The sequence below is a fragment of the Nycticebus coucang genome, chromosome 17 (genome assembly GCF_027406575.1).
Source record: "Nycticebus coucang isolate mNycCou1 chromosome 17, mNycCou1.pri, whole genome shotgun sequence".
Classification (NCBI taxonomy): Eukaryota; Metazoa; Chordata; class Mammalia; order Primates; family Lorisidae; genus Nycticebus; species Nycticebus coucang.
This window is the reverse complement of record NC_069796.1, coordinates 51,624,047-51,768,225: the sequence shown is the minus strand read 5'-3', so window position 1 is coordinate 51,768,225 and position 144,179 is coordinate 51,624,047. Positions and strand designations below refer to the sequence as shown.

The window sequence follows — 144,179 nt, the reverse complement described above, 5'->3', positions numbered from 1 at the left end:
GGGCAAGTAATATAATCTCTTTGGGGGAGAAACTATCACTTCTTCCAAAGAGTTTGGGAGGATTAAATAAACTTATCTCTCTTCTCCTTTTTTACACATACGATAGTTTTCTATATTTGGTGTTCTTAGCTGTGCTTTTTACTACTTAATACTTTACTATAGAGACCATTCCATAGCATATATAAAAAGTTTTCCCAGTCTTTTTCTATAAAAAGCTGTTGCATTACAGCTTGTAGTTTATTTAACAGGTTGTAGTTTATTGTAGTTTATTTAACCAGCCCAGATCTGGCAGACCTTTAAACTGTTTCCAATCTTTTCAAAGAGTGTGGCAGTGAATGTGCTGTACTTTTGAATTCCTTTCAGCAGATCCCCATGGAAGGGCAGAGAGAGCTGTGGACACAAGTGGCCAGGACTGGTGGGCAGCAGTGTGAGTCCTAGGGCCGTCCTGGGTGGCCACATGTGGCTGTGCAGCCTTGGACAAGCTTCTTATGCTCTCTAAGGCAGTAGCACCTGGGAATTTACATTTTTAATCGATTTCCAGGTGGTGCTAATGCTGCTGGTTCAAGCCTGCACTTGGATAACCCCTGCCCTAAGCCATTACCAGGAGGAATCTGGTCATTTCCATCTCATAAGCTTCTTGTGGGAATTAAGGTATGTGGCCAAATAGCATTGTGGTGGCATCAGTTTCCATGAGCATCACTACATTGGCCTCCTCACCACAGAGAGACAAGTGGACCAGAAGCAGGGGCGATGAGCAGCAATGCTCAGTGCTCTGCTCTGTTTTCCAGAGGTTTCGAGTGTGCCAGAGCTCCTGTCCCAAATCTTCAGGTTTGAAACGGCTGGGGAACTGCTCATTTTTATGACAACTGGGAGGGAAGAAATTCGGGGTAGAAGCCCAACCTGGAGCCCTGGTGTTGACCACAGGAATGGAAGCTTCTGTGTGCACCATCCTGTGCCAGCTTGTTCCCTGACAGAGAAGGTTGTGCAAGAGGACGGAGAGCAAGGAGTGGCCAGTCTCACCCCTGCGGCCATCAAAGGGCCCCTTTCATTCTCAGAGCCCTTGTAATTTGCTTTCATTAGCCTCACTTTATTGTGGAGGGGGGTCCTTCCGGAGAGCCCCCAGGCAGCTGCTGCAGGCTCGGTCATGCCCCTTCGGCTCTCTATTTCCAGCCCTGGGAGGGGAAGCCCGGGGTGAAGGGTGCCATTTTGCTTCCTTCCCATGCCACCCTCTCTGCAGGGTGTCAGGGACAGGGGAGCCTGTGCAGGGCAGAAATGTGTGAGTCTGTTAGAGGGAGGCACTTGTTCAAGGGCCGGGATCTCCAGGCTGAGCAGAACTGGGCTGGGCTGTCACTTGCTGTGTGACCTTCGGCAAGCCCCTTCCTCTCTCTCTGAGCCTCAATACTTCCTTTTGCAAAATGTAGTGTGCTCCAGCTCTGTGCCTGGCTCCCGAGGTCAGCTCTGGGTCCCAAAAATTAAGAAGTCAGCAGCATTTTCCTTTGCTCACCTATGCCCAACCCGGCATTCAGAGATGCTGACCTTCTAGCACCTACACTCAGATCTCCCTACTGCTGGGGGCCCTGCCCTGCCTCTCTGTCCCAGTCTCCTTCCCCTGTTTGTCCCTGTTTCCTTCCGCCTCCCCCAGCTTGCATTCCACTCCCCAGGCCTTCTAAGGACACACAGCCGTGATGCAGCTGTGCCACTTGCTGGCTGTGGGATCTCACAGAGTCACTCAAGCACTCAGTTTCCCTCTGTTTAAAATGAAAATAACACCATTATCTGCTGATTGGCAGGTAATAAATGCTTAATGAGAGGATACATGCAGAGTGCTTAGCACCATGCCAGGTACATGGTGAACTCTCAGTAATGGTGAGCCATTCCTGTGGTTCTTGCTATGGTCACTATTTTTTTTTTTTTTTTTATATAGTTTCACTCTGTTGCCCAGGCTAGAGTCCCATGGCATCAGCCTATCTCACAGCAACCTCAAACTCCTGGATTCAATTGATCTTCTTGACTCAGTTTCCTGAGTAGCTGGAACTATCGGTGCCCACTACAACATCTGGCTAATTTTTCTATTTTTAGTAGAGATGGGTTCTTGTTCTTGCTCAGGCGGGTCTTGTACTCCTGTGCTCAAAGGATCCTCCTGCCTGGGCCTCTCAGAGTGCTAGGATTACAGGGGTGAGCCACTGTGCCCGGTCTGTCATCATTATTTTGTAAGTTAAACTGAACTGGCATTCTCTGAGGACAAACACCCTCTTCAGATGCGCTGCCTTTGCTTGATTTTCTGTTTTAACATTTTACCATTCTCTTCTCCTAGCCCAAACACCTAATTAGAAAAAAAGTCCAGGCTGTCTGCTTTTTGTTTCGTTTTCTTTTTGTCAATGGAAAGACATAATTTTATTCCTTCCTTTACTGATGGAGCCCCTACCACGTTCCTGGCACTGTAGCCATGGAAACAAAAAGACTGAGATGGTTCCTGCACTTAGGTGGGGAGGCAGATCAGACAAGTTAATGTGTAATTATGATCCAGAAGTGCTTTCTAGATGGCACTACAGAGGGAGCAGAGAGCGCAGATATCCTAAGCTGAGGTCTTCTGTAGACCGGGTTTGGCCTATGAGGCTGCACGTGGGGTACCCTGCATGCCAGGACGAATCGATACTGCAGGATCTCCATCCCAGGGTGCTCGGACGACTCCAGGCGTGGAGGGTGGGGTGTGGGGGTGGGGGTGAAGGAGGGCCATTCTCAGCTATGGCAGCAGCTGCAAGCAGGACCTGCTAAGCGACTCTGATGAGTCACTTGGTCTCTCTTGTTGGATTTAGGAGTCTGTCTGCTTGTCATCCAATTAACGGAGAAGTGGATGACAGATCAACAATCTTACTTTCATTGACAGAAAAGTTAGTAATTTTGGAGAGCAGTAAAGATACTTTTTCAAAGAGCTGTTCTGTTCTCTTGGGGTTTTTTGGTTATATTTATATTTTTGCAGTAAAAGTAAGCATCAGTAATGTAATTGCTTATCATAGTGTATGTTAAATAGATTTTTCTTTATAGGTTATAAGGTTACATAATATTTACCATAGCTTTAATGTATTTTTATTTTAGATTAAATTCATAGTTAATCATTACTTTATTAAGTGTGTTATTAAGTGTACTTTGTACACCGGGTCTTTGGTACCATGGTCCTTGGAGTGTCCAGTTTTTTAACTTTGTAACAGAAGGCCTTGTATGTGAATAAACAACTGTAACTGACAGCACATGGGCTCATCTGGGCCCGCCGCAGCCTGTCCAGTGGTGCTCTGTATGGAATGGTTATTTAGGAGAACAGTGGCTGTCATCATTTCTTACTTGTGTTGTTTGATCAATGTTTATGGATTTTCAGTTTTCGACATGGAAATTAATGGCTACGATTTAAAGTTAACTTTGGAATCATAAGGTACTTTAGTTGAAAACTATTATAGTGAGCAGAGACCTGAAAGCAGCCGTGTTTTGCACAGAGTAACATACACCGTAATATATTAGGAAACCTACCAAGACGACTCCCCCCAACACGGCTATTGTTGTGTGTCGTCAGCCAACGTCAGGTAACCAGGACCACAGTGTATGTACTTTAATGTCAAAGAATTTTTTTTTCTGAGTTATGCCTTGGATTTTATTATTAATAATTTATATTTCTTTAATTAATTATCATCTGACAAATTAAAATAACACATACCTCTGAAAGCTTGGCTCCTATGGTTATGTTTTAATAAGTATTTTATTGTAGCTTTTTAAAAATATTGTTTTATAACCTGTCTGAATTTGGTATTGATAGTGTTTGTTTATTTATTTATTTTTTAAGACAGAGTCTTACTGTGTCATTCTCGGTAGAGTGCCATAGCATCACAGCTCACAGCAATCTCAAATTCTTGGGCTTAAGCGATTCTCTTGCCTCAGCCTCCCAAGTAGCTGGGACTACAGGTGCCCACCACAGGGCCTGACTATTTTTTTGTTGTAATTGTCATTGTCATTTAGCAGGCCTGACTGCGTTTGAACCCGCCAGTCCCGGTGTATGTGGCTGATGCCCTAACCGCTGAGTACAGGCGCCAAGCCGTTGATAGGGTTTATTGTCTGAGAAGTAGCATTTAACATTTTTATCATTGTATAAACCATTTTGTTAATCTGAATGTTAAGACTGATGGTCCTAGCTAGCACAACAAAAATGGATAAGGAACATATTTAGTAGATGAACATCACGGTAACAAGTCGTGGGCAGGTGTAACTCTCTCGTTTACCTGCTAGGATTGAGAGAGTATTGTAGATCTTGTATATAGGGCAGGAAAGGTGTTTAGCTTATTTATTAGGGGTAAGAAAACTGACCTTTGCTTGCCCCAGGAAGGGCTGTAGAGTCCTCCTCTCATATCGAACAGTTTGTGAGCCTTCACTGATCGTGAACGATGCCTGTGTGCCTCCACCATGCTCTGCGCTGGGGGAACAATGAACCCGTGGGCTCGCCCCTTAATAACAGCCGGTATTTATTAAGCTGTTATTATGTTTCAGGCACTTTACTCATGTTAAGTCATTTTACTGCCACAAAGCTTTGTGAGGACAATTCTTACTATCCACATTGTATAGACAAGCAAGAGGCGCGGAGAGGCTTCATGATGTGCCCAGAGTTCCCAACAGTTTGGCTTCAACTGCTGCACAAAGGGTTCTCATGTAGTGGTCTGGGGGAACTCCGGGGGGCTCTCATAACCGTAGTGCATGGTCCACAAGGTCAAAACCATGTTCATGATAATACTAAGAACGTGTTTGCCTTTTTGCTGTCATTCTCTTACCAGACAGAGATTGGTGGAGTTTTCCAGAAGCTACATGCTTGTGATAGCATAACAAGAAGCTGGGAAAATCCAGGTGTCTATCCGAGATTGGCAAAAATGTGAAACAAAGGCCACTTTTTTCATTATTTTCTAATTTTGAAAATGTTTTTATAGGAAGATTTTATGCGAAGATGTGATGTGTTTATTGTTGTTTTTCAAATAAATTGCTATATAAATAATTAAAAAGCTTTTCTCAGTTTTAATTTCTAACAAAATAAGAGCTCAAAGGGGTTCCTGAGACCAAAAGGTTTGAGAATTGTTGCACGAGCCTAAATGGAAATGTTCCCTAAAGAGGCACATTTGAAGTGTGGTCCCCGGTTGCTTGCCAGGATCATTAACATTAGGCTATGTGGAGTGGTCCTCTTCAGAACCAGCTCTCTTGCAAATTAATGCCTCTGCTTCAGAGGGTCTGTCCTTGTGGCTCGCAATATGGTTCTTAAATTTTAAATCTTTTTTTGCATTTCTCTTTCTGCAGCTTCTTGAGAGCATGTCTGTCTCGATCAGTGACCCCTCCAGCTTCTAATGACTCCCTCACAATTTGGGACGCTTCTCACTCAGTCCCCCAAAATAAATTTTGTTTCCTACAAAGCCTATACTTGTAATGTTTGTAAATATCTCCTCCAAATTTGGTGACAACCTATCTGATCACTTTTATCTGATGTAATGGCAACTAGAAATCAAATGGCAAAAGGGACAATAGAATAACATCCAGAATTCAGGAGGCTTTGACAGTGTGGAGTTCAATGCCACACCATGGAAGATCTGGAGAAAACTTTGTGAAAACTTTTTGCAAGATCTGCTGTAAGTGTCCCTTGCAGGGGAATCTGTTCTTCTGGAGGATATTTTTTAATTTAATCTATTGTATTGATTTTTAGATTGTTCTCTTTATCTGGAATTCTGTGGGAAGATTTGCGGAGGAATTCTGGAAGGCATATATTTTAGAAGGATTTCATTCCAGAAATATTAAGTTACAATCTGACATGAGCATGATTCTGACTTTCGGTATTTCTATGAAGGTTTCTCCAAAAGACAAGAGAAGTACATTTTTCTGCTGTGCTGTTTCAATTACTGCAGTTGTTATGGGGTGTACTGATTCTCTATACCAAGTCGGCACAGATATTTCTATATCATGCTTGGCAACTCAGCTCTACTTGGCTCTGCTCTGAACTTTGTAACCCATTCAGAGGCTTGCCTGAGAGCTGATCTTGTTTTGGAAGCTCACAATGGCACAGTGTCAAAGAAATGAGCCTCTGATTCTACCTGAAATGTTAGTACAGACCACAGATTTCTGCTTCTGAATCAGAATCTTCCTGTGTGATCCTGGCTGAAGTCTTAGACATTCTAGGGTTTCAGGTCTTCTGCTGTCAAATAGAAAAGGAAATCTATCCTTCTTACCCTTAGAGCATTGTTCTGAGGATCAAATAAGATAAAACACTTTGAAAAACAGAAAGAACTCGTCTCTCTCCTGGTGTTTTCCAACATGCTGTTCTTTCTATGTGGAGCCTGTCATCCTTCCCTGTAGCTGTGTAACCCCAGATAGTTCTAAAATACCATTTGCTGTGCTCCAGTGACACTGGCTGACTCCTGCAAGCATCTGTCTCAGGGCGTCCATATCTGCCATCCCCTCTGCGTGGAATGCCCTTCCACAGTGTCTGCATGGCTGACTCCCTGACTTCCTCCCCAGAGGTCTCTGTTCACATGTCACCTTATCAAAAAGTCCTTCTCTAGACACACTAAATGAATGAGCATCCACGCCCCAGGAGCTCTATTCCCCTCACCCCGCCTCAGTATTCTTCATGGCATGTATTACCGCCTGATACATCATATAGCTACTATTTTACCTGTCGATTATCTGACTTTAAAATGTCAGTTCCACCAGAGCAGAGACTTTGCTTTGTTCTGTTGTAATCCTAGTGCTTTGAACCTGGTAAATGCACCTTCCTCCACCAAAAAGAGAAGGGAAAGAAAAATAGCAGAACAGCCATAACAGAGTATGGGACTGGGTGGACTGGGTGGAGGAGATTTCCATGGGGCAAATCATACAGAACAAAGAACTGGAGACCCCATGTTCCCTGCCACCCCAGCCCCGCCTCCTGGTTTAGGCTCATTACAGCAAAGCCTCACTGTAACTATGGGCATTTGGATTGTTTACTCCTCGTTAACCACCCTCTTTGCTCATTTAATTGGTCCAAAGCCTACAGCGTGAGTAAGTAACTGTGCAGCAATTTGGCACATGCTCAGCCAGCACGGGCAGCCGTAATGGAAAGGGGAGCGCTGCACTCACGCTAACCTGGCAGGCAGGCTCTGATGCCATGCTCCCACAGCGACGGAGCTCAGAAGGGCGCTGCTGCTACTACTGCCATCAGTGCCTTTGATGTCCTGGCAAACACACCCTATGGGGCTTGTTCAACTGTGTGATCGTCACTCTGGGCTTCTCGTGGGTGCCCGACTAGTGTCCCAGGTTCCATGCTCTCTGAGAATCCTACACAATTGGGCAGAATAATTCCCAGCCCTGATTCAGGGGAATAAAACCTAAGCTGCATGTGCCTGGCCTGCTTCTCGCTGCCTGGCAACCTTACCTCACACCTCTCTCTTACTTTGCTCTAGTCCCTCTTACCTCCTACCCACTTTCCTGTAAAGGTCCTGCCTCAGGCCCTTTGCACTAGCCACTCCCCACTCACATCTTCCCAAGAATACTTCTTTCTTATCCTGCATGTATCAGCTTATATAAATAAATGAATGAAGGGATTGCATGGCTTTGGTTGAGACCCAGTTCCTCTTTGGGTCTTCATTTGCCCATCTAACAAATGAATAGATGGCTACAAGTTCTGTGTTCCTTTCTAACACAGACATTTCGTGTCTGGCATTGTGCTAGCCATTTAATGAGGCCACAGAGATTTTTAGAGACCCAACTGGGCACTGAGTTCTGGGTACTAGGTAGATAGTGGTAAAGAAATAAGACATAAAGACATTGACAGGCAGTAACCATATACACAATAATTTGGACAATATTCTGTTATTGGTGAGTGCTATGAAGGACTGTGATGGGGAGTGAGTGAGGTGGGGGGTTGGCGAGGGTGGCAAGGAGGGCCTCTACTGAGCTTAGACCCAGATGATGAGAAGCTGGGCACCAGAATTTGCAGAAGAAGAAGCAATAGTGAAGGCCCAGAGAAAAGAACAAGTACATCAACTTCAGGAGTGAGGGCAGCATGGGGCAAGCATGTCCTGTGGGCAGGGACAAGTGAGGAAGGGCTCATCCAGGGTCCATGGTAGAGAGTGTGAGTTTCTCGCTCAGGGCCACAGGAAGTCCATGGCGGGTTTCAGGAGAATGACTTTCCTCTTGGAGCAAATCATTCTGGCTGCTACAGGGAGAACAGTCATCCCGGGCAGAGAAGGTGGTGAGCACTCACGACTGGGTTAGATGTGCTCGTGACAGGAGGAGAGGTATGTGGGATGCAGTTGGAACATGTCTGGGGAATTGTAAACAATTCAACAGGGATCCTGTGGGGTGTTGGTTTGCCAAAAAGCTCAACTTTGGGGTTTAGGCACATTTGAAATGATAATAGGACCATCTCCGTAATTCTCACCTGTCATCATCCTCAAGGGCAGGAACCACATGGGTTTTATTTGTCAGGCACAGAGTGATATTCATAATTGTCACTGAATTGTCCCTGGAGCTTGCATTACCCCCAGGGACCTCACAGGAAGGATGGGCAGCTGTGCCAGCAGGGCTTTCCTGGGGTCACAAACCACAGGCTGTCTGACAGTATCTGTGCCACAAGCCCCGCAGGTGAGGGAACAGGAAGGCACGTCACCTGCCGCCCTCCCAGGTCACCAGAGCCCTCTCCGTGGGCCTCTGCCCCCCACTGGCTACAGAAGCCCGGGCTCCCAATTTTGATGCAGTCTAGATGTTTTTTCAGGTCAAAAATATGGACATTATTTATAACTTGTCAGTAGACCGATTTCCTCGCCTCCTTGCCTCTTTCCCCGTGGTCACACACAGAGGTCTTTGGGAAACCTGGAGTCTATTTTACTTTAAGAGTGAAAGAGCAGGTGTATGTAGAAAATGTTAGGGGCAGGGGTACCTTATTGCAAAGGTGGGTGTTTGTCCAGACTTCTCTTTGCTGAAGGTCTCCCTATTTTGTCTATGACCAGGGCTAGTGTAGGAAAATGACATTCCTGATTCAGAAGGTCCCCTCAGAATTTCCCCAGAGGGGAAGGTGGCTTCCAGAGAGCTTCTCAGGGAAGGGACTCCAACCCTTGCATTCTTGGCCCAGCCTGACTGACTCTGCGGCTTTGCTGTGTTCCAGGGCTAATAAGAAAGCACAGCCCCAGGGCACTGGGGCTTTATATTAAAATTTTAATAGCCATGGTGGGTTTGATCCCACACTCTTGAGAGAATTAGTCACTACAGGTTCAAGTGAGGAATTTATGGACAGGCCTCAACAATTTGCTTCTAATTCGAGGATGGAAATTTTGATTTAACAATTCCAAAAGGCAATATAGTGCACACAGAGGCAGATGCAGTCGATAGGGAGGCCTTGGTTCCTGCCGTGCAGTACATTTTATTCATCTATGTGTCCGGCACTGTGCTAGTCCGGACACCTTCCTAAGAGCACAAAGCTGTGTGATCTTGGGCAAGTTCCTTTCCACCTCTCAGCCTCAGCTATCTGGCTGGCAAAAGGTTGGTATGCAGCTCCCTGCTGGGCCTATGAGGGAAAAATGGCGTCTCTAGCTATGGCTGCTCCCAGGAAAGCCTCCCTTATGGAAAGCTGGCTTTGGTGGCAAAGCAGCTCCTAGAAGATCATGTGTAACCCCTGCCTGAAACCTGGCTCGTCTTCCAGCTGTTGGGGTGGGAAGCAAGGGGTTAACCTCACTGAGCAAGGAAAGAATAGACTCGCCCAATCCCTCCCTCTTCAGGTCCTCTCCCCCTTTTGTTCTCAGAGATTTGCTCTGGCTGCTGGGGTTAGGTAAGCCTCCATGCTGGGCTGGGAGCCATGCCGCTCCTCAGCATGGAGGGAACAGAACTGTAGCAACTTGCTCCAGCTCTTCCCCCAGGCAAGAAATCTGAAGCTACCCATAAGGGGTGGAGAAAACTTGGAACCTGAGACAATGGCCAAGCTGGAGCAAGAAGTGTCTTAAGAGATCACTGAGACCTTTTGCAGATGGGGACACTGAGGTCCAGCAAAGAAGCATTCCCTAGGTTCAGCCAGCAAGTTAGGGATGGACTCAATTACAGGCTTTCTCAACTTGTAGGCCTCCTGTCCACACAGGACATGAAGCTCTACTAAGACAATGGAGGTAAAGGTGCTTTATAAGGGACAATGTGGAACCAGTGGTCTCTTATTGGTTCCTCAGGCTAGTTTGTCCCATGGCTCCATGGCGCCTGGACAATCCCTGGTTGGCCAGTTGTCAGTCAGCTCAGGGTGGATGTAGGGGGCTCTGGGAGCCTTGAGGCATGGGGGCTCATTCCAGCCATGCGTGAGCTGAATGACTCTGACCACCTCATTTCACCTCTGAGACTGTTTTGACTGCAAAATGGGACCAGAATCCCTAATTTTCCTAATTTCTGGATGTCTGTGTAGAATAATGCACTTTGAAAACTACAAAGCTGTCTGCCTGCTCTGCATCCATTCCGTTTTCCTCTGGTTCTGCCCTGACTTTCATTAGACATCCAGTCCTCTCTACTCTTCGAGCTTAACTAAGAGTTTGGGGACAGCTGACCCAACCTATGCTCCAGAGCTGGGCATGAGACTTGGCTCTAGACCAAACTTAGAGCACTGAATTCCCTTGTCACCGGGAATTGTCACCCAATCCCAGATAATCAGTGATCACCCTGGGACTTCTGCTTGTAGTGACAAAAAGAGATGACTCACTCTTTTTTCTACTGGACAAGAGCCTGGGAGAATGTGAGCTTAGAGCTCCCAGGAACCATCAGGAGGTGAGGAAAACATACCTGACAATTAAGCAAATGCAAAGGAAAACAGCCAAAAGGTAGAGAAGGGCAGGCTCCCTCCAGTGTTGTTTGCACATTTGGTCTCACACTTTCACATACAGATGAACTATTGCTAAACTTTTCAGGGATATGAATCAATATATTTCTTTTTGAAAAAAATATATTTCTTTTATTGTTTCCTTTTTGGCTATCCATTCCTTCATCTTTTTTTTTTTTGCTTACGCCAGTATGATTTGGGTTCCCACTTGCAATTAAAATTTTCTAATTAAGACCAAAAGAAAAGAAAGAAAGGAGGGAGGGAGTGCGGGAGGGAGGGAAGGAAGGAAGGAAGGAAGGGTTGCAGAGTAAACAATGTAAGCTACTAACCCAATATTTGTTTCTTTATTTCGCTGACAGAACCCTGGGTGGGCAATGAGGACAGGGAGAGACAGTGTCTTAAGTCCCAGGAAAGATGTGATGGTGATCATGACACCTTTGTTTCTTGTTTTTCGTGATTCCTTGCAGCTGGTAGTGAACATGTAACCCAGTTCTAGACTGTGAAACATAGGGACAATCAGCAGAGAGAGGAAACCTAAGAGGCTTCTGGGAAGGTAGATATAGCCAGTGTCACCCACTTTCTCTCTTCCTGCCTTGGAAGTGAATATGATATCTGGAGCTGCAGCAGCTATATTGTGACCATGTGGCAGAAGCCAAGTGAATTTCAAAGACACCAGTTTTGATATAATTGAGCCACTGAAAAAAATGCTGCTTATTTGTTCTTCTAGCGTAATAAAAATTTAAGATGCTGTTAGTTGAATTTTCTATTATTTGCAGCTAAAGTATTCTTTGGAAATGAGTCATTTCACTAACATAGAACTCATGTACCTATCTAGCAATGTCACTGATCCAACACCCAGATAAGAATAATAGCTAAGAAGAAAACAAATAAAATTTATTGAGTAGCTACTGCTGCCCAGCTGTTAAGTGTTTTAGTTGCATGTAATCTTATGTTTAGCTACAGTAACTTTATGAAAAAGATACCATTATTAGTCCTATGTTACAAATCTTAAAACCAAGTCACAGAAAGATCTTGTTCAGTGTCACTCAGCTAAATGCTAGAGACAAAAAGGCTTCTGCGTAGCCACAAAGGGTTCTATCATATATATTACTCCGGGTGATATATCTACTTTATGCCTCATGCACACACGTAGTTATCTAACAGATTCCCTGTTGTAAATAAGGGAGAGAGAAGAGCCCCTGGAATAAGTGACAGCTGACACTGTCAGTAAGAGAAGATAAAACACAGAAAAGCCTCCTCTTACAGTGAGGGGCACATAGCCTATACCATACCTTCACAGCCCTTGAGGACATGTCTGTATTAAAACTCAATTCAATCATTAATGTTTTTATAATGGTGCTGAGTCATCCAGTAAAGATGAAATCACGCTTCGCTTCTTGTTTGAAAAGACAGGGAAGCACCTAGTAGAGCTAGAGAAGGTTCCCACAGAAGTGGTTAAAGCAAAGGAAAAGTTTAGTATGTTAATCAGCACCACCTCTCCCGACGACTCCGCCCCAACCCAGCTCCCTGGAAAAGTCAGCTCACAGAGTGCTTCCCTGCCCAGAAGCCTAGAAAGCCAGGGTGTTAGAGGACTGCATTTTTCATCACCATTTTCCTAAGATGTTCCCTTCCCAAGCCTAGAAATGTCAGCCAGCCTGTTTTTAGCAAAGGTGAACTTAATTATAATGCCTGGGGGTTACCAACAGGCACTCAGGCAATCATGTGACAACCCAGAGGACAAGACCTGGTGGGGATTTCTACTTGCTGTCTGATCTGGGAACAGAAAAGTCATGCAAGAAGAGGGACAGGGACCTAAGAATGGCAGTTAAATTGATCCAATGTCTAGATGGGTTGGGGCCACTGAAGACCCCAAGGTAAAAACCATGCCATGCTGAGACTGGATGCTCCCTTTACTATCTATAAGTCCAACCTGCTCCTTTAACCAGTAGAGAAACCAAGACTCAGAGAAGGAAGGGCCTCACTCAAAATCATATAGCAAGGTTACTGCTGAGCTCAGAGCTTCTTCTTCTTGACTTCTGACCAGGGCAGAGAGACACCAAGCAAATGCCTCAATTCAGACTTGTATCCTGGAGCCAGCGGTGGGTCAACTTGGCTGAAGTTCTTTTCCCACCCTGGATCCCCTCCATGGGACTCCTAGAGCTTCCCAGGGAGTTGCTTCAAGTGGGGGCCTTTCTGAAATATTCATTCACCTGATATGTCTTGAATGTCTGTTAGGTTCTCACAATAGTGAGAAAATCAGAAGTACTGCCTGGCCTCACCAGCCTAACAGTGCTTAAGACAGTGGAATTGGTTGGCAGGGGCCAAGCCCCGGGCTTGCCGTGTTTAAACACACCATGAGCTGTGAGGAAAGGGTGTACAGACAGACCCACAGCAGGGCAACTGCACACACACGGTGCCACAGGTTCTGTGCACATGTAGGCACCAATGCACAGACACGTGGACAGATGTGTCCACATCTCTCACACACACACAGCACACACAGACACAGGCATATATGTACACACGTGCGCGTACGCACAGGCATGTGCGCACATACCCAGAACCGTCCTATATTCTCTCCCATAGCAAACTGCAGGCTTAGCAACACTAGAGATGGTATCTACACATTCTCCCGGAAATGCAGGTTTCCTGAAACACCAGCAGAGGAACCTGAGTCCCTCTCCCACATCCCCTGCCTCTGACAGCTTGCTGAGGAGAGGCCGGGGTATGAGCCACTCCTGCCTGATTCATTCCCTCTCCGGGGCCACAGAGCTTCCTCTTTCCTGCTTTGAGCAGCCTCCCAGGCTCAATGCCTTGAGTTCTGCCCTTGACTCATCCTGCCTCAGCACAGCACAGAGGCCTGTGGTTTGCACAAGTCGGGGCACAGCCTAAGGTGGGGATGGGGTGATTTTGGGGGTGGGAGGGAGAGGTCATTATCAGGTAGTCAGGTAAAGGCCTGGGTAGAGGGGTGGGTGTGGGCTGGGTGTCTGCTCAGGAGCCCAAGGAATACGAACCCAGCAGCCTGCTGCAAAGGCAGCTCAGAGATGCAGAGGAGGCCCTGCAGAAACCCAGGGCTACTTGCAGTTAGGATTCCTCTCATGCTGGTGCAGCTTGGCTCTGCCCTGCCCCTCCTTCCAGCTGCACTGTCCCTATGCAGCGAGGAGTCTGGAGCCAGGGGGATGGATACCCTGATTCTGAGACCTTCATTTCCAGATCACATTCTGGGCACACAAAATCACAGTTTCCAGCTTAATGGTCCACAGCTACTTCCCAGGCCTCTGCCAGGGGTCTTTCCTCCAAAGGCAGTCTGTGTACTCCTGAGGATGGCCAAGCTATTGATGTTCATTGAGAAGGCATTAGGGTAGTGTGGATGGGCATATGGGAGGAGATATGTAAACACCTGTATATAATCACCTTCCTTGTGGGAAGAGAAAGGGTCGGAAAAGGAGGCAGGTGACCTGGAGCCATGGGGGTCCCCCATTTGTACTCTTGCTTCATGCCCTGAAATGTTAGGGGTAGACCTACCTGAAATCGGTCAGTCCTGGTGCAGAGACATGGAGGTTCCCCCAAAGGCATATGCTGGACTCACTTATTATTCTAATGACAGAAGCATGAGGCTGCATGCAGGAGAAACTGGGCTCTGACCAAATCTGCCAGAGTCCTGCTGGATAGCAATGTAGGCTTAGGAGTCAGCTATGTGGGTTTCAAAACTCGGGGAATTTCTAGCTGAGTGACTTCAAACAAGATCACCTAGGCAAGCCTCAGGTTTTTTTTTCTTTTACCTGATACGTGAGACCAATCATTGTCTCTTCTTCATGTCAAATTGTAAAGTGTTTAGCACATTGGCCAGTACCTAGAAAATAAATAATTAGCGTAATTTTATGTGACACCGATCACTTCTCTGAGTCTTTTTTTGTTTGTTTGTTTTTTTTTTTTTTTTGGTATGAGACAGAGTCTCACTTTGTTGCCCCCAGTAGAGTGCCATGGTGTCACAGGTCCCAGCAACCTCAAATTCTTGGGCTTAAGTAATTCTCTTGCCTCAGCCTCTCGAGTAGCTGGGACTACAGACACCTGCCACAACGCCCAGCTGTTTTTTGGTTGTAGTTGTCGTTGTTGTTTAGTAGGCTGGGGCTGGATTTGAATCTGCCAGCTCCGGTGTACGTGGCCAGGATCAGGTGGCTGAGCTACAGGTGCCGAGCCAACTTTCTCTGAGTCTTAATCCCCTTTCAGAAAAGGAGAGGACGGTACTGACTTCAGTCATTTTTAATTTTTTCAGACACTCTTCATTCAGGACTAGGTCTGGGGGAGAAGCATTTTGGTGCCCAGAAATCCCACTGGCAAGGCATAGCAAACACACTGAGTATCCTCCCAGCACCAGCTCTTTGGCTTCACAGAAGGTTTGGACCTGGAAATATTTATCAAAGAGATTGCAGAGGAAACTAGTTCTCAGAGAACCCTTCTCCCTCCTGCCCCAGGGCCTTTGCACATGGGGGTCCATTTCTCATCTATGAGCTGCCACTTATCTTTCAGATCTTAAATCAAACCTCACTTCCTCAGGAAAGCACAGATCCTCTATTACAGGTTCTCCTTGTGCCCTGTATTTATTCCCATCTATATTATGCATTAAGGAGGTGATCATTTGATGCCATTTACTCGAAGGGGCCTTCTTTTCAACTCCATCAAAGTTTAGAGCCCTTCTGATGTCCTACTGAAGAATCCTGCATATTGTATGTTGCATCATTAAAAGTCTTGTCAACTCCAACTCAACTTTGAGGGGTTGTTGAGATGTCACCTCATTCTGGAAGTTCAGATCAAGATCCATTCCTTCACTGCATGTTCCCAGAGAGCTCCATACTTGCCTGTGATATAATGCACTTGTCAGCCAAGTCCTCACTAAATAGTGGTCTCCTTTCACTGCAACAGTGCCTGGCATGTTGAAACATGCTCACACACATGTATATGCACACACAGAAAGAGAAAGACTATTAACCTGTTTTTACCCTCAAGACCTATGATGGTGCCTGGCAAGAGGTAAAATTCTCAAGTAGCATTGCTAAATGAATGAATAAGTGACTAAAGGAATGAATAGAGGACTACTAAAGATGAACCTCTGGGAGGCCAGGGGTCATGTCTTAAATGATGTTTTCCATCTCCTTGTGAAAAATGGGATCAAGTGAGGCCCTAAGAGAAATGTCCCTGTTATAGGAGCAAATCTCCTTACTTCCATTTGGGCAGATAGAGGCAGGGCCTGTGTGTCCTCATTTTTTAGCTATTTACAACCTGCCCCCCCTCATCTGGCCCTAACCTTTCCTCCGAGTCTCAGTTTCTACAACTTCCCCTCTTAGGTATCACAACTCCCATGGTTCCCTGCATCCACCCCTTTCCCTCTCTTGTTCAATAGTCACCAGGGAAAACCTCGTGGAATGAGAGCAAGAGGAGATGAAATAGGAGGACGCGTCACTGAGACAGTGGCATTTGAGCCTCGCCTTAAAGAGCAGGTGTTACTTAGCCAGGCTGAGACTGTGGGGAGTGGAATAGCAAAGCGCAAGGGAGAGAGAAGTGTCAACAAAAGCTTAAAAGGGAACCAGCCGAATGTTGGGGTCCAGCGTTATTTGGGTAGCAGAAGGATTGGTGGGGGCTAGAAGAGAATCTTGACCTTGCATCACTTTAGACAAAGGACATAGTGGTATCCTCAGCAATAAAAGAACAGAGATGTGGCCTTTTTGGCTACAGAGTCCCACTGTGCAACCTTCTATGGGACCTCACCCTTCCTGGGCCTTCTAATCTAGAAAATAAATGTTTCAGATAAAGTGATCCTTCAAACCTTTCCAGCTCTGAAGTCCTGTGACTGAAACCAAAGTTTCCCCTTGGCTTCTTGCTCTGGCTTTGGGCAGCCTCAGGACTTGTGACCAGATATAAGGTCAGCCTTACAGATTTCGAGACAAATGAGGTCTCTATGCTGCTGGTGCCTGTTTCCTGTGCCTGGGGCTTTGCCCTTGTGCTTGGTGTGTCCAGCTGTCATAGTGTCCGTGGTGCCCCTACCAGCCCCTACCAGCCTTTCATCCTCTGGACTCCTGGAGCATCCCGGAGCTTGGCCAGGGGGAAGCTGGCCCAGCAGGTCAGGGAGGGAGGTGAGTGAGGAGGGACTGTGGGGACCTGGCAGGGCACTGCGGACACCCTGATGGCACTTGGCTCCACAGTCCAGCTTCAGCCTTCCTCTCCTATACACACATATGTTTCTTGCAGCCAATAGATTTTGGAATGAGTCAGACCTGGCTTTGTATTTCCTCCTTACCACTTACTAGCTGTAGGCATTTGGCCTACTTATTTTACTTTTCCGAATCTCAGCTTCTCTATGTATAAAATTGAGATGACAATAGCAATTCATTTGTTCATTACCTCAATTTGCTCATCAACTTATCCATATGTGAATTAATAAGTAAATTTTTATGAAAAACCTACTATGTGCACACACAATATAAGGGATTCAATGGTTGAAAAGCTGACATCACAGCCCTCATGATACAGTGTGGCAGAAGCATTTAGCTACTGACCACAGGGCCATTGAACATTTGTAATCTGGCTACTGTGCCTGAGGGACTGAATTTTAAATTTTACTTAATTTTAATTAATCTAAATTTAAATTAAAAAAATTGATACTTGGTTCACTTTTAAGTATGCTATGGTAAATTGGGAATGTGAAGCTACTTTTTTCAACTGTAAACTTTATGAAATTTAAATATAGATCGAATATTGCTGGTGAAAACTTAGCATTTGAGTCAAGTTGGGCTAGGAATGTAAAAGAAAACACACAAAAGTTTAAAGACATAGTAAGAAAAAAAGAAAAATATTGTATTAATTAATAATTAAATATGGATTACACATTAAAATGGTAAAATTGTGGATATATATGTGGAGTTAAATGACAAATATATTACCAAAATGAATTTCACTTTTTTTTTTTTTAAATGTGACTCTTGAGAATTTAAAATCACCTATGTGGTTAGCATGGTATTTCCACTAGACAGGCCTGTGTTTGGCAATCAAACAAACCATACGATGTATGCTCTCAGGAGATTGTGGAGAACCTTAAATGAGATACTGCAGGTAAAGTGCTTCAGGGTAAGGGCTCCGTCAATATTAGCTAGAGCCAGCTCCAGGCATGGGGCTGTACCCCAAATTACTCCTTTCCCTGCCCTGTCTTGGGGCTGAGCTCCAGCTCCCATTGCTGAGAGTGACTTCTTTCCCTGGTCTTTCATGTGAAAGGGTCTGCCTCGTGCCACCTTACAAGCCTTTGGGCTTTCTACTGCGTGACACCGTGTCTGACTTCCATTTTCTTCCTCTTTAACAGGGCACCTCTCTGCTCCACCTCAAAATCTGGCCCATTCTCTAAGTCCACTTTAGGATGTCACAGATTGTCAACCTTTCCCCATCTGCAATTCTGGGGGGCCTAATACAGGATTTTTAACTTTAATATTTTTGACAAGCAAGGCCATTTTTAAAAAATCTCATTACTATCTTCTATCACTTTATTTTAGAAGAGAGGAAGCACTTTAAAAAGTAGGAAAAGTAGGACCTTCTGGCTCGGCACCTGTTGCTCAAACGGCTAAGGCACCAGCCACATACACCCGAGCTGGTGGGTTCGAATCCAGCCCGGGCCGCCAAACAACAATGACGGCTGCAACCAAAAAATAGCCTGGTGTTGTGGCGGGTGCCTGTAGTCCCAGCCCCTTGGGGGGGTGGAGGCAGGAGACTCACTTGAGCCTAGGAGTTTGGGGTTGCTGTGAGCTGTGATGCCACGGCACTCTACCTAGGGTGACAGCTTGAGGCTCTGTCTCAAAAAAAAAAAGAAAAGAAAAGAAAGTAGAACTTTCTTTTGGGGGCAGAATTTGACAAACTAATTTTTCAATTCATGTGGAAATACAAGGGACTTAGAAAAGTCAAAATAATCTTGAAAAAGAAGAGTAACATTAGGGGATACACACTGCCCCATTTCAAAACTTACCATATAGTAACCTAGACATGGTGATAATAATATCAAGATAGGCATATAAGTCAAAGAATAAACATGAGGGCTCAGAAATAAAACCCTTACATTTATAGTCAATTAATTTTGATGAGGATGTTGAGATAATTCAATGAGGAAAAGAATCGTCTTTTCAATAAATAGTGCTGGGACAAGTGGATGTGCAAATGCAAAGAAATGAGTTTGGACTTCTACATTATACCATACCAAAAAATTAGTTCAAAATTGGTCATAGACGAGTGGCACCTGTGGCTCAAAGGAGTACGGCACCGGCCCCATAAACCGGAGGTGGCAGGTTCAAACCCAGCCCTGGCCAAAAACTGCAAAAAAAAAAAAATTGGTCATAGATTAAAATTAAAGCATTAATAACTCTTAAAAGAAAATATAGGGGTGGACGGCACCTGTGGCTCAAAGGGGTAGGGTGCCGGCCTCATATGCTGGAGGTAGTGGGTTCAAACCCAGCCCCGGCCAAAAAAAAAGAAAATATAGGGGTACATCTTTGCAACCTTGGGCAATGATTTCTTAGCTATGACACCTAAAGTATTAGCAATAAAAAAGAAAGGTAAATTGTCATCATCAAAATGAAAAGCTTTTGTGTTTTTTTTTAAATATATACCTCATCTCGTTTACTTAATTATTGTGTAAAGACATTTATACTCTATACTAATACATATGACATGTACCCTTGCATTATGCACCATAGGTGTGATCCTACCATTCACCCTCCCTTGATCTGACAGCTTTTGTGTTTTAAATTACACCATCAAGCCGGTGAAAGGATACTCTCCATTGGAGAAAATATGGGCAAATTGAATATTTGATAAGGTACTAGTATCCAGATCATATGAATATGAAGAACACTTACAACTCAACAACATAAAAACAAACAACCCAATTTTGAAAGTAGGCAAAGAATTTGAACAGACAATTCTCCAAATAATTGAAAAGATGCTCAAAATCTTTAGTCATTAGGGAAGCGCAAAAGGGGGTACTACCTCATGTCCACTAGGATGGCTATGATCAAAAAGATAGGCAATAACAAGTGTGGGTGAAGATATAAAGAAGTTGGAATTCTCATGCCCTGCTGATGGGAATGTAAATTGGTGCAGCTGCTTTGGGAAAAAAAGTGGCAGTTTTTCAAAAGGTTAGAGATAGAGTCATGCTATGACCCAGGAATTCTGCTCCTACGTATCTATCAAGAGAAATAAATGTATGTCCATACATTAAAAGAAACAAAACAACACATACACAAATGTTATTTGCAATACTATTTCTAATAGCTAGAAAGTGGAAAAGGCCCAAATATCCATCATCTGATGAATGGATAATCAAAATGGGGTATACTCATTCAATGGAATCTTATTTAGTCATAAAAAAGAATGCTATAACAGGATGCACCTCAAAAATATTGTGCACCTCAAAACCCATTAAGCCAGTCACAAAATAACAGATACTTTATAATCCCATTTATGTGAAACGTCCAGAATGGGAAAATCTATAGAGACAGGAAGTGGATTAGTGGATGCCTAGGACTGGAGGCAAGAGATGGGAATGAAAATGTCCTAAAATTAGATTATGGAGATGGTTGCATGAACTTGTAAGTAAAGTGAAAGACTTTGATTTGTATACTTTTTTTTTTGGTAGAGATAGGATCTTGTTAAGTTGCCCGAGCTAACCTCAAACTCTTGGCCTCAGGTGCTCCTCCTGCCTCAGCCTCCCAACATGCTAGGATTACAGGTATGAGCCACTGCAATGAACCTGACTTGTGTACATTAAAAGGATGAATTTTATGGCATATAAATTACATCTCAATAAAGCTGTTAAAGATAAAAGTGGGCCCTAGGACAGACAGTTCAGAAGGCATATTAGTTAAGAGTAAGTCTAGTGTTCCGAGGTCTTCAGTGAGTCCCAGCTCTGCCACTTTCTGTGGGAGGACTTTGGGCAAATTTGTTGACTGTGCTAAGCTTCAGTTTTCTCATCTAAAAATGGTGCTCATCTCATAGGGAATGTGTGACAGTTAAACAAGAATGTCTGTGAGGCTTGGTGTCCATAGCATAGTGGTTATGGCTCCAGCCACATACACCAAAGTTGGTGGGTTTGAACCTGGCCTGGGCCAGCTAAACAACAATGACAACTGCAACAAAAAATATCTGGGCATTGTGAAGGGTGCCTATAGTCCCAGCTACTTGGGAGGCTGAGGCAAGAGACTCGCTTAAGCCCAAGAGTTTGAGGTTGCTGTGAGCTGTGCCACCACAGCACTCTACCGAGGGTGACATAGTAAGACACTGTCTCAAAAAAAAAAAAAAAAAAAAGAATGTGTGTGTATGGTGCCTAGAGAGGACTTAAAAATTGCCAGCCATTCTTGTTATAGATAGGTCTCCGTCTCTGATTCAAGAACAGTCCTTTAAATGGAACAAAGTGAGTGTTTTAGATCTAACTAGCCTACCCTGTGTTTCTCTTTCCTAAGAACTAGTGGAAGCTTCCTTCTTGGCCAGCATCGCCCTGGGGTAGCTGGATGCTGCACACTCACGGCATCATCACGCAATTAAAATACGAATCATTACAGTAATAGCTAATGATTATGGAGACTTTGCTATAGCCAAGTACTATGCTAAGTGTCCCCAATGTACCCTCTGCTCCAGTAACTCTCGGAGTACTCAAGGCCACAGTGTTGGTCAGCAGGACAGCCATCCAGGGACTGTCGGTTCAATATAGAACATGGGTACTTTTAAATAAAGGACAGTTAAAAGTAAAGATTCAGAGCCAGATGTCAAGTGTTTGCATCCCAGCTCTGACTTTGGACAAGTTATTTATCTGCTCAGAGCCTCAGTTTCCCATCTGTAAAGTAGAGATACAAATACAAAGGAGGATTCCTGCCCTAAACTGATTGCATGCGTTATTGCACTCATCCATCCAACAACGTGTGAGGGCTTGGAGTTCATTTTCATTATCACTACACATATCACCTCCTTGGGAGGAAGCTTGGAGTGTGAAACAATTCAAGTAGGGCCCTTCTGGTTGAAATGAGTTGGGGCCCCAGTTCTCTCTGTCCTGTTTTTCTTTAGCTGCCTCTTCCCACAAGGCAACCCCTAAAAGCCACTCTTTGGGGCTCTAGGGCTCCTTGAAGCATCCTTTGGAGCTACTGTTCTTAGCCCGTTCTCCCTCGTTCATTGCACAGAGGGAAAGATACAGACCAAGGTCATAGTCCCTCAGGGGTAGAGACGGGACTAGAACTGCAGTCCCCTGACTCCTGACTCGGCTGTTCCTGCTGCAGTGGGGTGCCCGGGTCTCCCTGCTGCCTCAGAGGAGACTGTGCTGCTGCCAGAACTCCCAGGTTGTGTCCCCTCTGCCCCCTCCCTTGTCTCAGGGATAATCCTTTAATGAATTAAATGGAGCAATTAAGGGGGTTGGGGAGGCTTTGTTACTTCTTGGTAAGGCATCTTACAGAATCTCATTTACTGTCAGTGTTGTGTTTAGGGATAAACTCTTGTACTTTCCACATCTTCACCAGAATTTCCTCCCCACCAATCTCGCCTTTAAGTCAATAGTCCCTGCCAGACAACGGGGTGAAATGTGAACAGCATCTGTGCAGCGTCTCTGTGCCTCCTCTCTGGCGTGTCCCCTTGTACAGCAGATAGACACTAAATAATCAAAATTCAAGACAAACCCCAAAAGGTAAACAACGTCAAGCTCTCTCTCTTCCAGTTTGCAAATCTCTTTGTTCAGGATACAGTAAGGGGTCAGGTCTTGGAGGCAGTAAGAATGAGGCTCTTCCTTCTGTCTGGAATATTTCCTTGCTGACCCTCCTTGCGACTGTTATCCATTAGGGCCACCTGCTCAGCCTGGCCTTCCCTGACCACCACACTACAGCAGTCTCCAAACCATTCTGGCCCTTGCCTTTCTGTAGAGCACATGACTCTCTGGAATCATCTGATTGATTTATTTGCTGACATTATTTTCTGTCCCCCAATCCTCCCCCCAAGCAGACGCTCCAGTGGCAGGAAGTATGTCTGTCTTGCTCACAATCACGTGGGCAGCACCAGAGCAGAGCTAGGCATCAGGTAGGCCTTGATGATATTTGTTGAATGAGTGAATAAAGAAAGGATTGGGAGGGTAAAGGTCAAAGAAATGAGAGTCGGGAAGGGATTCTACTATAGTTTCAGCTTTGTTGCTAACTTGCAGTGTGACCCTGAGCAAGTTTTATACCCTCTCTGGTTAACCTCATTTTCTCTTCTTCAGTTGTAAAATTAAAGTATTAGGGTTAGTATCTCTTCCAGCTGTCCGCTCAGGTCTCCCCCTGATGATTTTCACACTGAAATGTAGTTCTCTCTTTAGACATCCGCCTTACCCAGCTGGATGTTCCTTGCTGGTAGAGACCATGTCTTAATTCCCAGTCTAGCCTAGCACAGTGCTGAATGCACAGGGCGAGCTCAGAGTGTTAGACACGTGAGAGAGAGAGAGAGAGAGAAAATGGGATGAGGGGCTCTCCGAAGTTCCTCCCAAACCTAGTGATTTAGGATTCTGGGTTTCTTATAAGTGAGGGCAATTAAAAGAGGCAGCAAGATATTCAAGTCTTTGCTTTTTTGGCATTTCTAGACACCCTTATCTAAACCGTTCCCTGTCTGTTTCCAGAGTTCAGTTTGTTCCTGCCATCCTGGCCTCCTGCTCCCACCTCCAAGACAGAACAGTCTGCCACACCGCAGGTGATGCCACTGGGGGAACTGTGCAAGGTGGCACAAGGTGGCCTATGACACAATCTCATGAAAGAGCAAAAGACAGGGAAAATTATTATTACCCAAATGGCAACGTGTTAATGGTAATACAGCAAGCCCTTGGAATCAGGGGTAGGGGAAGTGGAGCAGAGGGCACTCCCTTTTTCTGTAAAGAGTCAGCTAGTGTGTATTGTAAGCTTGGACAGTCTGTGTCATGGCTCCTCAACTGTGCTATCATAGCATGCAAGCAGTTGTAGACAATACACACGCCCATGAATACCTGTGACTGTGTGACAATCAGGCCTTATTTATGGACACTAAAATGTGAGTTATATCATTTTCATGTAGAACAAAATGTTACTCTCGTTTTGATTTGCTTTTCAACCACTGAAAAATCTAAAACCCGGGTGGAGCAAGATGGCAGCCGAGTAACAGCTTCCTTGCATCTGGGGATATAGGACTCCAGGCATCTCTGGCTGGTGGGATCTGCCTATCATCACCCCTGAGAGGATACAGGGAGTCAGCGAGAGACTTCTGGACCCCAAGAGGAGGACTAAAACAGTGGAAAACCGGCAAGTGGTCGCGTGTGTTCAATCCGCCTAAACCCGCCCGCAACTGTAAGTTCAGTGGCAGCGAGACTGCAAACCAGAAAGGCCTTACCTGTGAACTGTTTTGGTGTCTTTGGACTTGGCACTCAGCTGAACTGCCTTGGGGAGAGCCTGAGCGGGAGTGCGGAGAACTTTGGCCTTTGTCTAGGGCCCCAGTCTGAGCCGCTGAGCCAGACGGAGCTAATAGAGTTTGGCTCTGGGTCACAGGCAGACATTGTGAGCGATCTGCCCTGGCAAGCTCCGCCCTCAGGGTCGCAGAGCTGGAATTGGGTGGGAGCTGGTAACCCAGCGACCAAGTGGCCTAAGGGCGGGGTCTGAGCCGCCTTGCAGCCCTAACCCTCGGGGGCAGAGGGAGACCAGTTTTGACACACAGGGTAAGTGGATAGCCACTTCAGCAGTGATTCCAGCAACAAGCACTTCCCTGAGAAAGCTTCTGCTCAGTGAGTGAACAAGTTCAAAGTGCCTTTTAAGTGGGCTGAAGAGAGATTTAGGGTGTCTACCTGCTGGGGTTCGAGAAACTAGCAGCCTCCAGTCGTATCAGAACTGTGATTAACATCTCATACCCCAGAAGACCACGTGTTGCCCAGACAATATTCAATAACATATACATACTGCTTTGTTTTTGGTTGCGTGTGTGTTTTTTTTTGTTTGTTTGTTTGGTTTTTTTTTTGGTTTGGTTGTTTTTTTTGTTTATTTTGACGTTCTAGATTGTTGTTTTGTTTTTTAAGTTCAACCTTTTCCATACAGATCCTTTTTCTTTCTCAATTTTTCTAGTTTAATTATAATTTCCCATTGCTGCCTATTTCAATAATCAGAACTTCATTTTTGTTAGTGTTTCTACCACTATTATTTGGTTTTTCCAGCCAATTTTATCCCGTAAAGTTTTCTGTTTGCTTGTTTTGATTGGATTTATACCATTTTTGTCTTTCCTCTCTACTTGGTGGAGGTGGTACTGTGTCTGATCAGGTTAGCAAAGAGCTGCTGACCTCAAGGGAACCACCCCACTGGGCACCCCCAGAAGGTGTTTTTTTTTTTTTTTAAGGTTGTATCAAAGTACCCTACTGTACACCTATATTGCTCTGTCTCCCTCTTTCTGTGCCTCTCTTCTTTTTGTCAATATTCCTTTCACCCAACCACTCTCCTTTCTCTATTTTTCTTTTTTTTTTTTCTTATCACTTGGTCCTCCTTTCTTTCATCGCTTTTTTGCTCTTCAACCTTCTCACCCTTCTGGTCCTGTAACCCTTAGTCCACAGGCACAAGAACTTAAAGAGCAAGAGGAATTGAAAGGAAAATTAGGGCAAGTAAACAGATAAAAGAAATCACCCATGAGGAAGAATCAGCAGAAAACTCCAGGCAACATGAAGAACCAGTCCAGAACTACCCCGCCAAGGGACCATGAGGTAGCTACTGCAGAGGATTCCACCTATACAGAAATGTTAGGAATGACAGAAAGGGAATTTAGAATACACATGTTGAAAACAATGAAGGAAATGATGGAAACAATGAAGGAAACTGCTAATAAAGTGGAAAATAACCAAAAGGAAATTCAAAAACAGAATCAAATAAGAGATGAACGATATGAAGAATATAAAAAGGATATAGCAGAGCTGAAGGAAATGAAACAGTCAATCAGGGAACTTAAAGACGCAATGGAAAGTATCAGCAACAGGTTAGACCATGCAGAAGAAAGAATTTCAGAGGTACAAGACAAAGTTTTTGAGATAACTCAGATAGTAAAAGAGGCAGAAAAGAAGAGAGAGAAAGAAGAACGTTCACTGTCAGAATTATGGGACTTTATGAAGCATTCCAACATACGAGTTATAGGAATTCCAGAAGGGGAAGAAGAATGCCCCAGAGGAATGGAAGCCATACTAGAGAATATTATAAAAGAAAATTCCCCAAATATCACCAAAGATTCTGACACACTGCTTTCAGAGGGATATCGGACCCCAGGTCGCCTCAACTCTAACCGAGCTTCTCCAAGACACATTGTGAAGAACCTGTCCAAAGTCAAGACAAAAGAAAAGATTCTGCAAGCTGCCAGGAGTAAGCGCCAGTTGATCTACAGGGGCAAATCCATCAGATTGACCGCAGACTTCTCTAATGAAACTTTCCAAGCAAGAAGACAATGGTCATCTACCTTTAATCTACTTAAACAGAACAATTTTCAGCCCAGAATTCTGTACCCTGCTAAGCTAAGCTTCAAAATTGACGGAGAAATCAAATCATTTACGGATATACAAACATTGAGGAAATTGGCCACAACAAGACCAGCTCTACAGGAAATACTTCAACCTGTTCTGCACACTGACCACCACAATGGATCAGCAGCAAAGTAAGAACTCAGAAATTAAAGGACAGAACCTAACCTCCACACTGATGCAAAAGATAAAACTAAGCAATGGACTCTCACAAAATAAGACGAATAGAATACTACCACACTTGTCAATTATCTCAATAAATGTTAATGGCTTGAATTCCCCACTGAAGAGACATAGATTGGCTGACTGGATTAAAAAACACAAGCCATCCATTTGCTGTCTGCAAGAAACACACCTGGCTTCAAAAGACAAATTAAAGCTCCGAGTCAAGGGTTGGAAGACAATTTTTCAGGCAAATGGAATTCAGAAGAAAAGAGGAATTGCAATCTTATTTTCAGACACATGTGGATTTAAAGCAACGAAAGTCAAAAAAGACAAAGATGGTCACTTTATATTGGTCAAGGGAAAAATACAACAAGAAGACATTTCCATTCTAAATATTTATGCACCCAATTTAAATGCTCCCAGATTCTTGAAGCAGACTTTACTCAGTCTGAGCAATATGATATGTGATAATACCATAATAACAGGGGACTTTAACACTCCTCTTACAGAGCTGGACAGATCCTCTAAACAGAAATTAAACAAGGATATAAGAGACTTAAATGAGACTCTAGAACAACTGTGCTTGATAGACGCATATAGAACACTCCATCCCAAAGATAAAGAATATACATTCTTCTCATCACCCCATGGAACATTCTCCAAAATTGATCATATCCTGGGACACAAAACAAATATCAACAGAATCAAAAGAATTGAAATTTTACCTTGTATCTTCTCAGACCATAAGGCACTAAAGGTGGAACTCAACTCTAACAAAACTGCTCGACCCCACCCAAAGGCATGGAAACTAAACAATCTTCTGTTGAATAACAGATGGGTGAAGGAAGAAATAAAACAGGAAATCATTAACTTCCTTGAGCATAACAACAATGAAGACACAAGCTACCAAAACCTGTGGGATACTGCAAAAGCAGTTTTGAGAGGAAAATTCATCGCTTTAGATGCCTACATTCGAAAAACTGAAAGAGAGCACATCAACAATCTCACAAGAGATCTTATGGAATTGGAAAAAGAAGAACAATCTAAGCCTAAACTCAGTAGAAGAAAAGAAATATCCAAAATCAAATCAGAGATCAATGAAATTGAAAACAAAAGAATCATTCAGAAAATTAATGAAACAAGGAGTTGGTTTTTTGAAAAAATAAATAAAATAGATAAACCATTGGCCAGACTAACGAGGAATAGAAAAGTAAAATCTCTAGTAACCTCAATCAGAAATGATAAAGGGGAAATAACAACTGATCCGACAGAGATACAAGAGATCATCTCTGAATACTACCAGAAACTCTATGCCCAGAAATTTGACAATGTGAAAGAAATGGATCAATATTTGGAATCACATCCTCTCCCTAGACTCAGCCAGGAAGAAATAGAGCTCCTGAACAGACCAATTTCAAGCACTGAGATCAAAGAAACAATAAAAAATCTTCCAACCAAAAAATGCCCTTGTCCAGATGGCTTCACTCCAGAATGCTATCAAACCTTCAAGGAAGAGCTTATTCCTGTACTGCAGAAATTATTCCAAAAAATTGAGGAAGAAGGAATCTTCCCCAACACATTCTATGAAGCAAACATCACCCTGATACCAAAACCAGGAAAAGACCCAAACAAAAAGGAGAATTTCAGACCAATCTCACTCATGAAAATAGACGCAAAAATTCTCAACAAAATCCTAGCCAATAGATTACAGCTTATCATCAAAAAAGTCATTCATCATGATCAAGTAGGCTTCATCCCAGGGATGCAAGGCTGGTTTAACATTCGCAAGTCTATAAACGTTATCCACCATATTAACAGAGGCAAAAATAAAGATCACATGATCCTCTCAATAGATGCAGAAAAAGCATTTGATAAAATCCAGCATCCTTTTCTAATTAGAACTCTGAAGAGTATAGGCATAGGTGGCACATTTCTAAAACTGATTGAAGCTATCTATGACAAACCCACAGCCAATATTTTACTGAATGGAGTAAAACTGAAAGCTTTTCCTCTTAGAACTAGAGCCAGACAAGGTTGTCCTCTGTCACCTTTACTATTCAACATAGTGCTGGAAGTTCTAGCCAATACAATTAGGCAAGACAAGGAAGTAAAGGGAATCCAAATGGGAGCAGAGGAGGTCAAACTCTCCCTCTTTGCTGACGACATGATCTTATACTTAGAGAACCCCAAAGACTCAACCACAAGACTCCTAGAAGTCATCAAAAAATACAGTAATGTTTCAGGATATAAAATCAATGTCCACAAGTCAGTAGCCTTTGTGTACACCAATAACAGTCAAGATGAGAAGCTAATTAAGGACACAACTCCCTTCACCATAGTCTCAAAGAAAATGAAATACCTAGGAATATACCTAACGAAGGAGGTGAAGGACCTCTATAAAGAAAACTATGAACTCCTCAGAAAGGAAATAGCAGAGGATATTAACAAATGGAAGAACATGCCATGCTCATGGATGGGAAGAATCAACATTGTTAAAATGTCCATACTTCCCAAAGCAATCTACCTATTCAATGCCATTCCTATCAAAATACCAACATCGTACTTTCAAGATTTGGAAAAAATGATTCTGCGTTTTGTATGGAACCGGAAAAAACCCCGTATAGCTAAGGCAGTTCTCTGTAATAAAAATAAAGCTGGGGGCATGAGCATACCAGATTTTAGTCTGTACTACAAAGCCATAGTGCTCAAGACAGCATGGTACTGGCACAAAAACAGAGACATAGACACTTGGAATCGAATTGAAAACCAAGAAATGAAACTAACATTTTACAACCACCTAATCTTTGATAAACCAAACAAGAACATACCTTGGGGTAAAGACTCCCTATTCAATAAATGGTGTTGGGAGAACTGGATGTCTACATGTAAAAGACTGAAACTGGACCCACACCTTTCCCCACTCACAAAAATTGATTCAAGATGGATAAAGGACTTAAACTTAAGGCATGAAACAATAAAAATCCTCCAAGAAAGCATAGGAAAAACACTGGAAGATATTGGCCTGGGGAAAGACTTCATGAAGAAGACTGCCATGGCAATTGCAACAACAACAAAAATAAACAAATGGGACTTCATTAAACTGAAAAGCTTCTGTACAGCTAAGGAGACAATAACTAAGGCAAAGAGACAACCTACACAATGGGAAAGGATATTTGCATATTTTCAATCAGACAAAAGCTTGATAACTAGGATCTATAGAGAACTCAAATTAATCCACATGAAAAAAGCCAACAATCCCTTATATCAATGGGCAAGAGACATGAATCGAACTTTCTCTAAAGACGACAGACGAATGGCTAACAAACACATGAAAAAATGTTCATCATCTCTATATATTAGAGAAATGCAAATCAAAACAACCCTGAGATATCATCTAACCCCAGTGAGAATGGCCCACATCACAAAATCTCAAAACTGCAGATGCTGGCGTGGATGTGGAGAGAAGGGAACACTTTTACACTGCTGGTGGGACTGCAAACTAGTACAACCTTTCTGGAAGGAAGTATGGAGAAACCTCAAAGCACTCAAGCTAGACCTCCCATTTGATCCTGCAATCCCATTACTGGGCATCTACCCAGAAGGAAAGAAATCCTTTTATCATAAGGACACTTGTGCTAGACTGTTTATTGCAGCTCAATTTACAGTCGTCAAAATGTGGAAACAGCCTAAATGCCCACCAACCCAGGAATGGATTAACAAGCTGTGGTATATGTATACCATGGAATACTATTCAGCCATTAAAAAAAAATGGAGACTTTACATCCTTTGTATTAACCTGGATGGACGTGGAAGATATTATTCTTAGTAAAGCATCACAAGAATGGAGAAGCATGAATCCTATGTACTCAATTTTGATATGAGGACAATTAATGACAATTATGGTTATGGGGGGGGAAACAGAAAGAGGGAAGGAGGGAGGTGGGTGGGGCCTTGGTGTGTGTCATACTTTATGGGGGCAAGACATGATCGCAAGAGGGACTTTACCTAACAATTGCAATCAGTGTAACCTGGCTTATTGTACCCTCAATGAATCCCCAACAATAAAAAAAAAGAGAAAAATCTAAAACCCATTTTTAGCTCACAGTTCTGTATAAAAACAGGCGACAGGCTGAATTTGGCCTGTGGGCCATAGTTTGCTGATCCCTGAGGCAGAAGGCAAAGGATAGTGTCAGAAGACCTACCTGCGAGGCTTTTTGGAGGAAGGACACAGGAAATAGGGAAGGATTTGGACGGGGCAGGCCTTGTTTGTCCAGTGAAGGTTTAGAGTTAGGGTTAGGGTCAGAGATGAGCTAGTGTGGTCACACACTCAGCCACCAACAGAGAGTCCAGTCAGGCCAGGGGACAAGGGAGGCAGCCGGGTGCTGTTGTTTCATCTTAGATCAGCAGCACCTGTTGCCGCCAACATGCCCCTTTTGCAGATCATCTAATGGTTCACAAGAAACCCAGATTTTTCTGTGAAAATGCCCAAATTTTATATGTTACCAATGAGTGAAATTTTTTAAAAATTAAAAAAACATAGAGTGAGTCAAGTGGAACGTGAGGGGGATTGATTATGGATTATGCACCATTAGTTTGTGATTCTTGGCTTGAGATTTTATAGAGATTGCTCAAACTGGAGTGATGGGGAAACTTCTCAAACTAGGGCACGGTGAGGATTGTGAGGCAGGGATGTGGGGACTGCAATTCGCTGGACAAACAAGGCCTACAGTCCAAGATGGTCCATTTTACTGAAATGTTTTAGAGGAAATCATTGTTACAGTAAAGACAACCATATTTGGATGGACTACAAAAGTTACATTTTTTTTAATTGTGTTGTGACATATAGTAGATTTCACTAATCCTACCAATACAGTTCGATGAATTTTTGACATAACATTTGTATCCAGACCCCTTTCTAACTGATGTATGTTTCCATCTCCCAAGGTAACTACTATTCTGTCTCCTGGCCTCTGAATTAATTTTGTCTGTTCTTCTTATTTGTTTTTGAGACAGAGCCTCACTCTAGTCACCCGTACTAGAGTGCAGTGGCATCATCACAGCAACCTCCCACTTCTGGGCTCAAGTGATCCTCCTGCCTCAGCCTCCCAAAGTGCTGGGTTATAGGCACTCCCCACAGTGCCCAGATAATTTTTCTGTTTTTTTATAGAAATGGGGTGTCTCTCTTGCTCAGGCTGATCTCAACTCCTGGCCTTAGATGATCCTCCCAAAGTGCTGGGATTACAGGTGTGAGCCACCGCACCTGGTATCTATCTCTTCTTGAACTTCACATTTATGGAATCGGATAGCATATGCTGTTTTGGGTCTGGCTTCCTTTTCTCAACATTTTGTCTGAGGCTCATCCATGTCGTTATGTGTAGCAGTAGTTTGCTATTTTATGTGATCCTATAGTATTGCTCAATGTATCTGCTTTACTGTTAATGGACATTTGGGTTCTGTCCAGTTCTTGGATTTTATGAATAACATTGCTATGAACACCCCTGTACATTTCTCTGTTGTGGACATTAGCCCTTACTGGCTGTATGACCTCTGTGTATTTCGAAGGAATATTGTGGCTGCTGCATGAGTGGTTTCAGGCCCTGCCCCAGTTCCCATGGGCCCAAACCCACTCTCCTTTGCAGTTAGGTGCTCTCAGTGGAGAATTTGAGAACACGAATTCAGGGCAGGAGCATAGAACGAAGAACCAGAAGACAGAGACCAACATATAGTACTGCTGTTAACGCTGTTTTGTAAATAAACACACTGAGGTTCAGAGCAGCAAGATGATTTGTCCAAATCAAGTAGCTATTAAGAAGACACCTTGGATGTAAATCTAGATTTGCTCAGTAACCCTAGAGTCATGTTATTGGCTCCTCTGCTCTAAAGCCTCAGGGAATGAGCACCTGCATTTTCACCTGCCCAGCAGCCCTTCCTCTCTGTTAACAGAAGCCCTTCCTTCCATTAACACTCCCCAGTTGTCCTTTGGGAAGGCATCCAGCTGCCATTTGATGCAGTCTCAGTGAGCCGTCACTGCAGGTGCCTTCCAAGGTTGGCCCAAGACCAGTACTATGGTGATGCATGTAAGGTGGGAGCTTACATGGGAGCACAAATTAAGGAGGGGTCCACCTTGGGGTCAGCAAATGAAGAGCCAGGCACTTTGCCCCCAGCCCTGCGTGGGACTCCAGGCCAGCCTGCCCAATCCCCCTTGCAGCAATCTGGATGTTGGTTCCTGGAGAGGCGCTGTGGCTTTCTGGTGGTAATAGCCTGAGCAGCCTGCACACTTGCTCTGGTTCTTCTCTGTGAACCCCGTGCTCTCGTTCTCTGTGTCACCCGTAGCCCTGTATTAAATCCCCCTTTTGCTCGGGTTAGGGAAGTTTGGTTTCTGTGGCTTTTTGGGAACCTGACAGAGCACGTGCTCTGGAGCATGTTGTCAGTGTTTCTAAGTCTCATTGTGTCCATCTGGGAAATGGAAATCCTATGCTTGGCACTCCACCTGGAAGACACAGCCAGTCCTTGGGTAAAGGATCCTCTGAGCATCGCCTCCTATCTCTGGCTTCACGTTGGCATCACCTGGGGAGTTTTACCAATCCAATGCCCAGGCTTGCATCTTGTCCTAATTAATTCTGAATATCTGGGGGGTAGGCCCAGACAGCAATGCATTTAAAGCTCCACAGGTGATTCAATGAGCAGCCAGGGCTGAGAACAGCAGCTCTAAACCACTCTGGGGTTTCTGTGGGTAATTAGCAGCTCTACTTCACTGGCACAGCCCCGGACCTCATGCCTGGGACTTCAGCGTAGGCATTAAGTGGCCTCCACCTGGGCAGCAGCCAAATGGGAGGAGGAACAAGAACCACTTATCTCCGTTAGGCCTCTCTTATCCACAGGTTCTGCAAGGATCCCCCACAGCAGCCTGGGGAAAGCCCGAGGGCTTAGCTCAAAATCCTCAGGCAATCTGAGAGGCTTGTGTCTAGGAGTTGCTGAAGAGCCTAAAATCTCAGGGCCGTGGAGAGGTCATTTAAGATATTTTCTTGCCTCTGGGCAGGTGGCACTGGCAGGACCCCCGGAATGGTCAGCAGGAGAGCTATGTTCAAGTCTTAGCCCTACCAGACACCAGTGGATGTGGGGAAGCAACAATAATTGGAAAACAAGCAGATTTTTATTGAACAATTATTGTGTGCAAGGCACTGAGCGAGTTTCCCTGAACTGAGTACATCAAAGTACTCTGATTTAAGGGCAGAAATGAAACCCAGAATCTGCATCTGTCAGTAGGCACCTGTCTTATTCTATTCCTGCTGTTGTGACAAAATACCTGATACTGGGTAATTTATAAAGAACAGAATTTTATTTCTCAGAGTTCTGAAGGCTGAAAGTCCAAGATCAAAGCACTAGCAGGTGCAGTGTCTGATAAGGTCTCTGGTTCTGAGATGGTGCCTTGTTGCTGTGATACATCCTCCAGATGGGAAGAATGCTGTGTTCTTACATGACAGAGAGATGGAGGGGCAAAAGGGCACTAATCCCATTCATGAGGGTGGAGCTCCCCTGGCCCAATCACCTCCTAAAGCCCCATCTCTTAGTACTGTTGCATTAGGTATTGATACTGAACATGGCCAGGCGTGGTGTCTCACACCTATAATCCTAGCACTCTGGTAGGCTGAGTTGCATGGATAGGCTGAGCTCGGGAGTTCAAGACCAGCCTAAGTAAGAGGGAGACCCCATTTCCACTAAAAATAGAAAAACTAGTCAGGTCTTTTGGTGGGCACCTGTACTCCCAGCTACTTGGGAGGCTGAGGCAATTCCCAAGCCCAGGAATTTGAGGTTGCTGTGAGCTATGATGATGCCACAGCACTCTGCCCAAGGTGACAGAGTGAGACTCTGTCTCAAAAAAAAAAAAAAAAAGATTCAACATGGACTTTTGAGGGAACATAAACCATACACTCATGGAAGCATTGAAGTGATTCTGCTTATGGTGGTCCTAGGTATGGACCCTGGGGCTGGTTTATAAAGGGTTTTCTGAAGAAAGAAACCAGAATTGAGCAGCACTGTCAAAAGTGCTGTGCCAGGGAGCAGTGACAAGTTTCAGAAGGTGAGAAACAAGTCAGTAAGCTGGACACTAAATCTAAGCAGCCCCAAACATTAGGCCCTCTGTTTCTCAATCTTTGTTTAATGGGATAGACTTGTTGCGTCACATAGTTCCAGGGTCTATCAGTCACTCTTTATATACCAGCTCTGAATCTCCTGTATTGTCCTGCGTGTGTCCAGGACTGAGCTATAAATCTGCTTGTAACCCCTGCCCTCTGACAATGGCAGCAGCTTTGTGCAGAGCTCGCTCCCATCTGCTGTTTCAGGTGATTCTCACAATTTCCTGGGGTGGCAGCCTGGATTGATTATTTCTGTTTTTCAGCACAAAATCCACATAATTACATGACCAGTGGAAATCAGTGAGTAGAAAGGCCCAAATTCAAAGTTGGACATCTGAACCTAAATCCCGGGGACCAAAACTATCTATCCCTCTGCTTACCCATCCATTTGTTCATCGTTCACACATCTGCTTATTTTTTATCTGTCATCTATTTAATACACATATCTATCTCTATGTATCCACTTATCATGTTTTGGTCTCAATAACAATCTGGCTATTCAAGTTGGCAAACATTTATCCCGAGCATGCCATGTGCGCTCTCTCTTGCATCTCATGTGTCTGCTCTCCATCTTCTCATCTTCCCTGACTACGTGGGCCCCCACCAAGTGCTTTCTCCCCTGACCTTTGTGGAGGACCCTGAGTCTGTTGAGCACAGTCTCCACTTTCCTCTCTCCTGACCCACGTCTTCCCAGATTGCGTGTGAGTGGTCCTTTTGTCTTTCCTTGACTGCCATGGCCTGCCTCCCTTCCTGCTCTATGTTAGACTCCAGGGAAACATTCACTGTCAGATGGCTGGACCACCAACCAGACTTTGCAACTCCAGGAAGAGGACCATGTCTTTTCCAGGATCTCCTTCCTCTTCAATTCCCAGGGTAGAGCCGCACACATAGTAAGCATTTTGTTCACAATGGTGGGCATTTTGTTCACAGTCCTTTGGAGTTGGAAGGAATTTTATAACTTTTACTCTTTCAACAAAGCTTGAGTAGATGTGCTTGCTGGATGCCCTTGCTAGGCACAGGGATTAGTGAGTACAATTTGTTTTACAAAGGGGAAGAGGGAAGTCCAGGGGCTTGCTCAAATTCCCACTGCTGTGTCAGAACCTTGATGACAGTAAAGAAAACATCACCACTCTGGACTCAGATAGCTCTCATGTCCTCCTAGAACCAGATGGCGTGTGCTGGAAGATACCCAGAGAAGAGGTTTTAGGAAACATTACCAAGTCAGACCAGTCAGACCCCACTGAAAGCCACTGGAAGCCACCTTGTAGGTGGTGGGAAAAGCTTGAGTCAGCCCACCAGAGTTACCAGTGGCTAGCAAGGGATGAAGGGAGTGGCCCTGAGAGCTTAAGAATAGGAAAGTAGGAGTCCCAGCTGGATCCCAAGGAACCACACCCTTGACAGGGGATATCTGAGTTGCAGAGTCTATATGGAGGCCAGGGATACTACAATTAGGCCAGACTTTCCCTTACTGGAAATATCTCACTAAGCCTGCCCCTAGCCCAGGTTACAGTCAAAGCCTCATAAGATGTCAGTTTTCCTTGGCCAGGGCTTCTCCAATTTGAGTGTGCCCCAGAATGACCTGCAGAACCTGAAGCATTGGGTGGATCTATATATGTCCTGTTCTCCATGAGAAGACTGTAAGACACACTGTTGAATAAAAAAAAGTTGTAGAAGGACACATAAGGTACTATAGAACACTCCTACCCTCCTCCCAGCCCAGCAAACCCACCAATCCAAATCAGGAGGACATGTTCTACTGATATATTTATATGAGTATATATTCTACCGATATATTTATATATAAATGTAAATATCCAGAAAAGTGATATATCAAAATCATTATATTATTGTCTTTATATAAGGTCTTCATGGTGGTGGCAAAGAGGGTTTCAGCCTTCAGTATAATACAAGGTTTTATTATTTTATAAGGAAGAGTTCTTCAAACACTTTCATTGATTTTGTCTAGTTGGAGATCTGAGAATCTACATTATAACAGAGTTTCTGAGTAATGGAAATGGCTCATGAACCACACTCTGAGGAAAGCTGGTCTAGTCCGACCCCTTAGTTAGGCTCGGAGAGAGTAAAAAACTTGCTAAGATCACACAGCATAGTAGTGACTGACACAAGACTTGACCTTAGGATGTTTTGTTTCAAGGTGGTCCTCTTTCTTGCAGGCCGTGACAAGAAGGAAAGTCACTGGGAGAGTGGAGATGGATGGGTGGGTGGGGGATGTCCAGAGCCAGAGTGGGAAGAGGCTAGGGTTCTGTACCTGTCCAAGATGGTGTTAGGGTGAGAAGAGGGAAAGATGAGGGGAGGCAAACATTGTCCATCTTTTTAACTGTTCTTTGAGCTGCCCTGTTCTCAGACCTTCTCCTGGGGCTCTCCCCTCAGGGGCAGCAGCTGAGAGAAAACCACAGAGCTCCCATCCTGACAGCTTTACTGCTAGGTGACCTGGAGCAATTCCCTTTCCTCTCTTAATTTCAGTTTCCTCACCCATACAATCGACTGAACCAGTGGTTCCCAAACTTGGTTTTGCACCTTCTTGGAGGGGCACTTAAAAATACATATGTCAAAACAACATGCTTTACACAATAAATATATTCAGTAATTGTTGTCAATTAAAAAAATAACAACATAGAAACCCGGACCCCTTTATAAGGAGGGTAGGGCCTGAAATGTGCTTTTTTTTTAAACAACTTCATGCTTTCCATTTCCACAGTTGATTCCTACAAACTCTGAAGTTAGAAAACCACAGGGTCACTGAGTCTTTTTTTCACTGAGCAATGGAGGCCTGGCCTGTGAGGAGAGCTTAGAGTGCTGAGGAATCAGGCTGGCCCAGGAGTCCCTACTTCTTAGGAGAGCCCTGCCTCCCTCCATCCATGCTGGCCCTGGCTGTGCTGGGGTTGCCCAGAGGCTCTCCTCACAGGGCATGCCTCTTCCTAGCCTGCGCAGAAGTCTGGAACGCTGCTGTCCAGGGAGACAGGCCGATAGGGCTGCCCGAGTGGCCTCTGGAATTCACACAGCAGAGAGAATTCTGAAGGCCTCTACCCTGCTGTCCTTGAGCTGACCCAAGGACCCAAGTCCTGAGGCTGATGAAGGAAGGCTGTGGGGCTCTGAATAGACCGGGAAACTTCCTAGGCTTCAGTTTCTTTGTTCATAAGATCATGTCCTACTCCTCTACACTGGTGGCATTTTGGCACTTCCAAAGTAATTTTGTGTCTATAAATCCTCTGTACCCATCACGTTTTATTATCACTGTGCAAAGAGCTATCAGGAATCCACAGATGAATTAGACATCAAAAGAATCCAGAAAACTATCTTTTTTGCCTCAGGCACAGTGCTTAGTGGTTTACTGATTTATCACCTATTTAATCCTCATGACAACTCCTGTAAGATAAGAACTGTTATCACCTCTACTTGCAGGTGAGGAAACTGCTTTCCAGAGAGGTTGAGTAGCCTGTCTAAGGCCACACAGCTTCAAGATAGCACAGTGGGTTTGAATCCAGATCTTTCCAATTTCAAGTCAAACCTCACCCTGGCTCCACCCCACTAACAAGCCCAGCAAGGCGCATGCAGACCAAAGAGAAATATCCTCCTCTGATCTTCTTGTGAGACTAGAACACAGTAACCTATGCTCCAGGACAGGGAACCCCCCTGCAGGTCACAGGGAGTGGTGGGGTGATCAAGAGACTCTCTCCAACAGCAGGCTTGTCATGGGCCTGGCAGGTGTAAGGGGAGGACAATCCAGGCAGAAACCCAGCACGGGCAATGGAGGGTAATAGGAAACAGCTGGGGACAAGTAGGCTGGCTAATTTGCAGAACCAGCTACACAATTTGTGAGTTCCAACGCAAAATAAAAATGTGGGGAATCTTCAAATTTATTGAAATTTGCAAGACAGAGATAGCAGAGCACTGAATTAAGTGTGGGACCTATCTACCAAAGCAGTGGCCTGAGTCCAAATCCTGTGATTTGGTTGGAGCATAACACAAGGGTGGTGGTTAAGAGCATAGGTTTTGAAGCTAAGTAACTTATTTCGAACCCTAGCTTGACTGTTTCAGGGTATGGCAACCTTAGACAAGTCACTTACATCTCTCTGACTTTCAGTTCCTTCCTCTGCAGTGTTAGAATGGTAATAATAATACCTCATTGGGAGGATTAATTTGAGAATTGGCCTAGTACTTAATAACTTATACCAAGTATTAATTATGACTGCATTTGTTGTTGTCACTAACCAACCAATGAGGGATGATGGTGGAAATACAGTTCATAGTTATAGAGAGGGGTACCAGTTCCCTGGGTCAGGCCCACATCAGAGCTGCAAGTCTAGGGGCAGTTAACATCAGAGGTTCCTGTTCAAGTCTTCAAGCAGCTTGTCATTCCCAGGCTTCCTCCTGGGGAGACCTAACCAAGGCCATTGAACCAAGCAGCCCAGCTCCGGGGCTGAGCTCTACTGGAGCCCCACCCTCCAGCACCTGCCTGGATTAGGCCTAGGACTAGGTTGGCAGCACATGAGCTCATGCCCACAGGCCTGGCCAACAAGGCCGGACGCTTCTGCTGGCAGGAGCCTGTCAGAACTGCCAGCTGGGGGTCGGGATGAGCTGGAGGGCCTGATGGTGCCCAGATGCCTGTGGCCAGCGGGTGTGCTGAGCATTTGATTACATTCCTGGGCACCCCAGGCAATGCCAGGGCTGGTCTTCCCACTCCTGCTGGGTTCCATCTGTCAGTCACAGAGCTGCCATTCCCGGGCCGGCCCCCATGGCCCACCTGCCTTCCACCTTCTGCTTTTCCCTCCCAGCAGCATCCCTAGCTACACAACCATGTGGCTTCATCCCCGATGACTTCATTCTCCTTAAAGGCATCTTGTCCCTTTGATAGTCAAGCCTCTGGAGCCTTTCCTGTCTACAGATCAGGCTTCAGGGCCTCTGCTCTGTACCTGCCTCTCAGCTCCGTTCTCATCCTACCATGTGACCCTCACTGGGACTTCAGTTTGTATTTCATATTCACTTAACATGTTGTCCCAAAGCAACTAGTCCATCAGCCAACTGTCCCTAGTGAGTTGAAGCTTCTCTCGTGACTGGTCTTCTAAAGTGAACCGCACTCACTGGGCACCTGCCTGGGTATGCAGCATACATGGAGCAGCAGTGCACAGTTCCTGCGACCATTCCTGAGCTTTCCCGGGCCTATCTCCATTGGTGAAAATTCTGCCTCCTGGGAAACTCCTCAGTCCTGGGCCAACCAGGATGGTCTGTCAGCCAACCCTGTGCATGCATCTGTGATCTGCTGCCTCTGATGACTGGTGTTTGATTTTTCAGTGAACAGAACTGAGCCTTTAGCCAGCCCCAGAAGGAATCATGAGAGTTCAGTCTATTAAAAATTAAAGCAATGCTATCCAAGCTTCCAGACTTGAGGAGTATCCTGAAATCTGCTGCCTGGTCAGTTTACATCATTGTTTAGTCCCACAGTTGCGTCAGTGCTCACTGGGTCAGTATTGCTCTAGAAAGGGAAGCCCAGGAGGAAGATAGGAAGTGCTCGCCTAGTCCCCAGGGGGAAGACAGCTTTCCTCAGGCAAACATTGTCCTGGGGAAACAAACAATGATATTTTTCTAGGTGTTTCTTTAGAAGCCCACAGCATCCCTGGAAAGAATATGTGTATTAGAATACCTGCTCCATTGGGATAGGTATACTGAAGTCCAGGTAGGGGATTCCAAGTCAGATGTAATTCTTCTTGTGCCGACAATGAGCCTAGTCCTACACTAAGAAATACTCATGTCAGGGACTCACCCCCAGGGAGTCTAATATTACTGGTTTGGGGCAAGACTCAGGTGTCGGGATTTCTAAAAGCTCCCCAGCTTCAGTTGAGAACAACTGAGTTAAACATAGATCCATCCCTCCAGAGCTTGGAGTGGGGCAGCCATCAAAGGGAAGAGAGGCACACACAAAGCGGGGGGCACACAGGAGTTCAGCCACAGGGCAGTAGGGAGGTGCGGACTCAGGTAGTGAAGCCCCGTGGTTAAGAGGTTCAGATAGACTGGAGCTTGGATCTTAGCTTAGTCTAGACCAGTGACCTTGGACAAGTAATTAAAGCTTTTCTGAGCCTCAGTTAATTTATCTAAAAAATAGAGAATGAAAATAGTGCCTAAATCATAGCAATATTGTTCAGAGAAATGAAATAATCCCTTCATAGTGCTGAGCTGAGTGCTGACATGAAGATTATTATTATTATTGCTACTACTATTACTTCTGGCTTAGGGCAGGGCATGGTAAGGAGGTACTCTCAGAGGGGAATGGTACATGAGTTGTGCCAAGATGGATAGGTATAACTTCAGGAGGAAGAGAAAGAATTTCAGAAGTCCAGGAAGCTTGTGAGCAGGGACTCAGAAATGAGAAATTTCCAAGCATGCCTGGGGACACTAAGGCATCCAATTTGCCTAGTGTGTGGGAGACTGGAGGCCAGAAGACCCCCAGGTCCTGAGGCCAGCAGGGAGAAGGAGCAGGCCCAGGGCAGGAGAGTGGCAAGGGGACTGGAGAAGAGGAGACAGTGCTTCAGCGTAGGGGGCTGCACTCCAGCTGATACCTATCTCCCCCTCCTCTTTCAGGCTGCAGACAGTCTCTGTGCTGGACTGGCTGTATTGAACCTGATGGAGGCCCCCAAGGGAAGAGAGTCACCTGCCACTCTGCACATGACTAGTCAAAGGGCTTGTGGGCCACGCAGCCACCCTCCCTCCAGTTAATGCCTAATCGGACCAGACTTGGAGACTTGGGTGGCAATCAGCCATGTGGGTAATTGGACAGGTTATTCCTACTACTGGAGTTGATCATAGTCGCTCTCCTCCTGCCGCAACCCCCTAGCCTCTGACCCTGGGACAGACAGCTTACAGGAGGGAAGTCTCAGAGATTCCTACTGATGGGGGATCTGTCTGCACATCTTGAGCAACACACCACAGCAGCCTGCTTGATGCCTGTGGTCAACCCTGATGCTGGTGACAGTCCCTAAAGGCACAGCCCACAGTGGCTGCAGCAGCTCCATGAAGGAACATCTTACCAAGGGCTTTACTATCCATAAGCAACAAGAGCAGAGCCTTCAGGGTTCCACTTACCCATAGGTTCCACCCTAAACTTCTACACACCCAAGTCCTGGCCACAGAACCAGGCCCCCATTTTTGTCACATGGCAGGGGAAGCAGATCTGTTCCGAGTGGCCCTAGCACAGTTGTGATCACATTTATGAATGTGGAAAGAGAGTCTTAGCAAATTTAAGTCATTTTCCTCGGACCACACAGGTTATAATAATGACAGTAAATAACAAAAATGTGAAGAATTCTGGTTTATTAACCAGAATTGGTTAATAAACCAGAGGGGTTGCTGCTCAGTTGAACATCAAGCAGAATTGCTAAGAGTTCAAATAGATTTCTGAGAAATAAGCTCCCTATAGTTAAAGGTGTGCAAGCAAAAATTCATTTCTTTGCCATGATGGCTAGAAAGGAGCTGAGGGGCCTGGTTTGCAGAGTGGCTTCAGGACCTGGGAGGAGAGAGAGGATTGGAGAGGATGGCTGCAGAGTCATTTCTGGCTCTGTGGGCAACAACTGCTATGTCCCCAGTGCCTAGGTCCCAGGAGCCTCACCTTGTGAGCACATGAATGTGTTCTGTAACTTAAAAAGGTGGCAGTTGGGGAGACGAGGCCTAATTCCTCGTGTTTAACTCTTTTCCCTTCCCTTTAAACACTGGTTCTCTGCCCAGGGTATGCACTGGAATCATCTGGGAAGCCAGAACAGAGAGGCACCTTATAAAATGTATCACAGCTGGGATGCCCAGTGACATGTCAGGGACCATGCTTTTCACCTTGCACTCAGTGTCTGTCTCATGAATCTGTACAACCTTACAAAGCAGGTATTCTCATTACCCCCATTTTCTAGATGGGGAAGCCCAAACTTAGAGAGAGGCAGTCACAGCTCATCACAATAAGAATAAGAAGAATTACCTTTTATGGGGGACTTTGTCGGCTAAGACTTTAGCTGGTTTCTTAGCAACCTTCATCTCATTTAACCCTCGTAACAACCCTATAAGGTAGGAGCTATTATTATCCCCATCTTTTCAAGAAAGGAAACTGAGGCTCAGATTAAATAACTCAAACAAGGTTACCGAACTAGGTTTTGAACCAGATCTTTACAGCTTCAGAGCCTTGGGGGGGGGGGGGAAGGGGGGGAGAGGTAGGGATGACAGGCTGTCAAGTCTCAAATCGGATGTGTGTGGGAGGAATGAAGAGAAACTGGCCCAAGAGCCAAGGACTTTTTCCAGTTCTCTCATGTTCTCCGTGTGACCTGGGGCAATTCTACCTACCTAGGGGCTCAGTTTATCCCTCTATGAAACTGAGAAGGGAATTGGAGGTGGGCCTGGTTTCTCAGCTCCCTTCCAGCCGTCATTTTCCATGACTCGATTCCCCACCGTGAGTTCTGGGCCACAAACCAGTTGGCTCCCTCCCTCCCTCTCCGTGAGACAGGGAGCTGGCAGGAGAGGATGATCCGCCTCAATTCCCCCACCTCCTTTTTCCTCCTCCTCCTCCTGGGCTGGGACACACCTACTCCAACTTTCTCAGCAGCCTCTCTGGCTGCGGGCTGCCTGCCTTCCTGCTCGGCGGCTCTGCACCTCCCTCCCCAGTGTGTCAGCCTGGCCCTTTCCAGAGGGGCTCCAGCCCAGCAGCCCGCTCAGGCACCTCCCCTACCTGAAGGGCACAGGTAAGAACTGCTGGAGGATGGGAGGTTGGGGGAGGGGTCTGCAAAGCTAATTCATTCTTGTGCCCAGAGCAGGCTGGAGTTGGGGGCTTCTGGAAGGTAGAGAAGGAAGCAGGAGATGGCTGGGCCAGGCTCAGAGGGGGAAGACAAGGACTCCTGGGCCTGGATCATCTAGGTACACTGAAGGAGCTGGTGATGTAGCAGCCTGAGGCTGAGAATGGGCTCCAGAAATGGATAGGTGAGGACTTTGATCTTATGGAGGAGCAAGGTCATTTCTACAAAGGGAAAAGTTGGACTCTTGTCCTGGAAGAATCAAATCCCCTGCTTGGGCTTTCAAGAGATGAGCCTTTAGAGATACATGGGGAGAGTTTCCCCATAGTTTTAGGGAGAAGTGCCGGAGGGCCAGGAATTGAGAGACACTGGATTCTGGTGTGTGTGTGTGTGTGTGTGTAGGGGGGCACTGGGGACCTATCACAGAACAAGCAACCTGGGGAGGAGGAGGAAGGGTCTGAGGGAGAGCCAGATAACCTGAGACTCCTTAGATTCTCAGCTTTCCATCCTGTAAAATGGGGGCATGCATAGTCTTTGAGAAAGACTGTGCGTCTGAGAGGCCCCAGAGGCAGTTCTGGGGTGGGATGGGAGCAGCCCTGCTTCCAGTCTTGGGGGAAACAGGAATCTGATGTATATCTTTGCAGGCAGGAGAGCCAGAGTGGAACACTGAGCAGAGCCACTGGGCCAGAGTTCAGCCCTTCCCTGGGAGGGGGGGCAGTCTATGCCAGTGTGGGGAGCAGCGGAGCCTTGCTAAGGTTTGCTGAGGGCTGAGAAAGGCTGCCTTAGTCTCCAGCCTCAGTCTGGAGCAGATACCTGGGCTCAGGGGAGAGGAGATAGGTGAAGAAACAGACAGGGATGTGAGCACTCTGGTCCTGTAGGCTTGCTTTACAGAGGAGAGTGGAGGCTGGACCGGAGGACAGGCCCTCCATGTGTGAGCAGATTCGTTATTACAGCTAATGCTCAGTGAATGCTTCCTGGGTTCTGAAGATCCAGCTGACTACTCATGGTCTTTCGAAATGCTTGAGTTCTCAAAGCCAGGCACTGTGGCAGGGTGAACAGAGAATTTCAACAGTCATATCTCTGTGACTCACAGGCAGTGTGACCTAGGACAGTATCAGACCTCTTTGGGCCTTTTTCTTTACATGTGAAATAATGGTAGTTGGATGATTGTTAAAATAGAATCTATTCACTTTGACAACCCTGTTAAGTAGACAGAGCAGGAATGATTGTCCCCATTCGTCAGAGGAAGAGCTTGTGGAGCTCGGCATCCTGTGTCCCAGGAAAGGGGTGAGTGTGGGTCTTTCTCCCAGGCTCTCAATGAAGCACATTAGACTTCTTGGAGAAAGGTGCTGAATCCATAATGTTGGTGAGCCCAGTGGAGTAAAATGGCAAGTCACCCTTCTGCTGCTAGCTCCCCAGGCCTCAATTTCCTCATCTGTAAAATGGGAGAGGAACTAGGGTGAGTTGGGGTCTCTGGAGCTCCTTTCCGATACCAGGGCTTTTAAGGTCCAATTCCTAAGGACCCAGGGAACCACAGTGGTTTCTATGGACAAGGGCTGCCAGGGTCCCCTACTCCTGTCCTTTTGAGTTGGGCTATAATGCTCTGTTCCTTGTGTACTCTTCTCTGGGTATGACTGAACTCACCTGGGACTGGAAGTTCTCCTTCCAGCTCCTCCATGACAGGTTATAGTGCCAGCAGGGGCACTGGCCAGGGAAGGCCAGGGGAGAGAGGCTATGGAACAGGTGCCAAATCTCAGAAAAGGACAGTACATGCTTAGGGAGGTGGGTTGATACAGATGGGGACCTTCCTATACCCTCTGGATAAGCCCTGGCTTTGGGGTTCCTTTAATAGGGGATAGACATGACCTCAGGAAGCTTCCTATGGCTCCTGGTCCCCCAGCACAAACTGAGCAAGCTCATAGCCCCAGTACTTGTATTGCTAAGACTAGCAGTACTAATGCTAACTTTATCATAGATGTTTACAAAGAAAAGTGTAGGTCTACATTCTGGATATTATTATTTGTGAGATCTGAGCCTTAGCATCTTTAAAACCCTTAGTTTCCTCCTTTGAAAATGAGGATCATCATAGTTTTCTTTCCTCAGAGAACTGCTGTGAGAATTAAATGAGGTCATGCATGCAAGGTCGTACATGTACTGTGCAGGGCCGCATTTGTTATGCTCACTGTCATCAGTGAATGGCTCTTCTCCCTGCTCCCTGTCTCCTGGGATGGGCATCATCTCACAGCACCTTGAAGTGTTCCTTCCTAAGACTGATCACAGTTATAATTATTAATTATTGGTGTAATTTTTGTTTGACCTTGCTTCTCCTGCTAAGATATAAGCCCTGGGTCTGTCTTGATCACTGTTCTGGCACCTGTACCCAGCATAGTGCCTGGCATATAAAAGCAGCTCACTGAGTACCTATTGAGTGAAAGAATCGATCTTAAATTCTAATTTTAGATGAGAACTGCTGCTTAGTGGGACCAAGTATTACCCCCAACCCAGTCATAGATAGAGCCCAGTGTGGGAGGGTCTCTAGAGATTGTGGATCCAGGCAGGGGAATGCTGAGGCCTCACTAGGGAAGCCTGGTAACTCCACTGAGGCCACACAGCAGGTGGGGAAGGTAAGACCACTACCCAGACCTTTGGCTTTCCTCTGCCTCAGGTTGCCTAGCACAGGATGACGTTCCTGGCTTTTCAGTGGGTGGTCAGTCAGCCTTGAAGGCCAGCAAATTACCTACACATCCCTTGGAGATAATTTGGGATTAGCAATGAAGCTGATCACTAGCCTTTTTTTTGGAGACAGAGTTTCACTATGTCACCCTCAGTAGAGTAATCATCACAGCTCACAGCAACCTCAAACTCTTAGGGCTAAAGTGATTCTTTTGCCTCAGCCTCCCCAGTAGCTGGGACTATAGGCACCCACCACAACACCTGGCTATTTTTTGGTTGTAGTTGTCATTGTTCTTTGGCAGGCCTGGGCTGGGTTCAAACCCGCCAGCTCCAGTGTGTGTGGCTGGCGCCCTAGCTGCTGAGCTACAGGCACCGAGCCAGATCACTAGACTATAAGCTGCCCTGCAAGGGTCATAAGCCCATCAGTCAGACCCCTCTCCCAACACTCACTAGCACATGTGCACACACACAAACACACACATGCACCACTCCATCACTGTTGCCATTCAGTCGGCACATACCCATGACCATGCAACTGAAAGGGTCCCCAGGAATTCCCTGACGTCCTCCTTAAAGAATTATTGATCCCACTTTACAGATGAAATCCTAAGATTGTGAATGGTTTGCCTTAAGTCCCATGGCCAGTTTGTGATGGTACCCTGGGTCAGGTGCCCACGACAGTGAGCCATATGTGAGTGTGGGATTTAAATGGGGAGAGGAGAATACTCAGTTACTTAGCCCTCTACACACACATTGCCAGGTTGGAGCCCTTCACACACACCTGCCCTGCTACTCCACAGAGCACCCGCATTACCCTCCACTGCTTCTTGCTGCTGCTGCTGTTGTTTTCGGCGCCGAGACAGAGACTCTTATTTCCTGTAAGTCACACAGCTTCTGTTCTCTCAATAGACACCTAATGAGCACTTACGATGTGTCAGCCCCCCACTCCCCCAAAAATCCACAGTGGATGGAGGCAGACCCATAAATGGGTGGTTTAAAACCTTGAAGTAGGTAGTAAAACAGACAAACTCAGGCTGGCTTGGAGGCCCAGAGGAGTGATGATACCTCGATTACAGATTTAATGAAAATTTCTAAAAGAGCTGGCATGGAACATCAATTTTGAAAGCTGAATGAGAGTTAAATAAGGAAAGAAAGTGGGAAAGGCATTTCAAGGAGGGAAAATAGCCAATGCAAAGGCACAGCAGTTAAAAAAAGAGAAAACAGCAGATGTGTACAGGAACCTATAAATTGGAGAGGGAACATCTGGAGACATGGTCTGAAAGGCAGGACGGGGCCAATCCTTGAAGACATGGACTACCAAGCCAAAGAGCATAGCCCTTTAAAGCAATGCAATTTTATAATGTCTTAGTAATGGGAAATTATAAACTTGCACAAAAGTAAGCTGAATAGTGTAAAGAACCCATCACCCATAACCTCAACAATATGTTTCCTCTATACCGCCACCATCTCTTCCTCTACCAGATTATTTTGAAGCAAATTTCAGGTACATGGTTGCATCTGAAAATATTTCTATACGTATCTTTAAAACATAAGAACTTCAGAAAGTTAATCCAGGAGCAGGGCTTTTATTTTATAAACCCAGGAGGACCATTGAAAGAAGTTAAGTCAAAGTGGCCGGGTAGATCCATCTGTGGACTAGAGCAAGAATATGAGAGAGGGGTCAGATTAGAAGGATACGCTGTCTTGTTGTGTCCTCCTTAGCTGATCACAGTGCCTGATATTCCACTGCTACCCAGTGATTAATGAATTATCTTCTAAAATCCATCTCCTCCTGACAGGGGCAATGCCTTAGGCATTTCCTAGTTCTGAGTCTGTAAAAGAGAGAAATCTCTTCTTTTCCATTCCTGAGACATAGCAGTCCCTGTGAGGCCACCTGAGGCGGCCAGAAAAAGACATTTATCCTTCCTCTGGCTGGGGGCGGGAGCCCACAGTGGAGAATTCTCCATTCTGTTTGGCTGCAGTGCCCACAGCAGCTGGCCTGGGCACAAGCTGAGCAGGATGAAACATGCCAGGTGTGGTAGCATCAGCACGTGTGTGTGTGTGTTGTCCTGCGTGTGTCGTCCTGAGTGTGCTCACATGTCCCATGTCAGAGCTGCTACCTGTCCCTGTGATAGCCCCTCTCTTTGGGTTCTCCCCCAAAATTCCAGGCTCAACAGTGCAAAATGGATCATTTTGGACACTTTGAAGCTTAGAATGGGAAGTGGCAGGGTTTGGTATCAGTATGGCACCACGGTTATGCTCGTGAGCTCTGAAGTCAGGGTGCTCCAGTTCTAGTACTGGCCTCATCACTTTTCATGTTTATGACCTAGGGCACATGATTCCACCTCTCTGAGGGTTGTATAATACTATCCACCTCAGAGCTGCTGAGAGCCAATCCGTGTACAGTGCTTATCATAGTTTGCACATACTAAGGGCTCTCTAAATGTTAGCTGCTATTATAGATTTGGGGGCTTCTGAAATCTTGGGAATTGACCCAGAGAATTACAGTATCTCAGAAAATTCACATCCTAGAACCTCAAACTCCCTGAAGAATATAGTTAAAAGAAACTTACTGGATCCTTTGTATTATTCTGTGTAAAGATTCCTCATATAGGGCCTGGCAAGTGGCCAGCCTGACTTTTTGTAAAGATTTAAAAATGGAATGCATGAATTGTCAGTTACTGCTGATGAACTTTTACAAAGTGAACTCAAATTGTGGCTAGCCAGCAACCAGAGCAAAAAAGCAGCATTACTAGCCCCCAAGAGCCTTCCTGATGCCCCTCGCCTATCACTGCCCTGACCTCAAGTATGACTATTGTTCAGGTGGCCAGTACCTCTGAGAATGGTGGTGTTGCTCCTTCTTTTGGGGGCTATTTACTATTGCTAGGATAACTAATTATTAGAAGATCCAGTGAGTTAATTTGGAAGTTGCTAAATTAAACCTTTACTTTAAATTGTTCTGTTTTTACTGCCATATTCAGTGGCAGCATAGTTTAGAGCTAAGCTTCCCAAATGTCTAGGGCTGTTAAAAAACAAGAAACAAAAAACACAGGCCAGGCCCGGTAGCTCACATCTGTAATCCTAGCACTTTGGGAGGCCAAGGTGGGAGAATCCCTTGAACTCAGGAGTTTGAGACCAGCCTGACCAAGAGCAAGATCTCATCTCTACTAAAACCAGAAAAATTAACTGGGCTTGGTGATGGATGCCTGTAGAGTCAGCTACTTGGGAGGCTGAGGCAGGAGGATTGTTTGAGCCCAGGAGTTTGAGGTTGCTGTGGACTAGGCTGACACCACAGCACTCTAGCCTGGGTGAACAGAGTGAGACTCTGTCTAAAATAAAATAAAATAAAATAAAATAAAATAAAATAAAATAAAATCCTCCCAAAATTACTCAGCCCCATGCTTTAGGTTGTGGAGTCTGAGAGTGTAGCCAGGGCATCTATTTTATTAAAAGCTCCAAGGGGACTCCAGGTGAGGTCTAACTGGGTTTTGGAGCCACTGAACTAGTGGTTCAGAGCTTTGTTTGAATCTGTGCTCCACATCTCCTGGTCATTGACCTTGGACAAGCCACCTGGCCTTTCTGACCCTCATTTGTTTTTTCATTTGTAAAATGGAAACCAAAGAATCATATCTACCTTTTTGGGTGGTCAAAGGGCTCTATGACATCCACAGGGAAGTCCTCACCAAGTGCCAGGTGCTTTAATCAACATTACTATTGCTGGGAAGAGCCCATCTGCAGTGGAACCAAGGGAGCCTTGGATTTGGTGTCTGAAGCCTTGTGCTCGAGTCCTGAATGGGCAGTATGACCTTGGAAAAATCTTCTAACTCCCCTCTCCTGGCCTCAACTTCCCCATCTATAAAACAGAAATGCTCTTTTCTCCCCTCATATAATCTTTGAGGGGATCAAATAAGAAAACGGACCAGAAAACTTTTCTAAGAACAAAAAAGTGCTGCTCAAAGTAAGCCCCAAGGAACTGGAACTCAGCTAATCCTGGGAACCCAGTGGAAAGTGGGCTTGCCATTGTCCTTGTGATTCTGTGGAGGGCAGACCAGGTGGGGGAGGGAAAAGGGAACAGCTGAGGTGCCAATTTCCACAGCCCTGGTATGCCCTGGCATGGCTCCTGTCCTTCTCGGTTTCTGAGAACAGTCTCCTTCCTGGTTCCCGGGCAGGAGGAGTCCAAGATCCCATAGCTATGAAATCCCATGCAATTTGCAAATTGTCAGAATGTCTTCTTTTCTATTAAAGTCTTGTCTGAAGTCCTTTACTAGTGTTTCAAAAAAAGTTTAATGAAGTATAATGCAAGCATCAGTACAGAAAGGCACACAAATCATAAGTGTACAGCTCAATGAATTTTCTGGAAACCAACCAGCTCCCAGGTAAATAAATGCAACATCACTACCATTTCAGAAACCCGCTTTGCACCCGTTTCAGTCATCTTTGCACCCCTTTAGCCATCTCCTCTCATCACAAGGGTAACTTTACCTCAATCTAATCTGCCAGTGCATTGCGCCTGTTTTTAAACTTTACAGAGTTGGAATAGCACAGTAGGTTCTTCTTAATGAATGGCTTCTTTCAGCCTGCATTATGTGAGTGTATTTGTATTGTTGCCTAGAACAACAGTTCATTTTCTTTGCTGTATAGCATTCCATTATATGACCACACTCCAATTTCCTTGTCCATTCTGCTCTAGATGGACATTTGAGTTGTTTCCAATATAAGCCTGTGAAACATGTCTGTTTTGAATATTCTTGCGATGAATCTCTTGACAAATACATGTACGCACTTCTGTTGTATACGTAACAGTGGAACTGCTGGGTCAAAGGTATGAGCATCTCATTTTCCGGTTCAGATCCATTTATTACTAGTGGAACATGCTCTTGGGGCTTGGTATTTACCTGGGAGGTAAAGATAGACAGTTGCCTCTGGGGTGTGAGATGCAGATAACCTGTGACATAGACAGACCCAGAGACTTCCCCAGGAAAGTCAGGTATGTAGATCAGATCTGCTGCCTTCTCTCTCCTGTTGGCCCTTATGTCTGACCTTAGCAGTAACCTTGTGTCTGCTTTGTCTGAGGGCTAGTGTTCCCCCACAAGTGGTCAGTAGACCACCTACAGAGGAAATTGTGATTCCCACTCTGAGTCTCATGTTAGTCCTAGTGAATCAGGCTTCTTGAGGATAAGGCTGTGATTTTTAACACACTGACATTTGAGAATCCTTTCTCTAGCCTAAGAAGGTCTTTTCCTAAGACCCCCAACCGCTCTTCCTTGGGGCCTAGTATAGGGCCTCATGTGGGATATTGACTTTGAAACAAGACATGGAAAAGCGTAAGATCCCGAAGAAAGAGAGCTACCTTGTTTGGCGGATCCAGAACACCAGTCACACCAAAATCACCCGGGGAACTTGTTAAACATCTATTCCTGAGCCCCACTCCTAAGGATTTTGATTCAGCAGATCTGGGGTGGGGCTGGGAATATTTATTTTTTAACCCTCACTCCTGTCCCCGTAGGGGATTCCCAATGGTGGGAACCACCAGATCAATTCAATGGGGCCAGCTTTCTGTGGAATTCTATGTCTGCTGATGGCTGATAGAGCATAATTACCATGGATAGGAGAAAGCAGTGTATGTGGATAGAGCCCAGAGGGCTTGAATGTGGAACACCGGGGCTTGGCCTGTGGCTCACCAGCAGAGGCTCATTACAATCTCATTAGTATGCACCCTGGGTCACTCAGGGTGCTCCCAAATCATTCCTGACCTCTCTTGTGCCTTGGCCCTGCAGTCAAGTTCACCATGCAGGCAAGTTCACCAGCTAAGCAGCAGGACCAGGGAGCTTCAGACAGCAGAAAGCCTGCCTTGCCCCACTGCCAGAATGCAGCTCCCACCTGCCGCAGCCTGCCCGCCTGCCCAGCTTTGTCCTAAGCTGTTCTGCTCAGAGGGGTAGGACGGACAGACATCTGGGCTGGGCCAAGCCAGGCTGGAGGGAGGACTGGCAATGGAGTCTTGCTTAGCATATGTGTCTGCAGGTGTGAGCAGATCCGTAGCTGCATGATCCCTGATGTAGAGGAGGAACCAGGTAACACCCCCCCCCACACACACACACACTTTACCAATTGCTCTTTCCAACCTGTGGGCCTGGGGGGGGGGGCAGGCCAGGTAACTGTTAGACACATGTGATCTGAGTTTTATCTTGGCTTGGCCAAATACTAGCTGTGTGATCTTGAAAGTTAGGTAACCTCTCTGAGTCTCATTTATCTCATCTACAAAATGAGGATAATTATAGGGTTGTTATAAACTAGCTTAAAAGAGATCATGCTGCCAAGTGCTCCCGACAGGGCCTGGCACGTAGTAAATGTTTGATAAATGTCAGCTGTGGCCAGCTGCACACGCCTCTGTAAGCGTCTCTGTAAGTATTCCGCATCCCCAAACCTCACATTTGTCAGGGCATCATTTAGTGATGGGTAAATGAGGGAGGGTTACAGTGAAGGGTGAGCTCAGCTACTCAGGAGAGCAGGAATGAGTCCCAATTCCCACACTGATGAGGGGAGGCCTCTGTGAAATTAGGGGATTTGCTCTGGGCTCACTCACTGGGGCCCTGTCCAAACCTCTGATGTAACAGGCTGTGGTCTCTGCCTTGCCATCTTCATCACAGCAGCTGCCTCGTGATGGCACAAGTGCGAAGCACCACACCGGCCACTTTGTGTATGCCACCTTCATTCTGATCCTTGTAACAGCCTGATGGTGATGATCCCTCCTTGATGCTATAAGAGGCCAAGTCTTCCTCATGTCCTATGATTTGCTCAAAATCACACACGAAACAGTAATGGGCAGCCACCTCACTCAAGAGCCTGGGCACGTGACCATTGTGTCAAGGGACCCTGGCAGCAGCTGCCCCACCTCCCAGAGGTCCCTGAGTTAGAAGCAGATCCTGAGTGGGAGTGGGCACAGGTGGCTGATGGTCTCATGGACAAGGAACAAGGAGAAGCTTCTGTCCCAGCAATTAAGAAGAACAGCATTCCTTTTACTGGTGGCCACCAGGGCCTGCTGGCTCCTGCAAAGATAGTTTACTGTGTCCTGGATAGGGAAGGGATTTGTGCCAAATGATTCTGTTTTAGAGATAAAATAAAATGGAGCCCAGAGGGGCCATCCCAACATGTCCATGGCAGAACACAAAAGATCCGGAGACCCCTGTTATTGTAGGGTGTCCAGGAAATTTTCTACCTGTGTTTTTTCTGCCCACACTCTGCTGATAACCTCGTTCCAACCCTTCTGCCCCTTCTTAAACTCTGAAGGAGGTCACATCTGTTATTATTTTAATGTTTCTCAAGTTGCCGCTTGAGCTTTGCTACATGTGGATTACTGCAAGGAGAGAAGAAACGTCACAAAGCCCCACAGGTGTGTGTGTGTGTGTGTGTGTGTGTGTGTGTGTGTGTGTGTGTGTGTGTGTGTGTGTGTGTGTGTGTGTGTGTGTGTGTGTGTGTGTGTGTGTGTGTGTGTGTGTGTGTGTGTGTGTGTGTGTGTGTGTGTGTGTGTGTGTGTGTGTAGAGGGGTGATCCCACAAGTGGCTCCCTGGGCAGGAGGGAGGGTAGTGCACAGGCAAAGAAGATTCCTGCATTCCACACACATCCTTGGAGCACCTGTTCCTGGAGTGACAGCTGCAAATTGTTAGCTGCTCCGTGCATGGCTACACTGTGCCAAATGCCATGTGCTCCTCAAATCTTCCAATGAGGCGTTATTAGTCCCATCCCACAAAAGAGAGACTGGGGCTTAGGTAGGCTAAGGCAAGCCTCTCGAAGCAGGCAGAGGCAGGACTGAGGGCAGGTCTCACCCTGAAGCCTTTTCCTTGCCCTTGCACTCTCCTCCTGGCTAATGGTTAGAGAACCATGGCTGGCTGGGTGGGATCCTGAGGAGCCCTCAGGGTGGGAGTGGAGCTGGGATGGGGGCACAGCTTGGCCAGTGCCAAGACCCCAGGATGGGGAGCCTGGTTCCAGCTCCCATTCTGCCGCCAACATACTATGTGACTTACAGTGATTCCTTCCCTTCTCTGGCCATCATTAGACTCATGGCAGTTGTCAGTGGAGAATTTCACAGCAATACATCAAAAGGCAAAGGGACAATGAATAGGGGATGGGGCCCCAGCCTCACTCGCATCTGTCAGAGGTGGTCTGTTTTAGTCTATTTAACATGGCAATGATGATAGTGTTAAAATAATAGCAGCTAGAATCTGGCAATTACTAGGTCTCACACATGAGCTGAATGTTTAATATAAACCATCTAGTCAAACTTTCAGAACAACTCTCAGGTGGGTCTCTGTCTTTAAAAAAATTGTATTTATGTATTTGGTTTTAAAAATTGACAGAATTTGTGTATATTTATGGGGTATAACGCAATGTTTTATTATATATATGCATTGCGGAATGGCCACATCTGTTAACTCACATACTTATTTTTTTTGTTGTGAAATTTGCTCTTTCAGCACTTTTCAAGTACAGTATACAATACATTATTAGTCATAGTCACCATGTTATGCAATAGATCTCTTGAACTTTTTCCTCCTCTAAGAAGAGAGCCCCAGAAGTGTGTGTGTGGGGGGTGAGGGGGTGGTGGTGGCTACATTTGTTGATCCCTCAAGATTCCCTCTTTCCCTCCCTCCCACCTCTATTCCTGCAGTCCTGGGATTCCCTCTGGCTTAGGGATTTTCAGCTCCACATGCAAATTTTGTACCCTTGTGACCAATATCTCCCTACCCCACCCCCAATCCACTGGTAACCATCATTCTGCTTTTGTGAGTTTGACTTTTTAGATTCCACATATAAGTGAGATCAAGCATTTTGTCTTTCTGTGACTGGCTTATTTCACCTGACACAATGTCATCTAAGATGACACAAATGACAGACATCCCCTCTGTTAAGGCTGACTGATATGCTATTTTGTCTATATGTGGTAGAGCATATTTTTTTTACTCATTATCTCTCGATGGGCACTCAGGTGGTTTCCGTAGCTTGGGTATTGTGAATAGTGCTGCAGTAAATATGGGAGTACAGATATCTCTTCAGGATACTGATTTTATTTCCTTTGCATATATACCAAGTGGTAGGATTGCTGAATCATTTGGTAGTTCTATTCTTAAATTTTTGGTGGTTCCATGCGGTTTTCCATCATGGCGGTACTAATGAACATTTCTGCCAACAGTGTGCAGGGTTTTCCTTTTCTCTGAGTCCTTGCTTTGTCTTTTTGATAATAGCCATTCTAACATATCACATAGTTGTTTTAAGTATTTCTCTTTTAAAGATGAGGAAGAAGCAGAGACAGAAAGATTAAGTCACCGAAGGCCACCCAAGTTGAGACTTGAGGTCTGTGTCTGGAAACTCACTCTTTTGCAGAGTTCCATTGGATCAAAGAGGCAAGAACCACTGCATAGCTAGCACCCTACTAAACCAGCCCATTCAGCAGCGACATTCTGGCCTTTGTGTTTTGTTTGATTCTCTTTCTGAAAGAAGTTTTCCAGTCCTCTTGGAGAGTCTATCTCATGATCTCAGAGCATGACCTTCCTTCTTTCAAAACTCACACCCTCAGGACAGCCCCCTCTGCCCACTGCCTACTCCTCCTGTCACACTGGAGGCCTCTCGGTGCTTTCCTGTCCAGGGGCTGCACCACTGCTGCCTTGCTGCATTGCCATTGAACATGACTGAGATGACACTCGTGCCCTGATGGCTCCTGAGCTCTTTCCCATCTGGGAGTCCACACTTAGATCTGGAGGAGGTGCTCTGTCCCTCCTGCTCTGTCTCCAAATCTTTTACTTGATAAACAGCAGTCAGCACTCTGCTGAGATGGACTTGGTTTTGATCTTACAAAGCACTCTCAGTGGAGAGCCCTGGAAGTCCCAGGAGTCTAAATTTGTTGATTCCTCAGAATCCTTCTTTCCTCTCTCCTACCCCAAGCCCTCTGCTCCTGAAGTTCTCTCTGGTTTAGGGATTTTTCAGCTCTAAATGCAAAGCTCATGGATCAATATAGGCAACCCCATGAGGAAGAGACCTTAGGTGGGCCCAATACTTTGTGAGTATCAGGTCTGCAACCCCAAATGCCTACAGGCAGATGGCATTCAGAGCTGAAGCAGGCCCCATGTGAGGAGCACAAGCCCATTCTAGACTCTGTTTTCTTCTTGGTGCAGGTAGAGATGTGGGCATCCAATGTGTTTCTCTCCCATAAGTAAACTGACCTTGATGATAAACAGTAGCTGAAACTCAGCTGCAGTGTCAGGCAGGCCTTGGCAAGGGGTGTCTATCCAAAGCTGAATGGTGCCATGCACGAGCACACGTGCTGTGTCTTCCAATTTTTTAAAGAGAAGTTGGAATTGAGTTTCCTGATGTTTCCACTGAGTGAAGTTTCCCAATGTTTATATGTTAACAATTAAGTTGAAAACCATCAAATAACAAAACAACATATTATAGTCTGACAAACATAACTGCAGGCTGGAATTAGCCTGTACGTGTACCACCAGTTGACCACATGCAACACTCTTGAGGGATTCTGAGATTTTATGGCCAACTTCATGTCCTTCTTTTTACTTCTTGTGTAACAATCATGCAAATCCTTCAACTGGAGCTCAGGGCCTATAGCTCACTGGCTAGGGTGCCGGCCACATACACCAGAGCTGGTCGCAAACCTGACCTGGGCCTACCAAACAACAATGACAATTACAACAACAACAATAAAATAGCCAGATGTTGTGGCAGGCATCTGTAGTCCCAGCTACTTGAGAGGCTGAGGCAAGAGAATCGCTTAAGCCCAAGCGTTTGAGGTTGCTCTGAGCTGTGATGCCAGAGCACTCTACTGAGGGTGACATAGTGAAACTCTGTCTTAAAAAAAATCCTCCAATTGTTCCCAGCTCACTCCAAGTCTTTCCTCTGGACTCTCTGATCTCACCAGAATCCCCCTGTCCATTGCTGCCTCTACTTTATCCGCATGGCCTCCTTGCTCCTGCCTCAAGACCTTTGCATTGACTATTTCTTTGCCTGGAACACTCTTCCTCAAGATAGCTTTGTGGCTGTCTTCCTCACTCTGTTCAGCTTCCTCCTCAAATGTCATTTTGTCACAGAGGAGTTCCCTAACTATGCTTTAAAAAATAACATCTTCTGACCAGGCTCTATCCCTTGCCTCACATGACTTTTTTTCATATTATGACTTTTTATCACTTGACATAGTGAATATTTTCTTGTTTATCATCTCTCTCGCTCTGCCACTAGAATACAATCACAGTAAGAGCAGGGACCTCATCTATCTTGTCCACTGTTTTAGAATGTCTGGTGCAGAGTGGGCCCTCAATAAGTATTGAATGAATGCATGGATGGATGACTTTGGCAGAAAGGTTCAATAATAAAACACTTTCTCAACATCCCCCACCTTGTCTCCTTTCCCCCCACAAAGCTCAACTCCTGGAAGCCCTTTTCTTCCTTCAAATATTCATCTCCCCAGGGTCACATTATGAACTTTGAGATCATTGGCAATTTAGCCTCTGTGAGTCCTTTCCTCCATGAAAAAAAATTTAAATTATAATTATAAAGTTACAAGTTAAAAATTGTAACTTTATAATTTATGACAACATTGATATAAAAATGGATATACCAACTTGGACCTCATAATTATGTTTTGGTCAATGTGGGACAATATAAAACATGGTGGTTTATATAAAGTCCATGGTGGTGGACTATATTAAGCATAGGGTTATAATATCATATTTTTACTATACCTTTTCTATGTTTAGACACACAAATACTTCCAACTGTGCCACAGGGGAGCATGTTGTGTAGGTGTGCGGCCCAGGAGCAGTGACAAGTGCCTAGGTGTGCAGTGGGCTGTACCATCTAGGTATGTGTAGATACACTCTATGATGTTTGCACAACAAAATCACCTAACAATGCGTTTCTCCAAAAAATCACCATTGTTAAGGGACATGTGACTGTATTATTATATATAAAAACACTTTCTTCAACCTAAAAGCTTGTTTCTTTCTTCTGAATGTGAAAGAAATAAAAACATTTTCACAGGCCCCTAAAAGTATTGTGGGTCATGGATGTGCCTCACGGGTAAGTAGACCTTGCATTCTCCTCCAAATCCCACACATCCTTTGGTTCCTACAGCTGGGCTGTTCAATATGAAAGCAACTAGTCACATGTGACTATTGCAACTTAAATTAATTAAAATGAGATAAAAGGAAAAACTCACTTCAGTTGTACTAGCTGTGTTTCAAGTGTTCAATAGGCAGTTGGGATTAGTGGCTGTCACACTGGACAGCACAGATGTGGAACATTTTTATCACTGCACCAAGTTCTGTTGGAGAGTGTTGCTCTAGACAGGGGTGTCCAACCTGTGGCCTGTGAGCCACATGCAGATTATTAGAGGCCTGTTTTGCTTCTATGTGGTGTCTGATATTGTGAAAATTATAGAAAGAGTTCCTTTTTGCTCATCAACTTTCCTTAGTGTTTGTGTTTTTAATGTGTGGCTTAAGGCAACTCTTCTTCCAATGTACAGCAGGAAAAAAAAATTGGAAACTCCTGCTGGAGAATTAGCTCCAGCAACTTCAGGTCTCCCAGATGTTTCTTCTTGGAATATGGATTCCTTCTGGGTGAGAGCTTGAATCCATCACCCATAAGACAGGTGAACCTGAGCAGAGCTCTCAAATTACCTGAGCTTTGATTTCTCATTTACAAAGTCAGAGTAATAAATGGCATAGTACATTCTAAGGCTAGGTACTGCCATGCATTGACTTATTAGGCCTTCTTAGCAAATCCCTAAGTACTATTATCATCTCCCTTTTACTGGGATCAGAGAAGTTAAATAACTGCCCAGGGCCACACAGCTGGTAAAAAGAAGAGCTGGAATTTGAGACCAGATCTGTCTGACTCCAGATCCCACTGTCTTAACTTTTAATTCTGTCTAGTACTGCATCCCCCTATCCAAGACCAAGTGAGAAAATGCATGCAAAATTTTATTTGAAAACTTAGGGGTTATCATACATGTGTAAGACAGAATCATTTTTATCATCAATAATAATATGAATACCGATAAAGAATAGGACCCCAGGTTCCAGGCAAAGACTTCCTTTTTAGTCATTTCTCTTTCCTTTAATTCCAGACGATGACAGGTCTAGGTTTTACAGACACTTCTGTTGAGACAGCCTCTCTGCCTGGTTGGTGGTTCAGCCTACTATTTATTGAGCTATTACTGGTCCTAATAAGGTGCTACTTGTGTCTTTCCTCCCTGTCCTCTTATCTGTCATATTATCTGTCTTCCCTGCAGCCCTGGGAAGTAGTAAGAGTAGCTATTATTATCTCCATTTTATAGACAGGCAAATTAAGGCCCAAGACAGATTCTGTGACCTTCCCAAAGTCACACAACCCATCTATGAATGGTTCAAGCCAGTGGCTCTCCTGCCATATTCAGTTCCCTGACCTTTGTTTTGCTACATCAGGACATAGCAGTAGCTTCCTGCAAACTAACAGATGACTCAGGTGTTCATCCAAGTTTCTTGGAAGTAAATTAAGCCCTCCTACCCACAGTGAATTCCAGTTGGTTTAAATTAGTGGCACTGGTGTTCAAGCCCTGTCCCACACCAGAGTGGGAGTCTTGAATGGGAAAATTCCCCTTTGGATCTGATGTCAGATTACTGGTCCCAAGAATGTAGTCCTGTTCTGGTCCTGTTCCTTCTCAAAAACTATCAATGGCTCCCTACTACTATAGGGAAAATTATTTCAGTGGCTAAAATTATCCTGATTAACAGGCACCTGGAATGTTATCATTCTTTCACTTTCTTTTTATGGTTCAAAGGTGCTATTCAGGATCAAAGGCACAATCTCTAGCCTAATTCCCTTCCCTCTCCCTTTCAAACTTTTGTCACAAAAAGAATATATTTAGGATTCTATCTTGAGAGTTACAAAAGCCAGCCTGTAGCACTGAATGCCTGGGGCAGAGGGGTGGGGGAAGCCAGAGTCAGGCACTCAAATTCATTGTAATTTCACAATAAGGGGATTTGTGGGAGAAGGTGAACATTCTCCAATCCATAAGAAGATTCCACTGGCTCTTTCCTTTATAAGAAGCTCTCCAACTTCATAAGAAGTTTAAAAAATACCTCATCTTATTGGTTCTCTCCATGGCCTAGGAATCCAGTGCCCTGGGTTTAGGAAATCTGGCTGTCTATTCTTTGTTCAGCCTTTCTGGGTTGCCTTGGGCATGTCATGCAAATCTCAATTCCCTTTACCTGAGAAATGGGAGTAAAAGAGCAGATGTGTTTCTCAGGAGTATTGTATGAGTTTCTAATCAACATCTGTGACTTGCTCTAGAAAAGGGAATTTATGGGGCCACCGAGGAGGGAGTCCTTGAGGCTTCATGCTGGGGCATTTCTGGAAGTGTGGAGGGGGAATTTCGTTGCATTTTGAACAAATTTGGTAGGAGCTTCTCTAGTGGAAGTTTGATTTGGCTTTGATTTCCTTCAGCTTTCCTCTGGAAGGGACAGAATTTGTTATAGAGCCATCAACTCCTACAATGAAAAGCCTGAACTACTTATGCAAATAGCCCTTTATAAATACAGATAATGGAGCTTGAGAATAATAGTACATCCAACCATATGTCTTAGAACTCTTTATAACAAGACACAGAAAGTTAGAATAGCAGAGCCCGGGCTGTGGGATCTGAAAGGACTCCTAGAGCTCATCTAGTCTAGTTTTTCAAACCTATGCCTCCAGGAGGGTGACAGAGAAGCTCGTGGGCAGGGCTGTAGGCTCCACCTCTGTTTATAGATTATATTTCCAGATACAATTCCATTTTGCAAAAAGAGATTCTGCCTTTGACAGCAACAGAGGGGTTTGGGATCACTGTTCCACTCCAGCCCTCCCCCAGTATGTACCAGATCACTTACAGATGAGAAAATAAGCCCATAGGGCTTAGGTGGCTACTTGACCAAGACCACCTTGGGAATCAATGACTTGAGGTTTCCTGAGAGCCAGGTCAGGAGTCAGCATATTACACTGACTATTAAACAAGCATCGCAAGTGGGTAGGCCTGATCCACAGCCAGGGGGGCTCATTTAGGGTTTAATAGAGACCACAGATATGCACAGGCCAGAGACTCATAGTTGGAAGGGACTCTGCTTGGATTCCCCCAGTGACGAGGAGTCAAATTTTCATCAATGGCTTGGATGAAGACATGGATGTTAAAAGCATCAGGTTTCTGAATGTCAGGATCAAGATTCTGAGAAGCTGGAGTATTTAGCTGAAATGCAAAATGAACTGAATCGCAGGCCCCTTGAAGCCCAGGAACATTTAGTCACAGAAAATCAGCCTGCATAAGAAAAAATCAGGGTAATGTGATAATCTATGTGGAAGTTTTTATTATCTCCAAACTCGAGAATTCATAAAATGAGCTGGCTGCTAAAAAGTAATATTTGTTGAGAACTGTGTCATGTCCTGTGCCATTAACTAACTTCATTCTCAAAACAATCTTACAAAGTAGGAAAACAGGATTACAGAAGGTGAGCCATTTGCCCAAGGCCACACACAGCCAGAGCCTGTGTTTTGTTCACCATCTTCTCCCACCTTCCACCTCTGTGGAATGGGGTTGGAAGTTAGAGACAGGGCTTGATTTATGCATATGTTCTAAAAGGGTCCATTCATGAACAGGTAGACACAACTAATGGACTCAAACAATTATTCAAAAATTGACTGCTAAGGATGCTGTGTACACTCTTGCAAATGTGCACATTCACCCACATGCAGATCTCTTTCTGGGCCCAGGGCGCCAAGGAGCACAAGGCCCCACCCCAGACAAGCGCCTGCTCGCAGCTTCCTGGAACAGTCTGTGGCTAGGCCAGCAGGCTTAGACTCGACCAGAGACTAGTGGCTTCTTGCTTAGCCAGGGAACAACCCAGATCTTCTCCAGAGGTTTCAGTGAACCCTACACTTACTCCAACCCAGGCTTTGATTCTGCGTTGGTATTAAAAATGAATAACTATTAATAGTCTGTATTGAGTATTGTATATGTGCCAGGTACTGTGTTAAGTGCATTAATGTACATGATCTAATTTAGTCCTCATAAAACTCCATGAAAGCATACTTTTTTTTTTTTAAGAAGGAACTGTTAGCATTCAAGCCGTGCTCTTAATAGCCCAGTCTCTCAGATGAAGAAGCTCAAGTGCAGATATGTTGAGTAACTTACCAAGGTTACACAGTTAGAAAGTGGTAGAGCTCGAGCTTGAACCCAAATAGATTCATAAGTGATGACAGCCTCTCTTTCTGGCAGCACAACCAAAAGGAAAGAACCTAGCTCCAATTCTTACCCTGTGACTTTGGGCAAGTCCTTTTCTTTCTTTTGGACTTTATTTTCCAGTTGGAAAAAGGACGGGATGACCTTTAAGGGCTCTTTCAGCTTCCATTCTGTCATTCTTTATTCTGCAAGTCGAGATCTTTGCATTCTTCGATGTGTATTTATTGAGCCTGGTTCTATACCAGGCACTGATTTAGGTATTGGGGATTCATCCATGAATGTGATATACAGAGCTCCTATCATCATGGAGCCCTGTGTCGAGTGGGGGAGACAGTCACTAAACAAACAGAAACATACTGGGTGATGATAAATGTCATGAAGAAAATGGGGTGAAGTGATAAGGAAGAGGGCTAACAGGGAGGCTACTCCAGATCGGGTTGGGGTTGGTCAAAGGTGACAGTTGAGCTGAAAACTTGATGACAAGAAAAAAATACCCATGCAAGAATCTTAAGTAAATGGAAACAGAAAGTGCAAAGGTCCTGAGGCAGGTCCTACCCTAGTGTGGCTGCAGCTAGGTGGGCAATGGAGAATGGTGCTGGGAGTTATTGCCAGAGAAGCAGAAAGGGCCCAGGTGGTATGAGGCTTCCAGGCCATGATAAGGAGTTTAGAGTTTAATCTAAGTGCTATGGGAGCCACTGGGAAACTTCTAAACAGAGAAACCATATGAATTGATTTATGTTTTCACAAAATATTTCAAAATAATAGTCCTGGGTATTGTGGGCCAGGTCGATGGCACAGGGAACCCAAGGTACCTCTGTGGCCTGTAAGCCTGTTCACTGACCTAAAATCTGTGCCAGGAAACAACTGTGCAGACACACTGCTCCTTCCCCAGCAAACTATTCGCCAGGCATATGGGTCCTATAGCTTGGGCATAAACCTGGGCATCAAGCTTTTGCCCAAAGGTAGATTCTCTCTGTAGTTTATTCATCCCGGAGAACCCACTGCTCTCCCTTCCCCACAGCTCATCTTAACGGCTCCTGTGCTGTCAGGCGCCTGTGCAGCCGCTGAGCAGTGTAGTATGTCTTGCTGGGGCCTGCCCCACATGGGAGCTGACCTGGTGAGCAGGAAGCTCTCTGCACAGCCGGGAGGGCAGGGCGGGAAGGCTGTATGCAACCTGGCCTCACAAAGCAGTGGAGCCAGTGGACCTGAGCCTGGGTGAGGACTCATTTTCCTCTGGGGTTTCAACTTCAAAACCAATACCATCCTGCAGGGGCTGGGGGCTGAATGACTCAGAGGTCCCCTCTTACTCATAGGGGCTGTGCCAGGAATAGGGTGATTTGGCTGGGGTGGGCCTTCTGGGGCCTTCTGGGGGCAAGTGGGGAGGGGAATGTGGCTCTTTCTGACCCCTAGTATAGAATCTGATGCCTCCATCCTCCCTCCCTTTTCTCAGGTGCCTGGGCTTGGGGCACCATCAGCAGGATCAGAAGTAGGGGTGCTGGTGGTACAAAACTAGAAAGAGCCTTCATACCCTGAGTTAGGTGGAATTTTCCATTTCTGCCGCCATCGTGCCTCCCCTCTCGGGATGCCACCAGCAGGATCTCACGGAATCCTGTGCCCAGTTCACTCCGGACTCTGGGAAGACACAGCTCCAAGCCTTCCCTTTCCCCCTGCCCTAGAAGTTTAACTCTTCCTTACCTTTGAAGAGCAGAGCAAGGCAACTGGAATAACAAGTCTGGCCTGTTTCATCCAGGAATGCTCGGGCACATCTGGCTAGCAGCCATGAAGCTCCCAGGGACCCGGACTCCCTCCTGTGGGCAGGCCAGGCACCTCTTGGCCCTCCTAAACCCTACCCTCTACCCCCTGCCCCTTGCCCCATCCTTGGCCCTGGTTCTTACATTTTGACCCAGCCTGGAGCTCAGGGATGGGATCTATGGGAAACAGCAAGGGGGGGAATGGGCAGCAGCAGAGAGAGGCGCAGCATTGATTCCTGGTCTGTTCAGCAAGACCTAATAATGACCCAGGACTAATTCTTACCTGACCACTCACTGTACTTGGGGCAAGATTGATCCCCACTCTGGGGAGAGGTCAGAACTCTATCACTTCTAATGCCCATTTCAGCAATGACATCCCAGAGTGCAGAAGTTTTCATGTTCTGGGCTATAAGATGAGATCAGGCCCTGTCCACGAGGCACATGTGATGGGAGAGGTAGAGTATAGAGAGGACTGCGGCAGGAGGCAGCCCTGGCCTGTGACCCTCGGAGCTCTCCCTAGCTACAAGGCCCTGTGCAGCTCCCTTCTGGTTATGAAACTTAGCCTCCTGTTACTCATAATGGCTAAAATTAAGTTAAAACTTACAGTAAACTGGGCACTCAGTTGGGTCATTTACCATCATTATTTCATTTAATTTTCATAATCCTATGAGATGGATAATTTTCTTATTCTACAGAAGGGGAAATAAAGGCTCACAGAGGTTAAATAACTTGTCCAGACAGTCACCCACCTAGCAAATGGTGGAGGCAAGTCTGAGAGCCAGGCAGCCTGACGCCAGGCTTAGGAGCATGGTCATTTTGCTTTCCTGGAGACCTTGGGAGGAGTAGTTTAGAGCCAGATGGCTAAGCCAGGTTTCTGGCTAAGCGTTGGGATTATTTCACCATCACCACAGTTTTTTGGAAAAGGAGTAAGAGCTCAGGACTGTGTTCTATCTATCAAGTGCTCTTGAGAACATTTGAACTAGTCTGTTATTCTCCAACTACGGGGTTTCTCAATCTCAGCATTACTGACGTTGGGGCTGGATGACCCTGCTGATGAGCACTGTTCTATGCATGATAGGATGTTAGCAGCATCCCCATTCTCTAGTAACTAGGTAGCACCACCACTCCTAAGGTAGGAAAGCCAAAAATATCTGCAGACAGACTTTGCTAAATGTTCCCAAAGGGTCAAAAATCACTTTCTGTTAAGAACCATATCAATGGGAACCATCTCTTTCCTAACTTGCACCCTTTCATTTTTTTTTTTGTCCAGGGCTTCAGTAGTTTTGGCACCATGACTATTGCCTTGCTGAGTTTTACTGTGTTTTTGCTCTGTGGTGTGACCTGTGAGAAGCCTGCAGAAGGGCTCATCTCCTCCTCAGCTTGGCACTTCACACACTCACATTACAACGCCACCATCTACGAAAACTCTGCTCCTAAGACCTATGTGGAGAGCTCTGAGAAAATGGGCATCTACCTCTCGGAGCCCCAGTGGGCAGTGAGGTACCGGATCATCTCCGGGGATGTGGCCAATGTATTTAAAACTGAGGAGTATGTGGTGGGCAACTTCTGCTTTCTGAGAATACGGACGAAGAGCAGCAACACTGCCCTATTGAACAGGGAGGTGCGAGACAGCTACACCCTCATTGTCCAAGCCACAGAGAAGACCTTGGAGTTGGAAGCTTTGACCCACGTGGTGGTCCGTATCCTGGACCAGAATGACCTGAAGCCACTCTTCTCCCCACCTTCGTACAGAGTCACCATCTCTGATGACATGCCCCTCAAGAGCCCCATCTGCAAGATGACCGCCACAGACGCTGATCTGGGCCAGAATGCTGAGTTCTATTATGCCTTTAACACGAGGTCAGAAATGTTTGCCATCCATCCCACCAGTGGCGTGGTCACTGTGGCTGGGAAGCTCAATGTCACCTGGCGAGAGAAGTATGAGCTCCAGGTGCTGGCTGTGGACCGCATGCGGAAAATCTCTGAAGGCAATGGGTTTGGCAACTTGGCTCCACTCCTTATCCATGTGGAGCCCGCCCTCAGGAAGCCCCCTGCCATTGCCTCAGTGGTGGTGACTCCACCAGACAACAATGAGCGTTCCATCTACGCCACTGTAGTGGTTGAGGCAAACAGCCCAGGAGCTGAAGTACACTCGGTGGAGGTTGTTGGTGGTGACCCTGGAAAGCACTTCAAAGCCATCAGGTCTTATGCCCGGAGCAACGAGTTCAGCCTGGTGTCGGTCAAAGACATCAACTGGACAGAGTACCTTCACGGGTTCAACCTCAGCCTCCAGGCCAGGAGTGGGAGCAGTCCTTTCTATTCCCAGATCAGGGGATTCCACCTACCTGCTTCCAAACTGGCTTCCCTCAAATTTGAGAAGACAGTTTATAGAGTGCAGCTTAGTGAGTTCTCCCCTCCTGGTAGCCGAGTGGTGATGGTGAGAGTCACCCCAGCCTTCTCCAACCTGCAGTATGTTCTTAAGCCATCCTCAGAGAGTGCAGGGTTTAAACTGAATCCTCGCACTGGGTTGATCACCACCACAAAACTCTTGGACTTCCATGACAGAGCACGCTATCAGCTACACATCAGGACCTCATCTGGCCTGACCTCTACCATGGTGGTCATTGACATTGTGGACTGTAACAACCATGCCCCCATCTTCAACAGGTCTTCCTATGATGGCACCTTGGATGAGAACATCCCTCCAGGCACCAGTGTTTTGACTGTTGCTGCCACTGACCGGGATCATGGAGAGAATGGATATATCACCTATTCCATTGCTGCTCCAAAAGCTGTGCCCTTTTCTATTGACCCTTACCTGGGCATCATCTCCACTTCCAAACCCATGGACTATGAGCTCATGAAAAGAATTTATACCTTCCAGGTACGGGCTTCTGATTGGGGATCCCCTTTTCGCCGGGAGAAGGAAGTATCCGTTTCTCTTCAGCTCAAAAACTTGAATGATAACCAGCCTGTGTTTGAAGAGGTCAACTGCACTGGGTCTATCCGCCAAGACTGGCCAGTGGGGAAATCAGTGATGACCATGTCAGCCATAGATGTGGATGAGCTTCAGAATCTGAAATACGAGATTTTGTCAGGCAATGAACTAGAGTATTTTGATCTAAATTATTTCTCTGGAGTGATATCCCTCAGACGCTCTTTTATGAATCTTACTGGTGGTCAACCCACCAGCTATTCCCTGAAAATTACAGCCTCTGATGGCAAACACTATGCCTCACCCACAACTTTTAATGTTACCGTGGTGAAGGACCCTCGTTTTGAAGTTCCTATAACATGTGATAAAACAGGGGTATTGGCACAGTTCACAAAGGCCATCCTCCACTCTATTAGCCTTCAGAACCAGGAGTCTAGTGATGAGGAATTCACTTCTTTAAGCACATATCATATTAATTATCATATCCCCCAGTTTGAGGACCACTTCCCTCAATCTATTGATGTCCTTGAGAATGTTCCTATTAATACTCCCCTGTCCCACCTTGCAGCCACTGACCCTGATGCTGGCTTTAACGGCAAACTAGTCTATGTGATTGCAGATGGCAATGAGGAGGGCTGCTTTGACATTGAACTGGAGACAGGGCTGCTTACTGTAGCTTTTCCCTTGGACTATGAAGTCACCAATTTCTACTTCCTCAATGTAACAGTGTTTGACCTGGGCACTCCCCAGAAGTCCTCCTGGAAGCTACTGACTGTGAATGTGAAAGACTGGAATGACAATGCTCCCAGATTTCCTCCGGGTGGGTACCAGTTCACCATCTCAGAGGACACAGAAGTTGGAACCACAGTTGCAGAGCTGAAAACAGAAGATGCTGACTCAGAGGACAATGGGAGGGTTCGCTATACCCTGCTAAGCCCCACAGAGAAGTTCTCCCTCCACCCTCTCACTGGGGAATTGGTTGTCACAGGACACCTAGACCGGGAATCAGAACCTCAGTATATACTCAAGGTGGAGGCCAGGGATCAGCCCAGGAAGGGCCACCAGCTCTTCTCTGTCACTGACCTGATAGTCATATTGGAAGATGTCAATGACAACTCTCCCCAGTGCATCACAGAACTCAGCAGACTGAAGGTCCCAGAGGACCTGCCCCTGGGTACCATTTTGACATTTTTGGATGCTTCTGATCCTGATGTGGGCCCTGCAGGTGAAGTGCGATATGTCCTGATGGATGATGCTCATGGAACCTTCCGGGTGGACCTGATGACTGGGGCGCTCAGTCTGGAGAGAGAGCTGGACTTTGAGAAGCGGGCTGGATACAATCTGAGCCTGTGGGCCACTGACAGTGGGAGACCCCTGGCCCGCAGGACCCTCTGCCACGTGGAGGTGATAGTTCTGGATGTGAATGAGAATCTCCATCCTCCTCGCTTTGCCTCCTTTGTGCACCAGGGCCAGGTGCAGGAGAACAGCCCCTCAGGAACTCAGGTGGTGGTAGTGGCTGCCTGCGACGATGACAGCGGCTTGGATGGGGAGGTCCAGTACTTCCTTCGTGCTGGTACTGGCCTTGCAGCCTTCAGTGTCAACCAAGACACAGGTACTGGGAGTGGGGTAGGAGGAGAGTGCCAGGGCTGTGGGGGAAATGGGCTGAAGAGGAATGAAAGCAAGCTGCAGACTTAAATGGAAGGTAATAGATAGGGATTCTCCTTCCTGCTCCTTTTATTTTGAGTTTATCTTTATTGGAGATATATGTGCATGTATATGTGTATATAGATATATGATCTACATGCACATGTATGCATATATACATATACAACATATACACATATATTACATACATATTCTCTTTATAAAATAATGGATCTGGTTATAAAATTTTTTTTTTGAGACAGAGTCTGACTTTGTCACTTTGGGTAGAGTGCCATGGCATCAGAGCTCACAGCAACCTCAAACTCATGGGCTCAAGTGATCCTCTTGCTTCAGTCTCCTGAGTAGTTGGAACGACAGACGCCTGCCACAATGCTGACTATTTTTTTAGAGATGGGGTCTCGCTCTTGCTCTGGCTGGTCTCGAACTCCTGATCTCAGATGATCCACCCCCCTCAGCCTCCCAGAGTGCTAGGATTACAGGTGTGAGCACCATGCCTGGCTCATGAATGCTCCTCTGTATCCCATCTTCCCAGATGTAATCTTTATCAATAATTTTTTCCATAATCTTCTAAATATTTTTTTATATCTGATAATCATTATTCATTTTATTATTGTGAAAACATATATAATAGAAACTACTTCTGAAACTTACTTTTTCACATGACAGAACATCAGAGCATCTTGTTTTCAGTACATATAAATCTTGTTATATTCTTTTTTATTGGTTGCATGTGATTCTATGACACAGGACTAACGTTCTTGTTTATGTACTTTGACTCATGCATAAGGCTCTAGAGGAAAAACTCTTAAAAATGAAGTTGCTGGGTCAAAGGATAATGTATATTTTCAACATTAACAGGTATTTCCAAATTACTTCCTAAAAAGGCCCTACCACCTGTTCCTTCTTTGTAAGCTTCATGGAAAATAAGTGCAATTTGATAAACACTTTCTGAGTACCTACTACTTGTGAGGTCCTAAGATAGGCAGCGAGGGGATATCTAAGGTGAATAAAAGCAGATTTCTGCCCTCAAGGAGTTTATAATCTGGTGGGTAACCTATTTCCAGAATAAAGGGCAGGGTCATGTGGTAGGAAAATCATTAGATGGAGTCAATTCCAGATTCAGTTCTTCTGCATACTTGTATTATCTTGGTAAAGCTGTGTTCCCTCTCCGAGCCTCAGCTTTCCCATCTGCCATCTCTGTCATGCTATGGGTATAGCCCGGGCTCTGCCCTCTCACACAGGTCCTGCCAGCTGAGTGTGATCTGGGAGGGTTTAGAGTGCAAGCTTCTTTTGCTTACTGTTAGACCCTCAACTTCTAGAACAATGCTTGCCCCCAGTAAGCAATTTGTGCAGTGAGTGAACTAAAGAATAAAGCTCAGCCCCTATAATCATGAAGATGATGGAGGAAAGAACAGCAATTTGTCAAATTCCTAAAGGACTTAAAGAGCAAAGGAAGCAATTTAAACACAAACTATAAAAAAAATCACTCACAGAATGTGAAATAAATCAATGGAATTTGGGGTGAAGTTGTCAAAAGAAGGTAGATCAACTACCACTGTCTTCTGGAAATCCTACACATGCTCATATGCCAGAGTCATGAGCCCATTTTAGCAGAGAAAGGCTGTGAGAGGTTCTAGAATAAGGACATTTATTCTCCTGTGTTCAACTCAGTATCTCCCACATCATGTAGGTAACAGCTCCCTCTTTTCACAGAATACTCATTAATATCTTTTTCACAGGACAGCTTAGGGAATGTTAGGTAGGGTGATTTCTAAAGTCACTTGGAACTCTTAAAGTATTTGGGGTTTGTTGATTCATTGTTCTTAGGAATGATTCAGACTCTGGCGCCCCTGGACCGAGAGTTTGCATCCTACTACTGGTTGACAGTACTGGCGGTGGACAGAGGTTCCGTACCCCTCTCTTCTGTAACTGAAGTCTACATCGAGGTTACAGATGTCAATGACAACCCACCTCGGATGTCCAGAGCTGTGTTCTATCCCTCCGTCTGGGAGGATGCGCCTGTGGGTACCTCTGTGCTTCAACTGGATGCCTGGGACCCAGACTCCAGCTCCGAAGGGAAGCTGACCTTCAACATCACCAGTGGAAACCACATGGGATTCTTCACTATTCACCCTTCTACAGGTAAGGGCCCCAAATCCAGGTGAACAAGAATCTCTACCATGCTGGTTCTCCAACTGTGGTCCCTAACTAGCATTATCAGCATCACCTGTGGCCTTGTTGAAAATTAAATTCTCAGGCACCCTACCCCAGACCTCAGAATTCTGAGGGTAGGGTCCAATAGTCTATGTTTTAATCAAACAAGTAGGGAATTCTGATGTGTGCTAAAGTTTGACAACATTGTTCTACGAAGTCTAACTCTATGAGAAAATAAGAAGTATCTGTCACTAACTTTTCTCTCCTTGGGACCCAGGGACACTAAGCAGGTTTTGGGGTGGTCATGCAGGGATTATTTCAGACCTCCAAGTACTCCCAGACTGACTCTTCCCCTGAGTCAAAAGCCATAGGTTGAATCTCTTAATCCTAGTTCCAGACTGATCTCAACCCTGTCTACAAAATGGTGGCAATAACAATCCACTCACGTGGAGTCAACCATCTCACTAGTATTTGCCCAAGGCTTTCTGGAGTAAGAATGGTGGATGGTTCAGAGGAATCCAGAGGTCACCTGCTCATAGCGGTGAGCCAGATGTACCTTACCAAGGTACATAAGCTTTAAACAATGATTTTTCAAATCATTTTAAGTGATTAACACTTAAAAGTAATCATTTTAAGTGACCAATACTTAAAAATAGGGAAATTATACAAAACATTCCAGATTTCTGATTGCTCTTTAAAAACTGGAAGAACTGGCCACGTTGTCTTCACATTCCCACCAGGCTTTGATGGACCAGAGCTGACAGCAGCTCCCTCTGTAGACCAGGCTCATGTCCCCACTTGCCTGGCTCCTGTTGGTGCTGGAGTTTGAGACCCACTCTTCACTGTAGCAGACACTTCTCAGAGGCCTCATCTTCTCCTAGGTTAGGAAGGGGTGTGGACCATAACCCCACTGTAGAGACTGTAGGCTGACATTTTCTCCTCTGAACTCAACATCCTATTCTTTGTCTCCAACAGTTTGTTCTTACTGGGGAAGGACAGAACCCTGCTGAGACTGGTGGAAGGGAAGGATGCTAGGGTAGGCTGTAGGCTGTCCCTATCCCCTGATCCTCAACACAGAAGGGAACTAGGAGAAGCTGTGAGTCTGGAAGTCCTAGCACCCACAGTAGGTAGGGGATAGAAGTGTTTATGTGCCTGGTGACATCTACTGAGAACCTTTCACTTTACCTTTGACCTCAGGGTGTGGATTAGTCTCCTTAGGCTTAGGAGGAGGTTGCTTTTCTCCTGGAAATAGGCCTCCGCTGGCTCCATACCTGGGCCCACCCTGTCCCTCCTTCTTCAGAAGAGGAAAGAGATCTCTCACCTGAGGCACTAACTTCTCAACTTGTTCCAAACCCCGGTTCTATTTACTATCAACAGTGCCCTGACAGCAGGTGTGATAAAATGCCCTGGAGGGCAGAGATGCTCTTGGTCTTCTGGTAGTTGAGGAGAAGAAATCTTTATTAGTCTAAACATTTTTTAAAAAATAAAAGAATAAATCAGCAATAAGCCCCTAGCTCACTTCTTTCAACATCATTACTTTGTTCTACTTCCCTATTTTGTTGTGCTGGACAGTTTCTCTGTGCCTTGAAGATAAAGTTAGAGCCTGCTGTGTCCCACAGACAGCTGCCTACCCTGCCCTGCTGACCCTGCTGGCCTCTCCCTGCCCATCTCCTGCTTTCCTCCCTGGCTCCCAGCCCCATGCCCGCCTCAGTCCTGGCCTCCTCCAGGCACAGGCCTGTGCACACGCTGGCTGCTCTCTCTGGCAGGTGTCTCTTCTCCTTTGTCAACTTAACTCCTGCTCTTCTTTCAGATCTCAGCCCAGCTGTTCTTTTCTTAGTAAAGTTTTTCCTGATGTCATAATACACCATATAGCAGCACCTTCCTCTTTTTGTAATAGTTACTACAAGGGACATTATGTTCATTTGTGTGATTATTCCATTATTTACCCGTGCCCTTCTCTAGACTTCAAAGGTTTCTGATAAAAGAAACCCTGACTATTTTTGCCCCCCCAAAACCTGACACGAAAGGAGCTCAATAAATAATTGTTAAATGGATGAATGAATCTCCAGCATCCACAATCTTTTGTTAAGCCCAACATTCATTTGCTTACTCAGCAAACATTTAAAATTGTCTGCCCTTCACAGGCCTTTAAATGATGTGCTGTGTAGAGACGTGAACATAAATAAAACATGGTTTCAGGCCCTGAGGAATTCCATCCATCAGGAGCATGAATATAAATACCATAGAACCATTGCAAAAGAACATAACTTTGTAAACTATGTGTAGATTTGGCACCATGGTGCTTAGGGTGGTGGATCTGCAAGGGCTTCTCAGGACAGAAGTGGTGATGCTGAGCTGAAGGGTGGGGAGGATTTTGACAGGCAGCAGTCTGGCATGGCACCTGGGCAAGGAGGATGACATGAGTAATATCCTGGAGGGAAAAGACCCCGATGTTGTTGAAGACTGGGCAAGTAGGTCAATTTTCTAAAGTCATAGCCCTGCTCGACCACTTATGAATAGTGAGGTCTTGGGAAATTCACTTGACTGCTCTATGTCTGAGTTTTCTCACCAGTAAAATGGTGAAAATAATGGCTACTTCCAGGACAGCAGTGAGGATTCCATAAGCTGATATATAGAATATAGGAGGAGCTTAGCCTGATGCCTGAGCGTGTGAGTGCTCCCTGAGGGTTGGCTGTAGGATGCCGTGGGAGGGAAGAAGAGGAAGAGGAAGGAAGGTGGCAAGGCAGTTGGGGTGAGAGCTGGACTGTGGTGGGTCAGGGTAAAAGGAGTTAAAGGAGGAAGAATCTATCAGAGGTGGAATCAACAGGAGTCAAAAAACTATTGGATGAGGGAGGGGAAAGGGCCAGAGGAGGGCCTGAGATGGGGTGATGGGGAAACATCTGTTCGGAGGAGAAAAGCGGTAACAGTCATGCCAGCTGCATGGCCTCCCACCAGGAGGGGTGAGAGGGGCTTTCCACACGCCTTCCTGGGCACACACACAGCCCAGGGGGTCCCCATTCTACACGGGCGCCACCCAGGAATCCTGACACTGACCTCAGGGTGGGGGTGAGGATGAAGACAGGGCAATGTCCCCAGAAGCCAGAGGGCAGCAATTCCAGGGACACGGGCCCCTAGAGAGTTGGGGGAGGCAGTGGTGAGAGAAAGGCAGAGGGAAAAGAAAAACCAAAGGGGGAGAGAGGGAGAGAGCGAGATCGAGATTCAGAGACACAGAGGGAGCAGAGAGGAAGAGCTGGAAAGGGAGAGAAAGACAGCAAGGGACACACAGAAAGGGAAAAGTGAGGGAAGGGAGAGAAGGGGCAGGGAGCATGGGAGGGGTGAAGAAAGAGAAGGGGCAGGGAGCAAGGGAGGGGGGAAGAGAGAGAAGGGGCAGGGAGCAAGGGAGGGGGGAAGAGAGAGAAGGGGCAGGGAGCATGGGAGGGGGGAAGAGAGAGAAGGGGCAGGGAGCATGGGAGGGGGGAAGAGAGAGAAGGGGCAGGGGGCAAGGGAGGGGGCAAGAGAGAGAAGGGGCAGGGAGCATGGGGGGGAAGAGAGAGAAGGGGCAGGAGGCAAGGGGGGGGAAGAGAGAGAAGGGGCAGGGAGCATGGGGGGGAAGAGAGAGAAGGGGCAGGGGGCAAGGGAGGGGGGAAGAGAGAGAAGGGGCAGGGGGCATGGGAGGGGCGAAGAGAGAAGGGGCAGGGGGCAAGGGAGGGGGGAAGAGAGAGAAGGGGCAGGGAGCATGGGAGGGGGGAAGAGAGAGAAGGGGCAGGGAGCATGGGAGGGGGGAAGAGAGAGAAGGGGCAGGGAGCTTGGGGGGAAGAGAGAGAAGGGGCAGGGAGCATGGGGGGAAGAGAGAGAAGGGGCAGGGGGCAAGGGAGGGGGGAAGAGAGAGAAGGGGCAGGGGGCAAGGGAGGGGGGAAGAGAGAGAAGGGGCAGGGGGCAAGGGAGGGGCGAAGAGAGAAGGGGCAGGGAGCATGGGAGGGGGGAAGAGAGAGAAGGGGCAGGGGGCAAGGGAGGGGTGAAGAGAGAGAAGGGGCAGGGAGCATGGGAGGGGGGAAGAGAGAGAAGGGGCAGGAGGCATGGGGGGGAAGAGAGAGAAGGGGCAGGGGGCAAGGGAGGGGCGAAGAGAGAAGGGGCAGGGAGCATGGGAGGGGGGAAGAGAGAGAAGGGGCAGGAGGCATGGGGGGGAAGAGAGAGAAGAGGCAGGGGCAAGGGAGGGGCGAAGAGAGAGAAGGGGCAGGGAGCATGGGAGGGGGGAAGAGAGAGAAGGGGCAGGAGGCATGGGGGGGAAGAGAGAGAAGGGGCAGGGGGCAAGGGAGGGGCGAAGAGAGAAGGGGCAGGGAGCATGGGAGGGGGGAAGAGAGAGAAGGGGCAGGAGGCATGGGGGGGAAGAGAGAGAAGAGGCAGGGGCAAGGGAGGGGCGAAGAGAGAGAAGGGGCAGGGAGCATGGGAGGGGGGAAGAGAGAGAAGGGGCAGGGAGCATGGGAGGGGCTTCCAGGAGGCTTCACCCTTCATCCCCACCTGCCTCCAGTTAGGGAAGAAAAGACAGGGAGGACTTGTTTCTACCACACAAGGCGAGCATGTATCCCCAGAAAAGGCCACATCTTCACAACACACACCCATTTCCTTAATGGAGGCCCCCCAGCACTGAACATGCTTCCCGTTTCCTGCACTGAGCTTCCAGCCTGTCATGGAGCCCTTCATGGAGCCTCTGTTTTCTTCACTGAGCTTCATTTTCTGCAGTTCAATCCACTGTCTCCATCATTTCAGCACCTAAACAAGCTCTGGAAACTTACATTTCCAGATAATTGCTTGACCCCCACCTGAAACAGAATAGGTCTGTTTTCATTTAAAAGAGCCATGACCTCTCAGGCTCTGGGTTTAGGATGACATTCTGGGCCCCTGATAACCCCAGTCTTGACTTACCTGAATCTTACAGCGAACTGGCACCTTCTCTCCCTTGTTGCCCCAATTTAGAGCCATTGTGGCTCTGAAAATTAAAATCAAATTTGCAGAGTCCCCAGGTCCAACTTTGTCAATTTACAGATGAGCTGAGGGAGCCCCAGAGGAACTTTCTTCTGAAGCATCTGTGCCAGCTAGTCAATGGGAAGAGCTGGTACTAGGACCCAGGTGGATAATAATAATATATATTATTAATATGTAATAATATATACTATTAATATATAATAATATATACTATTAATATATAACAATAATAGAGTAAAAGCTACCACTTTATAATTTCTCTAGAACTGAAGGCAATGTTACTACTGACAATCTGTTACTACTGTCAATGATTGTAAACTATTGACAAGCTACCTTTTCTATCCAATAATATATTGGATATATTGTACATAACATTTCCACACTATTGTGGAAATATACATACATATGTATATACTCTACATATACATACATATGTATATTTATATATACTTACATGTATATAAACATACATATATACATACATATGTGTGTGTGTGTATATATATATGTTTGAGACAGAGTCTCACTCTGTTGCGCAGGCTAGAGTACAGTGGCATTGGGCTAGTTCACAGCAACCTTGAATTTCTGAGTTCAGGTGATCCTCCTGCCTCAGGCTCCTGAGTAACTGGGACTACAGACTCATGACACACACCTGGCTAATTTTTTTTCCATTTTTAGTAGAAAAATGGGTCTTGCTCTTGCTCAGACCGGTCTCAAACTTCTGAGCTCAAGCAATCCACCTGCCTTAGCCTCCCATAGTCCTAGGATTATACGCGTGAGCCATCATGGCCAGGCAAAAAAATATATTTTAAATGGTTGTGTAATGTTCTTTTAATGTACAATTTATATCTTTTCTTTTAGATGAATACTATCAAATTTTCTTCTTCTTCTTCTTTTTTTTTTTTTTTTTTGCAGTTTTTGGCCGGGGCTGGGTTTGAACCTGTCACGTCCAGCATATGGGGCCAGGGCCCTACTCCTTTGAGCCACAAGTGCCACCCAAATTATCTTCTTTTTAAAACATTCCTATGATGAACATCCTTGTGCACTCATCTTTGTCAATTTATGCCTTGATGTCTTTAGAACAAATCTCTCACATTAGGATGAGAAGTTCAGAACTTAAGCCAGAAAGACCTTAGCAGTTCATCCCACTTGCTTGTTCTTTTACAGAGGAGGCTTGGGTTAGGACACCACAAAAGAGGTGGAGAAATAAGCAGGAGCCTCCTGGAGTCAAGGCAGGGCACAGAGGGAGTTAGTGGTCCTCTAACCCTAACCTGAGTTGAGGGTTGGTAACTACAGGAAGGGAATGGAGAGCTCAGCCAGTGTAGGGCATCTTTCCTGCAGGGGAGGCTCCCGCTAGCCTAACTCTGACCCCCTCACCCATTCTTTTTCTTTTTTTTTCCTAGGGATAGTCTCACTCTGTTTGTTAACCAGGCTTGGGTGCCAGGACCTCAGCCTAGCTTACAGCAACCTCAAACTCCTTGGTTCAAGCAATCCTCCTCTCTCAGCCTCCCGAGTAGCTGGAACCTCAGGTGTTTGCCATGATATCTGGTTAATTTTTCTATTTTTAGTAGAGGTGGGGGTCTCCCTCTTGCTCAGACTAGTCTGAAACTCCTGAGCTCAAGCAATCTACCAACCTAGGCCCTTCAGAGTGTTAGGATTACAGGCATTAGCAACTACATCTGCCCCTCAACCCATTCTTACCTAACATATAAAGTCTCAGAATTGACTCAGTTGTTAGGGCTTTTTCACATGTAAAAGACAGAATCCCAATCTGTGTTGGCAGAGGCAATGAAAAGCATTTATTTTCTTACCTTTTTGAAATGTCCATATATATATGGCTTTGGGCATTTATAGGCGTGAGTAGCCAGTGTTCAAAGGATGTAATGAAGACTTCCTCTGCCCATCCCTTGGTCTCATCTTCAGAGTGGCTTCTATCCTCAGGAGTTTCTCTTTTTGTTGTTCTCAGGTTTCATCCTATCTCTTCAGCCTATTAGCAGCAAAAGAGCCTCTTTTTTTCTACAGCTCTCACAAAAGTCCTACAATTGTTTTCCACCAGACAGATGAGTCACTTGTCATGAGGGCCAAAGGGGCTAGTCTATGCCAATGGGCCAGCCTTGGACTAGAAACCCTTCTAGATGTGGAGTAGATCAGCCTTACCCCAGATCACAAAGGACTGAAATTAGGAGTGGTTCCCATCAAGAAAACTGGGGTTCATTTACTAAAAGAGGGGGGAATGAATGATGAGCAGAAGATGTGCAATGCAAGTAAATCTTAGTGACAAGGAACCAAAATTGTGTCACAGCAGTATTGACAGTCACCCTGTGCACCAGGAACCCAGCTAGTTTCAGCTGGTGACCACTCTGATCAGGCAGGCCACCGCTGCTGTGCTGGTTGCTGAATTTTGACATGTCTCCCCCGTCTAACAGCGAAAGTGAGAAATGGATGGCAACTTCAGCTAACATTTTGTCTCTGTGGTTCTCTCCCACCTCCTCCCTTCCCTGCACTTTCCCCAGAATTCGATTCCTCCTTAGTGTGCAGATGCTCCTCAACTTGCCATGGGGCTACATCTCAATAAATCCATCATAAATTGAAAATAACATAAGCCAAAAATGTGTTTAGGCACCTAACCTACAGAACTTAGCCTTGCCTACCTTAAATGTGCTCAGAACACTTACAATCACCTATAGATGGGTAAAATCATGTAACATAAAGCCTATTTTTTTACAAAGTAAATTATCTCCTATAATTTATTAAATACTGGACTGAAAGTGAAAAACAGAATGGTTGTGTAGGTACTCAAAGTATGGTTTCTACTGAATGAGTATCATTTTTTACCATTGTAAAGTTGAAAAATCCTAAGTCAAACCATAATTTGAGGGTCATCTGTACTTGTTCTCCAAAGACCCAAAGAATCTTCATCTGGGATTTGAAAGAATTCTTGAACTGGCCCCAGTGACCTGATCCTGGGAACACGTTGCTCATGCCTCCCTCCTACCTTCTCTCCCCTAGGTCTCCTATCCACAGCCCAGCAGCTGGACAGAGAGAACAAGGATGAACACATCCTAGAGGTGAGTGATGGTGGTGAACATGACCACTGGATTTGGAAGCCTCTTCAGGAAGGTCATTTAAGGAGTCATGGCAGGTTTTAGAGCCATGTGCATGTCTAGCACTGTGGCTGAGAAGTGTACTGGGCTCAGGAAGGAGGGTGCATCTGAACTAAACCTTGTTATTGTTGGTGGTGAAGACACTTCAATCTTTCCTTGTTCTTTAGAACTAAGAAAAGAATTTGAAACCATGTCGAGGTTGGGCCAGAACCACTGGGTACAGGAAGGGGGCACAGTGTACATGTGCTATGTGCTTGTTGAGTCTGGTGTCCAGTCCATCCCCCTTTGCCAAAAGAGAATCATTCAAGGTCAAATACTAGGTCAGTGGCAGAGCTAGCATGAAAACACATCACTTTGTCTTCTAGATCTGTGTTCTTTCTAAGATGTCTCCAAAATCACATAGGCATTCCTGGTGCACATTCCAATGAGAAGTTTTAGTAGGTGATCTAGAGGGGGTTAAATCAGAAGAGGAAGATGTTAGGTTGGAAATCTAGCTATTTTTCCCTCTGAGTGGTTCATAACTGATGAACAGGTACCTTTTCTATTCTTGGGCATCAGGAGGGAAAGATACATATTCCTCAGAATATTTGAAATAAATTCTGCCTTCTATACTTCCAGGCTGTGCACATTTTCTTTCCCCTCATATGAAATAGGTCTAATTAGTGATCTGCTGCCAAACGAATGGCCTCCTAGAGTTCTTAGGGACTGAAGCACTTTTTATAGTTCATAGTTCAGTAACAGATATTTGCCTTCAAATACACGATGTTTAAAAACTCTGAACTAATTTGGATGGAAATGCCCTATCTCCTATGATGCCCTTGGGGATATTGATGCATGGGATGATTCACCCCACAAATAGCTCCTGATTCTGAGATGGTTTTGGTGCCTGTTCCCCTCACTCTGGACTTCATTTCATGCATTGTGCCACATGCCTGCCTCATAAGGTATCACGCATTCCTTCATAAACAGCTTCTCGTTTGTGTTTGCTAACCTCAAGTAGCTTAAGAAAACTGGAAAACAGAGCTTATGAGAATTATGAGCAAATAAAAAGTAAATAGTCTCAGAGAAATGACCCCTGGGTCTTTCCACATAATGAGAGCCAGCTTTTGTCTAAAGATTCTAACTTTGTCATCTTCCAGTTCTTTCTGGCTCCTTTCTCTGTTCTTGCTGGTTTTCCTGGGGGTGGGGTTTCCAGAGAGCTGAGTTCCAAGTAAGTGAGGTTATGATAATATATAGTAAGAATCTACCAAGGAAAAAACAAACTAATATTTCAAGTTGTCAAGAGTGGTGGGGTTGCAGTGGGTGGAAATACATAGTTACCACTTTGCATTTGGCATCTCAGGTCCTTGTGTGTGACTCTGTTCCTAGGTGACTTTGCTAGACAACGGTGAGCCCTCACTAAAGTCCACTTCCAGAGTGATGATATGCGTCTTGGACATCAATGACAATCCGCCTGTATTCTCTCACAAGCTCTTCAAAGTCCGCCTTCCAGAGAGGCTGAGCCCAGTGTCCCCTGGGCCTGTGTACAGGCTAGTGGCTTCAGACGCAGATGAGGGTATTAATGGCGAGGTCACCTACAATATTGAGGAAAGTGATGAGGAGGGCTTCAGTATCGACCCGGTCACAGGTGTGGTGTCTTCCAGCAATGCCTTCACAGCTGGAGAATACAACATCCTCACGGTGAGCTGATGCACAGAGCCAGGGAGTGGGGAGCAGCATGACTCCTCTGTGCCTTTCTTCAAGGATTCTGGAAGAGGGAGACAGGATGGAAGTGGCCCTCCCCTGCCCGGTCTTCTCTCTGACTTCAGCCAAAGGGTGGGAATTCTGGGCCTTTCTCTTAGACGGCAATAAGGTCCTGGTTTGGGATATCCTCTCTGTTCTTAGAAAGAAGTATTTTAGTGAGCGTAAACAAGGGCTTTAGAATTAAGATAAGCCTGGGTGCCAGCTCTATCACTGATGTTTTATACCTGTGTGACTTTGGACAAGTCATTTAACCCCTTTGAGCCTTTGTTTTACCATATATAAAATGAGGATAAGAATATTTTTCTTGTAGGAAGTCAATATATAAAATTGTATCAGTCAGCCTGAATTCAACTCCAACCTCATTGCTGGCCAGGCATATAATTTGGTTGGTGAGTTTATCACACCAAGCCCCAGTTTATTAATGTAAATGGAGATGATAACAGAACCTCTCCAAGGGCTATTGTGACAATTAAATTAGATATTGTACACAAAGCTCTTAAAGTAAGGCCTGATAATAGTGAGAATTCAATCAATTCTAGCTTATGTTTATGGTGGTTGGGAAAAGTGTCAAAGTCCAGTTTAGGGGCTGGCACACTGAGGAGTGGCATTTATTATTTGTATACTGACCATGAGATTTTTGAGTGCAGGTTATATGTTTTGTTTACGCTATGCCTGCAATGGCTAGCATGGTGCCTGTTTATAGTGAGCCCTCGAGCGTGCATGTAATCAGCGAGTGAGTGGATGAGAGGCCAGCTTGGCCAGAATCACAGCGCACTCTGGTTCTCAGCCAGCCTGCCTGGGTCTTCTTGTTTCATGGCCCCAGCCTTCAATTTCAGTGTTTGGCTCTTTTCAGATCAAGGCAACAGACAGCGGGCAGCCCTCGCTCTCAGCCAGTGTCCGGCTGCACATCGAATGGATCCCCCAGCCGAGGCTGTCCTCCATACCACTGTCTTTTGATGAGAGCCACTGCAGCTTTACAGTCATGGAGACAGACCCTGTGAACCACATGGTGGGGGTCATCAGTGTGGAGGGCCGACCTGGTCTCCTCTGGTTCAACATCTCAGGTGAGGCCAACGCCTCCCATCCCACAGGCCAGCTCTGGTCATCGTGGCACTGTCCTTATGACCCCTTTCCAGGTCTCTAGGGCAGGGGCAGTAGGAATGACACAACTGCCAAGCTTTCCTGTCACTCTAGCCAGGATCTCAGGAGGAGCACCTGTGACCTCCCTGCCACAGCTGGTAGTGCCTCAGTTACCCCAAGTGCCTGGGAGCAGAAGGCACAAGCTTATTTGTTTTCCTGCCTCAAAGTGAAAATCAATGTAGAGCTGACTTTGCTGACCATAGCCTGTGATCAGCTCCATCCTGGGGCCATGCTCAGAGTTCTGGCTCCAGGTGCCACCCTCAAGATCACTGGAAAGTGCCCCTTCTCATTCTAGGAGCCACTTGGATCCAGGTTCCGATGGCCTCCTCTGAAATGTCTTTCTGTCTCTAAATCAAGGTTTTGTTTGAACATCTTAGGGTCACAGAGCTCTTTGGGAATCTGATGAACTAGGTCCCTTTCCCAGAAAGTTACGCACACACGCGCGCGCACACACACACACACATATGCATGCACCCACACATACACAAATATAAATTTGCATTTGAATTTATACACTCTCGGAAACCTATCCAGGGATTCCAGGTTAAAATCTCTAATTAAGAATTTCACACCTACATGTACACAGAGTCCTATACCAGGATTTCCAGCCTGGTTCGCCTACGGGGTAGAATATGCATCTGGCCCAAACTCTTCAACCTTCTGAACTTACTTCCAGTTCTGTTTCATTGCTGTTTTAATTTTTTTCCTTTAATACATAATTAATGCATGTATCTCAGAAAACACAAATGAATGCAGAGAAGCAAATAAAAATCACCCAAAGTCCCACCATTCTGAAGATAAATCCACTGTTAAAATTTTGACGTGTTTCCTTCAGTCAGTTTTCTTTGCACACACATATGCATATACACACGCCCTTGAGGTTATGCTAAAATATTGGTTTATAATGTTATTAAATGTAGTATGTCATGAACAGATTTCCATGTCCCTAAATATATTTTTATGTAGTAGACATTTAAATAGCTTCGGGCTATTTATTTTGGATTCTTATAATTTATTAAACCATTCCCTCTTGTTAAACAGACTTAGTTACATTTTTCCTAGGAATAATTGCACAGGACTATTCTAGATGGTTTGAATATTAGACTGTGCAAACTACCTGTCAACTGTGAAGTAAAGTTCCATTTCAATCCCAGTAACAAAATAAGTTGTATAGCAAATTTTGGTCTTCCTATTGACTCTTCAGCCATTACAGGTTTACCTTTTTTCTGTATCATTGTTTGAGTCTTGATAATAATTTGTCAATAATGTGACAAGATAAATTATAGATTTTTGGACTCCTTCAAGGATAAACTCCACCCTGTCACCCAGATATCATACAATTTCTGAACAAAGTCTTTAGAATCCCTGATTGGGGTGCTTCCTTGAATGTCTTCAGTCCTTCCATCCAAGGTTGGCATCTATTATTACACCTTCTAAATCTGATGTCTGGGTCTCATGTTAGATAACTGCTGCCTAAATCACTAAAGGTATGTGTGCTTTGTCCCCACTCTCACTCCAGATGGGGATAAGGACATGGACTTTGACATCGAGAAGACCACGGGCAGCATCATCATTGCCAGGCCTCTTGATACAAGGAGGAGATCAAGCTATAACTTGACTGTGGAGGTGACAGATGGGTCTCACACCATTGCCACCCAGGTTAGAGGCCTCACTTGGGGACCCCTAAGTCAAGAGGAGATGGGAGCCTCCTTGATTGGGATAAGTATAGAGAAGGCTTTCTGTGGATGTAGTATACCTCAAGGAATACTGAATTTGGAATCAAGGTTCTGCGCTCTCATTGAGTCTAATACATTTTCTAATTCTGTGATGATCTTGGGATCTTGGGATCATGTGTAACAGGGGAGTTTGTCTAAATGAGTGGGGTTTATTAGAGGTAGAGTGCCATAGGACTACCATGGGCATGAAGGATGATGGTTGGCTAAGTGGGATCTGGCTTTCCACTCTAGATTCAGCCAGAGGTTTTTTTTTGTTTGTTTCATATATTGAGAATTCACATAAAATTTCATTGGAGAAAAGTTGAAAATCACTAGACTGTGTGGTATCTGAAATCCTATCATTAATTCAACAGTATTTATCAAGCAATTGCTATGTGCCAGGCACTGTGCTAGGCATGGATGGTACAAGGAGATCCTACAGACACAGTCCATCCTCTCTCTTGCTGTCCTCCCCAGGTCTACATCTTCATGATCGCCAATGTCAACCGCCATCGGCCCCAGTTTCTGGAAGCTCATTATGAGGTTAGAGTTCCTCAGGACACACTGCCTGGGGTTGAGCTCCTCCGAGTTCAGGCCACAGATCAAGACAAGGGCAAAGGTCTTATCTATACCTTACATGGCAGCCAAGACCCGGGAAGTGCCAGCCTCTTCCAGCTGGACCCAAGCAGTGGTGTTCTGGTAACTGTAGGGAAACTGGACCTGAGCTCAGGGCCCTCCCAGCACACGCTGACAGTCATGGTGAGTAAATTGAAAAATTGGGCAAGAATGTGCTTGTATGCAGAAGTGTGTGGGTGGAGACGCCTGGAGGCATGCTGAAGGTTCCCTCTCTCCTGAGGAGCCAGGTGTGCTGATGCCCAGAATGATAATCTATGAGACAAAGAGTTGTGACATTTCACAGCTGGCCAGGGGCAGCTTCCATAAGGGATGCCTGTGAGTGAAGACAGAGATGAGGTGGCTGCCAAAAAAACTCCTATCAACCTTGGCTTTCTCTGGACTCACCCCAAATATCCCCCAATGGTTCTCTCCCTGCTCTGAGTCTTCATGACCACACTATGGATTCATATAGTATCAGCCCCTAGAAGGGGCTCAAGGACCCTCCCACTCAGAGCAAGGACTGGGGCCTGGCAAATGAGGCCTGTTGTACACAAAATTTAAGGAGGACTCACCTTCTGGATCATGTGCCTGCATTTTTCTGACCCCAAGGGTAAGTACCCCCTTACATTTTGCACCTTCCATTTCTCACTTGCCTCACTGTAGTCCCATCCCTGACTGCTCTCTTACAGCTGAGGCCACAAGGGGAGAGAGACTTGCTCTTGTCATACAGTTATTTATGATGGAACCAGAATCAGAGTCCAGCTTCCTGTCTCAGGGTTGTTATGTGATAATTTTTTATTCTCTGAGAAAATTAATATATATATATATATATATATATATATACACACACTAAAGGCTCTGATAAGTTCTACAGCGGCAAAAACTGTTTAACTTCATTTAATTCAGTGGTCCTCAAAAATGCTTGAGTATGGATTTTTTTCCCCTGCATAACATGTTAATTTATTGAAAAACTAATATTCTCTGAGACCTAATTTGGAAAATACTGGCCTGCTTATTTCAGGCTTTCTCTAAAGTGGAAGTATCCATTAAAATAGATAAGTCTAAACATCGCTAATAGATACATTTATTTAAAAGGAAGAAAGAATAGATCAGAGGAAGATTTAAAGGAACACAGAGAGTTACAATTGGGTATATTTTCCATTGCCATTCCATTTCATTGACTCTGACTCCTCCCATCCCACTAGCTGCTTACCCTTTCACCCCTTTGGGCCCATAGGTCAGAGACCAGGAGATACCCATCAAGAGGAACTTTGTGTGGGTGACCATCCATGTGGAGGATGGAAACCTCCACCCACCCTGCTTCACCCAGCTCCATTATGAGGCGAATATTCCTGATACCACAGCCCTGGGTACAGAACTGCTACAGGTCCAGGCCCTGGATGCTGACCGGGGAGCCAATGCTGAAGTCCACTACTCTCTCCTGAAAGGTGAGAATCCTGGCTGTGAGTTCAGAGGACGGGTAAAGGTGCTTTGGAAATAAAGGAAAGGACCACAAGCACGAATTTGTAAATGATCAAGTCCAAGCTCTCCGAGCATTTGCAAATGATAATTCTGGAGCATTCCCTGGGACTATAATAACCAGAGACAATGCACTTCCAAAGATAGCAGTAACAGTAACAAAGGGACTACTCAAGGTGTGAGATATTCATGTACGTTATATAAACCCAACAGTGGCCAAATATGTAGGAGATGCTCATGAAGTTCATGCAATATTTTAAAATGTAATAAATTCATGCATATGCTTTAGGAGGGATCTGTAAATATTTTATAAGGTATATGGCATAGTTTAAAGAATAATTTTTCTTTTCTAATAGGGCCACATAGTGATTTAGTATCTATTATATGGTTTTCTTTATCTCAAAAATGGGAATCATATTACCTGTACTAGAAAGTCATTGTAAAAATTAAGAGAGAGAATGTATCCTTTTTTTTTTTTTTTTTTTTTTTGAGACAGTGTCTCACTATGTTGCCCTTGGTAGAGTGCCCTGGCATCACAGCTCACACCAACCTCAAACTCTTGGGCTTAAGCGATTCTCTTGCCTCAGCGTCCCAAGTAGCTGCAACTACAGGCACCCACCACAATGCCCGGCTATATTTTGTTGTTGTTGTTGTTGTTGCAGCTGTCATTGTTGTTTAGCAGGCTTGGGTTGGGTTTGAATCCGCTAGCCACAGTGTATGTGGCTGGTGCCCTAACCACTGTGCTACAGGCACCAAGCTAAGAGAAAACGTATCTTAATACATATTGTAAACTGTAAAATATTGTACAAATGCCAAGGGTTATTGCTATCATTGATATGTATTAATTATAAGTAATTAATATAACAAAAGTGATAATATCTAGTATCTGACTAGTTATTAATGATAATTTGTAATGATTGATAATACATTATTAATGACAATAATTATATTTAATAATAATTAATAATTCATAAAGTTAGCAGCTAAGGAGGAACAAAGGGGAACATGACTTGCTCTCTGCCTATCCAGGGCTTAATGTTCATTTATTGCGCACCAGTAGCTTATACACTTTCAAGAAATCAGAGCATTTTACATCTTTTTTGAAGAGAGAGTTGCCATATAACTGAAGTCTATTTGCCCCTGAAGAATGATACAGATTATAATGCATTAATTGTTTAATTTTGGTTATGAAGTATAAACATATCTTTTATCTCATTTTACCTCATTGACAATCTCACTGATGAAAATAGTTTTAGTCCACATACGATTATTTTTAAAAATATTCTTCTGATTACGGAAGTAACACATGCTCATTTCTTAAAACATGGAAGATACAGGAATGCATATAGAACATAACACCTAGCCATAATTGTCATCCCCCAGAGCTACTATTTTTTGTATTTCCCTCTCATCCCTTCCTATGCATCTGTTTGCAGTGTCGAGATCACAACGAAGATGCAATTTTGTGCTGTATTTTCCTTCTCTCAGCAGTATAACATAAGACATTAGAATATATTTAGGATGTCAGCTACTTTTAATGGAACCGATTTTAAAATGCTATTTATTCATTGAAACCATGTTCTCTGACTGAACTGAGCATCTGTATCACAAATCACCTACCTAGTCAGCTGGAGAACAGTTGCAAAGGAAATTATAAAATATGCACCCCTGTGACAAAGGGAACTAAAACTATAAAGAGCAATATTTCCTCAAGTGTAAGACCTGTACCTCTTTTTTTTTTTTTTTTAATTGTTGGGGATTCATTGAGGGTACAATAAGCCAGGTTACACTGATTGCAATTAAGACCTGTACCTCTTATGGTGAGAAAAATGATTCAAGTGTTACTAAGTTACCTCATGAAAAGGTTAACCAGCCTGGAGAAAATATTCTCTTTTTAATTCTCATTCAAGTTTCCTGATCAAATCAAGAACAAAGCCTCTAGGGCTACTAGAATTCTCTAACATTTGGCTACTCTTATATTTAAGAGGATAGGTCTTAGGCTCACACCTTTTAGCAAGCAATGGATTTTATCCAGATTTTAATAAGTTATGTTTTTCATTGATTTGTTTTTATGGTGACCTCTGATTTATGGCAAGCAATATGATATTTTTTTTAAAGAAGTGATATAAAGCTGCCTTTTAAAATATCAAATTTTAAGAACAATCAATTTAAAGGAAAATATCTATTAAGTAGTAGTATAAAATAGTAGAAACCCTGGCTGGATATCAAAAAAATTATAAAGATGATGGGAGAGTGCCTAAAGTTTAGGAAATACAGGTGTGGTACAAAGGCGTTTTCTCAGGAGCCTCAAGATCTGTGTGATCTATGCCTTCCCCCCTCACCCAACTCCTTGCTACTCACTCTCTGAGCCTGGTAAGGGACTTTCCCACCATAGGCCATAAGGGAGTAAACAAGGTAGGCTTTCAAGTCCCTGTCAAGTTTGACAGATTATGACTCCATATTTATAGTTTTCATCTATCAAGTATATAACCAAAGCTATTAAAAGTTATATTAAGGATGGTTATTTTCCTACAAAAGGCATCCCTGTAATTCAGGGTGGAGTGTGCTTTTCCTACAAAGCATGCCTTTTTTCCTTTCTTCAAAGACCTACTATAGCTTTCTTTTGTAGCTTAAGTTGTGTTCCAGAGACTTAGTGATGACTGAAGCTAAGTGGTAGTGATAGACAGCTAGTGGTATAAAGCACCTACTGTGTGCAATGGGGTAAGAATTTTATAAATGATATATCTACCTTGTGTTATATTAAGATTTTTCACGGGCGGCACCTGTGGCTCAGTCGGTAAGGCGCCGGCCCCATATACCGAGGGTGACGGGTTCAAACCCGGCCCCGGCCAAACTGCAACCAAAAAATAGCCGGGCGTTGTGGCGGGCGCCTGTAGTCCCAGCTACTCGGGAGGCTGAGGCAAGAGAATCGCTTAAGCCCAGGAGTTGGAGGTTGCTGTGAGCTGTGTGAAGCCACGGCACTCTACCGAGGGCCATAAAGTGAGACTCTGTCTCCACAAAAAAAAAAAAAAAAAAAAAAAGATTTTTCACTGTCCAAATCTTCTGTGATAGCCTCTTTACTGATCTAGAAAGCCTATTTGGTACCTCTTCAAGGTATGGAAACTTCAGTTTGTCTTGTCTTCTGTTTCAGGGAACAGCGAGGCTTTCTTTAACATCAATGCTCTGCTAGGCATCATCACTCTAGCCCAGAAACTTGATCGAGCAAATCATGTCCAGCACAGCCTGACAGTGAAGGCAGAAGATCAAGGCTCCCCCAGGCGGCATGACCTGGCTACGGTGATCATTCATGTCCACCCCTCTTATAGCAGTGCTCCCATCTTTTCAAAAACTGAGTACTTCGTGGAGATCCCTGAATCCATCCCTGTTGGTTCCCCAATTCTCCTTGTCTCTGCTATAAGCTCCTCTGAAGTTACCTATGAATTAAGAGAGGGAAACAAGGATGGTGTCTTCTCTATGAACTCATATTCTGGCCTTATTTCTACCCAGAAAAACTTAGATCATGAGAAAATGGCATCCTATCAGCTGAAAATCCGAGGCAGCAATATGGCGGGCACATTTACTGATGTCATCGTACTTATTGACATAATTGACGAAAATGACAATGCTCCCATGTTCTTAAAGTCAACCTTTGTGGGCCAAATTAGTGAAGCAGCTCCATTGTATAGTATGATTATAGATAACAACAACAACCCCTTTGTGATTCATGCGTCTGACAGTGACAAGGAAGCTAATTCTTTGTTGGTCTACAAAATCCTGGAGCCAGAGGCCTTGAAGTTTTTCAAAATTGATCCCAGCATGGGAACCCTAACCATTGTATCGGAGATGGATTATGAGAGCATGCCCTCTTTCCAATTCAATGTTTATGTTCATGACCAAGGAAGCCCTATCTTATTTGCACCCAGGCCTGCCCAGGTCATTATCAATGTCAGAGATGTGAATGACTCTCCTCCCAGGTTCTTAGAACAGATATATGAGGTAACAGTGGTGGGGCCCGTCCATCTGGGAATGGAGCTCCTCACGGTTCAGGCCAGAGACGATGACTCAGAAATCAATTATGGCATCAAAACTGGCAATGCTGATGGAGCTGTTGCCATTCATCCCATCACTGGCTGCATATCTGTGCTGAATCCTAGTTTCCTGGGACTTTCTCGGAAGCTCACTGTCAGGGCTTCTGATGGTCTGTATCAAGACACTGCGCTGGTAAAAATTTCTTTGACCCAAGTCCTCGACAAAAGCTTACAGTTTGACCAGGACATATATAGGGCAACAGTGAAGGAGAACTTACAATACATAAAGGCACTTGTGATTCTTGGTGTCCAGGGCAATCACTTGAATGATACCCTTTCCTACTTCCTCTTGAATGGCACAGATATGTTTCATATGGTCCAATCAGCAGGCGTGTTGCAGACAAGAGGAGTGGCTTTTGACAGGGAGCAGAAGGACATTCATGAGCTGGCAGTGGAAGTGAGGGACAATCGGATCCCTCAGCGGGTGGCTCAGGCTTTGGTCAGAGTCTCTGTTGAGGATGTCAATGACAATTCTCCCAAATTTAAGCATCTGCCCTATTATACAATCATCCAAGATGGCACAGAGCCAGGAGATGTCCTCTTTCAGGTATCTGCCACTGATGTGGACTTGGGGACAAACGGAGCTATAACATATGCATTTGCCAAAGATTACAAATATTTCCGAATTGACCCCTATCTTGGGGACATATCACTCAAGAAACCCTTTGATTATCAAGCTTTAAATAAGTATCGCCTTAAAGTCATTGCTCGGGATGGAGGGACCCCATCCCTCCAGACTGAGGAAGAGGTACTTGTCACTGTGAGAAATAAATCTAACCCATTGTTCCAGAGTCCTTACTACAAAGTCAGAGTGCCTGAAAATATCACACTCTATACTCCAATTCTTCACACCCAGGCCCGGAGTCCAGAGGGCCTCCGGCTCATCTACAACATTGTGGAGGAAGAGCCCTTAACGTTGTTTAGTACTGACTTTAAGACTGGGGTCCTATCAGTAACAGGACCCTTGGACTATGAATCCAAGACCAAACATGTGTTCACAGTCAGAGCCACAGACACAGCTCTGGGGTCATTTTCTGAAGCCACAGTGGAAGTCCTTGTAGAGGACATCAATGATAACCCCCCCACTTTCCCCCAGTTAGTCTATACCACTTCAATCTCAGAAGGCTTGCCTGCTCAGACCCCCGTGATCCAACTCTTGGCTTCTGACCAGGACTCAGGAAAAAATCGTGATGTCTCTTATCAGATTGTGGAGGATGGCTCTGACGTTTCCAAATTCTTCCAGATCAATGGGAGCACAGGGGAGATGTCCACTGTTCAAGAGTTGGATTATGAAGCTCAACAACACTTTCATGTGAAAGTCAGGGCCATGGATAAAGGAGATCCCCCACTCACTGGTGAAACTCTTGTGGTTGTCAATGTGTCTGACATCAATGACAATCCCCCAGAATTCAGAGAACCTCAGTATGAAGCCAATGTCAGTGAGCTGGCCACTTGTGGTCACCTAGTTCTTAAGGTCCAAGCTCTTGACCCCGACAACAGGGACACCTCCCGCCTGGAGTACCTGATTCTTTCTGGCAATCAAGATAGGCATTTCTCTATTAACAGATCAACAGGAATAATTTCTATGTCCAACCTTTGTAAAAAGCACCTGGACCCTTCTTACAATTTAAGGGTAGGTGCTTCTGATGGAGTATTCCGAGTGACTGTGCCTGTGTATATCAACACCACAAATGCCAACAAGTATAGCCCAGAGTTCCAGCAGCATGTTTACGAGGCAGAATTAGCAGAGAATGCAAAGGTGGGAACCAAGGTGCTTGAGTTGCTAGCCATAGATAAAGATAGTGGTCACTATGGCACTATAGATTATACTATAATCAACAAACTAGCTGGTGAGAAATTCTCCATACACCCTAGTGGCCAGATCACCACTCTACAGAAACTGGATCGGGAAAATTCAACAGAAAGAGTCATTGATATCAAGGTTATGGCTCAGGATGGAGGAGGAAGAGTGGCCTTCTGCACTGTTAAGATTATCCTCACAGATGAAAATGACAACCCCCCACAGTTCAAAGCATCTGAGTACATGGTGTCCATTCAATCCAACGTCAGTAAAGACTTCCCGGTTATGCAGGTACTGGCCTACGATGCAGATGAAGGTCAGAATGCAGATGTCACCTACACAATGGACCCAATGGAGAACCTGGCTGAAAAGGTCATTGCAGTTAACCCAACCACTGGTGTGATCAAGGTGAAAGAGAGCCTAGTGGGATTGGAAAACCAGACTTTTGACTTCAAAATCAAAGCCCAAGATGGAGGCCCTCCTCACTGGGACTCTCTGGTGCCAGTAAGACTTCAGGTAGTTCCTAATGAGGTAACTTTGCCCAAATTTTCTGAACCTCTGTATGCTTTCTCTGCATCTGAAGACCTTCCAGAGGGGTCTGAAATTGGGTCTGTTAAAGCAGTGGCAGCTCATGATCCAGTCATCTACAGTTTAGTGCAGGGCACCACACCAGAGAGCAACAAGGATGGTGTCTTTTCCTTGGACTCAGACACAGGTGTAATAAAGGTGAGAAAACCCATGGACCATGAATCTACCAAATTGTACCAGATTGATGTGATGGCACATTGCCCCCATAAGGACACTGACTTGGTGTCCTTGGTCACTGTCAACATCCAAGTGAAAGATGTCAATGACAACAGACCTGTATTTGAGGCTGATCCATATAAGGCTGTCCTCACTGAGAATATGCCAGTGGGAACCTCAGTCATTCAAGCGACTGCCATTGACCAAGACACTGGGAGAGATGGCCAGGTAAGCTACAGGCTGTCAGCAGACCCTGATAGCAATATTCATGAGCTCTTTGCCATTGACAGTGAGAGCGGCTGGATCACCACACTCCAGGAACTTGACTGTGAGACTCGCCAGACTTATCATTTTTATGTGGTGGCCTATGACCATGGACAGACTGTCCAGCTATCTTCCCAGGCCCTGGTTGTGGTCTCCATTACAGATGAGAATGACAATCCTCCTCGGTTTGCTTCTGAAAACTACAAAGGATCTGTAGTTGAGAACAGTGAACCTGGTGAGCCTGTGGTCACTCTGAAGACCCTGGATGCTGATATCTCTGAACAAAACAGACAGATCACCTGCTACATTACAGGTAATGGCATCTGTCACAGATCTAAGGCACTAGGATGCATTTACAAAAGTCTAGTAAGAGATGTTCTAAGACATGGGTTCAAGTTTTGGCTCTGCCACTTATTAGCAGTGTGACCTTAAAGTAAGTCACTCACCCTTTTAGGACCTTGTTGCTCCCTTCTATAGACTCAGCATCCCATTTACCTCACAAATATGCTGGCAAGATCTCGAATTTATAGAGAACTCCAATAAATTCAAAAGTGCTTTGCAAAAAGGATATCTTATGATTTTAGGTGGAATAGATGAAATAGAAGGTCATACTCTAACTGTTGTCAATTATCTTCTGGAAGATGGAGGAGGTACTAACAGTTGTGTAATCCCTGAGCATTCTGTCAGGTGGCTGTCTTTATGGAAAATGTCTGGGCTGGGTGTGGTGGCTCATACCTATAATCTTAGCACTCTGGGAGGCCGAGGATGGTGGATTGCCTGAGTTCACCGGTTCCAGATCAGCTGAGCAAGAATGAGACCCCACCTCTAAAAAAACATAGCAGGGTGTTTTGGCAGGTGCCTGTAGTCCCAGGTACTTGGGAGACTGAGGCAAGGGAATTGCTTGAGCCCAAGAGTCTGAGATTGCTGTGAGCTGTGATGCCACAGCACTCTAAGAGGGGCAACAAAGTGAGACTCTGTCTCAAAAAAAAAAAATGGTTCAGCGCCCATTGCTCAGTGGTTAGGGAACCAACCATATACACCAAGGCTGGTGGGTTTGAACCCAGCCTGGGGCCTGTCAGACAACAATGACTACTGCAGCAACAACAACAACAACAAAATAGCCGGGCATTGTGGTAGGGGCCGGTAGTCTCAGCTACTCAGGAGGCTGAGGCAACAGCATCACTTAAGCCCAAGAGTTAGAGGTTTCTGTGAGTTGTGACACCACAGCACTCTACCAAGGGCAACACAGTAAGACCCTCTCAAAAAAAAAAGAAAAGAAAAGTGTCTGTTTAGGGCAAGTTGTGGACAATAGAAAATGCTTCTTATTCAATTACAAAACTGTTAGAGGGATAGCACTTCCTTACATATGTATGATTCTAGCTCAATCCTCTCATTTTACATATGGAGAAACCAAGGCCCAGATAGGGGAAGAATTTCAACCAATTCTTGAAATGGTATAACCCAAGGTTACACTTTGAGCTTGTGTCAGGGCTCGAATTAAAACCATACCATATAAGCCACTTTCCTCGGTAGATACCTACTGTAGAACTAAATTAACCCACTCCTATCCAATGGCTAACCCAACTAACCAGTGGCCACAAGGGAGTTTCTTCACTTTTCAGTGGCCTTTTCCCCACGCCCAGGTGCCCTGTCATTCCATTCCCATAAAACATGGCTCCTTCTGCTATCACAGCTGTCCAGTGGAAAGTTAATGAGCCTGAAATTCCAACTGCGAACCAGATACTCCTGAAGACAGACAAGATCAGAGCTGCTTGATACTCGAGTCTTTTTTTTTTTTTTACAGACTATCTTTTTAAAAAAGATAGTCTTTTTTTTTTTTTCTTACTTTGTCGCCCTCGGTAGAGTGCTGTAGCGTCACAGCTCACAACAACCTCCAGCTCTTGGGCTTAGCCTTAGCCTCCCAAGTAGCTGGGACTACAGGCGCCTGCCACAATGCCCGGCTAGATACTCAGAGCCTTAGAAAAATAAATCTTACCATGTTATAAAACCAGACACTTGAAAACACAAAAGTCTTAAAATCGCAGAATAATATTATAGAATAATAAATGTTAATACATTATCAACTCTTAAAATAGTTGTCTTGGCATTCTGAATCTTAAAATCTCAGGACGAGAAACCCACCTTCCCACATTCTTGGCAGTGATCAGGAGAGAAAGGAGACTCTCCTAAAGAGAAACCCACTTTCCCACACTCTTTGCTGTGATCAAGGAGAGAAAGGACTCACAAGCAAACCTGGTGCTCCTACAGGACCTCCACTTAACCCCTGTCCTTAGGGATAAAATAAAACCTCAGCATGTTTAGTGTTGTGATCACTTCCCACCCCTCCACTGTTGAACAGATATCTATGTTAGAAATGTCTTATATAACACTGAAATTTACTTCCCTTTAACTTTTCCCAATGCCTTCTGGGCCACAAAAAATAAGAAACCTACCCCTTACCCATATATTTCAGAGTGGAGCTTCTCACAGTGATAACTTCATTTAATAGAAGGACTTTGAAGTCAGAATAGGCTTCGTAACACCAAAAAACTGACTCAGGGTTTTGACTCGTGAGTTCCTAGTTAACAGAGGAGATGTTTGCCTTTCCTAGCAATCCTTAGAGAAATGTCATGGGGCAGCCACCCTAAGACACAAAGCTTGGTTCATTCCCATAGCTTATTGTCTGAAAACTCTGCCCATCTTTTTAGAGGGGGACCCCCTAGGCCAGTTTGGTATCAGCCAAGTTGGGGATGAATGGAGAATCTCCTCAAGGAAGACCCTGGACCGCGAGCACACAGCCAAGTACCTGCTCAGAATTACAGCGTCTGATGGCAAGTTCCAGGCTTCAGTCACCGCGGAGATCTTTGTCCTGGACATCAATGATAATAGCCCACAGTGTTCACAGGTGAGAACCTAGTGAGGTGTGGGATGGGAAGTGGAGACAAGCAAGGTAGAGTGAGGGGCAGGAGAAAGGAGTGGCCCCAGGGTGCCAACTCTGAGGCTGGCCATCACTGACCTCTCCTGCTTTCACTCCACACCAGCCCCAGCTGGCTTCAGACTATTGCCCTGAGGGGAGGAAGAATTTTAAGTAATTTCTTGACTCTCTACAGGGATATACCAAGATCTTCAGGAAACATGGTCCCCATCTCTCTCCCTGCATTCTCTGCAAATGGCCACTTCTTCACAAAACATATCCAGAAATAAAGTGACATATGCATTCTCCAAAGATGGTGTGCCATGCCCAGTGGGCACCCCTCCAGTGCTTAGCTTGTTGACTTGGGTCACAACACATCCATAGGACCTGCCTTCAGACACATCCCTCCCCCATTTCATATATGCATACCCCCATCTGCTTGGGTAATACAGCCCAATGCAGATGCCCTCCTTCCTCTCATACATAAACCACAAACATGCAGATAGGGCAGGTATAACTGGTCAAACATCCTTTCCTGAGGACCTCATGTAATTCAATTTGGAACTTCCCATAGGAACAAATGTTGAGTGGTGTGTATGTATGAGAAGAACTGTGTTCTTAGAGGGCATAAACCCATAACCATTCTCACAGAGCTGGTGGTACCTGTGGCTCAGTGAGTAGGGTGCTGGCCCCATATACTGAAGGTGGTGGGTTCAAACCTGGCCCCGGCCAAAATGCATTCTCATGGAGCTTTGCTTTTAAACATATTTTTTAAAAACACAGTCACAGTAATTTTTAACTTTGGGAGAGTTTGCATTATTTCAAAGTTTGCAGATAAATTTTATAATATCTCAAAATAGCATAATTCATATTATATTTAATATAAAATCCAGCCATTCAGTACATATATGTAAATGCACACTTTTACATACTCACAAATATACACATATGAGGTCAGACAATTAAGTTTGTTAACCCATCCCAGAAAAAGTGCTACATACCTTAATGCTGAATATCACTAAGGCCACCTTCAATGTCCTCCCCTTGGGAAGCTATGCACTGACTCTAGTACCTAGTCCACCCTCCAAAACAATTTTAGAAATCTTTCTCTGGAATGGCTATCAGAGCTGTCATCATACGAGGTTGGACAATTAAGTTTGAGAACTCATTCTAGAAAAAGTGCTTTGACAGGTGAACTAGGCGCTGGCATTGGTGCATAGCTTCCCAGGGGAAGCATAGCACCAAACAGTGCTACATGCCTCATTGCTCACTTTCACTATAGTCATACTTTGAAGGTGACTATAGTGATAGTGAGCAATGAGGCATGTAGCACTTTTTCTGGAATGAGTTTGTGAACTTAATTGTCAGATCTTGTACATAAAAGATCTACAATCCTATATACATAGGCAAATACCTATAAACACATACACATATACCTATGTTACCTGCAACATTCATGCATATATGCACCCACAGATGCAAATGTACATATGTAATTCATACAAATATAATTACATATGCATTTGTGTATAAACTAGGACTTATTTGCATATGCATATTTGCACATATACCCTTCATCACATGAATACACACATCCCATCACCTTTTCTTCTTCTGCTTTTATACATGCCAGTAACATAAAAGCATAGTAAAAAAAGAGAGAGCCTGCCCTCAGAAGGGCAGCCTTTTGAGGGGAGAATGAAGGCACCTTCTTTCTCTTTCCCTTTGGCCATACTTACAAGCAGCCTTGTAAGCATGCTGGGAGAGGCTTGGACCTGGCTCACCCTGGCCTTCCTAGGAAGAGTCCATAGCATCATGAGAGCCTGGGTAAAGAGGTCTGGGGCGTTAGCTCCACACAGCCACTTGGCACAAAGCTTTCCCCCAGAGCAGGCATGGGGTCTATTCCCCCTGCAGTAGTAGAAATTGGATGTGTGGAAGCTGGGCCAAGAGCCAGCCACTGAAAGGAAGCTGAGTTCTCAGGGATCTCCAGCCTTTCCCCCATACCACAGCCCATCATGCCACAAGAGTACCTGAAGTCCCATGTGGACACTGGGGTCCAGACCTGACTCCAAGATAAAGGGTCTGTCCGGGAAGTGTGGGCATGTCCAGGGACAGCATGGCCTACAGAGGTAGGGCACGGCCTAGAGTGTCTTGACCTGACCCCCTCTGGCGTCAAAGCCATCTCACCCACCATCTGGCAGCTGCAAGAAGACCCTGTGGAGGGGGCTGTAGCAGGTCCTGTTAGCTCAGGAGTGGGCTTTGGGATGGTGGAACTCACTTCCTGCTCATTCCCTCTCTTCTGACTGGTCCTTTTGTCATTCTCTTCTTGTTTTTAAACCCCATGTTCTTTGCATATTTCATCGTATTCTACTTTCCTCAGTTGTCTCCCTTCTCTCTGCTCCTCTCTCTCTCTCTCTCTATCTCTATTTTCAGTCTATCCCTCTGTTTCTGCCTCCCTTTCTCTGTCTGTCTGCTTCTCTCTGGATTCAGGTGCTGCTCCCACAATCTCCCTCTTTGTCCTTCTGTCTCCAGCTTCTCTATACTGGCAAGATCCGTGAAGATGTATTTCCAGGACATTTAATTTTGAAGGTTTTTGCCACAGACTTGGACACTGACACCAATGCTCAGATTACATACTCTCTGCATGGCCCTGGGGCACAAGAATTCAAGCTGGATCCTCATACAGGTAGGTTTCCTGAGCTGCAGGAACTTATTTGCTGAATACCAAATGCTTGGTGCCGTAATAGGTTCCTTGGACAAGCAGCAATTCACTTATCTATTCATCCATCCATCAGCAAACATATATTGCCACTGTTTGCCAAGCATTGTACCAGATGCTGGGGACGTAATCAACAGACGGATAAGACAAGACCTGGATATTTGCAATCTAGTGGGAAATGGAGTCATTGACCCAGTGGTTTGAAGCATGCTGAGTTAAGAAATGCAGGGTGCAATGGAGATTAATTTTATTCTTTTTCTTTTTTTAGCCCAGCTGACACCTTGGCCTTCCTCTTCTGTTCCTATGTTGGTATTTGACAGCAGAACTTGATGTGGGCTGGGGAATGGGGTTAAGTAAAGCTTCCCTGAGGAAATGCCATTTTATGTGAGACTTGAGGACACAGAGTATTTAATACCATGTGAGGGAGTGGTAGGAAAGGGTATTCAAGGCAGAAAGAGAATTTATACATGATACTATTTTGGGAAAGAGTATGCACATCTGAGGACCTGACAGAGGGCCAGAAATTGGTGCCCAGAGAGGGAGGAAAGAGAGCAAAGGATGAGGCCCTGGGCCAGGCAGGATCAAATTCCACCTTTATAGCCATGGAGGATTTAGGCCAGTGAGTTTCATGGTCAAAGACATGATTTCAAGGTAGCTAGGCTGCAAACCGGGGATAAAACCTCACAGGACTATGGCGAGGCTCACGAGTGATAAAGCAAATGGAGGCCCAGGCCAGGTCTGGCGTGTAGTTCAGAGCCCAGCAGATGTAGTTGCTGTTGCAACTGTTACTAGTTAGTTAGGGGACAGAGCAGAGAGTGGAAGCAGAGGGCCCTGCAAGCTGGGCTGCAAATCCCCAGGGGAGGCTGGTCTGTGAGCACCCAGAAGAGCAGCCCACCCACCAGGGTGGGATTCCTACCCTACTGCTGTAGGGGAAAGTGTGTGGGTGGGCAGCACAGAAGGCCCAGGTCACAAGGGCCAGCTGCTAACACTTGGCTTGGATCCAGAAGCTCAGAGCATAACTTGGAGATTCCTGAGCAGGAGGTTGGCAGGGGAGAGTGGAGTCCCAGGCAGCTGTATGGGTGGATAGGAGACAACTTTGTCCTTCCTGACCCCAGCACGTGCGTGCTGAGTGACCCACGCAGGTTACCTAATCTTTCTCTGCTGCTGTTTGTTCAGCTGCAAGATGATCAGTGAGGACTTTAAAAAAACTGGGCATTTTTTTCTGAATATGGAAATACATGCTCATAGTATAAAATTCAAAGAAGGTGGGTATGTGTTATGCAGAGACTGCAAAGTCTGCATAATTACCCCTTTCCCCAAAGACAAGGACTCTTGGCGCGCGTTCTGTCAGACTGATTTTCTATGCATCTCTAAAATCTCTATATAATTATTTCATGAAAATGCACTGCTACTTTGTAGCTTGCTGTTCTTCACTTAGCAATATTTTGAAACTTCATCATAATTCATTTTTAATTATGTGGTATTTTACTGTGTTTTAACCAATCCCTTTCTGAAAGACAAATAGGATAATTCCTATATGTTGCTATTGTAAACAATGCTGCAAAGAATATCCTTATTTACATTTCTTTATCTTTGAGTTATTCTATAAGAGATATATATATTCCTGAAGTAAAACTATAAGCCAAAGGATAAACACATTTTATGTGCTGTTAGAAATTTCCTAATTGTCCTTTAAAAATGTTGTGCCTATTTGTAGCTTGTTGGTGATCTTAAACTGGTGATGGTGGTGATAGAGTGTGTTTGGGAGAATTAATAGGTGGGCAGGTATAGGGAGATACAGGCTGAGATTTTTCTGGCTATGTTGTCCTCTTCTTGCTGTGACAAAACTCCGTGTAGCTCGGTTTGTCTCCTGTAGCTTTCTAGGGGGCACACGCTAGGATAATGTCACCAAAAGAAAGCTCAGCTTTTCTTATTTCTCCCACCAGGGGAGCTGACCACCCTCACAGCCCTAGACCGTGAGAGGAAGGATGTGTACAGCCTTGTTGCCAAGGCAACAGATGGAGGTGGCCGCTCATGCCAGGCAGATGTGACTCTTCATGTGGAAGATGTGAATGACAACGCCCCGCGGTTCTTCCCTAGCCATTGTGCTGTGGCAGTCTTCGACAACACCACAGTTAAGACCCCGGTGGCTGTGGTATTTGCCCGGGATCCTGACCAAGGTGAGTCTGAGGATTGGAGGCCACTGCCCCTGTTCTGCTATTAGCTGCTGGGTTACTTTGGGCAAGGGTCTGGCTCTCTCTGTGTCTCTCTGGGACTAGCAAGGACTGTGCGTCCTTGTTAAGCCAGTGGTCATGTAAGAGTAGAAAATATTTGCCCACAAACTGCATACCTAAGCACTGTGTGACAAATGATTTTAGCAGCATTTGGAGGCAGGCACAAGGCATTTCAACCTCATTATTTCTCCCCGGCCACTTAGACCTGGGGACCTTTCAATACTGCCATTTAACTTCAAGGTTACTTTGAACACAAACAATAATAAATATACCAGTCAGAATTATCCAACTTTGATTAATTGGCCACAAGGAAGAAACTTTTTGGCACGAACCGCATTAAGCCTATTAATTTACTTGATTAGGCTCATGCCACTAATCCCAGCACCATGGGAGCCCAGGGAGGCTGCACTGAGCTATGATGATGCCACTGCACTCTAGCCTGAGGGACAGAAAGAGACCCTGTCTCTAAATTAATTACTTCTTTGATCGATTTTCTGTATGGTGAAGTTGAACCATTTTCAAAATTTTACATTTTAATTTTGATGATATTATTTTCATGGGTTTCTTTTCTTTTTTTTTTCTTCTCTTTCTTTTTATTTATTTATTTTTTGAGACAGAGTCTCACTATATCGCCTTGTGTGTCATGGCGTCACAGTTCACAGGAACCTCAGAGTCTTGGGCTTAAGCGATTCTCTTGCCTCAGCTTCCTGAGTAGCTGGGACTACAGGCGCCCACCACAATGCCTGGCTGTTTTTTTATTGTAGTTGTCATTGGTGTTTGGCAGGCCCAGGTCAGTTTCGAACACGCCAGCCCTGGTGTATGTGGCTGGCGCCCTAGTAGCTGAGCTACAAGCGCCAAGCCAATGGGTTTCTTTTCCTTTTAAAATTTACAAGGAAAATTGGATTTATCTAAGAGTATTTGTGCCATATTGTACCAATTATAGCTTCTGCCACCATCAAATGTTCTATTGTGGTTTATTAAAAAAAATACATATATATGTAGTGGTTGATGGTGTGGTATATATATATATGTAGTAGTTATATATGGTTGATTTTATGTGTGTGTGTGTATACATATGGAGAGAGAGTTCAATTTTCCTGAGTCAAATTTTATAATTCAGACAGGGTAAAATAATGCCTTCAAGGTTAAAGTTGCCAGATCAACATAGGAAAATGTTAATGATAATAAAAGTGGGATCAAATCATTCTGCTTTGTGTGACACCAGCAGAGTAAAATTAAGACTTCCTAGAGGAAGCAATTTTTAGTTTGGCATCGAAAGAGGAAAGAGATTTTGAAAGGATGCAGTGGGTCTAGAGAGTTCCACAGTCAGTGCAAAGGCAGGGTAGCTGCACCTGGGAAATGAGTGTGTGTGTGTGTGTAGGGGGGCGTGTAACAAATGCAAGTAGACAGACTTGTTGGAGAAGCAGATCTGGCTTTGATAAGACAGATCCAGAATACATCAGAGCTGGAGTGACCCATAAGCCATTTCATCTACCCTCCAATCCAATGGCTACAAAGCTCTGTAAATGCTCAACTAGCCACTGCTTGCACACCTCCAGGGTAGGAAGCTCCCTACTTCTAGTTAGGCCCTTCCTTGAAGCACTACTTCCTTGGAGCTGAAACCTGTCAGTCCTGGTCCTGCTCTCTGCACTCATACAGATCTTCTAAAGCCCTTATCCATGACAGCCCTTCTGACACTAGGAGATGAGGACTACCTGCTCCGGCCTCAGTCTCCCTTTCCAGGTGAAGGTCCTAAGTTCTTCAATCACATGATTTCAATTCTATCTTCCTTCTAAGACATATCTTCTTGCCTTGTACCAGTTTACTGTTAAACTTTTATAACGATTATTCTAACCCAAATATTCAAGGTGTGGCCTGATCACCACCCCCTTTGTCTTAGAAAACTTATGGTCTCTTTGTAGAAATATATACATATGTGGGGGAGTTACCTGTTATGTGCAATTATGGATGTAAATTTAACTCTTTTCATTGGTAGTTCCTGCCATCAATCCACCAAAGAATGTGTACCCCATATATGTGTGAGAGGTGAGACCCTTAGGCTCAGGGCCTGTGTTCATCCTACTGCGAGAGAATCTTACAGCAGAACAGTAAACATTGGCATTTTGCATACACTGTGGCAGCTATACAATCCAACTGCTTCAATTGTTACTTAACCAAAGGAAATAATACCATCTGAGCCAAAGCTGAAGAAACACTGAGTGTTTTGATTTGCTAAGAACTTCCATGGGTGTGTTTGTTTTCTTAACTTTTTACTTTGACTTAATCATAGACTCCTAGGAAGTTGCAGAAAGAGTACTGTGAGTGTACTTTTCACCCAGTGTCCCCAATGGCAGCACCTCATATAGCTGTAGCACAACTTTCAAACCAGAAAATTGACCTTGGCACATGGCTGGTAGCTAGACTACAGGTCTTAGTCAGATTTCACCAGGAGTTCTATGCAGTATCATTCCAGGTATAGACTGATGTAAAGAACACCACGCTCAGGATACAGAGCTGTTCTACGATAACTAAGGAACTTCCGGCAGGTGGTTTTATCTTGCACATTTTCCAATTACGAATATAAGCTGACATTGAAGCCCAATCCCTACCTTACATTCTGGGATGGTTTGATAGGTATGCAGACCAGGCCACCATCCTCCCCCAGCCCCACAGACCATCAGGAACCCTTGCTGCCAATACTAGGATACCCCAAGCGTGTTGGCTAGCCTTCCTCGGGAGCGTCCCTCCGCAGGCCCTCCTGCTGCAGGCAGGGTTAGGCTCCCTCAGCAGGAATCACCCCCATGGTCTCCCCGCAGGCACCAACGCCCAGGTGGTTTACTCCTTGACGGATTCGGCTGAAGGCCACTTTTCCATCGATGCTACCACTGGCGTGATCAGCCTGGAGAAGCCACTGCGGGTCAGGCCACAGGCCGCGCTGGAGCTCACGGTCCGCGCCTCTGACCTGGGCACCCCCATCCCACTGTCCACGCTGGGCACCGTCACCGTCTCGGTGGTGGGCCTCGATGACTACCTGCCGGTGTTCCTGAACACGGAGCACAGCGTGCAGGTGCCGGAGGACGCACAGCTTGGCACGGAGGTGCTGCGGCTGACCACCCTGATGCGCCCGGGGGCCGAGAACACGGGCTACCGCATAGTCAGCGGGAATGAGCAGGGGAAGTTCCGCCTGGACGCCCGCACAGGTGAGTCTGTGCCTGCGCCTGCGCCTGCGCCGGCGCTGGATGCCGTCTAGGTCTCAGGGTGCACTGGGCTCCTCACACGTGGGCGCGTCTGCCCTGCAGACCTCCTTGGGCTGTTGCTCCCTCTCTGCATGCATCTCTCCAGGTACCTGATCTCTTCTTCAGCGCTGGGGCCGGCTTAGCTGGAAGCTTTCCTTATTACCCTCCACCCCCACCCAGCACTCTGTGCCCAGGACCCACAGCAATACACTCTCTGCCCACATTTGTGGCTTCATGGTCTCAAGCGGGCCTCCCTCATTGGCACAGAAGGAGAACTCCCTTGCTGGAATCCCGTGCTTAAGCAGCCCTGGAAAAGGGTGCCTGTTTCCTTCCTAGAGACCCCATTCCCTCCAAACATGCCTGCCCTCCTGAACCTTCCTTTATTCTCATGAAGGGAGAAAGGACTAAGAAACCATCTCTCTTCTTCCCTCCCCCCACAGAGTCTAAGTCACTGAAGGGCCTCAGTAGCTGCCCAGATCAGCCTGTGTCTCGCAGGTTCCTCCCACAGCGCCCCTGGAGTGGTGCTCTCCAACTCCCAAAACAACTGCCTTACCATTGAGCAGTAACAAAAAGTTTTTATTATGTGGATTTAAGAGATATTAAAAAATAGAATAGATCCCCATGTTCCCACTGCACAGCTTCAGTGATTATCAAGAGGCCAGTGTGGATTCATATTTATCCTTCAGCCCCAAACCCACCCATCACTGCATTGTTTTAGAACAAATTACATACATTGCTATCATTCCATTTGTAAAGATTTCAGTGTTTATGTCTCTAAATGATAAGAACTCTTTTTATAAACAAACCCTCAATACATGTCTATAAGATAATAATTCCTTAATATCATCTAATGCCCAGTTTTTCAAAATAACTCATGAATGTCTTTTAGAAGTTGGTTTGTCAGCATCTCCAAAATGTCTACATATAATATCTTATATCTCTTTTAATTTCAAACATTTTCTTCCTCTTTATTACCTCCTGCCATTTACTTAATAAGATATTTGTCACGTCTGATAGAATTTTCTGTACTTTGGATTTGTTGGCTGTATCTTTATAATGTCATATAGCAAAACCCCTGTAGACCTTATATTTCCTATTAATGACACTTGAATTTAAGGTCTTGGTCAGGTTCAGTCAACAATGCTGGATCAACAATGATTTATGGATGATGCTGCCTCCTGTGGGAGGCATATAAGAGTGAATTGGCTCTTTTTTTCTGATGTTACCATTGACAGCGAGAAGCTCGGCGCTTGTAGTTCAAGCAGCTAGGGCACCAGCCACATACACCAGAGCTGGCAGGTTCGAATCCAGCCAGGCCTTCTAAACAACAATGCAACTACAACCAAAAAATAGCCAGGCTTTGTGGCAGGCGCCTATAGTCCCAGCTACTTGGGAGGCTAAGGCAAGAGAATTGCTTAAGTCCAAGAGTTTGAGGTTGCTGTGAGCTGTGACACCATCGCACTCTACCCAGGGTGACAGCTTGAGACTCTGTCTCAAAAAACAAAAACAAAAACAAAAAAAAGATTGACAGTGAGCTCAAGGACAGACATGGTGGCTCACACCTGTAATCTTAGCACTCTGGGAGGCCAAAGCAGGTAGACTGCTTGAACTCAGGAGTTTGAGACCAGCAGCAAGAGTGAGACCCCAGCTCTACTAAAAATAGAAAAAAAAAATAGCTGGACATCAGGGCAGGTACCTATAATACCAGCTACTCAGAAGGCTGAGGCAAGAAGATCTCTTGAGCCCAAGAGTTTGAGGTTACTGTGAGTTATGACACCATGGCACTCAACCCAGGGCAAAAGAGTAAGAGTCTGTCTAAAAAAAAAAAAAATTGCAGTGATTTCAGATGTTGTCGGCCTTATCCATTATAGACTTCTTTTTCTTTCTTTCTTTCTTTCTTTCTTTCTTTCTTTCTTTCTTTCTTTCTTTCTTTCTTTCTTTCTTTCTTTCTTTTTTTTTTTTGGAGATTGAGCTCACTGTGTTGCTCTTGGTAGAGTGCTGTGGTGTCATAGCTCACAGCAACCTCCAACTTTTGGGCTTAAGCGATTCTCTTGCCTTAGCCTCCTAAGTAGCTGGAACTACAGGTGCCCGCCACAACGCCCAGCTATTTTTTTGTTGCAGTTGTCACTGTTGTTTAGCAGGCCAGGACTATGCTTGAACCCACCAGCCTCAGTGTATGTGCATGACGCTCCGAGCCCATTATAGATTTCTTTCTCATGCTTCCTTCTAATTGTTTCAGTAGCCATTGCTAATTATTTTCTAGCTATATTATTTCATAAAAGACTGAAAAATGATAATTTTCTGACCCTATTATTCCTCATTCATTTACTAACCAAAGTCTTTTATAAAGAAGAGTGTCTATCATTAACTATTTGGTTGTCTAGGAACAGCAGAAAAAAATCCTTGCTCATTCTTTCCAATTTTCAGAATAATACATCTATGCCTTAATCGCTTATTGAATGACTTTGGGTATCATGAAACTCTATTACCTAAAGTCTGTCATTTACTAGCTGGATGCAGTTGGGCAAGTCACCTACTTGTCAGAGCATCAGTTGACTCACCCAGAAAATGGGAGTCACAGTTATTCCTGCTCCATGGAGTTTTTATAGATGTAAATGAGATAAATTTAGCATTACAGAAATAAATGAGGGAAAACATGGGTGGTAGGAATGGTAGTAAATAAAATGAGAGGCAGCCAGGCTCGGTGGCTCACGCCTGTAATCCCAGCATTCTGGGAGGCTGAGGTGGGTGGATTGCTTAAGCTCACAAGTTTGAGACCAACCTGAGCAAAATCCAGACTCTTGTCTCTGCTAAAAATAGAAAAACTGAGGCAAGAGGATTGCTTGAGCCTGAGTTGGAGGTTTCTGTGAGCTATGACACCATGGTACTCTACCCAGGGCAACAGTTCGAGACTGTCGCAAAAAAAAAAAAAAGAAAAGAAAATGAGAGGTGATGAGGGGATAGGAGAGGGAACAACAAATAGGGGATAAAGGGTGAAGTGATGGAGGAGACTCACGTCTCCTGGCCCTGTGGAGCTGCCTCTCCTGGGCTGGCCTCAGACCCCCCCAGTCCTCTGCCTCTGGGGTTGCAGCTGCCTCAGGGCTCCAGTCACTTCTTGTTTCTTCAGGGATCTTGTACGTCAACCAGAGCCTGGACTTTGAGACAAGCCCCAAGTACTTCCTGTCCATCGAGTGCAGTCGGAAGAGCTCTTCCTCCCTCAGTGACACGACCACCATCATGGTCAACATCACTGATGTCAATGAACACCGGCCCAGATTCCTCCAGGGTCTGTATAGCACAAGGGTCTTGGAGAATGCCATCCTGGGGGACGTCATCCTCACGGTAAGGATCTGCAACTTTGCTCATTGTGAGGCATGGGCCCTAGGGTGGTTTCGTATCTCTCTCTGTCTCTCTCTCTCACACACACACACACACACGTTCTCATTCCCAGTCATGGGTTAGCTTATTCAATTAACACACTATAAACTTGACTATGACTTATAGTTACTCAGCCAAACAGTCAGTCTCTCATGAGAGATTGTCTCAGAGCTGTGTGACAAGATTGGAGGTTGGCCTGGGCTGGATGAGCTGTGATAGGAGAGGAAGGAGACAGACAGACCCCAGAGGACTGCCTGACCCCAAAGCCTGGGAAGGCCTGGGCACAGTGAGTGACAAGGCATGACAGTGGGGTGGTGGAGGACAGGGGCTGGGGAACATCAAATAATACCTCTTTGCACTTAAATATGTGATTTTTCCCTCCTTGCGTGGAGTGCAGTGGTTTTCTGTGCACCCTACTCATGCTGCTCTGCAGCCCCTCTCATTCTGCCTTCCACTCTCCTCCCCTCCCACTCCTGGAGGTGGACCCTGTGCTCCACCCACACAAGAAGATGTCCCTTTCCCCAGATGTCTCCTGCACTTTCACTCCTCTGGGCTCACACTGTTTCCTCTGCCTGGAATGCCTGCCCCAACCTCCTCACCTTCAAGTTTTCGTGAGCCCTTTACTGATCTCCCCAGTGTGACGTATCACTGTGACCTCTGTGCTCTTATAAGCCTGCTCATCCCTTGACTCCAATTATAATTATCTGTAAAATTAGACATTAAACTTTCTGCAGACAGATTTATTTTGGCACATCCCTCATCTCCTAGGACAGGCTCTAAAATGCTGTCAGCATGAGTGAATGAATGAATGCTTTAGTCCACACTAGGATGTAAATGAGGATATCTACTTGCCAGGGACTGCTGTGGTCCAGAAACTGCCAACCCAATGGCAGTCATTAGGGCAGGCACGTTATCTGTCCTCTCCTCCATTCCCAGGCGCCAACCAAGTTTCCTTTCTATCACAATCACCCTCCCCACTGTAGGTGTCAGCAACTGATGAAGATGGACCCCAAAATAGTGCCATTACCTATAGCCTGGTAGGAGGGAACCGGCTTGGACACTTCACCATCCACCCCAAGAAGGGGGAGCTGCAGGTGGCCAAGGCCCTGGACTGGGAACAGGTGAGTTATGAGAGAGGGCCCAGCCTGAGCTTATTAGAGTAGAGACATGATCCTACCACAGGTTTCGAGTATGAATCATGATCAGCACCTCATCCTTACACTTCTCCCATCCTTCAGAGTGTGTTCCATTTATTTTCCCTATGGCATCCCTGTGGACTGTGAGGACAGAAGAAGGAGAGGGACTGAGTGACCCATAAGCTTCCCTGGAAGAGCGCAGATGGCTTCTCACAATGACCAGGATCATTAGGTCATTAGAGGGGCAGCTGCCATTTATTGACCCCTGCTCTGTGCCAGACATCTTAAATGATATATGTGCCAGTCAACCCCCAGAATAATCCTAAAAAGTCTCTTTTCCAAGGTCTCATAGCTAGTAAATTGTTGAGGAGGAAATCACTCCTATGTCTGAGTCCAGAACCTGAGCCCTAAAGTGCTATGGGTGGGTAATGGAGGTGGTCACAGGGAATTGTCTTCATCTTGTTTTTCTGAAAACATTAATAATGAACTGGGGGCAGAAGTGAGGGTCCTCATTGCTAACCTCCACTGGGCATCTTACAACAGACCTCCAGCTATTCCCTGAGGCTTCGAGCCACAGACAGTGGGCAGCCCCCACTGCATGAGGACACAGACATCATGGTCCAGGTGGTTGATGTCAATGATAACCCACCGAGATTCTTCCAGCTCAACTACAGTACCACTGTCCAGGTAAGCTTGAACCTTCTTCCCTTCATTTCTCTCCTATCGGAAGGTGTTCCTCAGTGGTATCATTTCACCCAAATGGTGGCTGTGACCTTGCCACTGATATGTCTAAAGCCAACACCTGCTGAAAGGATTATGGAATTTAAGGTAATCAGGCACTGTGCTAGGCACTTCCATATCCATGTCACTGGAGGCTCACAACAGCCATATAAAGAAGGTAGTACTCATTTTATAGACCTAAAATATGGAGGTGCAGAGTTAGACTGTGGCAAACTTGGGATTTAAACTTAGGAGGTTTTCTAGATCCCAAGCTGTTTTCACCATATTGATGATTTGCAAATAGGATTTGGAGAGGGCCTTGGGATTCTATGAGGAAATGTCAGGATTATAATAGGTGAAGGAGGGAAGAGAATGAAAAGGAGGGCAGATTTAAATTTTCTTTAGGCTCAAAAATAAAGAAAGAAAGAGAGAGAGAGAGAGGAAGGAAGGAAGGAAGGAAGGAAGGAAGGAAGGAAGGAAGGAAGGAAGGAAGGAAGGAAGGAAGGAAGGAAGGAAGGAAGGAGAAAGAAAGAAAGAAAGAAAAAGAAAAGGAGGGCAGAGTTCTGAGTCCTGTTATGCATCAACCGGGGTTGCTCCACTTTTACCTATTTTATGTATTAAGGGTATGAATTGGATACTTGGGCTGTAAATAACAGATTCCTTGTCTAAAAGTATGTTAAATTATCAGGACTTACTCTTTCACATAATAAGAGGTCTGATGGAAAATTCCATTCCAGAATGGGTTATTTCAGTAGGAAAGCGATACTATGGCTTTGGGTTTACTTCTTTGAAATTTCCTCATCTTCTCCTTCATGACTGTGAAGTGGTTGCTGAAGCTCCAACATCACACCTTAGCCTAACCACCTTCAAAGGCTAATTGAAGATTTCTTTTGAAGAATCGGTTTTTATCAAAGACAACGACTTTTCAGAAACCCAACTTGGTAGACTTCTCTGATTGTCAACTGGATTGCTAGCTCATCTCTAAACCAAAAACTGACACAGAGACTCAGATTATTATAATTGACTTAGACCACTCATAGTTCATTTCTTCTTGGAGGAGCACATCTTTTCTGAGATAAGATGTCACCCTATGCTTGAACAAAAGCAGGATTTTGTAAGAAAGGAAGAGAGAATGACTACTGGATGGACCATCATCAGTTTCTGCCCATTAGATCTGGTTTGTAGATAACATTGGGATGCTAAAAAGATGGTTAACCATGATTGTGTTATAGCATACTGAATTCCCATGTCACAAAACAAAGGTTGGAATGATAGGGAATGAATCTTTCTTATTTGAATTTCTTTGGACTTGCACATCATATGTGCATTGCTGGTCTCTAAGTAAGAAACTATTTATAGGTGTTCACTTGGCCCTGCAAATCACATGCATCCCAGGTACTAAGTAATTAATATACATGATTCATTCAGTGGTGTGATCTTGGGCAAGTCACCTCTCTGTAGAATAAAGGGCTTGACCGTACTTTCTAAGGACCCTTCCAGCCCCGGTTGTCTTTGTTTCTAAGTCCTAACACTGTCCTCAGGGAGCTCCTGATCTAGACTAAAATGTCAACAACTACCTCAAAGGTAGGCCAGATGAATGAGCATCAGCTTAAAGTCCAGGCATGGCCTAGGAACAGTCAGGGTGTTAAGCATTTATCCTATATGAGAAAGAAAGGTGCAAAAACAAGGACTGGGGCTCATTTTCCTCTTTGGTTTTCTTCACTTTTGGTCTCAGGAGTACTCCCGCATTGGCAGCAAAGTCCTGCAGCTGATCCTGAGTGACCCAGACTCCCCAGAGAATGGTGCTCCCTACTCATTCCGAATCACCAAGGGCAACAATGGCTCTGCCTTCCGAGTGACCCCAGATGGCTGGCTGGTGACTGCCGAGAGCCTAAGCAGGAGGGTCCAGGAATGGTATCAGCTTCAGATTGAGGTGAGTCCTGTGCTGGGCCTCTGATGGTGAACACTGCAACAATAAACATGCTGGAAAAGGCACTACCAAGGCTTCTACCACTCTACCCCAACTTACAGTTGAGGAAACTGATGTTAAGTGACTGGCTGAAAGCAATGCTGTTACAAGTTGCAGGGATGGCTTGCTTCAAGACCTGAACAGAACACCCTCCCTCTGGCTCTAACTTCTAGAGTTTGGCCAGAACAGCTCTCTGAACCTCAGGTGCTAACAAGACCTAGCTCATAGAATTGGTGTGGGGCCCCTATGCACAGGTGGAGAGGATTATGGTGATAATAGTTACAGGTTGTGTGGCAATTGCCCAAGAACTGTGGCCAGGTTAGTGATCAAACATTTCTCCCTTATTTCATTTCCCCCAAATCCCTTTCCTAAGTCTTGAGTTCAGTGGACCCTACTATTCCATGAACTTATGGGGTGAGGGTGATGTCTTTATTCATTCAGTCAGTCATTCAGTCCCTCAACAAGTAATTTTTGAGCACCTACGATATGCCAGGCCCTACGCTAACCACTGCTAGGAATACAGCAGAGGAGAGGAAGGGAATGACTGTTTCCTGTCCCCAGGGGCTTTCCATCCTAATTATGGATATAAACAATAAATAATAAACAAAGATAAAGAAAGAAATAACATCTTCCCAAACTATGATAAAGAAATAAAGTGATGAGAAACTCATAAAGCACAGAGGAAATACATATTCAGAGGGAGGCAGCCCCTTGAGGTCATGTTTGAGTGGAGATCTAAGCTCGCACCCATGTGAAAAATGGGCAGGAGCATGTCCCAGGCAGGAAGAACAAGATGAGTTAGGTCTTGCCATAGGGAAGAGCATGAACTGATCCAAGATGCGACTGAGGTGGTCAGAGCAATGGTGGGAATGAAGGTGAAGAGATGGGCTGGGAAGATCATGGTGGTCTTGTGGGTGGGTGACATATTATCTGAGGTCCAAACTGGCTAAAAGTACTGTCTTAGTCCATTCTGGTGGCCATGATAGAATACCACAGACTGAGTGGCTTAAAGAATAGAAATTTATTTCTCACAGTTCTCGAGGGTAGAAGTTTGAGATCAGGGTGCCAGCACGAGCAGACTCTGGTGAGGGTTGTCCTTGGCATTGCAGACTACTGACTTTTTGTTGTATGCCTGCACAGCAGCAAGAGCATCAACTAGCAATCTGTCCTCTTCTCATAAGGGCACTAATTCTATTAACACTCAACAGGGCTCCACCCTCATGATCTAATCACACCCCCAAAGCCCCTCCCCTGAATACCATTACATTGTAGATTAGATTTCAATATTTGAATCTTGAGGGGACACATTCAGTCCCTAGCACTAAAATAATTAATTGGTGATAATTGACTCACAACATACAAACATCAAGACTGTTCCATGTTCTTGGAGCTGGGGATTAAAAAAAAAAATGTCCTTGTCAAATCAGGATATACAGGCATCTAACCTAATTGTAAGCCTTGGTAACATTTTTGGATTTTAGTCATTTTGGGTAACGGAAAGTGGTTGAAGGATTTCAAGGAGGAAAGGGATCCTTCTTGTGTCTCAGGAGGCTCATTTTTGAAGCTCTGTACAGAGAGTGGGTGAGGCAGACCAGCTAGTGGTGCTGAGAGCTTGGGGTGATGGAGAAGATCCAAGAAGGGGATGGAGAAGATCCAGCTGGTGATGAATTGGATGTGGGGATAGAAAGAAAAGAGAAGGATCAGGATGACGCCCAAATTGCTGGCTCAGTGAAGCCTGGACAATAGCGCTGTTTATGAGACCGCAAAGACTCAAGGTGAGAGGCGGGACGGGTTTATGGGGCCTCCCAGTTCTCTGTGACACATCTTTGTGAGGGGTCCACTCGGTTTCACAAATGGGCGTTGGCAACTCAGAGGACAGGTGTGGGCTAACGAAGATGGTTTTCAAAGCCAAGAGAATGAATGTGAGTGCTAAGAGAGATGAGAGGGAATGGTTCCCTGACTTCTGGTAGGGCCCAGCCAGACAGGTGCTTAGTCACTGCTGCCTTCTTCGCTCTCTTGCATTTGCCTGTATTTCCACTTCCATTCACAGGGGGGCAAAGACAAACACAGGCTACAGACAGGGTCAGGCTTTCCCTGGGGCATGACCTAGGGCAGACTTGACCTCTGGGAGCTTGACTTGTGCCTTTTGTAAAATGGAAGACTTAAGGTTATCTATCTCTTAAGGAAGGTAAACTATGGTACACGCATTGAAAGTATTTAACTCGCATTGAAAGTATTTAACAGTGGTTGGCACCTGGTTTGTACCTACTTCATGTTAGCTACATGTCCTAGTTAGTGGCAGTACTATTGTTGTAGTTCATGACAGCTACATCCTAGTTAGTGTTACTGTTAGCTATACGTCCTGGCTAGTGGCAGTGTTAACTATCGTTGTAGTTCGTGTTAGCTATACGTCCTGGCTAGTGGCAGTGTTAACTATCGTTGTAGTTCATGTTAGCTACACGTCCTGGCTAGTGGCAGTGTTAACTATCGTTGTAGTTCATGTTAGTTATTTGTCCTGGCTAGTGGCAGTGTTAACTATTGTTGTAGTTCATGTTACCTACATGTCCTAGTTAGTAGCAGTGTTAACTATTGTTGCAGTTCATGTTAGCTATACGTCCTGGCTAGTGGCAGTGTTAACTATCGTTGTAGTTCATGTTAGCTATACGTCCTGGCTAGTGGCAGTGTTAACTATTGTTGTAGTTCATGTTAGCTACACATCCTGGTTAGTGGCAGTGTTAACTATCGTTGTAGTTCATGTTAGCTATTCGTCCTGGCTAGTGGCAGTGTTAACTATCGTTGTAGTTCATGTTAGCTATACGTCCTGGCTAGTGGCAGTGTTAACTATTGTTGTAGTTCATGTTAGCTACACATCCTGGTTAGTGGCAGTGTTAACTATCGTTGTAGTTCATGTTAGCTATTCGTCCTGGCTAGTGGCAGTGTTAACTATCGTTGTAGTTCATGTTAGCTATACGTCCTGGCTAGTGGCAGTGTTAACTATTGTTGTAGTTCATGTTAGCTATACGTCGTGGCTAGTGGCAGTGTTAACTATTGTTGTAGTTCATGTTAGCTACATGTCCTGGCTAGTGGCAGTGTTAACTATTGTTGCAGTTCATGTTAGCTATTTGTCCTGGCTAGTGGCAGTGTTAACTATCGTTGTAGTTCATGTTAGCTATACGTCCTGGCTAGTGGCAGTGTTAACTATCGTTGTAGTTCATGTTAGCTATACGTCCTGGCTAGTGGCAGTGTTAACTATCGTTGTAGTTCATGTTAGCTACATGTCCTGGTTAGTGGCAGTGTTAACTATTGTTGTAGTTCATGTTAGCCATACGTCGTGGCTAGTGTCAGTGTTAACTATTGTTTTAGTTCATGTTAGCTATAGGTCCTAGTTAGTGGCAGTGTTAATTATTGCTGTTGCTATCAGTGTCTCATCAGTGTTACTCATAACTTTCTTGTGCACTCAAAGTGTTGGAACACATGCAAAAAAGATACTACCAAGAAACCCATGGATACGTTTGTTAATAGCTGAGGAGGTAATAACGTCCCTCAGGAAAGGAAGGCAAATTTTGTCTTCCCTAAGACAGAGGAAGTTGCAGGGATGTGTGGGGAAACCTGAAAGGAAAATGCATTTTTGACTTACATTCTTTTTGCTACTTAAATGAGCTCATGTCCTCTGACTTCTAACCTTCCCTGTCTTTGTACCACTCTGACATAAAGTGTACCTGTGCCCCAGCCTGACAGGGAGCCCAGCCCCGCTTCCCTGCCCCCCTTCCCTACTCTCACTCTGGCACTGGTGGCCCCTTCTATTTCACTGGGCACACCACCCCCTTTTTCTGCACCGGACTTCATACTCACTCTTCCCTCCTCCTGTCACCTCTTCTCTTTACCTTTTCTTGTCCCTCAGGACTCAGCTCAGATGTCACTCCTGAGGGACTCCCTTCCTTCCCCCTGATGGAAATGAGGTTTCTGTTCATCTCTTTCACAGCACTTCATCCAACTCTGACCACCTGTTGTATATTTGGTAGAATGCATTTATGGTCTCTTTTCTCCTGTCGCAGCAGAGGGCCTGGCCCATAGAAGGTATTCCATAAATGTTTGTTGACTGGCTGGAAGAGCAAATCCCCACTCCCACTCCCTACTCCCCAGTGGCACAGGCAAGGGGAATCCCTAAGGGGGTATTCGCAGGCTGAGCAGGTGTCTTGAAAGGCGTGCACTGGAATCTCTCAGAGAAATCTGATGACTCACTTGAGAAGGAGGCCCAGGTGTGTGTCTGGAGAGATAGGAAGAGTTTCAGAGAGACTCAGAAGAGGCTCTGAGAGATATTGGATGAGGAAACAGAGCTGTTTAATGTATGGCATGGGATGTAACACCCTCCTGAATGCTCTACAAAACTTTCAGAAAATCTATATTTATAGACCAGCACTTTCGGAGTTAGATTTTTTCCCTCCAAACGCAGCAAGGCACTGAGCCTGTGCTCAAGGTGGGTGCGGGGCAGACAGGTGTGGCTCCACAAGGAGGCCTGGCTTCAGGTAGCCCGAGTGGTGTAGTCCTGTGGGTGACAGCAGTGTTTGTTTTGCTTACAGGCAACAGACAGTGGTGTCCCTCCCCTGTCGTCTTCCACGTCTGTCCAAGTCCGCATCACAGAACAGAGCCACTACCCACCCACGGCCCTCCCACTGGAGATCTTCATCACTGTCGGGGAGGAGGAGTTCCCGGGTGGCATGGTGGGTAAGATCCATGCCACAGACCGAGACCCTCAGGACACGCTGACCTACAGCCTGGCGGGAGAGGAGACCCTGGGCAGGCGCTTCTCAGTGGGTGCACCCGATGGCAAGATTATCGCCGCCCAGGGGCTGCCTCATGGCCGCTACGCATTCAATGTCACAGTCAGTGATGGGACCTTCAGCACCACTGCCGGGGTTCACGTCCACCTGTGGCACATGGGGCGGGAGGCCCTGCAGCAGGCCATGTGGATAGGCTTCCATCAGCTCACCCCCGAGGAACTGGTGAGCGACCACTGGCGGAACCTGCAGAGGTTCCTCAGCAACAAGCTGGACATCAAACGGACCAACATCCACTTGGCCAGCCTTCAGCCTGCAGAGGCTGTGGCTGGCGTGGATGTGCTTCTGGTCTTTGAGAGGCACTCTGGAACTTCCTACAAGCTCCAAGAGCTGGCATCCATCATCACTCGCTCAGCCAAAGAGATGGAGCATGCGGTGGGGGTTCAGATGCGGACAGGCATGCCTGTGGTGCCCTGCCAGGGGCCAAGCTGCCAGGGTCAAATCTGCCAGGATACAGTGCACCTAGACCCCAAAGTTGGGTCCACATATAGCACTGCCAGGCTCAGCATCCTAACTCCGCGGCACCACCTGCAGAGGAACTGCTCCTGCAGTGGTGAGACATGGGTCTTTCCTGGGGACAGCCAGCATTGTTGGGCTCAGCATGCCTACCTCTTAGCATGAAGATTCCACAGAGACTCTGTGAGAGAGTTCAGGAAGGTATCATAAGGCCACCGACCACCATAAGATAGGTAGTGGCCTCTGGAAATCTAGTTATGGAATAATACCTGATTCCTGGCCACTTCCTGGAATCTTAAAAATAACAGTAAGAATACAATAGGCAGTTTAATATCATGGCTAAAAGGACAGACTGTGGCTTCAGACTTCCTAGGTTCCAATCCCAACTCTACCATTTACTAGCCAGTTGACTTTAGGAAAATCACTTAACCCTTGTGCCTTTGGGCTGGGCTGGTATTAATGAGTATTACTCATCAAGTGCTTGCTTAGAACAGTGCCTGACATACAGAATGTGCTCAATGAATGTGAATTACTAGTAATACTAATATTATTATAATAGCCCAGTGGTCATAAGTTTGAAGCTTAGACTCAGACACCTCAGGTTCAAACCCTAGCTCTAGGCCCGGCGCTGCAGCTCAATCCTGTAATTGTAGCACTCTGGGAGGCTAAGGCAGGTGGATTGCCTGAGCTCACAGGTTAAGATCAGCCCGAGCCAGACAGAGACCTCATCGCTAAAAATAGCCAGGCATTGTGGCAAGTGCCTGTAGTCCCAGCTACTTGGGAGGCTGAGGCAAGAGAATCACTTGAGCCCAAGAGTCTGAGGTTGCTGTGAGCTGTGATGCCAGGATACACTATGGGGAGCAACAAAGTGAAAATTTGTCTCAAAAAAAAAAAAAACAAAAAACCCCAAACCCTAGCTCTGTCATCTACTAGCTGTGTAACCTTGGGTGTGTTGTTAAAATCCTCTGAACTTCAGATGCTCATCTATAAAATAGTAAAAATAATCAGATCAGGCCCCTAGAGTTGTTTGGAAAATAAGTTAGATAACAGACACAAAGGCAGTCCACCCACCGCTGGCTTGCAATAAGCCCCAGATCGATGGCAACTGTTGTGCTCATGGTAGCAGTTGTTGCTATAACGAGCCTGCCAGGTGCCAGGCTGTGTGTATGTCACCTAAACTCATCAGCACCCCAGCCCTATGAAGCAGGATAGTTCATCCTATCTACAGCTGAAACTGAGGTACTGGCATTGTATTGAGACCGGACACTCTCCAACGAGGGCCTGGTTATTCAAATACCTATGTGTCCTACTTAAAGCCTGAACTCTACTAAGCTCTTCAGGCCCTCGGCTTTCTGATAAGACTCACCCAGTGCCCCTGGCATTAAGACCAATGCAGGGGAGCAGCTCAGGAGCACTGGCGAAAGGACAGGGGCACAGCCTTCACTCACCACCACCCCTGCCTGGCCTGGCCTGCTCTTTATGGGTCCACCTAACTGGCATTCAAGAAATTCTTTCTTGGAACATCAAGGACTTTCTCTAGGGGCCACTGGATTTAGGTTGGGTGGGCTACTTTCCAAGGGGGAGGGGATCCCCTTCTCTGGGTTTCTAGATGCAGGACCTGCTGCAGGAAAAGCTGTGATGATTGACACGTCTCTCTTGGCCACCCAGTGTCAGATAGCAGAGTCTTTAAAATTTACGAATATGCAAAGTCACATAAGGAGTGTGTTTTTAAAGATACCTGCTCCTGGCTGTCACCTCCAGAGCTTTTTATTTATAAGGTCTTGGGTGAGTTGTGGAATTAGCATTTACTTCGGAAGCAGCTAGCCCAAGGGCTGCCTTTGAGAAATACTAGATAAGCTCACTATCACCAGAATCAGCTTGAGGAGGGATTTTTTGCTTTTTTGTTTTTTAATAGTTTAGTAAAAAGTGATATTAATGGAATCAATCCATGTATCATGAACTGTTTACCTCAATGAATTTTTTTTTTTTTGAGACAGAGTCTTACTATGTCAGAGTGCTGTGGCGTCACAGCTCATAGCAACCTCAAACTCTTGGGCTTAAGCAATTCTCTTGCCTCAGCCTCCCAAGTAGCTGGGACTACAGGTGCCCACCACAACGCCCAGATATTTTTCATTGCAGTTGTCATTATTGTTTAGCAGGCCCAGGCTGGATTTGAACCTGCCAGCCTCGGTGCATGTGGCTGGCGCCATAACCACTGTGCTGCAGGTGCTGAGCCTACTTCAATTTTTACAAACCAAATGTACCTGTGCAACCAGCAGCACCCAGATAAAAGATTAGATTATGACCAACACCTCAGAAGCCTCCCTTGGGTCACCAGAAGGGAGTTTATACGCCCAACACAGGAAGATTTTTTAAATGCGAATTTCCGAGTGCCACCCAGAACTACTGAATGGAACTCTCTGAGAGGACAGCCTGTGATTCTGGACTTTCAAAGACTCTGCAGCTGATTTGGAATTTCTGATCTAGATCATCTTCAAAATCCCTTTTGCTAATGACCAACTACAATAGAATTGCCAGCATCAAAGGATTTTAGACTTCTGATGTGATAGAATCTTTGGATCTTGTAATTTCTGGTTCCTTTTCCTCCTTTAGCCTTTGTTCTCTCTCAGCAACACTTCCCGTTCCCTAGGTATCCAGGGCCTGGGCCTCTCATCCCTTCCTGGGACAACTGATTAGCTTATTCACACTGGGGTTTTAGGAATTTAATAGCTGAACTCTTCTGGGGAGAGAAGATTTTAAAAATCTGGAGAGGACAGTACTTAATATAACACAGCATTTGGCAAGGCAGTCCTGCAGAACGTTCTTTCCACAAGTGTCCCATACTCAAATAAGCTTGAGAAACTACAGTTTAGGAGAAGTCTTAGACTCCATGCTATACACCTGTGCATTAGCACTTGCTAAGGGGCAGGGGATGACGGATACAGGTCTTCATAGACGTTTTGGCCACATGAATTATCACTGCTTCCCTCTCCTTATCACAGGATGGCTCTTGACCTCTCAGCAGCATCTCATTGGGAACTGTTTACCCAAATGATCCCAATCCTGCTGATACAAGGTGATTTACTAAGGCAGACCCCTTCAGGTCCTAAAATCACACATGTATTCAAAATCCCCTCCAATTCTACTTCCTTCTTCTCCAACTGATGACAGAAATAATATGGGAAAATGTAGGATAAAATTTTTGATTTCCATATACTTAATTAATTATATTTCTAGATTGAGTTTTTTGCTTTTTTAATGGTTTAAACTCATAGTCCCTGACCCGAGGGACCTAACACAGGGGTCTTTGTGGCCAAAGGCAGGCATGCAAGGTGATGGCTCCTGTCTAGCTGTGTGACCTTGGAAACCCCCCCCCACCACCACACAGAAACAGCCTTAATTTCTTCATGTATAAAATGAGAGCAATGGCTCTGTTTGCCACCCAGTGGCTAAATGAAGACAGTCCGAGGGCTCTGTGAGGACTACTCTATGTGGCAGTGACACCACTGATTGCTTTTGCAGGTACTGCGGCCAGGCTCAGTGGTCAGAGCTATGTGCGCTATAGGCCACCAGAGGATCGAAACTGGCACATCCGTTTCTATCTGAAAACACTCCAGCCAGAGGCCATTCTCCTGTTCACCAATGAGACAGCATCAATTTCCCTGAAGGTAGGACAATGCCAGCCAGAGAGATTTCTTGTGGGTGTCCCAGGCTGGGCCAGTAAGGGACAGGTATGAGGATGATCAAGAAGCCCTTTCTGGGCGGCGCCTGTGGCTCAGTGAGTAGGGCGCCGGCCCCATATGCCGAGGGTGGCGGGTTCAAACCCAGCCCCGGCCAAACTGCAACAAAAAAATAGCCGGGTGTTGTGGCGGGCGCCTGTAGTCCCAGCTGCTCGGGAGGCTGAGGCAAGAGAATCGCGGAAGCCCAGGAATTAGAGGTTGCTGTGAGCCGTGTGATGCCACGGCACTCTACCCGAGGGTGGTACAGTGAGACTCTGTCTCTACAAAAAAAAAAAAAAAAAAAAAAAAGAAGCCCTTTCTGCCAAAGAAATCCCTGCTTGGTTTTCAGGGATGCTGGGTGCGACTATTAGGCCAGGACACAGGACTATCCAGTCCTGGATGACCACAGCCATTCCACCTTCCCAGCCTATCCAAGGACATCCACAGGCAGGACAGTTTGCTCTGTGGGGTGAGATAGATGAGTGCTAGCCCAGGTGCTTTTATTACTTTTGCTGAGTAGTCAGCCAGTGTTTCCCAAGGGGTAGAGGGACTGGCTACCACTGGGGGTGCACAAGATGACAGACCCAGCATGAAGTCACATGCAATCATGTGGAAGAAAAATTGATTTCCTTTCTAACGGTCTTTCAGTCCTTGATTACGTCATGTGGGAAGTCTCAGTCAGCCTGCCTGATTTTAACGCTTCTACCGCATGGGCCAATCTCCTACTTTAATAAAGAGAAAGCTAACTTTGGCTGCTAGATTTTAATTCATTCAGTGCAGAATTACTGAGGATCTCCTATGTGACAGGGTGTTTGGTCTCATCAGTGAATAAGACAGAATCTCTCTTATAGCTCTCATTCTATAGGGAAGAGACGGACAATAAACATACCTACAATATATCAGAAAATTTATATCAGGGTTTATTTGAATTTGATAAGTCCTATGGGCAAAAAGGAAGAAAATTAAAAGGAATCAGGGGAGGGGAGTTGCAATTTTAAATAAGGTGGTCAGAGAAGGTTTCATTGACGTGATAATTAAGCAAGAATTTGAAGAGGGTGCAGGAGCTAGTTATGTGGACATTTGAGGGTAGCGAAATTCTAGGGTAATAGCAATGCAAAAGCTCTTTGGCAAGAGAATGCTTAGCGTGTGTAAGCAACAGCGTGGAGTTCTGCTGACTCCAGTGACATGAGCAAGGGGAACAGTAGTAGCTGGAGTTGAAATCAGAGATGTAATGTGATGGGGGCATATCTATGAATTCTTACTGGACGTTATAAGGACTCTGGCTTTTATTTGAGCAAAATGGAAACATTAGAAGGTTTTGATCAGATAATTGCAATGATCTGACATGTTCTAAGATCATGGCTCTGTGTTGATAATGGACTGTAGAGAATAAGAATGGAAGTAGAGAGACTCAGTCTCCTCTCAGGAGGCTACTCTAATACCAAGAGTGAGGCAGGATGGTGGTTTAGATGAGGGTAATGACAGTGGAACTGGGAAGGTGTCAGATTCTGAAAAGAGTTTGAGTTTAAAGTGACAGGATTTCCCAATGAAATGAACAATGGGTAGGTGGGAGGAATGAGATTTTGGCCTGAACAATTAGAAGGATGGAGCTGCCACTAACAGACCTAGGGAAGGACATGGGTGGATGTAAGGTTTGGGGAGGGGAGGTCAGGATTGCAGTTTTGGAAGTGTAAGTTTGCAGTGCCTATTAGACTGCCAAATAAGAGCAGGATAATTTGTTTGGCAGAGACTAACTGGCTAGAGATAGCAATCTGGGGTCTCCACATGTATATATAATTGAAAGCCATGACACTGGGCGAACTCACTGACTGTAAATCAAAAAAGGAGTAGACCAAAGATTAATCCTGAGACCCTCCACCATTAAGAGATCTTGGCGAAGAGGAGGCTTCAATAAAGAGACAGAGCAGGAGCAACATGATGTTGGAGGAAAACCAAGAGAGTAGTGTATCCAGAAAGCCAAATGAACAACATGTATCAAAAAGGAAGGTGTGTTCACTGGTGATCTGCTTCTGACAGGCCAAGCAAGATGGAGAGTGATATTATCATTGGAGTTGGCAAGGTCCGATCTGATGGCTTCAGTGGAGAGCAAGTTCATCAGCTGAAAGTGAGAATGCAAGAGAGGCAGCATGGGTCTGAGGTGGGAGAGGTCATGAAAACAGTCACCTAGGAGAATGAATGGATTGAGGAAGGTAGTGTGATTGCTGCGCAGCATTAAGGGCCCATTTGAGATGCATGGTCATGAGATTAAAGAGAGACTAGAAGCCAAGGTTGTGTGCTTTCCTACAACCATGTTCACCGCCATGTCTATATAAAGGGAAAAGAGTCAGATTTTATCATAGTCGTGGGGTTGTCAAGCGAGTTCTATGAAGTAAGAGAGAGGTAGGAAGATAAGAATGCATGAAAGAAGTGGTTAAGCTGACGGACTCTGGAATATAAGCTGTGGTAAGGAGAGAAGCGAGGAAGGTGAGAGGCAATGAAGATAGTGAGATCAATAGATCCGTGGTCCCAAACAGACAAAAGGAATGCAGCCGTTGCAATGTTTTGTTTAAGTTGCATTTATTTTTGTTATTCTCTTTTCTTAATGGCAAGTGATATTAGTTTTCTGTTTACACAATAGTATTTGCTTTTTAAGTAAATAAGGGCATAGGTAGTGTTCAACCAGGACAAAAATCTGAAGGGTGGTGTACGAATGGTCAATTTCTAGGAAACACTGAGTTAGACCTCCGAATGTCCCCAGAAAAAACTGTACCCACCCCAAAGTGAGCAGAAAAGCATTTGGCCACAGGCAGTCCTAGTTCTTGGGAGTGAAGTAAACTAAAATGCTTTAACCCAATAGTTCTCGGACATTTGATGTCAAGACTTTCTACACTTTTAAAAATTACTGAGGATCCCAGGGAGTTTTATTGATGTGCTTCATATATATTGACATTTTCAGAATGAGAACTTAAAACCAAAAAATGTAAATGTATGTATTAACTCACTAAAAAAATAATTAACCTATGATTTTTCATATAAATACCATATTTTTATTTATTTATTTTTAATTTTTTAAGGTTTTTTTTTTTTAAACAGAGTCTCACTATGTCACCCTCGGTAGAGTGTTGTGGTGTCACAGCTCACAGCAACCTCAAACTCTTGGGCTTAAGCGATTCTCTTGCCTCAGCCTCCCAAGTAACTGGGACTACAGGCCCCAGCACAATGCCCGGCTATTTTTTTATTCTTGTTGTCATTGTTGTTTAGCAGGCCCGGGCCAGGTTCAAACCCACCAGCCCTGATGCATGTGGCTGGCACCCTAACTACTTAGCAACAGGCACTGAGCCTAAATACCATACTTTTATGAAAAATAATTGTATTTTCCAAAATAAAAAAGAAGAGAAGCATTGTTTTGCATTTTGGCAAGCCGCTCTTATATCTGGCTTAACAGAACTTAGCTAGCTTCCCATATCTACTTCTGAATTCATCTGTTGTGATAGCATGTGTCTGCAAAACTTCACTGGATGTTTGTGAGATAACAAGGGTAAAAAGGCAAATAAAGTCTTAAGATTATTATGAAATAGTTTTTTTCTGATGGATCCCCTGAAAAAGTCTTGGAGACACACTTTGAGAACTGCTGGCCTGTTGAATAAGAAAGTGGAAATAAGAGGCAGGTTTTTTGAATCCCTGAAGGCCAGTCTTCACAAGTGTGAACAAGCCTGTGAAGAAGAATTTAAAATACAGGGTCTTGGCCAGCAAGGCATTTCTGAGCCTCAGTTTCTTCATTTGGGAAATGGAGATGTCATCCATACCCAGACCATCCCATGGAGTACAGTGAGAACCAAATGAGACCACAGACAGAAGAGGACTTGGAGGGCTTTTATGTTCTAAAAATGCAATGTCTAAAACAGCCTTGAAAATCATCAAACACTACTCCTCTTACACATCAAACAACATTCTTTGAACTAGCAGCCTGTCTGCAGTTTTATAGGGACGTCAAGGCTTTGATGATGATGGCTATTTGGGTTTTCTTTGCAGCTCGTCAATGGGGTGCCTCAGCTGGAATACCACTGTTCAGGAGGTTACTATGGAAACCTCTCCTCCCAGCGCCACGTGAATGACCAAAAGTGGCACTCCATCCTGGTGGAGCAGATGGACACCTCCATTCGCCTGCTGGTTGACAGTGTGGGCGATGCTTCTCTTGCTGTCCCAGAGAACTGCCAGAGCCCGAGGTCTGAAAGACACCTCTTGCTGGGCGGCCTCATCCTCTTGCCCTCTTCCTCAAATGTATCCCAGGGCTTTGATGGCTGCCTGGATGCTGTATTGGTCAATGGAGAGGCACTGGAGCTGCTGGCCCATGGCAAGACAGTGGCAGGCTCGCTGGAGACGCAGGCCCTGACCCAGTGCTGCCTCCACAGTGATGACTGCAGCCAGAACCCGTGCCTCAATGGTGGGATGTGCTCGCAGACCCCTGGGGCAGGTAAGGGCTGGGGTGTGGTGAGTGGGGTAGCCCTAAGGTCTATCTCAGAAGGCTCTTCCGAGGACCCTGACATATTGACCTAATAATCGTATGTCACTGTAGAGCATACAAAGCAAGTTATTTCACCACAGCCCCATGAAGGAGGGAAGGAGAGAGAGTCCCGTGTACAGCTCAGGAAACTGCAGCGCCAAGGGATACCAAGAGAGGGAAAGGAACATGCCCCAGGCCATTTGGCTCTTAAGTGGGAGAAGCTAGGGAGGAGGTCTCAGTGGAGAACTCCTGCCTCTCAATTCACTTCTCCCTCTCTTCTTCTCACTGTCCTGTGAGTAGCAGGTTGGGATCTGCTAGGTCTCCACTAGGGGAAGCCAGGAGTCTTTCATCTCCCTCAACAAAAACTGCCTTTTTTCCTGCTTTTAGGGGATAAAGGTGGACATGAGTGGTGACATTAGGTACAGAGGATTGAGTTTATCACATACCTTAGTGTTATCACTAGTCCATGCCAAGTCTCTTTCTCATCCCCCACCCTTTTTTTTGCTTGGGAATTTATTTTAATATAAATAGGAGATCACATATTTTTCCAACAGTTTTTATTTAACTGTTTTTTTATAATTAGTATTTTGTTGTTGTTTCGGATTCATTGAGGGTACAAAGCATTAGCTTACACTGATTGCATTTGTTAGATAAAGTCCTTCTTATAATTGTTTTCCACCCCCCAAGAGCTGTGCCATACACCATGACCCCCCCATCTCCCTCCCTTCTCCCCTCTCCCCCCTACACCCCCCTTTTATTAGCTCAATTCATATTAGAATTGAGTACCTTGGATTCTTGCTTCTCCATTCTTGTGATGCTTTACTCAGAAGAATGTGTTCCACCTCCCTTCAGTTTAATACAAAATATGTGAAGTCTCCATCTTTTTTAGTGGCTGAAAAGTATTCCATGGTATATATATATATATACCACAACATGTTACTCCATTCCTGGTTTGGTGGGCATAGGTTGTTTTCACATTTTGGCAATTGTAAATTGAACTGTGATAAACAGGCTACTGTAAATGTCCTCATGATAAAAGAAATTTTTTTTTCTTCTGTGTAGATGCCTAGTAATGGGATTGCAGGATCAAATGGGAGGTCTAATTTAAGTTCTTTGAGGATTTTTGATTGGCTCATCATTCTATCATTGGTACCTGCCCCAATATCCAAGGACTCCATCACTTCTCTCCATCCCAGCTGCTGTTCCTCTGACCCAAGCTCCCATCATTTCTCAGCTTTTCTCTAGCACCAGCCACCTCCCTGTTTTCCAGCTTCTCTCGCTGCATTCCACCTTCCAGCAGGAGCCAGAGTGATCTTTATGCACTTCGGATCAGGCATGCTATTCTTCTGGGGAGAAATAGTCAGTGGTGCTGCACCCCTCCCCTTCAGGACAGGATGGACTCCAGATCCCCACACACGGCTTCTCTGCACTCCCCTTTTCCTTACGAGGCCGGCCCACCTGGGGTTTTTATCCCCTGGAACATGCCACATCCTCTCTCAAGCCTCTGCACACTCTCCCCCTCACCTGAAACACTTTCCTCTTTGCCTTCAGTCCCCTCCCTGCCTAATTTCTACTCATCCTTCAGGTCTCAAATAGAATATCTCCCCACTCCCAAGAATAAGCTAGCCTCCCACTCCCAACATTTCCCTCTAATGAAACTGATTTTATCATGACTGAGATGATATTATAGATAACTGTGTGGGTTTGAATCCCAGTTTTGCTATTAACTAGCTTAGTGACCTCAAGCAAATGTCATTGGTTTTCTCTGCCTTTTTTCCTCATCTGTTTGCCCTTGTGCCCATCCTTGTTCTCAGGGTGGCTGTGAGGATCAAATGAACCGATACATGAAGATTCTTAGAACAGTGACTAGCACTAAACAAGTGTTTATTATTATTATTAGTCTGTTCATTCCTGTTCTCTACCTCTGTGGTCCCCAAGCCCTGGGCAGCAGACTGGTACTGGTCTGTGGCCTGTTAGGAACCCTGCTGCACAGCAGGATGTGAGCAGTGGGCAAGCAAGAGCAGCTTCATCTGTATTTTTAGACACTCCCCAATTACTCACATCACCGCCTGAGCTCTGCCTCCTGTCATATCAGTGCGGCTTTAGATTCTCATGGAAGCACAACCCTACTGCAGACCACTCATGCAAGGGATCTAGGTCGTGTGCTCCTTATGAGAATCCAGTGCTTGATGATCTGAGGTGGAGCTGAGGACGTAAGCAGCAAACTTTGGAAGTCCCTGTCTCCCATCATCCCCAGATGGGACTGTCCAGCTGTAGGAAAACAAGCTCAGGGCTCCCACTGATTCTGCATTATGGTGAGTTGTATAATTATTTCATCATATATTGTAATGCAATAATAGATAGAAATAAAGTGCATAGCTTTGTGCAGTGGCAGTATCATAGCCAATGAGGTTTATCCTCATTGGTGCGATTATTGCTAATTGAAATAAAGTGCACAATAAATGTAATGTGCTTGAATCATCCCCAAACCTCTCCTCACCACCCCCTGGCCTAAGGAAAAATTGTCTTCCATGAGACCAGTACCTTATGCTAACAAGTTTAGGGACTGCTGCTTAAGTGACTGTAAGCTTAAGTGAGGGCAGGAGCCGGATGCTCTTGTTCGATGCCCAGCACAGTGTTGAGCACAAAGGAGGCCCTCAAAAAGTCACTGGCGATCGAGCGGCTGTGTGAACACATGGGTCTCACAAGTGTCAGGGCCTCCCCTAACTGCTAGGCCAGTGTGCTCCTCACCTTTCTCCTCTTCTTCCCAGGCTACATCTGCAGGTGCCCCCCACAGTTCTCTGGGAAGCACTGTGAACGAGGAAGGGAAAACTGCACTTCTGCACCCTGCCTGGAAGGTGGAACTTGCATCTCTTCCCCTGAAGGAGCTTCCTGTAACTGCCCTCACCCTTACACGGGAGACAGGTGAGCCCAGGAGAGGCAGCCTGCCAGACCCCTCGCCCTGGGTGGACACTGTTAGGGAGTGAGCTGTGCATTCTGCCCTTGAGAGAGACCAGTGGGAGGCAAGGTGCTGAGTGTTCCAGAGACTGACTTCTAGGCCTTTGGCACAAGTTAAGCTTCTCCCTCCAACCATCTGCACCAGAATGCTTTGGGAGGGGAGAAGTACTTGATAAAAAGAGATTCCCAAGCCCTATTCTGAACCTACTGAATTAGATTCATGAGTTGAGGCTTAGAAATCTGCTATTTTAACCAGCTCCTCTTGGTAGTTCTAATCCTTGCTGCCATCTAAAAATGGGTGAAGTCTTTATTCTCTTGCTTGGGACTGTGACTTGGGGAAAGTGATTCCACTTGGTACAGGCACTGCTGTGTTTAGAGCCCTACTGCAGGCTGTCTGTGCCTTGGGCCCTGGAGGGCTGCAGCAGCTGCTTGTGAAAGAACATCATTCCTAAAATCCTACAGGTAAAGAGACTTTGGCAATTATCTGATTTTATGGCTCCCAACTTTAAAAAAATCATGATGGCGGGCGGTGCCTGTGGCTCAGTGGGTAGGGCGCCGGCCCCATATACCCAGGGTGGAGGGTTTGAACCTGGCCCCGGCCAAACTGTAACAAAAAAATAGCCGGGCATTCTGGTGGGCATCTGTAGTCCCAGCTACTTGGGAGGCTGAGGCAAGAGAATCGCCTAAGCCCAGGAGTTGGAGGTTGCTGCGAGCTGTGACACCATAGCACTCTACTGAGGGCAATAAAGTGAAACTCTGTCTCAAAAAAAAAAAAATCATGATGGAGACTTGTAAAAATTATAGATTCCTGGACCCAAACTAGATCCATTGAAGCAGAATCCCAAGAACGGGCCTGGATTCTATTTTTAACAAGCTGGCTGGGCACCTGTAGCTCAGCGGTTAGGGCGCCAGCCACATACACCAGTGCTGGTGAGTTCAAACCTGCCCAGGCCTGCTAAAAACAACAGTGACAACTACAACAAAAAAATAGCCGGGCATTGTGGTACTCCCAGCTACTCAGGAGGCTGAGGCAAGAGAATCGCTTAAGCCCAGGAGTTTGAGGTTGCTGTGAGCTATGACGCAATGGCACTCTACTGAGGGAGAAATAATGAGACTCTGTCTCAATTAAAAAAAAAAAGCTCCAAAGGGACCCCCTTGCTATCAGCCCATGTATAAAAGCCAATGATACAGTCCACCCACTCATTTGATAAATGGGGAAACTAGGGCTCAGACAGGGAAAAGCCTGGCCCAAGATTCCCCCATGTGTTGATAATCCAACTCCTTTTTCTCAGCAACTGGCATTTCCTGCCCCACTTCCTGCCCTACTTTACAGTAGGAAATGCTGCTATCTATCCGTGCATATTGGTGGCGAAATTTCAAGCATTGGGAGTTGTTTTAGACCCAAGTGGAATTGGGGAACCTTTCCCAATACCCCTCAAAAGTAGATAAAACCGGCCATTTCCTGGGAGCTTTACACCTTGAAAGGCTAAGCCAGAGATACCCTGGGAGGTCATATGGTTTCAGGGGCTTTCTTTGAGCAAGGGTAAGGTAGCTGATGTGACTAGGACCATGTGGGGCTTGTAGTGGAGAGCAGCAGGTAACACGGGTGCCTGGTTACTTTACTGGCAACGGCTGACTTGCATCCAGGACCCTGACATTATTGTTTGGGAACACCTGTGTATACTATGCCTCTGCTGCAGCAGTACGGGAGAAAATCTGACCTCATGGGTGCAGAGGATGCCCAATGCCCAGATCTCCCTGGTGGAAAATAATAGACATGCCCTGAGCCCAGAATCTGATGGTCACAAGTGAGGGCCATACTTTACTTATAGAGAAGATAGAAAGTTCTGATGTTGACAAGTTTGATAATAATTTGTGTGTGTGTGTGTGTGTGTGTGTGTGTGAGAGAGAGGGAGAAATGGGAGAGGGCAGGCTTGAAGGCAGAGGTCTCTAGCCCATAAATGTTTGTAAGAGGGGATAAGGAAAGGGCAGTATGTTGACTTGGCCCATGACTGCATCTCTGTCCCTGCAGGTGTGAAATGGAGGCACGGGGATGCGCAGAAGGGCACTGCCTGGTCACTCCTGATATCACAAGGGGGGACTGGGGACAGCAGGAGCTACTGATCATCATGGTGGCTATAGTGCTCACCATTGTGAGCACCACTGGGCTTCTCTTCTACTGCCGCCGCTGCAAGTCTCACAAGCCTGTGGCCATGGAGGACCCAGACCTCTTGGCCAGAAGCATTGGTGTTGACACACAAGCCATGCCTGCCATCGAACTCAACCCATTGACCACCAGCTCCTGCAACAACTTGAACCAAACAGAGCCCAGCAAGACCTCCGTTCCAAATGAGCTCGTCACATTTGGACCCAACTCTAAGCAACGGCCAGTGGTCTGCAGTGTGCCTCCCAGACTCCCACCTGCTGTGGTCCCTTCCCACTCTAGCAATGAGTCTGTCATCAAGAGAACTTGGTCAGGCGAAGAGCTGGGTCAGTACAGCTAAGGGTCCTTAGCCTTTGGGAGTGATGGGAGGGGATGGTAGGCCTAAACTCTCTATTACCTGGGGCACAAGCATTTGTAGCCACCATCCAGTCTAGTCTCTTGTGATGGGATGTGATAGGATGTGCTCTCTTGTGATGGGATGTGATGGGATGTGCTCAAGGGCATGATGCACTCAAGGCTGGAATGGATGGTAGGTCTCTTGACTCAGAGTTTGTGGTTCATTCTGTTGCACCATGATCCACTCCTCTAAATCGCAAGCCCCTCCGTGAGATTGACGATCATGGCAGGAGCTCATGGACCCTGTTAGGACTAGGTAGAATCCTGGAAAGGAAGGGGGATGTCAGCACATTTATGCTTCTAAGAAGGGAAAGAGGCATAGTGGTCAGGGCTTCTAGTTGCCCAGTCTGGAGGTGTGCAGCAGTTTCGGGCCAGACCTGGCTGGCCTAGCAGAGGACCTTACCCTCCTCTCATCTTTGGCTCAAAAGGAAGTGAATTCCCAAAGCACTTCATGTTTCTGGCATAGTCACCACTAGTTACAAGCAACTTGTTCAAACTCACCTAACTATTCAGTACCAGAGACAGGGCTAGGACCAAGGACTCTGGTCTTCTGATTTCCAAGCGACATCTCATTTTATCACTCTCTGTGATAGGCGCCATTGCACCTGTGAGTCCAAACTGTGTGTTTCCTTCAGTTAAGGAGAAGCCCACCAGAAGGACTTGGGCTGGGGTTGTCATATCCAGCAGTGGGAGTTATCTGCATGGAGCCACCAAGTCTTCCCTGTTTGCTGGCCCCAGGCTCAGTAGCAGAGATGTGAAGAATGTACAGGCATTGAGTTAACCCTCTAGCCTTGAATTTGCCTCTACTGAATTCCATGTATCAACTTAAGTTCCCAGAAACAACACCACAGATGGCCACATACCCACCCATAGGGGCCATCTCCACCATGTATGGAGTTACAAGGCATAAGGCCAGATGGAAGCTTCACCAGGGAGACTCAGTACTCACCCTGTCTTGCTGTTCCCTTTCAGCGTATCCCGACGGAGCTGTGGTCTGGCCCCCTACCTACCCCAGGAAGGACGGCTGGGCATACGCCCAGTCTGCAGTGACCCCAGGCCCTCTGCCGCCCTCGCCTCACCGCCACTCCACCCCAGCATCAGTGCCGGAGCCTGCAGGCCTCTATGGGGGCTTCCCCTTCCCCCTGGAGGTGGAGAACAAGCGAGCGCCTCTCCCACCCCGTTACAGCAACCAGAACCTGGAGGACCTGATGCCTTCACGGCCCCCCAGCCCCCGGGAGCACCTGCTCGCCCCCTGTCTCAATGAGTACACAGCCATCAGCTACTACCACTCGCAATTTCGGCAGGGCGGGGCAGGGCCCTGCCTGGCAGAGGGGGGCTACAAGGGGATGAGGATGCGGCTCAGCCGGGCGGGGCTCTCTTATGCTGACTGTGAAGCAGAGGGGGCTCCTCTCACAGGCCGGGGCCAGCCCCACATGCCCCCCAACTATGAGGGCTCTGACATGGTGGAGAGCGACTACGGGAGCTGTGAGGAGGTCATGTTCTAGCTCCCTTTTCTCAGAGTAGGGTGGGTAGGAGGCCAAGGATTTGGCACCTTCTTCCTCTCTCTTAGGGAGTGAGCTGAGTGTGGCTGGGATAGTGGGAGGGAAGCTCCCAACCCCAGTCCAACCAGCCATCTCATGAAATGTGCTCTTCAGGTCCCCCAGCTAGTTCCTGAGGGTGGAGGGAAGCTGAGGACGGAGCTCCAGAAACCGCACAAGGGTCCCAGGAGAGGGAGATGCTTAGAGCAGTTAACTGGAAAGCCAGGAGCAACTGGCTCCCGGGGTGGGTGAAAGACAGGCCATCTCCTGGTCTCTCAGTCCCCAGCCAGGTAGGGCCTGAACTACCATGCTGGGTCACTCTGCTGGGATGGTTCTTAAACCTGCCCACAACTGCATTTTGGAGGCAGGCAGGTTCATGCCTGACAGGCAACCACTGCATCTGCCACAAAGACGAGCCAGTGAGGGCCAAGCGGTGTCCCCTGGGGCTCAGAGGTGACCAATGGTGAGCAGGCACAATAACCAGCTGTGCGCCCTGCCTCATGTGTACATCCGTCACATCTGTCAACATGCCACGGGATAAGATAAGGGCGACACAGGCTCTGGAAGCATCACTTGGGCTTCATTTCCCAGAGGTCCTACTCCCGCAGCTCAGATTCAGAGCAACTCACTCACCTCTGAAAGTCACATGACTTTCCACCAGCCGGGGCCTGCCAGGATCTGCATAACCCTGAACCTATTTTGCTATAGAATTCAGACCTCATGGGACTGTGGGTTCTTCATCCCAAGTTTCCCAGGCACTTTTGGCCAAAGGCAGGAAGGAAATCATTCTTCATTTAAAAAAATTCTTAGGCACTTTTCAACCTTGCTGTCTGGATGAATGTTCCCAAATGGACTTTTCTTCTCTGGACACGAGGAACTCAGAACTCTCATTCGGGGCAGGATAGAGGCAGAAAGCTGGACAACAGTGTCCAGGTTGAACACACCGCCCTTTCCTGCTCTTCCAGTTCAGATGCCTGCCAGTCAAGTGTTACCTGCAGTGACTCAGCCCTATGCATGGAGGGTCAATGTGGGCATGTGTCTACACATGTGGGCACCCATGTACAGTATGTGTGTACACATGTGTAGTGTGTATGTAGCCAGGAGTGGTGGAGACCAGAAGTCACCCTGGCCTCTGGTGGCCTCACCACTCCCTTCTCCTGGTCCACTGCCTTTTCAATGTATTGTTTTTAGAGATAGAAGTCAAACAGAAGAGCAATGGTGGCTCATCCACAGGGTGTCGCACACAGAGGGAGCTGTGTGGGTGAGGGCCTATTTGTGTGAGTGGCTTGTGGCTTGGTGTGTGACTGTGAGTGCAAGTGACAAGATGCAGTGCAAGTGACAAGATGCATGGTTTCGCTGGTCATTTGAGGTTTTTTTTTTTTTTAAATAAAGTATCTTTTTTACTGTTATTTTCTGTGTCACTTAGCCCATTTGAAGTTGGGTCGGGGGGATGACAGGAGGGTCCATGAGGGTCTTGGGTTCTAAGCCAAGATTCACGGATTTTGGAAGCTGGACAGAATCCTAGAGATCATTAAGCACAGTGATTCCCTGCCTGGCAAAGCTATTCAACTAGATTTCAGAGCTTCGTCCCCCACTTCACTTATGAGAACATCTGGGGCTGAGACCCAGAAAATTATTTGGAAAAAGGCCTTCAACTCTGATACAACTGTCCTTAGTGATTCAAGTCCCTTCATTTAAAGATGAGAAAATTGGGGCTCTGAGTGATGAGTCCTCTAACCAGCAATGTAGCCAGAGATCCAGGACAAGACTTGGGGACTCCTGCCCCCAGCCAGTACCCTGCACCACATCGCTGGGGAGCGGGGGCTTACCCTTGCAGGTTTTGGAAAGCCAGCCATTGCGGGGTCCAGAGTCAGTCTGTGGCTGCTACTCCACCACTTACCTGTGGCCCAGATGAATGTGACTTCACCAGGCAACCATGGTGGCAAAAACCCTTCCGCTGAGTTCCTAATCCAGTTGGGCAGAGGAGGCACATCTGTGGGAGACACCACAGCAGACTATGGCTCTGAGGTTGGGCAGGTTTTTCTGCAAGTCAGTTGCACTGTGGCCTTGAATGTGCATGACTTGTCCTCTTTTTTTTTTTAAGACTTCATTTTTTTAGAGCAGTTTTAGGTTCACAGCAAAATTGAGTGGAAGGTATAGAGATATCCTATATGCCCTCTGCCCCCTTACGTACCACCCCCATTGTCAACATCTCCCACCAGGTGGTATATTTGTTGCCATTGATGAACCTGCACTGACACATCATTATCCCTTGAAGCCTGTACATCACATTAGGGTTCACTCTTGGTGGTGCACATTCTATGTGGTTTAGACAAACGTATAATGACAAGTATCTCTCATTATAGTAGATAGCGCAGTTTCACTGCCCTAAAAACCCATGTGCCCTGTCTATTCATCTCTCCTTCCCCAAACCCTGGCCACCCCTGATCTTTTTACTGTCTCCATAGTTGTGCCTTTTCCAGGATGTAATGTAATTGGAATTACATAGTATGGCCTTGTCAGACAGGCTTCTTTCACTTAGTAATATAAAAGACTCTGCCATGTCTTTTCATGGCTTGAGAGCTCATTTCCTTTTAGCACTGAATAATATTCCATTGTCTGGATGTACCCCAGTATATTTATCCATCCACCAAATGAAGGGCATCTTGGTTGATTCTGATTTTTGACAATTATAAATAAAGCTGCTGTAAATATCCACATGCAGTTTTTGTATGGATGTATGTTTTCAATACCTTTGGGTAAACACCAAGGAGTGAGATGGTTGCATTGTATGGTAGGAGTATGTTTAGTTTTATTTATTTATTTATTTGTCTCACTATGTCACCCTCAGTAGAGTGCCGTAGCATCACAGCTCACAGCAACCTCAAACTCTTGGGCTTAAGAGATTCTCATGCCTCAGCCTTCCAGGTAGATGGGACTACAGGCGCCAGCCACACACCTGGCTGTTGTTGTTGTTGATTAGCAGGCCTGGGCTGGGTTTGAACCCACCAGCCTCGGTGCATGTGGCAGGTGCCCTACCCACTAAGCTACAGGTGCCGAGCCAGTTTTTTTTTTTTTTAGATAATGTCTCACTTTGTCACCCTTGGTAGAGTGCCATGGTGTCATAACTCACAGAAACCTCAAACTCCTGGGCTTAAGTCATTCTCTTGCCTCAGCATCCCAAGTAGTTGGGACTATGGGCACCCACCACAACACCTGGTTATATTTAGAGACAAGGTCTCGCTCTAGCTCAGTCTGGTCTCAAACCTTTGAGCATAAGCAATCCACCTGCCTCGGCCTCCCAAATGCTGGGATTACAGGCATGAGCCACCACACCTAGCCCAAGAGTATGTTTAGTTTTAAAAGAAACTACCAAACAGTCTTGCAAAGTGTCCAAACCATTTTGCATTCCTACCAGCCAGGAATGAGAGTTACTGTTGCTTCACATCCCCACCAGCATTTGGTGCTGTCAGTGGTCTGCATTCTGGCCATTCTAATGGGTGTGTAATAGTTGTTTTAATTTGCATTTCCCTAAAGGCATATGATATAGAGCATCTTCTCATATGCTTTTTTTTTTCTATCTATGTATTTTCTTTAGCAAGGTAACTCTCAGGATGTTTGCCCCATTTTTAAATTTTTTTGAATTTATTATTTTTTTATTGTTAAATCATAGCTGTGTACATTAGTGCAATCAAGGGGTACAATGTGCTGGTTTCATATACAATCTGAAATATTCTCATCAGACTGTTCAACGTAGCCTTCATGGCATTTTCTTAGTTATTGTATGTAGACATTTGTATTCTGCCTTTAGTAAGTTTCACTTGTACCCATTCTAAGACGCACCGTAGCTGTGGCCCCAGCCAATACCCTCCCTCTACCCGAACTTCTCCCCTCCCTTCCCCTTCTTTGGCCCTTTCCCCATATCCTTGTGCTATAGTTGGGTTATAGCCTTCATGTGAAAGCTATAAATTAGCTTGATAGTAGGGCTGAGTACATTGGATACTTTTTCTTCCATTTCTGAGATACTTTGCTAAGAAGAATATGTTCCAGCTCCATCCACGTAAACATGAAAGAGGTAAAGTCTCCATCTTTCTTTAAGGCTGCATAATATTCCATAGTATACATGTACCACAATTTGCTAGTCCATTCGTTGGTCGATGGGCACTTGGGCTTCTTCCATGACTTAGCAATTGTGAATTGGGCTGCAATAAACATTCTGGTACAGATGTCTTTGTTATAATGTGATTTTTGGTCTTCTGGGTATAAACCTAGTAAAGGAATTACAGGATCGAATGGCAGGTCTATTTTTAGGTCCCTAAGTATTCTCCAAACATCCTTCCAGAAGGAATGTATTAGTGTGCATTCCCACCAGCAGTGTAGAAGTGTGCCCTTTTCTCCACATCCACGCCAACATCTCTGGTTTTGGGATTTTCTTATGTGGGCTACTCTTACTGGGGTTAGGTGATGTCTCTAAGTAGTTTTGACTTGCATTTCTCTGATGATTAAGGATGATGAGGTTTTTTTTTCATGTGTTTGTAGGTCATGCGTCTGTCTTCTTTAGAGAAGTTTCTCTTCAAGTCCCTTGCCCACCCTGAGATGGGATCACTTGTTCTGTTCTTGCTAATAAGTTTGACTTCTCTGTGGATTCTGGTTATTAAACCTTTATCACAGGTATAACCTGCAAATATTTTCTCCCATTCTGAGGGATGTCTGCTTGCTTTACTTACTATGTTGTTGGCTGTGCAGAAGCTTTTTAGTTTGATCAGGTCCCAGTAGTGTATTTTTGATACTGCTTCAATTGCCTGGGGAGTCCTCCTCATAAAATATTCACCCAGGCCGATTCCTTCAAGTGTTTTCCCTGCACTTTCTTCAAGTATTTTTATAGTTTCATGTCTTAAGTTTAAATCTTTTATCCAGTGAGACTCTATCGTAGTTAATGGTGAAAGGCTTGGGTCCAGTTTCAGTCTTTTACACATCGCCAGTCAGTTTACCCAGCACCATTTATTAAATAGGAAATCTTTTCCCCAGTGAATGCTTTTAATTGGCTTGTCAAAGATCAAACAAGGGTAAGTAGCTGGATTCATCTCTTGGTTCTCTATTCTGTTCCAGACATCTACTTCTCTGTTTTTGTGCCAATACCATGCTGTTTTGATCACTATCGATTTATACTACAGTCTCAGGTCTGGTAGTGTGATTCCTCCTTCTGTGTTTTTATTGCTGAGTAATGTTTTGGCTATTCGAGGTTTTTTTCTGATTCCATATAAAACGAAGTATTATTTTTTCAAGATCTTTAAAATATGACAATGGAGCTTTAATAGGAATTGCATTAAAATTATCTATTGCTTTGGGTAGTATAGACATTTTAACGATGTTGATTCTTCCCAGCCATGAGCATGGTATGTTTTTCCATTTGTTAACATTTTCAGCTATTTTTTTTTCTTAAAGTTTCATAGTTCCCTATGTAGAGATCTTTCATGTCCTTTGTTAGGTATACTCCCAAATATTTCATCTTCTTTGGCACTACTGTGAAAGGAATAGAGTCCTTGACTGTTTTTTTGTCTTGGTTATTGTTGTTATATATAAAGGCTACAGATAAATCTGGGTGTTGATTTTGTAGCCTGAGACATTGCTGTATTCCTTCATCACTTCTAAAAGTTTTTTTTTTTTTTTGACATAAAATATATGTGCTATTTTATTTCATGTAGAATTTGTTTTGGACATCTTTTTTTTTTTATTGTTGGGGATTCATTGAGGGTACAATAAGCCAGGTTACACTGATTGCAATTGTTAGGTAAAGTCCCTCTTGCAATCATGTCTTGCCCCAATAAAGTGTGACACACACCAAGGCCCCACCCCCCTCCCTCCGTCCCTCTTTCTACTTCCTCCCGTAACCTTAATTGTCATTAATTGTCCTCATATCAAAATTGAGTACATAGGATTCATGCTTCTCCATTCTTGTGATGCTTTACTAAGAATAATGTCTTCAACATCCATTCAGGTTAATGCGAAGGATGTAAAGTCTCCATTTTTTTTAATGGCTGAATAGTATTCCATGGTATACATATACCACAGCTTGTTAATCCATTCTTGGGTTGGTGGGCATTTAGGCTGTTTCCACATTTTGGCGATTGTAAATTGAGCTACAATAAACAGTCTAGTACAAGTGTCCTTATGATAAAAGGATTTTTTTCCTTCTGGGTAGATGCCCAGTAATGGGATTGCAGGATCAAATGGGAGGTCTAGCTTGAGTGCTTTGAGGTTTCTCCATACTTCCTTCCAGAAAGGTTGTACTAGTTTGCAGTCCCACCAGCAGTGTAAAAGTGTTCCCTTCTCTCCACATCCACTTCTAAAAGTTTTGTAGTAGAATCTGTAGTGTTTTCCAGATATACAATCATATCATGTGCGAAGAGTGAAAGTTTGATCTCTTTTGACCCTATGTGGATACCCATGATCTCCATTTCTTCCCTAATTGCAATGGCTAGAACTTCCATTACAGTGTTAAAGAGCAATGGAGACAATGGACAACCTTGCCTGGTTCCTGACCTAAGTGGAAATGATTTCAATTTAACTCCATTCAGTACGATATTGGCTGTGGGTTTGCTGTAGATGGCCTCTATTAGTTTAAGAAATGTCCCTTCTATACCAATTTTCTTAAGTGCTCTGATCATGAAGGGATGCTGGATATTATCAAAAGCTTTTCTGCATCAATTGAGAGAATCATATTGTCTTTATTTTTTAGTTTGTTTATGTGCTGAATTACATTTATAGATTTACGTATATTGAACCAGACTTGAGGCCCTGGGATAAATCCCACTTGGTCATTGTGTATAATTTTTTTTTTTTTTTGAGACAGAGCCTCAAGCTGTCGCCCTAGGTAGAGTGCCATGGCATCACAGCTCACAGCAACCTCCAACTCCTGGGCTCAAGTGATTCTCCTGCCTCAGCCTCCCAAGTAGCTGGGACAACAGGCACCTGCCACAATGCCCGGCTATTTTATGGTTGCAGCTGTCATTGTTGTTTGGTGGGCCCGGGCTGGATTCGAACCTGCCAGCTCAGGTGTACATGGCTGGCACCTTAGCCGCTTGAGCTACCGGCGCCGAGCCATGGTGTATAATTTTTTTTGATGTGTTGTTGGATTCTGTTCGTTAGGATCTTATTGAGTATTTTAGCATCAATATTCATTAGTGATATTGGTTTATAATTTTCTTTTTTTGTTGGGTCCTTCCCTGGTTTGGGATCAAGTTGATGTTAGCTTCGTAGAATGTGTTGGGTAATATTCCTTCTTTTTCTATATTTTGGAAAAGGTTTAGTAGTATAGGTACTAGTTCTTCTTTAAAGGTTTGGTAGAATTCTGACGTAAAGCCATCTGGTCTGGGCTTTTCTTTTTAGGGAGATTTTGTATAGTTGATGCTGTTTCAGAACTTGATATAGGCCTGTTCAACATTTCCACTTCGTTCTGGCTCAGTCTTAGTAGGTGGCATACTTACAGGTTTTGGTCGATTTTGTTCAGATTTTCATATATCTGAGAGTAGAGTTTCTTGTAGTATTCGTTAAGGATTTTTTGAATTTCTGAAGGGTCTATTGTTATTTCATCATTACCATTTCTGATTGATGAAATTAGGGATTTTACTCTTTTTTTCCTGCTTAGGTTGGCCAAAGGTTTATCTATTTTATTGATCTTTTCAAAAAACCAACTTTTGGATTTATTGATCTGTTGTATAATTCTTTTGTTTTCGATTTCATTTAATTCTGCTCTGATTTTGGTTATTTCTTTTCTTCTGCTGGGTTTGGGGTTGGAATGTTCTTCCTTCTCCAGTTGCTTGACATGTCCCATTAAGTTATTAATTTCCTCTCTTTCCATTTTCTTGAGGAAGGCTTGCAGTGCTATAAATTTCCCTCTTAGGACTGCCTTTGCAGTATCCCAGAGATTCTGATTATTCTTGTCTTCATTGTTGTTTTGTTCCAAAAATTTAGTGATTTTCTTCTTAATCTTATCTATAACCCATCTATTCTTCAGCATAAGGTTGTTTAGCTTCCATGTTTTTGTATGGGTATGCATGTTCCCATTGTTATTGAGTTCAACTTTTATTCCATGATGGTCTGAGAACATGCAAGGAATAATTTCTATTTTTTTAAATTTGCTATTTTTTTAGATTTCGGAGTATGTTCCGTGGGCTGATGAGAAGAATGTCTATGCTTTTTTGTTGGGATGAAATGTTCCGTAGATGTCTGTTAGGTCCAGAGGTTGAATGGTTAAGTTTAAATCTAAAATTTCTTTGCTTAGCTTCTTTTTGGAGAATCTATCCAGCACTGCTAAAGGGGTGTTAAAATCTCCAACTACTATGGAACTGGAGGAAATCAAGTTGCTCATGTTAGAGTTTCTCTTATAAATTGAGGTGCATTCTGGTTGGGTGCATAAATATTAGTAATTGAAATCTCATCATATTGAGTAGTACCTTTAACAAATATGAACTGTCCATCCTTATCCTTCCTTATTTTGGTTGGTTTAAAGCCTATTGCGCCTGTGAATAAGATTGCAATGCCTGCTTTTTTCTGCTTTCCATTTGCCTGGAGTATAGATGACCATCCCTTCACCTTGAATCTATTTTTGTCTTTTAATGTAAGATGCGATTCTTGTATGCAGAAGATTTCTGGCTTGAGTTTTTGTGTCCAGTCAGCCAACCTGTGCCTCTTTAGAGGACAATTTAAACCATTCACATTAATTGAGAATATTGATAATCCTTTCAAGAGTCTGGTGGACAGTTTTAATCCTTTCGCAACTGTGGAAGTTGGAATTTGATCAAAATTTTCTGGGTGGGTTTACTTTTGTGGTGGAGGGTTACGCTGGTCTTTATGGAGGATAGGTCTGAGATTATCCTGGAGAGCTGGTTTAGTTACGGCAAATTTCTTCAACATGTGAATGTCATTGAAGTATTTAATTTCTCCATCATAAATGAAACTCAGTTTAGCTGGGTACAGGATCCTGGGTTGAAAGTTATTTTGTTTTAGGAGATTAAAAGTCAATGACCATCCTCTTCTAGCTTGAAAGGTTTCAGCAGAGAGATCTGCAGTTATTCTAATATTCTTGCCCTTGGAAGTGATGGTTTTCTTTCGTCTGGCTGCTTTCAGAATTTTCTCCTTCATATTAACTTTAGTGAAGTTGATTATGATGTGTCTGGGGGATGTCTTATTTGGGTTGAGTCATGCTGGAGTTCTGAAACTGTCTGCTATCTGAATTTCAGAATTTCTTGGCATATCTGGGAAGTTCTCCTTCATAATCTCATGAAGAAGAGACTCTGTGCCTTGTGAAGCCACTTCCTCACTTTCGGGAATCCCTATAAGACAAATATTGGTTTTCTTCAAATTATTCCAGAGCTCTCTGAGAGAGTTATCTGCTTTTACCCTCCATTTCTCTTCCTCTTTGAGAGTTTGGGAGCATTCGAAAGCTTTGTCTTCAATGTCAGAAATCCTTTCTTCTGCTTGCTCCATTCTGTTACTGAGAGATTCTACTGTGTTTCTCAGATCTTTGAGGGCTGCAACTTCTTGTCTCAATATGTCAAAATCTTTGGTCATTTGGTCTTTGAATTCATTGAATTCTTGAGATATCTTTTGGGTTACTGCTTGGAATTCTGATTCGATCTTATTTGCTATCCAGATTCTGAATTCGATTTCTGACATCTCAGCTATTTGTGCATGGGATCTTGTGCTGTGTCTGCCCCATTGATCCTTGGGGGAGTTGATTACTCTGATTATTCATATTGCCAGGGTTTTTCTGTTGATTTTGCCTCATGATTGTTTTTCACCATTGCCTCTGGCCGTCCTCAGAGTTGGGGAGGTTTCTCTCCAAGATTAAACCCCAGCGGGATCACTCCATTGTTGCTGGATCTTTGTAGGGAGTGACCCTGTGTAGTTCCTCTGGGGCTGCCCCAGCCAGGGAGCTCTGGTTGTGGAAGCAGCTCCAGAGTGTGACACACCTCGATCCAGCAACAGGGCGGGGGGTGGTGCACACGGTTCACGGAGTGCCTGGCACCCAGTGACTTTGGCACAGAAAGCCCAAGGCTCCAGCAGTCTCTGGCCAGGAGAAGGGTTCCACCCAGAGGCAGGGGGGGCTCCAGAGGGCACGCTGCTACCAGAGTCCCTGGACAGACCAGCAGGCTGGTGTGGAGGCAGGGAGGGTACAGGAGGGAGAATGCGGGGTTGCGCGCTCCTGCAGTTCCTGGTCAGGGTGTGCGGACGCCCAGTGGGTGCAGGTCACAGGTTGGGGGTCATGGCGCAGCTCTTACCTAGGTCTGGGGTGGCGCTGATGGTGTTGCGGTGCAGTTCTTACAGAGGTGTGGGCGGCGCAGCTCTTATGGAGGTCCGGGCAGTATCTCAAGATTTTATACTCATCTGTGAACTGTTTTGGAGTTGTTGGACTTGGCCCTCAGTTGAACTGCCTTGGGGAGAACTTGAGCAGGAGTACGGAGAACTTTGGGTGTTGTCTAGGGCCTCAGACTGAGCCGCTGAGCCGGATGCAGCTAATAGTGTTTGGCTCTGCCATTTTTACATTTTTATACTATTATTATATTATTTCAGAACAGTATGAGGGTGTAGACGATTGGGTTACATTGTGTTTGTTAGGTAAAGTCCAGGTTGTAGTTGTGCCTCTCCCCTAGGCAGTGTGCAAAATATCCCTACATTCTGCCTGTTAGGTGAGAGCGTATGGATCCCCTCCCTCCTCTCCTCTCGCTCTCCCTCTTTTCCCTCCCCCTACTTTAGTTCAGTTGTGTTTTTCTCTTCTGTGGGCATGTATTTGTTTGTCTACTGGTATCGTATCAGCATTGAGTGTTTTTGATACTTGCTTTTCCATTCTTGTGATACTTTACTAGGAAAATGTTCTTCAACATTGTGAAGGTTAATACAGAAGATGTAAAGTCCCCATCTTTTATTTGATGAATAGAATTCCATGGCATTCATATGCCACAGTTTATTAATCCATTCATAGGCTGATAAGCACTTGGTTGATTCTGTATCTTGACAATTGTGAATTTAGCTGCATTAAACATTCTACTGAAAAGGCCCTTAAGGTAATTTTTTTTTCTTCTAGGTAGAAGAAGAAAAAAATCTCTTTACATATTAAAGAGATTGTGAGATCAAGTAGAAGGTCTATTTTGGTTCATTGAGGATTCTCCATACTTCTTTCCAAAGAAGCTGTATTAGTTTGCAGTCTCACCAACAGTGTAAAAGTGTTCCCTTCTCTACACACCCTCATTAGCATCTGCAGCTTTGGGATGTTGTGATGTGGGCTATTCTCAATGGAATTAAGTGATATCTCAGGATGGTTTTGATTTGCATTTCTCTGATGATTGTCCCATTTTTCAAATTAGACTTTTTTGGTTTTTTACTGGTCAGTTGTAAGAATTCTTCATGTAGGCAGCACCCATAGCTTAGTGGGTAGGGCACCGGCCACAAACACCAATGCTGGTGGGTTCGAACCTGGCCCAGGGCCAGTTAGAATGACGGTGACAATGCAACAATAGCAACAAATAATCAGGCTTTATGGTGGGCACCTGTAGTCCCAGCTGCTTTGGGGGCTGAGGCAAGAGAATTGCTTGGGCCCAAGAATTTGAGGTTGCTGTGAGATAGGACACCACACACTCCACCCAGGGTGATAGCTTGAGACTCTGTCTCCATTAAAAAAAAAATAGAGAATTTTTTTATACATTTTAGATAACAGTTCTTTTATCAGATGCCTCTTTTGTGCAAATATTTTCTTCTAGTCTGTGGCTTATCTTCTCGTTCTGTTGACATTACCTTTTGTAGAACACAAGTTTTTAATTTTAATGGAGTCCAGCTTATCAATTATTTCTTTCATGGATTGTGCCTTTGGTGTTATATTCTAAAAGTTATCACCACACTCAAGGTCATCTAGGTCTTCTCTTATATTATCTTCTAGGAGAGTTATAGCTTTGCATTTTATATTTAGATCTGAGGTCCATTTTAAGTTAATTTATGTGAAAGATGTAAAGTCTGTGTCTAGATTCATTTTTCTACATGTGGCTTGTTCAACACCATTTGTTAAAAAGACTACCTTTTCTCCCTCATATTGCCTTTGCTCCTTTATCAAAGTTCAGTTGGGCCTCTCAATTTTCATTTACATGAAGATGGTAAATAATAGTAATAATAGCTATATATATTGTTGTGTGGAATAAATGTAAATATAAAGCTCATTGAAGCATAAACAATAAATGGTGGCTGTTATGATAGGTAATAATACCAGGTAGTATATAGGTAGGATTGATCAGGACTATGCAGGAAATCACACATAATGTAGTCCAATGTTGCCCAAATTTCCATTGTTTTGCTTACCGCTTTTGTAATTTGTGCTCTGGTAGAATACCACTTGTACTATTATTAACTTAGTATTTTAAAATGTATTTAGATTTTAAAAAGATGTCTTATTCATATTAAAACGATAATATCCATAAACTAAAGGATTTGAGGGTTACAATTTTTTTTCTAACACACATGAAAATATATAACTATTCAGGTATAAATGATTGTCCAGTGACCCTATTCATCTTTGATGATCCAGTCACTCTCCTTGTTCCTTTCCCAATGGCCCAAGGAGGAAAAGGGCTTGTCTGACGACTCACAGCTAGAACTGCACAGAGATAAGACCCAAACTCAGTGTGACACTCAGCCTGGGATCCCGGCGCAGCACCTGTCTCTCATTCTCCAAAGCAGG

At 45.2% G+C, this 144,179-nt stretch overlaps 1 protein-coding gene across 2 annotated transcripts; it reads left to right on the top strand.

Annotated features, from left to right (window-relative positions):
- The first annotated feature begins 43,255 nt into the window (after positions 1–43,255).
- Positions 43,256–134,443, top strand: FAT2 (FAT atypical cadherin 2). Of its 2 annotated transcripts, XR_008375269.1 has the most exons (25): positions 43,302–43,419; positions 65,414–68,690; positions 70,571–70,885; positions 78,890–78,948; positions 80,353–80,664; positions 81,581–81,791; positions 83,387–83,526; positions 84,060–84,341; positions 85,435–85,645; positions 88,828–92,886; positions 95,282–95,478; positions 98,020–98,173; positions 100,153–100,386; positions 103,257–103,640; positions 106,804–107,018; positions 108,038–108,175; positions 108,734–108,877; positions 110,646–110,843; positions 115,460–116,270; positions 119,696–119,841; positions 123,925–124,366; positions 127,168–127,321; positions 129,387–129,844; positions 130,887–133,289; positions 133,490–134,443. XR_008375269.1 is itself a non-coding variant. In XM_053567137.1 (24 exons), the coding sequence occupies exons 2-24, from the start codon at positions 65,435–65,437 to the stop codon at positions 131,417–131,419; spliced, it is 13,053 nt and encodes a 4,350-aa protein (XP_053423112.1). In that variant the 5' UTR covers positions 43,256–43,419; positions 65,414–65,434; the 3' UTR covers positions 131,420–134,443. The 2 variants fall into 2 exon arrangements, 1 of the variants encoding a protein (XP_053423112.1); XM_053567137.1 differs by having other exon boundaries at positions 43,256–43,419; positions 130,887–134,443.
- The last annotated feature ends 9,736 nt before the right edge of the window (positions 134,444–144,179 follow it).

Excerpts from the sequence above, each read along its gene's own strand:
- FAT2 (XM_053567137.1), top strand. The coding sequence starts at position 65,435 with ATGACTATTGCCTTGCTGAGTTTTACTGTGTTTTTGCTCTGTGGTGTG. Across the intron at positions 81,792-83,386 it reads CCTCTGGTTCAACATCTCAG|ATGGGGATAAGGACATGGAC; the intron begins GTGAGGCCAACG and ends CTCTCACTCCAG. Across the intron at positions 85,646-88,827 it reads CCACTACTCTCTCCTGAAAG|GGAACAGCGAGGCTTTCTTT; the intron begins GTGAGAATCCTG and ends CTTCTGTTTCAG.